This window comes from Elgaria multicarinata, chromosome 2, assembly GCF_023053635.1.
Source record: "Elgaria multicarinata webbii isolate HBS135686 ecotype San Diego chromosome 2, rElgMul1.1.pri, whole genome shotgun sequence".
Classification (NCBI taxonomy): domain Eukaryota; kingdom Metazoa; phylum Chordata; class Lepidosauria; order Squamata; family Anguidae; genus Elgaria; species Elgaria multicarinata.
Window position 1 is genome coordinate 26986183 of NC_086172.1, and position 144179 is coordinate 27130361.

Consider the following 144179-nt stretch of genomic DNA (forward strand, 5'->3'; position numbering starts at 1 on the left):
CAGTTGTCAGTGCACATCAATATCACTATAAACAGTAGTGTGGCTCCTGCCTTTTATATACTGCTTTCATACCACTTCCATAGTGGAATATCCTGCTTGGTGTAGATGAGGCCTAAGTTGATCTAAGCCAGTGCTACCTGCTTGGGCAGGCAGTAGCTCTCCAGGGCCTCCATCTTCCATGCCGATGTGAAGGTTGGTTGAAGGGGCTGCATGCATGATCCCTGCCCTCCTTCCATGCTTTCAGTGTACATATATGCGCTGGGGGGCAGCGGGAACGGGCTACGGGCAGGATTATGTTTAGAAATAAGGGTACATTGCTTCAAACATGAAGTAATAAAACTCAAGAGTGTTCTCAAGAGGTATGGTTTTAACGTGCCTTCCAACTAGGGTACCTTTTGAGCAGTTGTATTTTGGTTTGGCTTAGTTTATCTGTGAGGTTTACTTACACCTTTTAATGTTCTGTAAAGCAGAATCTTGCTTTTCAAATCTTTCTTCAAACATACCACACATGACAGGCGCCTCACAGCTGAATGATGCTTTCTACAGCAGAAAGAAATAATACTCACAGCTCTTCATTGAAGTAGGTCTCGATCTAAATGCTACAAACATTTGGTTGAATATGTGTGCCAAAATAAATTCTGCATTCCAGATTTGCCACATATTTATTTATTTATTTATTTATTTTATTTATTTATTTATTACATTTTTATACCGCCCAATAGCCGAAGCTCTCTGGGCGGTTCACAAAAATTAAAACCACAGTAAAACACCCAACAGTTTAAAACACAATTACGAAATACAGTATAAAAAGCGCAACCAGGATAAAACCACACAGCAAAGTTGATATAGGATTAAAATACAGAGTTAAAACAGTAAAATTTAAATTTAAGTTAAAATTAAGTGTTAAAATACTGAGTGAATAAAAAGGTCTTCAGCTGGCGACGAAAGCAGTATAGTGTAGGCGCCAAGCGGACCTCTCTGGGGAGCTCGTTCCACAACCGGGGTGCCACAGCGGAGAAAGCCCTCCTCCTAGTAGCCACCTGCCTCACTTCCTTTGGCAGGGGCTCACGGAGAAGGCCCCCTGTAGATGATCTTAAGGTCCGGGTAGGTACATATGGGAGGAGGCGTTCCTTCAAATAACCTGGCCCCAAACCGTTTAGGGCTTTAAATGTCAATACCAGCACTTTGAATTGGGCCCGGACCTGGACTGGCAGCCAATGAAGTTGTAAAAGGACTGGCGTAATGTGATCTCGCCGGCCAGTCCCTGTTAATAACCTTGCTGCCCTGTTTTGCACCAGTTGAAGTTTCCGGACCGTTTTCAAAGGCAGCCCCACGTATAACGCATTGCAGTAATCCAAACGAGAGGTTATCAGAGCATGGATAACTGTAGCTAAGCTATCTCTGTCCAGATAAGGGCGCAGCTGGTATATCAGCCTGAGCTGATAAAAGGTGCTCTTTGCCACTGAGTTCACCTGTGCCTCAAGTGACAGTTCTGGATCGAAGAGCACCCCCAAACTACGGACCCGATCCTTTAGGGGGAGTGCAACCCCGTCCAGGACAGGGCAAACATCACCTCGCCGGACAGAAGAACCACCCGCTAACAGTACCTCCGTCTTGTCTGGATTGAGTTTCAGTTTATTAGCCCTCATCCAGTCCATTACCGTGCCCAGGCACTGGTTCAGAACAGTCACTGCCTCACCTGGGTTTGATGAAAAGGAAAGGTAGAGCATATTTGTACTTCTTGGGCAAGATACTTGTTTTGAACCATCACAATTTGTGAAAGGGTCCACCCCCCATACACAGCGGGATTGTTACTGTCAATCGAAATCTCACCAGGAGGTTGTCTGACCATGACATTAACCCCACACACTTTGAAACCACCAGAGTCCTGATCAGTCGAAAATACTAGGTCTAAATTATACCCTATAGAATGTGTAGAGGAGGTGATGTGTTGAGACAGCCCCACGGTGAACCTTCGCATCTACAGATTAAAAAAAGAAAAACGGGGGAAAGGAATGCAGCAGCCGGAGGGGGAGGAAGAGAGGGACGTGTGGTGCCCAAACTGGCTCTCCTCCCTCTGGCCTCCCACTGGCTGCCCCATTCCTCCCCCCCACATTTTTAAAAAAATCTGTAGATGTGAAGGTTCGCATCTAAAGACTTTAAAAAATGGGGTGGGGGAGAGGAACGGGACAGCCAGAGGAAGGTCAGAGGGAGGAGAGCAAGCTGCCCATTCCTCTCCCCTTCCTGGTGCTCAGCCCGGCAGTGGCAGCAACTCCACATTGGCGCTCCTTCCCATGCAGCACCAATGCAGGAGCCTGACAGTGCCGACGCACTGATGTGAAGATGGGGGCTAGGTTTTCTGGGAAGGGAGATGGATTCTCTATAGATGGGAGCCACCACCATCACAACTCTCCACTTTATGTTGCTGCAGCACAGGGTTCCCTGGGGGACAACACTGAGAGAGATCAACTTCTCCCAGCTCATCTACCTGGACCTCAATAATATATTTCATTTCAGCCTCCACATTCCCTGCCAGGTTGTGGGTGATAGATGGTATTATACAGCAGCACCTCAAGACTCTAGGTAACAGGCAGGGCTGGCACTACCATTAGGCCAACTAGGCAGCCGCCTAGGGCGCAGGCCTCAGAGGGGCGCAGTACTGACCTTTAAGGGTCACAGTTTTATACAAATTAGCTGTTTTAAGAAAAAAACATAATAAAAGGAAAATATAATAGTTCAGAAACTCTTCTTGAACAGCTGAATCAAAGTTGGCAATTCTGGGATGTGTGTATGTGTGCAAGTAGCTTGCCTTGTTTAGGGCGCAAAATAGTCTGGCACCGGCCCTGGTAACAGGACAACCCCAAATTTGCTGGATAGGCAGAGGACTGGAAAAGGGGATACTTCTTAGACATTCCCTGCCCTCCTCCTCATCTAGCTCTTCTAGTTCCTTCTGGCCTTTAGTACTATCATGACATGGAGACTGTAAAAAGTGTAGGACAAATGAAGCGCTGCAGGTTCCGAAAATTATTTATATTTTGAACATGAGAAACAAGCAAAAGAAAAAGAGGTTAGTTGCAAATTTAACTCCAGAAAGCCATTATTTTAAAAATACAAGGGAAGTATCCTTACTGAATACTACTTAGTTCAACCAGTTTAGATCAGAAAATGGTTTTCTCCCTGAGTTTTGGGCCTCCCTCACTAGAAATATTAAACTCAACTATACAAATGACTATTCCAGAATACAGAACAGAAACTATTTTTGCATGTGTCAGAAAGATGGATTAAGTAATTTAATGGGTTCCCCCTGGTCCTTAATATCTACCGTATGATCCTGCAATCATATAAATGTTACAGGAAAAGATGCTGTACTGAATCACTGACTTTCTGTCTCTGTCTCTCTCTCTCTCTGAAAGGATTAACTCTATGCTGCCGGGTGGGGGTGTATTCAACAGTACAACACATCCAATTTTTAATACTGTTCTAGTTGCAACTAGGGCCTTAGCTAGACCTAAGGTTTATCCCGGGATCATCCCAGTGTCATCCCTGCCTGCTCCCAGGATCCCCTGTGTGCCATTTACATGAACAGGGATGACCCAGGGATGATCCCGGGATAAACCTTAGGTCTAGCTAAGGCCTAGGTTCCACATTGTTATTGTTTATATTGTGGAAAAGTGTTTCACAAATCCTTGATCTCTGCCTTTTCCAGTAGAGAATGGGCATCCATTTATTTGGGCCAAGGCTTCACACATTCTATCTAATGTAATCTTTTGCATATTGGGAGGGGATCCGCACGTCGCTCCCAGAGCGCTTCTATGCGACTCCAGTGCACCCCGAAAACGATAGTCTGACTTCCCTGTAAAAGAAACAACGAAGAGCCGTCCATGCCGCCGCCGCCGCCGCCACTGCCACCGACGATGAGAGCTCTCCGCAAAAGAAGGCGGGGTAGAGAGCTTCTTCCGCTCTTCACCCCGCCTTCTTTTGCCGAGCTCTCCTCGCCGGCGGAGAGCTCTCCTTGTCGTCGTCGTCGGCATGGACGGCTCTTCGTCGTTTCTTTTACAGGGAAGTCAGACTATTGTTTTCGGGGTGCACTGGAGTCGCATAGAAGCGCTCTGGGAGCGACGTGCGGATCCCCCCTAAGTTGCCCAAGGCACAATTTAGTACTTCCAGGGGCAAGCCCTGAAATAAGTGGAAATGCTTGTTTCTGGAAGGGGGCAGGTTGGCAGAGCTTCTTTATGCATGCTCTACTGACCTGCCCTTTTCCAAAAATGAGGGTTTCCACTGGAAGAACTAAATTGCCTTCTACAAGGAGTGGGAGCTGCTTGTGGAACAGAATTAGATGGACTGGACATGCATGCAAGGGTAGAGTTGAATTCGGCCCTATGTAACTAGCATGTGACTAGATGTGAAATTAAAAATATAGACTGTGGCATTCTACTGCCTGTAATTTTAGCAGCTATGAAGTCCACACGATGGATGCATTTTCTTTTTGGTTTTGTTAGAAATCAGCTTCTGCAAAAAGTGGAAAAACCTGGACAGTATCACTGATATTCTGGACAAAAGCTGCACAATGAGTCGTGGATATTAGAGAAAAATAGATTAATTTTCATCCCAGAAGTCTTTGCACTCTTGCTCGGTTGCCCATATTCTGCAGGGGATATTAACAGAAAAGGTGAAAATATTACTTTGTGAACTGCCCAGAGAGCTTCGGCTATTGGGCGGTATAAAAATGTAATAAATAAATAAATAAATAAATAAATAAATACTTTCACCCTCACTTTAGCTTAGTTCATTCTAGTCAACCTCTGTCTAGCTCCAACATCCACCAATTCTTCATTAGCTGTTTTTCTATCAACTTTGTATTTGCAAGCCAGGGACAAAGAAAATTAGACTTTGCTCACACTTGCATTTTAGCATTCCACTGTCTCACAGAAGAAATGAGGAGGGTTTTAGTAAGAATGAGTTCAATGGAAAAGCTAGTTAGTTTTGAAAGTCTTATTCTGGCTTATGATGCTGACATGAATGAAGATAAGGCGGAATATTTTGAGAAATAGAATTCTTTTTGTTTGTTCGTTCGTTTGTTTAAATGTTTTATTGTTTCAAAAACACAAACAAACAAACATGCCACCACCACCACAAAAACATACAAACTTAAAAAATGGGCTTCTGATTTTCTTCACAGCAAAGATGTAACAATATTGTATTGTACTGTACAATATTGTACTGTATAATATTGCCAGGATTCGACCATTTTTGTCTGTCTCTTCTACCAAGACTCTCGTTCACGCACTGGTTATCTCTCGGTTGGACTACTGCAACCTTCTTCTCTCTGGCCTTCCTTCGTCTCACATCAGTCCGCTGGTCTCTGTCCACCACTCTGCCGCTAACATCATCTTTTTGGCCCGCCGCTCTGACCATGTCACTCCACTTCTGAAATCTCTTCATTGGCTTCCAATTCACTCCAGAATCCAATATAAACTTCTCCTGTTGACCTTCAAAGCTTTTCACGGTCTAGCTCCTGCCTGTCTCTCCTCTCTCATCTCACACTATTGCCCCGCTCGTGCTCTCCGCTCCTCTGATGCCATGCTTCTCGCCTGCCCAAGGACCTCCACTTCCCTTACTCGGCTTCGTCCTTTTTCTTCTGCTGCCCCTTACGCCTGGAATGCTCTTCCAGAACACTTGAGAACTACCAACTCAATCACAGCTTTTAAAACTCAGCTAAAAACTTTTTTTTCCCCTATAGCTTTTAAATATTGAGTTTGTTCTGACTCTATACTGTTAGCTTCACCCTACCCGGTGCCTGTTTACCCTACCCTGTGCCTGTTTGCATTCTACTTCCCTCCTTATTGTTTACTACAACTTTATTAGATTGTAAGCCTATGCGGCAGGGTCTCGCTATTTACTGTGTAATCTGTACAGCACCATGTACATTGATGGTGCTATATAAATAAATAAATAAATAAATAAATAATAATAATAATAATAATAATTTTCTCTTACTCTGTAATGACAAAAAAACAAAAACAAAGTTCCCCTCTTTCTATTATCTTAAGGCTTTCTTGTTATTCATTGAATCCACAGATAAACAAATCATTTTTTGTAGTTCCCGCAAAAAGCCAATAAGAGGGTTCCATTCGATTATAAACCTAGATGTTGACTTTTCTCTAATTACTGACGTACGTTTTGCCATCTCCACCAACTCCAACATCTTCACCAGCCATTCATCCATTGTAGGTAATGTTGATCCTTTCCACTTTTGTGCATATAATAGTCTCGCTGCCGTTATCATATATAAGAATTAGGTTCCATAATTCCTTTCCACCTGATTGTCCATTAAACCCAGAAGGAAGTATTCTGGCTTCAATTGTATATTGATCCTTAATATCTTTTGGATTAGAGAATGAATCTGTATCCAAAAAAATTTAGTTAAAAAATTTGAGAACGAGAATTCTGGACAGTTTATAATAAAGCGAGAATATGAGTGAAGTTGAGCTTGACAAATTCACCTATCCCTCATTACCTGCACAGTCCCAGACTGTATATATAAATCTGTTGTTTGCTATTACACCGTTACATTGGATATTTTCTTTGCAAAGCAGAGAAGGTGCTAATTTTGTTCTTGATCAAACAAAGAAAGCAACAGGTGCCCAACTCCCACGTCCATTAAATGACTCTATTTTTCCACCAGCCAAGAGGAGAACAGAATTTACTGGATATGCAGCAATATGCAGGCCTCTTTAGCAGTGACATTTATTAATGAATATTTATCCCAGCCTTTCCTAGACTGAAAGATTATGTGTGCTGTGATCTGTTTTTACTGGACAAGTTTAAATCAAATATTGGATAGGTTTTTTTTTCTTTTTTAAAACATCTGGCAAAATCCAGGGTGCCTGTAAGTTACACATTCCTTCCTTAATTACATTCCAGTAAGGTTGTCTCATGAATTACATGTTTTGAGGGGAACCAAAACAGGTAGTGCTTTGATGAGGAGAAGGAATGGTGTTTGGGGTGGGGTGTGTGGGTGTGGGTGTGAGTGAAAGAGAGAGAGAGAGAGAGAGATGCATCAGAAGCTGTTCTTACATTTGTTGTGTTCTGGAGACTTTCACAAATATATAATGATCTGTGTTGTGTACCGAGATGCTATATTTTCCTTTTACCTAGCTGTGCTGCTACGTGGAAAGAAAATGGCAAAATACAGAGACGTTGTGCAATCCATCTGAATGTTTCTTGCTGTACTCTTTTAAGCTGGTGTTTCTATTTTTCACAGCTTGCAATTCAGACTCTAGGGATAGCAGTCTAGAGGGCATTGAAATGAAAGCACTTGGTTTTTCACGCATTTTATAGATTTCTTTTTTAAAAAAACCCTTTTTCCTTTGAATGAAAATCAAGGTGGCACATCCTAAAAGCACGATAAAAAGCATCAGCTGCTTAAAAGTTAGTGATTACAAAACTGGGGGGGCAGGAGAGCTACCTGGAAGACTTCTTTAAATAAAAACGTTCTAACTTTCTTCTGAAAGGCTGAGACACTGGAGACCTGTTTGTGCAGGGAGTTCTTGTTAGTATGAGGTCACTGTTAGCATGAGGTCCTGCTCCAACCCCGGACAGATGTTACTTATTGTTTAGTCCAGCTGCTGTCATTGGGAATAACTGGCTGAAATCCTCGTACTGCAATTTAACTAGGCAGTGGATCAGGCTCTTACTACCAGGTAACCTATTCCCCACCCTGTCCCTCCTACTGGCACCTTTGTCATTTGGAGTTGCAAGACTGGTAATCTGAGGAGGATCGAGTCACATGAAACTAGGAGGACAAGCTGAAAATGGAAAGCGAGGACCTAGTAATGAACCACATGACATATCGGCCATTTAATCTTGACCTAACAAGCTCACATTTGGAAGCATACTTCACCGTACTGCACATAACAGGATAGGAATCGCGCGGAGCCGGGTCAATCCACGGCAACCAGCCACATGTTCCACGGTCTTGGGCTCAGCCCAGGACCGCAGAAAAACCGAGGCCAAAGGAGAGTGCTCTATCCTGGGGCAAGGGAGGGATGATCCCTCCCTGATCCCGGTATCCCTTGTGCGTCATGTGGACGCACAGGGACAATCCTGGGGTTCGCCCCATGATAAAGCCCCGTCTAGCTATGGCATTGGTTTGTAAGGTAAAGGAAAAATACATATTACGTGGATTATTCTCTGTCAATAATTAGATTTAAATCCAATATGTATGGTTTTTAACAGCACTATTAGGCCTTGGAGCGTCTGATTGCCCAGAGAAGTCGGATGTACAGAACAATAGTTCCTACTACTGTATAAGGAACAATTTCAGATAAAACTCTCTCATGTGAGCTCTCTCTCATCAGAGAACATGGAGAAAAATGCTACTGAAACATGTTACTTCTTCTTAACACTCTAGCAGTAACATACAGAGCTTTGTTTTCTGTCTTGTCAGTTATCAAAATTATAGGAAAGGCAAATATACTAGATCCATTGCTAGTATATTTCCATGAAGGAAGTCTGGGGGAAGTTCTCATGAATAGCACTGTTGCATCTGCATGAAAAGTGGTTATTTTTACAACCTTTATAAATGCCAGCAAAGATGTGTGGAGCAGAATTCCAGAGAACCAATGAAGCAGATAATTCTTCCCGAGAGAAGGAAACACTTTGATTTCTATAGCTTTTGTACAAATACGCACACAAGCTTTTTGTGTACATTGAAGACCAACTTCCTCAACTGAATGAAAAATGGCTGTTTCTTTTTTGTTGTTCCTCTAGAAGAATCATCATGCCAAATAGAAGCAGGCTGTTTCCTTTACACTGACTTTTCACTTTCACAAGGGTGCTCCCATTTTCTTGTGGAATTTTGAGGGAGATAAAAGAAGTCTAGGAAATGGAAAAGAAAAGATTGGATGTCCGTCGAGAGATGTCATACAAAGACTCATTTCTTTATCATTAATTATCATAATTCAAATGTCATTTTGCAGTATTATCAAAAGTCCTGTGATTCATAGCCAAAATACACATATCAGAGAACAAACTATCATACCTCCAAATTCAAATTTCCACAATACTTACAACCAAAATGTAATAACCTGATCAGCTGGAAACACAGATTAATGAGAACGATTTACTGTTTCATGTGGGCGTTGTCCATCATTTAATCTTAAACTATTCAATGTTTTTTAAAATGTTTCTCGTATTTAATTGTCAGTTATACTTGTTTTACATGGTCAACTTTGAACCTTTTTGTTTCATTTTTAAGTCAATGTGCATCTAACTGGCAGTTTTACTCATTTCATATGTAGTTCCTGATGAAGGACACTTGTCCGAAATGCGTAGAGTGAGTACATTGAAGATTTGAAAACAAATTAAAAATTAAAAATAAAGATTCAAAGCACTAGAGCTAGCTGTCCATTTTTTCTCCGCCAGGATAATGCCAAGTAAATATATGCCACGCTAATACACATCTCCAGATAGCTAGCATGCCTAAACATTCTCTGTAACATCAATTAGAACCCTGGCAGTTTGGATGAATTGAAGCTACCTGACTGTTTTCAAAGGTACCCCTCACTTAGAGTGCATTATGGTAATCTATACTGGAGGAGAAGATGTCAAGACTGAGGCCACATCTGGTCATTCTGAGCTCATCTACACCAAGCAGGATATTCCACTATGAAAGTGGTATGAAAGTGGTACATAAAAGGCAGGAGCCACACTCCTGCTTTATAGCGGTATTGAAGTGCATTGTCAACTGTGGAGGCCCATTGACACATACCATAAACCCCTTTCATAACGCTTTCGTAGTGTTATATCCTGCTTGGTATAGATGTGTCATGGGCCCCAACACCTGTCAGTGCACTTCAGTATTTATTTATTTATTTATTTATTTATTACATTTTTATACCGCCCAATAGCCAAAGCTCCCTGGGTGGTTCACAAAAATTAAAATCATGAAGAGCATAAAAACAACCAACGATCTAAAAACACAAATACAAAATACAATATAAAAAGCACAACCAGGATAAAACCACACAGCAAAAATTGATATAGGTTAAAATAGGGAATTAAAACAGCAAAGTTTATAATTAAAGTTAATAGGTGTTAAAATACTGAGAAAATAAAAAGGTCTTCAGCTGGCGATGGAAGGAATACAGTGTAAGCGCCAGCCGAACCTCTCTGGGGAGCTCGTTCCACAGCTGGGGTGCCACAGTACCACGATAAAGAAGTACTGTAGATCCTGCAGTGCACTTCAATACCGCTATAAAGCAGTAGTGTGGCTCCTGCCTTTTATATACCGCTTTCACACCACTTTCATAGTGGAATATCCTGCATGGTGTAGATGAGCCCTCTGTTTCTGCTAGTTATGGGATGAACAAAGGACTATGCAGTTTATGTCCAACTTCTGTCATCTCCAGCTTCTGAATTCTCACCAAGCAATATGTTCACATCTTCAGTTCTGCTTATAAGTGAGCCGAGGGTAGGGAAGAGAAGGAGAAATGAAGGTTTTTTTTTCAGAATGCTGAATGTATGTCCAGTAGCACATTCCAGGCTTGTATCAATCAATTATGACATCCTGAAATAGGCACCGCTCTTTCTATTATAGCACCATGGGTATGTATGCCTTGTTCTTTAGAACAATTGGTACTGTGTGATATTTTATGGAAGGAGGATCTCGTTTTCAATAAATGTTGAAAATTATGTATTTATTTAAAAAGCCCCAGCAAGCATATTATGTTTAGTCAGTCATAGAGCCAACTCTGGTTCATCATGTGCATGCAAAAGATCCATGAAGGCATGGTTTTGATTGCAATGTGGTGAATGAGCATCTGGTAGTTGTTTACATTTATTTCAAATGCCATAGTGATAGATAAGAAGAGCAGCCTGGGGATTTTTTTTTAAAAAAAAGTATAACGCATGAGGAAAAAGAATAAAAAGTTTCCAACCCAATCTCTATTGCTTTGAGGGAGGGGGAAATATTACAAGAACTTTCCAACGTTTTAGCAGAGGGAATAAGATATAAATACCATGTGTGTTATATCTTAAAATGTCACATTTGAGTTTGCGTATAAAGATGTGCAGTGCTTCATTCCTAGAAATGAGAGGTTCTGGGGCTCATGTCTGCCAGAAAGCTCCACCATATGCCCCAGAGATGCTGCACTTTAATCTAAAAGTGGCTCTCCATTTGTAGCTTTCGCCGTAGAACCAGTTTTGCATGCTTTGGAACATGGAAAGTAATGAGAGAGCACCTCTGAGCACATGCTGGCTGAAAGTTCCTAACCACTGAGAGGCCACAGCCCATCTCGAGCCACTTCTAGGCAAGACACTGTGTGGCTTCTAGCACCCCATCATTAAAAAAAAGCCTCAAGTTCCACCTGAGTGAAAAACTATCCCAGGTGACCTGGATAATGTTTAAATCCCAACTTTGGGGAGCAGGGGTGGTGATAGTGGTGTGAACTTCCTGCTTTGATCCTAGGATAAATTGAAGATAAATAGGATAAATTGAGGGCAACCAGGATGATCAGGGGTCTGGAAACAAAGCCCTATGAAGAGAGATTGAAAGAACTGGGCATGTTTAGCCTGGAGAAGAGAAGATTGAGGGGAGACATGATAGCACTCTTCAAATACTTGAAAGGTTGTCACACAGAGGAGGGCCAGGATCTCTTCTCGATCCTCCCAGAGTGCAGGACACGGAATAACGGGCTCAAGTTAAAGGAAGCCAGATTCCAGCTGGACATCAGGAAAATCTTCCTGTTAGAGCAGTACGACAATGGAATCAGTTACCTAGGGAGGTCGTGGGCTCTCCCACACTAGAGGCCTTCAAGAGGCAGCTGGACAACCATCTATCAGGGATGCTTTAGGGTGGATTCCTGCATTGAGCAGGGGGTTGGACTTGATGGCCTTGTAGGTACCTTTGCTATTCTATGATTCTATGATTCAAAGGAGTGAATGGAAGGACAGTTTTACATCCTTTCCTCCCTTCTGCATTCACCTGCACCCCCAAAAGCCACTACAGAGCAAAGGTGTATCCTAGACAGGTGTCATGTCTAGCCGTGCTCCACCTGGTTTGGCAGAAAGTGTTTCATGTGATCAATCAGAATCAGACTCTGAAGTAGAGGAGTCGGCGCCAGACACAGGCCAGCCTGTACCAGTGGGGGAGACAGCTCTCACGCTTTCTCCTCCAGCTGATCATGATCTCTCTCCAGAGCTTATCTCATCAAGGGCAAATCATACAGAAGCAGTGGGAAGCCAACATTCTTCTGAAGGAGAGGCCACCAACAGGCTAACTGATCCTAGGGTGCGGCGCAAGCTAAAATGCGCAGAGAGGAAGGAAGGCGAAAGAAAGTCGGCCCGGCTCGCATCGCATCTGAAGACGCCTCAGAACTAGCCTCTCTGAAGTTAATGCGTTTTGGGAAAAGGCTTTCCATTCTCCTCGAAACGACAATTGTCTCGCTTAGTTTGCATAGTTTTGCCTAGGGAGAAGGTTCCAAGAGATTAGACCCTCTTCAGGTGGGAAGAGATGTTTATTGCTTGAATAAAGCTTTGTGGATTACTTAGCAGGCCTCGGTTTTTGTCTCCTAAGAAGGCAGGAGGTTTTTTAAGAAACATGACAGCAAGCCTCCTCCTCATATTGGACAATTCTCCCCTTCTTCTAGCATCCCCCTGTGCCACATCCCACAGTGTTCAGGAGGGGCTCTTGATCCTCTGGACATATCTTGGGGGAGGACAGATGGGAAAGGCATAATCCTATGCGTGTTCAGACAGGAAAATTCCTACAACTCCCAGCATTCCCCAGCCAGCATAGTTAACATAACTTACCTGTGTTTCTGTACAGGCCGCATTTAGCCACCATGTTTCCTGGCTTTTAAGATCAGGAACAAGCAATGAGCTTTAGTTCTCCCTCCTTCTTCTCTCTTCCCTTGTACCTTAACAGAAAACTAACAGAGGACATGCTCAGTTCCTCACACTACAGTTTCCCATGATATCCAAACTGGCAAACTGTTGTTTGTGTGTTCCCTCCAAACCAAGGTTGCAAACCAGCATCAAACTGTGGTTTGCCATTCTGGTCTGGAGTGACCACTTTGAATGGTTCAAACTTCATGGCAAACTCTGGTAGGAGGGAACCCAGAAGTATTTTTGTTAAGGTACAAGAGAAAGAGGGGACAGGTTTTATGGCCCTAGACTCACATCTTGCTGATGTGGATGATGTTGGAAGATTGGGTTCAGATGCTATGCCTAGAAAGAGTCTTAGAAATACCTGCCTTATTGGGCTCTCCTACGAGATCCCATTGCCAAAGACTACCAACATCTACATTGCCTGAGGAAGTAGCCCTTCTCTTCCTCCCCTTAGTCAGATTTCCCAGAATGCTCTGCACTTCAAGAGGGGCACCTTGCCCTACCACCCTGCAACAGGTGCAGCAGGCCCCCCTCACCCCCACTGGACAAAAAACCTGAGAGACCCTTCTCACTTGTCCACTTTTGAGGGCAGTTAAGTGGGCGAGTACCCAAGAGAGGGCCTTTTCCACAGTGGCTCCACACCTCTGGAATAGGATGATGATGATGATGATGATGATGATGATGATGATGATGATTCTTTTTATTGTGATTTTAACAAAACAAAATAAAGCAAATTGAGAAGAGGAAAGAAAAAAGGAGGAAAAAAGACCAGACATCGCATGCATAAAATAACAATATACCATTAAATACAACTTTCTAAAAAGAAAAAGACAAAAGCAAACAACAACAAAAAGCAGGAAATTATGCATAAGCTTCAAGAAAAGCAGACCAAGGCCTTAGCTAGACCTGAGGTTTATCTGGGGATCATCCCAGGGTCATCCCTGAGCATCTAAATGACACACAGGGGATCCCAGGAGCAGGCAGGGACAATCCCAGGATAAACCTTAGGTCTAGCTAAGGCCCAAATGTCCATATATTCATTTATTTGTGAGTAGCACCGATATATCACCCATTCAAATATAAATAGTGTTATTGAGTCCTCAATCGCTTGTATTATGGCAGGTGAGCATTTGTCCTTCCAATGTTGTAATATCAGTTTTTTGGCTGTCAAAAGGGCTTGGAAGATCCATTTGCACTGACCATAAATTAAGTTCCAAGAAACCAGTAAATAGTTTAAGAGGATATGTACATCATTCAATATTAAGGAGTGTTCCAGTACAAAGTTTATCCATATTATGACCCCTTCCCAAAAGAAGGTGACTATTTGGCATTGCCAAAACATATGGATAAAAGAAGTGTTAGGTAATTACATCTCCAACAATTATGCAAATTAGAGAAACTCTTGTTAAAAAGAGATTGTGGAGATTATTATTTTTTGCTGAATAAGGCATAGCCTAAGATCCATAGATACTTCAGGTACAGACACTAAAACAATGATCCATTGATTAGGCAAAATGGTGATATCCAATTTTCTATTCCATTCCTGTCTCAACCCCTGAGTGTCATTTTTATTTACTGATAACAAGTATTTTTATACATGTGTTGTAGGTTGCTATGACCTTTGGAATGGGTTGACATCTGGGTCCATCAAGCCTCATCATTGCAAGCTTTTAGGATGGCCTTGAAGACTTACCTGTTTCCTCTGGCCTTTTCCTGAGTATGTTTTTCATTGGACTGTTCCAGGTTTTGAGCTGCAATTGTGTTTGAGGTTTTACTACTCTCGGGGCCAGATGTATTATTGCTGGTGTTTGTTGATTTTACAATTTGTTTTGTTGTTTTATCATTGTGTGAGATTTTATTGGTAGAGGGGTTTTGCCCTTAAAGGCGGCCTAGAAATATTTGAAACAAACAAATAAATTGGGTATGGACAATTCTTCAGCAGCAGGACCATTAAAGGCCACACTTGACTCTGGAATGATTGTTTGAGCAGTCCTCTTATCAGGCGGTTTGAGTTGCCCTGTATCCAGCCTCTGATACTTGATCCACAAGGAGCTGACCGGGGTCCTGATCTCCTGCAACTGCCTAGATGTCTTCCCTCCTGTGAATTTTGTCAGCCAGAGGGAACTCCTGCAGGGTCCCAGCATGGAACAGGGGGAATGATCTGGAGAGGGGGCACACAAGCTCACTGCTCATTCCTGAGCCTGTGCAAACCATGGCTTGGAGAATAAGAAAGGGAATGCATGAGTGCAGACAGAGAACGCTGAAAATGTAACTGTAGTTAGGGGCTTAACTAGTATTTCCTGGCACAAAAGGCTGCTAAGGTTGTCGTGCGGGGAAAATAGCTGTTTGAAGTCACAGGAATAGTAGGCTCAGAGTAATCAGCTAAGAAAAATGAACCAGTTTAATGTGCTAGTTATGATTGCAAGCTGTGAGCCAGGATGTCCTTAGCTTAAATCTCATGACAGCACTGAATTCACTGGGGGCTGTTATTGCCTGAACCCTCCACTTGCAATGTGAGAAATCATAATCATCGCTGCCACCACCACCACCACCACAGGCATGCAGAACCTGTGGTCCTCCCAATGCTGTTCTAAATAATTGGGAGTCAGGAGCAGTTTCAAACTATTTATACATCACCAAAAACATATTGCAAATCACTCAAAGATCCACCAGTAGATCCTGAACTATCTTATGCTCACTTCAGATATAAATGGTCTTTCAGGGATTGCTTACAGCTTAGCGACTCCAAGAGGAAAAGATTCAGGATTAGTTGGAGGCCAAACTAGATGAAAACATTTATATTTGCATATCCCCATTGTCTGAAGGAATCCCCATTGTCTGGATTCCTGCAATGAGCAGGGGGTTGGACTCGATGGCCTTATAGGCCCCTTCCAACTCTAGTATTCTGTGATTCTATGATTCTGTGATTCTATGTCTCTTCTCCCCAGTCCCCTAAGGAATGTTGTAACTGAGCATCAACAAAAATGGGATCCACTTTTGGGGGAGAGAGCTTTGGACCATCTTTAGGAAGCAATTCCTCTCCCGAAACCTAATTGGGAGGTAGATTCTGTTGGACTGTTAAAATTGTGAGCTCAAGCTGTATAAGGCTCTCAACTAAAATGATCAAGAAGTTGGAGCAACCCCTGTATGAGGAAAGGTTACAACAGTTGGGACTGTTTAGCTTAGAAAAAAGGTGTGTAAGGGGGAGACATCATGCCTGGTGTGGCCAGGGAGATATTTTTCTCCCTCTTTCATAATACTACAACCTACGGTCATCTCATGAAGCTGATTGATGGGAGATTCAGGACAGATGAAAGGAAGTACTTTTCTACATATAGTTAAACTATGGAATTTGCTGCCACAAGGCATAGCGATGGCCACTAATTTGGATGGCTTTAAAAGGGGATAAGACAGAGTCATGGAGAATAAGGCTATTGATGGCTACTGGTCCTGATTGCTATATGTTACCTTCAATATCAGAGGCAGTATGCCTACATACCCCAGTTGCTGAGGGACATGGGTGGGAAGGTGCTGTTGCACTCATGTCTTGCTTGAGTGCTAGACTAGATGGACTCTTGGGATGAGCCAGCAGGGCTCTTCTTATGTTCTTATGTATACATATGTAAATAAACCATATATTACAAAAATGACATAAGGTTTCAGTTACATCATTGCAAAGAAACCAAACCCCAGGTAAAACACTTACACTGCTGGAGTTCTCACTGCTCGGGGTAAAAAGCCGTAACAGTATTATTATACATGGGATGGACATAAGGAGGTCATCGTTCAGAGCAATTATACATAAAGGTTAAAGTTGGTTGAAAACAGGAAGTAACATAGGTTGAAGGGAAGCTGAACCAGCAGATAGGCTCCACATCTTGTGTGCATAGATTTTGTGATGTGGCTTTAAGGTAGCTTGAAAGCCCAGAAGCAGCAAAGAACAACATAAGGATCTTCTGTGGTAACCGTGGCAACCTCAAATACTGAATGATGTGGAGCAACTGTTTAGCCTTCACTGAGGTTCTAGAATGGAGTGTCTAATGATTCAGATAAATTGGAACAAGTTCAGCAAAGGGCAACAAAGATTATCAGGGGACTAGAGTTGAAAGCCAACGAGGAAAGATCGAAGGAACTGACTATGTTTGGCTTTGAGAAGAGAAGACTGAGGCCTTAGCTAGACCTACCTGTTATCCTGTGATGGAGGAGGGAAAATCTCGCGTTGTGTTTAATTTGAGATCCCTCCTCTGTTTACATGTCACATGCGATGACCCCAGAAGGAGAGGTGTCATGCCCGCCATTTTTTTTAAAGGGGCAGCAGTGCATGAACGCTCGTGCGCAAAACGTAAGTGTTTTTTTAAATTTAAATTACTTTCCCCATTCCCCCCACCCTGCCCCCAATGGGCGCAGCACTCCTGAGGAGCGCTGTGCCCCATGCACGGCTCACGGCTCCTTGCGAGGAATCGTGCGGAGCTGGGTCAACCACACGTTCCGCGGTCTCGGGCTCAGCCCGCGATCGCAGCAAAAAACGGGGCCAAAGGCAATGACAAGATCCTGGGGCAAGGGAGGGATCATCCCTCCCTGATCCTGGGATCCCCTGTGCATCATGTGGATGTGCAGGGACAATCCCGGGGTTCGCCCTGGGATAAAGCCCCGTCTAGCTATGGCCTGAGTGGGATATGATAGTGCTTTTCAAGTACCTAAAGGAGAGAGCCACAACCTGTTATCTATCTTCCAAGACCGGCGGACACGATACATCGGGCTTAAGTTACAGGAAGGCAGATTTTGGTCGAACATCAGGAAAAATATCCTAACAGAGCAGTCAGACAACAGAACCACACTGCTTAGGGAAGTGGCAGGTCTCCATTGCTGGTGGTATTTAAGCAGAGACTAGGCTGCCATCTGTCAGGGATGCGTTAAACTGGATTCTTGCACTGAGCAGCGGGTTGGACTCCATCTAAATGGCCCTTTGCGACTCTACGACTTTATGATTCCATCTGTGCATGTGGGCTGATCCTCCTGCAGACATCCATGTCTGATCTATGGATACCATGTGAAGTCTTTTGCAGGAGCCCCCGGAGTGTTGATAAGATTCAGAATAGCGTAACCAGTTCCATGCATTGTTACGTTGCCCCCACATTGTGCCTCAAGATGAATTCAAAGAAAATGGGAGGGGGGTTCTTTCTGAGCTAAAAAGATCTGTGGGATTTCAAGGGAAATAAACAAAGGGTTTCAACAAGAGAAAGAACATTTCTGTATGTTTTGCACATCTAGAATTTGAAAGTATCTGGATCACTGTGGCATGAGCATATGTATATTTATATTCCAACCTGGCTGGGGGATGCTGGACCGTTTCTTCGTTGCTTGGAAGCTAATGAATTTTAGCCGGGGCATAAGAAAGAATTTCCCTATCTGTTAGCTGGAAGTTACTTAGGGAGTACTCTCTTCTGTCAACACCCCCACGGCTCTTGACGGCATGTGGCGACTTGGAAGAGTATACATCTGAGGAAGTCTGAAATGAAATGACAAAACAGGAAAAGATAACCGGAATTCTGTTATCATTAATAATACACAGTATATCAATAATAGTTAGTCTGTTGTTATATTTTATTGTCAAGGTATCATAAGAAGCAACTATTTGCCTTATGTTTGGTCATCTTTATAATTTTGTATGTTTGAAATGTTCTATTTGCTATAACTATATAAAATAGAAGTCATTATTTTGACTCTGTATACCAACACTGTCTGACTGTATTGTTAAAATCGTTACGCAGTTGTGTGCCTGTTGGCATTCCTGATATTTGATATGCTATCTTTAGGCAAGGCGGCAGGGAGGATTTGGAAACAAGGAAGGAGTTGTTTATCCGTTGTTGTTGTTATTGTGGCTATGGGTTATGTGTATTTTATGGAATCAAATAACCCCCAGTGGTTAAAGAGGATCCTTTTTATAAATGATGAAACAATAAGCTTGGAAAGAAATGTTAATAATTGCTTGCACATGTCACTATAGGAAAAATACTATTTCAGCACAGCTGTCCTTGGGGAAAAATGTTTCTTAAAAAGGACTGTGTGCTTGGAGTCATAACTTCAGACATTATTCCTCAGAGCTTGAAGTAAGGCCAGTATCTTATGAGCATGGGATGTTATTCTGAAGATGTATCTTCAACGAAAGTGAGAAGCTTCCGTCCATCTCCAACTGTATCAGAAGGAGCCTCCCATCCACCTGAACTGTGTCTCAGCCAAGGAGTTTTGCCATCTTCATTACATTGAGTTAGCTGAGTGTGTTGCGAGTTTGTGATGGATCAACTGGATACCAGGATCTCTGTGTCTGTCAGTGCGACGTTGCCCATAAAGGGTCTTATAACAACTTGCTTTGCTGTAAGTCTAATCACTAATCTAATAATCAGATTTACTTTGTATCCTTTGCTGACAGCGCCTTAATACCTTGCCTGAGAGCCTGAGGATGAGAGTGGAGTGGGTGGGGAATCTTTTTCGCACTGTGTTTCAGTTTTGCTCCCAAAGCTACTGGTAGATTGTATTTACATTCCTGGCCTTGTTATATATAAGCCCTGGGAACACAAGCAGGAGCCTCATTTTTAGCACACACGCGTTGACGGAGATTGGAGTCGCCGCTATCTGTACTTTTTGATCTTGCATCATACGTTGCGACTGGGTTCGGATGATGCAATAAGTCAACGGTTGATTAAATAGTCCACTGTTCACAATTGTGCCATCTGTAAGGGAAAAACCATGCCACGGTTGGTTATATCCCAGAAATAACCAATGCAAATAACCAATGCTGCATGTGTTCCCAGGGATGTGCTCATGCCTTTCCCCCTTCCCTGCCACAGAGGGAAAGTGGTGATGACCAGGGATAGGGTGGGGGGATGCTAGGAACTTCTGCTGCTGGTTGAGAGTGGCAGGAACTCCTAGTGTCCCCCATCACCAGCCACCACCACTTTGCTGCAAAGGCTATGCCGTGGGTGGGGGAGATGTCAGATGAGATCCTGCAGATCATATTGGAGGTATTTTCTAAGAAATTAAAAGATAGTCCTGATATAGGAAGGTCCCATGTTCAGATTACCTTATGAAGTGACATTAAGAAAATTTCCAGTAAATTTTACAGGAACATTTCCCTGGTTTCATTATTGTCACCTTTGTGCTTGTAGCTTACTTGCAACGTATAGTGAGAGTGACGAGCACCTCAGATACTGAAATTTCAAAGTGTCATCATGCAGAGTTGACTGATGAAGTATCGAAACAATTAATATAATTGTTTACAAGCTCCGGTGGCTCTTGGCATTTTGGGTGCTACCAGACAAGATAGAATTGGATTTTTGAAGAGATGTGCAAAAATTTCATGCCACTTGCACTAATGGCCATTAGTGCTAATTCATACATATGCTAATTCACGTGTTCTAATTCACACTTTTGATAATGGACATTAGTGCTATTTCACATTGACGCAAGTGCACATTAGCGCAAAAGCCCTCAAAGGTAAAGGTGGCTCTACAAAATTAAATTATATACAATTAAAACATATAAACAGAAATACACAAAAGTTTAAAATACAATTAAACCATCTATAGCATTAAAATGCTTAAAAGGTTAAAAAGCAAATGACAAATTAAAAAATCCAGTGTATTAACAAAGGTTCAGACTATTCCCAAAGGCCTGCCGGAACAAGAAAGTTTTGCCTGCCTCCGGAAGTATAGCAAGGAGGGAGCCAGTCTAACCTTCAGTCTAACCTCCAGAGCCTTGGAGCAGCCACCGAGAAGGTCCTCTTCTGCATTCCCACCAAGCATGCCTGTGATGGTGGTGGAACTGAGAGAAGGTCCTCCCCTGAAGATCTCAGGACACTGGTAGGCTCTTAAGGGAGGATACGGTCTTTTAGATAACCTGGACCCGAGTCATATAGAGCTTTAGAGGTCATAACCAGCACTTTGAATTGTGCCCAGAAACAGACCAGAAGACAGTGGAGCTGTTGCAACAGGGGAGTTGTATGCTCCCTGAAACCAGCCCCAATCAACAGTCAACAACAACAACAACAATAATAATATCAGTCCACAAGTCTGGAGAATCTGTACAACTTGGGAAAAGCCAGTCTGCTGTAGAATCATTGAATATAGTCTTTTGAATTCATTGAGGATTTCTCCAACAACCCTGGCAAACAAATATAGGGTCGGGTATAAAAGGAAATGCCTAAATATCCATTTGAATAACTTATGTTTCTGCAAAGTAGCTCATTTTAAAATGACAAAATTTGAATGATGCCTTGCTTTTTCGTTAGGCACACAAAGCAGGAAATGCCCCCAAGATCCTGATAGACATTTGGATGTACCAATCGTCAAAGCCCTAAAGCCCTGCAAATCCCATTGAACAGGTAGGGGCTTCTGCTGACTTAGCCAGCTGAAGATCAAAGATTTAATCAATGAGCACTTTTTTAGACTGGGTGTTAGCAAGCATTTGGGACCCTGCGTCTCTAATCTTAATCAGCAGTCAAGACAGCAAGGAAATGGTATAGGAACTGTGAATCGCCCAGAGAGCTCCGGCTATTGGGCGGTATAGAAATGTAATAAATAATAATAAAATAAATAAAAAATAGAAACAGCCAGCTTAATAAATCTCAAAATGATCCATTAGGGTTATGACACATTGCAAATTATGTTGGAATCAATCACAGCAAGTCATGCTAACAGCCTCAGACACTACTTGGAACGGATGCAATATCAATACAGATATAAACAATGGGGAATGCAAGAGTCCAGGTTTTTTTTTTTAGTCTGCAGTTTAAGACTGGATGTATATGCGTGTGCTTGAGAGGCTTTGCAAGTGTAGCATAGCCCTTTCACCTTGATGATAGCTTAAGCAAAGCATTCAAGGACAGAGAGACGATGGAAAAATGATTACAGTGGGTGTTGCATGCAAAGAAAACAGAAGCGAATTGCTGAAACAGATACACTTTTGTGAATGATGGCCCTTTCAAAAAAGGGACGATATTGGTATTTGATCTTAAATTCCTGCACAAATACTTTCACAAACCGCAAGAGAGCGAAGGAAAAAGCCGCAGTGCAACTACTGCAGATCCTATTCTGTGGTAGGAGTGAGTGGAGAATAGAAAGGCCACCTAGGCAGCAATCCTGCCTGGGAGTAAGGTCCATTGAACTCAGTGGGATTTAGTTCTGAGTAGACATGCATAGGGTTGTGTTGTTAAGCGTGTTGGAGCAGATCCCAGAGACCTGCAAGCAAAAATGATTGTTTTAGCAGTGAAGGAAGAGGCTGTAGGAGGAACACTACTCCTAAATTCTTTATCTAATGCAGTTACTATTAGAAGGATGGCTTATTTGGAAATCTAAGTTGGTGTGTGGTTAGATTGGAGGAAACAATGGAATCTGGTGTAATATATTTTGCAAATGTAAGATTATTAATTTCTGCTGCCTCTGGACACATCTACACATTTGTCTTTTTGATTTCTGGAAGCAGAACAGTTCTTTGATTAGAGCCCATGGACCCAATTCACATGTTATGGCAAATCATTAATTAAACCCATGATTCCTGGGTTAAACAACCCACAGTTAACCTATGATTAGTTCTGAGTTTAACTGTGGGTTGTTTAACCACAAATAAACCACAGTGTCTGGGTTTGCATGTCACAAAGCAACCTCTGAATGGGGTTGATTGTGCAAAGTGGCAGCAGCACACACCAGGCAGGTGACCTAGCAAATTGTGGGGTAATTAATCCAAGATTTAATTAACCATACGTACCTGCCTGGACCCTAAGATCACCCTCGGGGGTCCTTCTCTGTGAGCCCCTGACAAAGAAGTGAGGCAGGTGGCTACCTGGAGCAGGGCCTTTTCTCCTGTGGCACCCCCGCTGCAGAATGAGCTCTCTAGAGCTTCGCTTGGCACCTACATTGTACTCTTTCTGGCACCAGGTGAAGACCTTTATATTTTCCCAGTATTTTAGCAGTTTACTATCCTAGTCTTTTAACTCTGCTGTTTTAAATTTGCATTTTAAATTTGCATTTTAAATCTCTGCACTACTGCTTGGCTTTTTTTCTGGTTGTACTTTTTAACTGTGGTTTTAAGCTTTCATAGTACAATTTATGCTGTACTTATGGTTTTAATTTTTGTGAACCACCCAGGGAACTTCTGTTATTGAGCAATATAGAAACGACAGGGACATTTCTTCATTATTACTATTTCATTTATCTCCCTCCTTTTTTCCTCTTGCAAGGAACCCAAGGTGGCTTACACCCGCCTCCTCCTCTCCATTTTATCCTTGCAACAACTACCTTACAAGGTAGGTTCAGCTGAGAGTCAGTGACTGGCTAAAAATACCCAGTCAGCTTCATGGTCAAGTGGGGATTAGAATCTGGGCCTCCCGATTCCCAGTTCAACACTCTAACCACTACACCACAGTGGCTCTCAACACAGATGACACCCTGTAAATTAACAGCAATGACGTTAACAGCCACAATAAGAAGTGAGACCTGCAACAAAACGTTGGAGCATGGAGTGCGGCTGTTCAGGATTCCAGTCACTATGTTCATCTCCCCCCCCCCCCCCCCGGAGGGTGGGGTTCATTTTTTTACCTAGCACTCAGCCAACTATTCTGTGGCCATTGTGCATGCTCAGTCCTTATTGGGATGTTTTGGGGATTCCCTAGTTACATTCTTCTTTTAAAAAAACAACAGCAGGACTTCTACCAAGCTTGGGATTATCCCATCTTTCCTCTTGTTCTCAGCCTAGAAATTCTGCAATAGCATTCTCATTCTCTCTCTCTCTCTCTCTCTCTCTCTCTCAGCATGTCTAGACGGGACGATATCCCGGGGATCATCCCGGGATCTTCCCTGTGCATCCATATGACGCACAGGGGATCCCAGGAGCAGGTAGAGAAGTTCCTTGCATTTCCCTGGGATATGGCCCTACACTTTTGTTCCGTTTTTCCCAGCGGTCCTGGGATAATCGTGGGGAACCCGAGGAGTCTGGAACTGGGCATGGAGCTCCATGCCCATCAGAGGTGAGGTGGGGGGAGTGGGAGTTTTTGTTTTTTTTAAATCCCCTTTTCGCTGGAGTGCTCCTGCATTCATTTTCAATAAAAATAATGGCGGGTGCAACATCCTCTTCCTCCCGGGACGTTGCACGTCATGTGTAGACTGAGGGGGAGGATCTTGCGATCAGTATATTGCGAGACCCTCCCCCTCCACCCCCTAGTCTACACATGCCCCCCCTCTCTCGCACCCACACCCTGCCCATATCGCCTGGTGGACTGGAGGCTCCAGTCTGTTGATTATGTGGAATCCAAATCTGAAACCTTTTAGGTACATTGTTAAGTGTGCAGTCCTTTACTCATAGGGAAATATGGAGTGTAGATGGGGTTCAGGTTCAGCATCCTTGGATGGCTCCTTTAGAGTTCTGTCTGGTTCTGACCAAAACCCAGAATGGATTCACAGCCTCACCAAAATCGGAGCCACCAGCCTCCACTGACTGTGCCCTTTTAACCACTTGGCTACAGTGTATTTATTCCCCTTCTGCACGTTTGGCAATAGATAAAGTAGTCTAATGGGGAAAGAGTACAACAGGGATCCAATGGGTCATAAAATAAAATAAAAAAACCAAAAACCAAATCTGAACCTGCCTAATGGGAAAACGTCGCCTTTGCCCTTGGCATTTAGGCTCTGGGGCCTCTCTCCGATTTATCAGCCCAAACCTTGAAAGCGCCATTTGCTAGTGGAAAGGGTGTTTTGCAGAGCACAACGTAATGTGGCAGAAAAATCCCATTAAAAACCCGACACCTATTTTTCCCTGGCTGCTAGTTCTTGTCAGCTCCCTCCAGGCAAACGCTGTGCTGCAGTCGAAATGTCAGCTTATCTCAGCGCTGTGACCCCAGAGCTTGAGTGGCCGTAGGGCTCCTTCAGGGAGACAATTGCACGGATTCATCGGCCGGCACAACCTCGCCCTGACAGCAGCTTTAACACAAAACAGCCCCATCTGGGAAGTGTAAATACGGTTGCCAACTCCTGGCCCCAAACGGGCTCTGGTGCATCTTTGAGCTCCGGTGCTGGAGGGGATTGCATTAGGCGTCGTATCCCGCGTTAATAGGAGAAAGCCTCTCAGGTCCCAGTTTCATTCAGCCAACGGTGACGTTTATTATCGGAAGAAGGTCCTCTGTTCCAAGCCACATGCTAGAACCCTGACATGTTTCAAAGCTTCCCTACTGAGACCTATTTTGCCGTTGCCACTGCTGTGGCAGGGTGTTGAACCTCTTTCCGCATGGATTCCATTTTGGGGACCGCATTCCTGTGGTAGGCGTGGCCAAAGGCAAAAGGAGGTGGGGCTAGTAGCACCAGCATATTTTAGCTTAGAACTCTTAGTCTCAGTGATTTAGGAGAAAGAGTTCAACCTTTTAGGATGGGCCGAGGGGGAAAGGTAACAAAGGTGGAAAACCACCAACCAATTGGAAAGGCCCATGGCCCACTGGGGAACCCTGGAGGGTCTGATAGGGATCCCAAGAGGGCCAGATTAGGACCCCAGGAGGGCCGGTGCCAGGCTTTTTTGCGCACTAGGCAAGGTGAGCTGCTTTCACACACCCCACCTCACCGTACCCCCCACCACCCCAAGTAGGCGGAGACAGGTGGGGATGAGGCCACATTACCTATCCCTCGCCCAAAGTCCTCCTGGCTTGGTGGGACACTGTGAGAGAGCACCTAGCCGGGAAGCTGGGGGAGGGCGGTCAGACAGCTCCACGTTCTGACCTCCAGCACGCACCGGAAGTCAGAATGTGGAGCCGCCCGCCCGCCCCCGCCCCCGCTCCCCAGTGTCCCGGGTTGGCTTTGGCTTCTGGGTGGGCACCCGGCTGAAGCCAAGCCAGGGACGCTGGGGGAGGGGCAGAAGGCTTCGAAACGGCATGCCCGGAAGCTGCCCTCACTCGGCCAGAGCGGCTCTGGGAGTAGGAGGGCGACTTCTGGGCGCGCCGTTCGGCGCTCCCTTACCTTGGCGCTCTAGGCGGCCGCCTAACTGGCCTCTATGGCAGCGCAGGCCCTGGACCCCAGCCTGATATTCTGCACCCCTGTGCTTATGCCTACAAAGACCAGTGGCAGGATCCTGTTTTCCTCCACAATAGAGACTGATGATCAGGTATGGATGCTTCCCATGGTTCTGCTACTGCACCTGTGGCAAGCAGTGAATATGGAACTGGGCTGGTGCAGTGAATGATCTGGGGCACTTAAGGCAGTTTTATGGCTGAAGTTCGATGGCTATGGACCAAGCCTGTTCCTTGGATGGGAGACTAGAGGAAGCCCTGTGTATGAGTGAGCTATAGATAAAATGAATACATATTTTTAAAACGTACATTGGTACTAAACTCAGAATTCTGCACCAAAGATGCTCAGTTTGTGGGTTTTCTTTTAAAAAAAAGTTTCCACATTAAAATTAGAGAGATGACAAATTTTAACTTTGAAATGTACAAAATGTGGGTTACCACAGTATGCGTTCTTTTAAAAGCAGTTATTCAGAGTCATGTTTTAGTGATCCATTAAGTCAAAAAACCATCCTCTCCAGGTTGAAAGCACTATACTGGATTCATGGAGGGGAATATTCCCCCACAGGGAAAGAACCAACTGTTGGAATACTCATGCACTCATGTTTCAGGTTACAGGGATTAGAGAACCCTTCTCTGGGAGTAGCAAAATGTTCTAACTGTGGAAAAATACTCCCACCTAATGTTTAGAAAGGAGATGTGCAAAGAAGGAATAGAGAAGCCCTGTTAGATATAAGCTTTTATATGAGGACTATTTTTTCAGTCATATCTGGAAAAGGAACGATCAATCCTGGATCTTTTTGCCCTGTAGCAGAATATTTCTCGCCATAGAACAGGGATCATAACCAAAACTATTGTGAGGTTTTTAAAAGCGGTTGTACGTATGACATAGTACTTTGAGCACAATGGTGCTTTCTCTCAGCCTTGTGTTCATACCAGCTTTCCCCAACCCAATGCCCTTCAGATGTTTTGGACTACAAGTTCCATCACCCCAGCCATGAGGATAACAGGGTTGTAGTTCAATACATCAGGAGGGCACCATGTTGGGGAAAGCTGGTATATAGGATTGCAGCCCTAATGGAATTTGTTGTCTCAGTTGGCTACCATTGCTGGGGAGTTTCATGTTGTTGTTGTTGTTGTTGTTGTTGTTATATTCCGCCTTTTGTCTAATGCTCGGCCTCAAGGCAGCATTACAAAATTTGAAACATATACATTTAAAATCTATAAATAGAAATATACAAAGTTAAAAATATATTAAATATATTACAATGTTAAAACATTTAGAATGACAGTTTTAAAAGTCCTTGGCACAGACAGAGGTCCGAATTATTCTCCAAAGGCCTGCTGGAACAAAAAAGTCTTTGCCTGCCTCCTAAAGCACATCAGGGAGGGAGCCAGTCTAGCTTCCCTGGGAAGAGAGTTCCAGAGCGCTGGAGCAGCCACCGAGAAGGCCCTCTCCCGCGATCCCACCAGGCGTGCCTGTGATGGTGGTGGGACCGAGAGAAGGGCCTCCCCTGAAGTCCTCAGAGGATGGGCAGGCTCATAAGGGAGAATACAATCTTTCAGATAACCTGGACCTGAGCGGTACAGGGCTTTATAGGTCATAACCAGCACTTTAAATTGTGCCCGGAAACCGACCGGAAGCCAGTGGAGCTGTTTTAACAGGGGAGTTGTATGCTCCCTGTAACCAGCCCTGGTCAACAATCTGGCTGCAGCTCTTTGAACCAGCTGGAGTTTCTGAACACTTTTTAAAGGCAGCCCCACGTAGAGCGCGTTACGGTAATCCCATCAGGATGTAACTAAGGCATGTGTCACCGGTCGCTTCCTTTTTGATTTCCCACACTCCGCTGGCTGTTTGGTTAACCCTAGCAATGAATCTCCCCTTGACTTTTCCTCAACTGCCCCCACCATTTTAGGCACTGGCTCCCTTACGACACAGAATTACGTACAAAGTTTGAAAGGAGGACAAGCAGAGCCCCAGATTTTAGTTGTTCAGAGCACTATCCTGTGCCTGGTTAGATGTGAAAAAGTCCTACAACTGCCAGCATTCCCTAGCCAACTATAGTGGCTGGGGAATGATGAGAGTTGGTCTTCCCCCACCCACCCCACCCCTGTCTAAACATGCATTGGATTGTGCCCTTAATTTGCCTGTGACACTAGCTCAGATTTTACACTGATAATGAATTGATAGGAGCAAAGTTAATTGATCAAGAAAAACCAAAGAAAGGGCTGAGATTGAATGGCACACTTCTTTAGTTTTCCAAAGCCATTTCAGCCTCTATGTGTTACTCTGATGGAAAAACATTAAGGATAACCCCTTTTTTCTAGCAATTGTTTTTAAAATGGTAAACTCCCTTCATACTTCCCTTGCATCCTCAAAAAGCACCTCTAAAGGGGGAAAAATACTCGGAGGATGGCAACAAGGGAGAGGGCCTTCTCAGTGGTGGCCCCCCAATTATGGAATGATCTCCCCAATGAGGCTCGCCTAGCGCCAACATTGTTATCTTTTCGGCGCCAGGTCAAGACTTTTCTCTTCTCCCAGGCATTTAACAGCATTTAACAACATATGCTGAGTTTGTTTGTTTTTAATGGACCCCAGAACTGTTGCTGATTAAATGGATACTGTTGTTTTATATTGTTTTTATATTTGTGATGGTTTTAAATTTTGTATTCTTTTTAATGTTCACTGTTTTTAACTTTTGTAAACCGCCCAGAGAGCTTCGGCTATGGGGCGGTATATAAATTAAATAAATAAATAAATAAATGAAATTGACTGATTGGCTTCAAAGAGAAGTAATTGATGGGCAGTCTGAGTCATGAGAAAACATGATCTACTGTACCCCATGTTCTGCATGTACACATCACGTTGTACATAGATGCAACCTGGGTTATGCAATGTAAGAAGCTACCTTATCTCAGCTCAGACTATTTGTCCATCTAGCACAGAATTGTCTACAACATTGACTGGCAGGTGATCTCTAGGGGCAGGGGCAAAGAAATCTTTCCCAGCACCTGCTAGTTGATCATTTTAATGGATGATTCCAGGGACCTTCTGCAAGCAAACTAGGTGCTCTCCGTGTGAGCCACCCGTGTTTCTTTGATTCTAAGATGCCATCGATTGTAAGACGCACCCTAATTTCAGTACCACCAACAGAAAAAAAGCTTTGATTCTAAGAAATAATAAACGCACCCGTGATTCTAAGACGCACCCCATTTTTAGAGATGTTTATATGGGGGGGGGAAGTGTGTCTTAGAATCGAAGAAATACGGTAGTTCCTTTCCAGTGGATCCAGCACCTTTTAGATTAGTTGCTTCTACATGTCCAGTTTTCACATTTTCATGAACAGTGTTCCCCCCTCCCCAAACTGGTAGTTTTCTTATATTGTCATAATGGGAAATCATCTGTAGTCTTGCAGGACATTTGTTATAGCTCTCCCTCCTTCAATAACCTATTAGAATGCCTTCCTTATTAATGTCCCTGATGGAGGAGGAACTGCCTGGTGTGAGCAGAAAAGTCAATGGGTATTGGGGGCTCATGGAGAGAGGCTCAGGGTGCCCAGCGATCTTGGCTGGTGTTTATAGAACAGTGATCCCAACACAAGTACTAAAGTAAGAGGTCCAACAGTGGTCAATTCAGTTGCTCCTTGCACCAGTATTGGAAAATGGTTAGGCACTTGTTATTTTGTAAGGACAAATAAGTCTACACAAATAGCCACAGAACCTCTGGTTTTGCATCACTAACTCAAGCATTGCTAAATGTACCTTATTCAGTATCTTTTTTAAAAAAATAATCTACCCATCTGATAGCTCCAATTTTTCTCGGATAAATGTCCTGTAATTCTAGAAACAGGATTTAAATCATTTCATTGTTGTTCAGTAAGCCATTTCAATGTTCAATGGGGTAAAAGGAGCTGACCTTGCAAGCTTGATTCTCCTCTCCCTCCTGCATGGCATTTAGCCATTTGCTATTCTCAAAACAGGTATTACCCAGTCCTCACAACAGCCCTGTGAGGTGGGATAGTTTTATTTTCATTTACAAAAGCTAAGATGCTTTTGATGTGGGCGAACTCGGTTCCCAGTTACTAGACCAAGATTACTCAGCACAGCTTACTTTTGAGTTTCATGTCATGGTAGGACATTTGGATTGTATTATATAAATACTATTAATCCAAGAAGCCTTCCTTTCACATGTAAACTTGAATTAAGCTTCTGGAATGTGATAGAGATCTCCTTTTCATTAGTCCCTGGGTTCGCTCACTTCCTATTTTCCATTGCAGGAGCTTGGCCAGCTGTACCACAACTCTGCACATACAATTAACAGCGCAGTTGGATGTGGGGTGCCTAACTCTCAGTAGGATCAGCCAGTAAATACTTCCACATTCATAAAGGCAAATGCAAAAATGAAATGCTCTCTTGAGTACCTCTATAGATGTACTTCACTTCTGAGCTATTCACGAGTGCAGAAGCAGATGCCCTGGCATTACATAAAGAGCAACATAACCTCCGTGCAGAGCTCCCTGCTACAGCACATGCCAGGCGTGTATAAGAACCCAGTGGTAGCACAGCTAAAACAGACCTTACACAGAAACTCTACAGATCTCCTACATGAACCCACCCATCTGATTCAGTTTACATTGGCTCATTCTTATCAGATGCACGGAAAAAGTGGTAAAGAAGATCACTCATCACAATGTTTAACTCTTTGTTTGAACACAGCCTATTAAAAACAGTATATTATTTCTTAGGGGAATGGTGTGGGTGAGATATGAATCACGACGCAAACTGCACATTACGTAGTTCTAATGTTCCTGACCTTAAAAATCAAAACTTTTGACTAAATCCGTTATGTAACTTCACGTTTGGTGTCCCATATGGTATGAAGTTTGGAACAGTCACTTCTCTCCTTTTTCATATTGTTTTTTTCCAAAACCATCCATTTTACCTTTTGAACAGATCGTTGAGGGGGAAACATAATGTTCAGTTATGAACTGCTAGACAATGCATCACTTTCGTTCAATATTCTCTCATTATGTAAGAACCCAGTGGTAGCAAATGATGCCTTCAGTGCAGGTAAAGAACAAATCTGTAAGGTTTCCAAATCTGATGGGAAAGATTTTATTTTTATGCCTCTGAGAATGACTGTGTTTGGGTATTTAAGAAGTACAAAATTAGTCCACAATAGATTGTGGTTCATGAATCTTGAGATGTTCGTTGATGCAGCAGAATATTGATAATTGTCTATGAAAGTCTCTGTTCAGTCAGCTTATTCTAACAGCTTTGGATGTTCAATCCGTGTAATTGTCCAGTCTGGTTTCACACCTTGCGTAAATTCTCTTCGAAATCTTGGGGGAGAAAAAAACAAAGCAAAAAATGAAGATACAGTAACAGAAGCCAAGCAGTAAAAGTTCCCTAAATCCTTTATAAAATCGTTAGCACTATTGTAAATGCAATACTGAGCTGATTAATAAAGTGTGGTTTGGCCCTGAATATAGGTTCAGATACAGCTGCTTAGGTCCCCAAGGTAGGAATATACCATTTCTGATGTAAGCCAACAGCAAGAGAAATACCTCACAAGACTTCACAGAATGGCCTTAAATATGTAGCCAGTTTTATTTGAATACTTGTATGAATAGATAAGACTTGCTGGAATCCTGAAAAAATCTAGAACTTCATGCAAGTCAGTAACTATTGAAGAAAAGTCTCTGCCTAGTGTACCCCCAAGAAATTGCAGACCCCTCTGCTCACATAGTAAATTTATCAGTTTTCAATATGTTTGGAAGAGATGTGGGAAAAGGGACAGACGCAAGTGAACAGCACAGAACGGAGTCAGCCATTTTTTGGAAGGCAGAGTATTACCAGTTGATCTTACTTATCAGCAGCCCCAATTGTTGATTCCTCCCGCTACATACATTTAAATAAAAAAAAGGCAAGAGAAAACGTGGCAGGGAAGAAAAAATGAGAGGCAAACCTCAAACTGGTGTTGCCAAATGAGGAATTTATTCGAATGAATAAAAATGCTCAGAAGAAATGTTCATTTCTTCAGAGGCAGTAAGTTCTTATGTTCCCCTTCAAGAGTAATACTCTGCCAGAGTTCCTGTTAATCAGCATGATTAATTCTTTCCAGCTGGAAGTTCACATTGTTTAGCCTTCCTTGATTATTTTGCCAAACACGGTTCTCATATTTTTCTTCAAAATGCATTTTTTAAAAAACCTGCATGAAAGAGAAAGTCACAGCTGGAACTCTGTATGAATGTGCAAGAAAAATACACAATGCTGATTCTATCTAATATAGCGTCAGGAAAGAACAACAAAGTGAGAAAGAGAGGCCCACCAATTTTTATTTTTCTGTTCTTTGGATCTGGAACTTTGCACAGCACTCTTATATTTTGAGAGCCATTCTCTCTTAACTTCTGCTTCCCTTTTACAAGTCAAGAGAAAACTATTCTCAGTGGTCTTGCTGAGAAACCACCCTAATATTCGCACAGATATATAAAAAAGCCAGTTCCTGAGTTCTATCATAGAATCATAGAATAGCAGAGTTGGAAGGGGCCTACAAGGCCATTGAGTCCAACCCCCTGCTCAATGCAGGAATCCACCCTAAAGCATCCCTGACAGATGGCTGTCCAGCTGCCTCTTGAATGCCTTTAGTGTGGGAGAGCCCACAACCTCCCTAGGTAACTGGTTCCATTGTCGTACTGCTCTAACAGTCAGGAAGTTTTTCCTGATGTCCAGCTGGAATCTGGACCAGCTGGAATCTGGTCACACACTGTAGTGTGACCAAGAAACAGAACACAGGGAGAAGGAAAAGCCTGATCCCCCAAGTACAATGGTAACCAGGGTAGGCTTAGTACACCCCCCCCCCCCCCAATGCTGTCCCCAAGTATACACTTTCATTTTCTCTCAATGAAGCCAATGGAAGATCTATAGCGAGAAAGTAAGCTCTGCACTTGGGGACGCTGTATAGTGGGACCTGATACACATTGTCCTCCACCGACAGAGATCTCAAGGGTGCGCATGCATGCACACACACACACACCTGTGTGTAGAGCAAATAGAAACACTTTGCCCCATCAGGAATCCCTAAAAATCTGGGGCCTCCCTCCCCAATCCTTCTCAGTCATCATATGGAGAGACATATTAGATCACGCTCTGCTTCTGCAGGGAAAGCATTTGATCTTTTGTGCTCAGTGGGCTCCATCCATTGTCACATGAGTGGACTTCTGCTCATAGAACAGGATTACCCCTTCCTGTCCCCCCTCCCCACAGTCTTTCCTACGACTTCAGAGAGCCCTAGCCCTCCACAGCAGATTTGGGGGGCATTCTGCCAATCCTGTCCATTCTATTGGCAGACAGACTCCACTGGATACAATCTCATTTCGGCGCGAAGTTAAAACATGGCTTTTTATCAAAGCCTTTGAGGATAAATTTGCCTAAAAGCTGCACATATTATTGCTTTTAAATTTTCTTCTGGTTTTAGCTTAAGTTTCATACATTTTTAGCTGTGCACATTATTTATTGTTTTATACTGTTTGAATAAATTTTATCTGTACATCGCCCTGAGATCCCAATGATATAGGGACGGATATATATGTTTTAATAAACAAACAAACCCAGGGAACTCTGGCTCTGGTTCATGAAAGGCTAACTCATGCTTTTACAACAGAAGGGTGGGAAATAAATACTTTTATTAAAAACTAAACTACCTTATCATAGAATAAATCAGTTCACTCTTAATGTTTCCTTATGGTTATTTTAGCAAGCCACTTACAATGCGCTCTCTTTTAGAGGAACAGTTTAATACCCCTATTTATGGCCTCCCATATTTTTCGCCCTTGATTCACATTTTATGGCCTGTGCTGTTCCTAATAGGGCTCAGAGCAGGTGACAAAATTCACCTTCTTCTTCATCCTCATATCCACTTCACTATTACTCCCACTTTAGGAGAGAACACACTGAAATAAATTAATTCATTTAAAAAGTTATCTCTTGTCCAATGCTTACCCAAACAAGCTTTCTAAATAAGCAATTGTCTGGGAAGATAGTATATTTATCTCTTGTGAGCACAGAGAGGCAGTATTAGCTCCAATATCCTTGCCAGTTAGTTTATAGCTAGGATGTGTAACTTGTAGCATTCCAGCACAATCAATGGTGAATGATGTTGGAAGTTGTAGGCCAAAATATCAGGAGGGCCACTGCTTTATAGGGTGGAAGCAGCATTTCTCTCAAGGCACAGGATCACCTTCATGAAAGAGGACCATTAATTAAAATAAACTGATTTGATTGAAGGTTCTTTATACCCAGAATACAAAGCTATGGTCATGCAGAAAATCAGTGACAGGCTTACTCATAATTTGCCGTTAAGAGACGTTTTGTTTCCTTTGTTGTTGTGTCTCCAAACACAATTTGGAATACTTTGGTTCCATCTGGAGTTTCATCAGGGAGGTCAACGCTAGTCAGATACCAGAAACGCATCAGGATGCTAACAAACTTCCTTCCTGTTTGCAGGACAAGAGAGATATCAGAAACAGAAAATGTATTCTGTAACCTGAGATGTATGGATTGGAGCAAAAATAACTGAGCAGAAAGATGCCTCATTTAAATACATAATGCACTCTCCTAGTTGTAAGACAGTCACACACATACTCCTAATTGAACACCCCCCCCCCCGAGAAAGCCCAGTTCAGAGGAAGGTGTTGGGTGAGCCATCAGCCTATCTGAGAAGAATGTGACTTATTCCCACTCAGTTCTTCTGATTTCTGGTTGCCTCCCTGACATAGAGAGCAAGAGAGTTCCTTCCTCTGCCTTTCACAAGTGGTTCTTCAACCATGGCCCATGATGATTTCCAGTCTCTCTTGCCTTGCTCATGAGTAAGCTCTTACTCCAGAGTAGGCTACTGCTCATGAAGATGCCTCTCTTAGGCTCAAGGGAACCTGCTAACTGCCTGTCTCCATGAACATATAAGTCCAATTCTGGCCCACTTGCACGGGCTGCCTGTATGTTTTTGAGCTGAATTCAAGGTGCTGGTTTGACCTCTAAAGCCTTACATGGCTCATGACCACAATATTTACTGGGGCGCCTCTCCAGGCATGAACCAACTCATATACTATGCTCAGCATCTAAGGCCCTCCTCTGAGGGAAGCCCGGAGGGTGGAAACAAGACAGAGGGTCTTCTCAGTTGTGGCCCCTAGTTATGGAATGATCTCCCTCATGAGGCCCAACTGGCACCAACATTGCTATCCTCCTTCTCTCAGGCATTTGGCAGGATACAATGAGTTTAAATTAGGTCTTGGATCATCTTTGGCTGATGGATTAACTTTTTTTTTTAGATATAAGTTGTCTGAGTGTTATGTTTATATGGTTTTATATAAAGGCCTTTCTTTTTATACTTTTCTACAGTTTTAAATGTTTGTGAACCACCCAGAGAGCTTTGGTTATGGAGTGCTACAGAAGTGTAATAAATGAAATGAAATGGCTACTGGATCTCCTGGATCTTTCCTCTTGGCCCTCCTCCTCCTTCCCCTCCACAGCTTGAAGTCTCCACAGCAGTGGCTTTAAAGAGTTTTCACAGTAAGATCCCCACCATAGAATTGGATGCATATTTGGGGGTATTGAGTGGGGAAGGCCATGGCTCAGGTCAAGCAAACATTGACATTACTTTTTGCCAACTCAAGTTATCTTAAAAGCAATGTTAGAACAGCCAAGCCTACTTATGCTGGTGATCCTCCTTCAGGAGAGAAATAAGCTGTGTCAGGGGCTTCCTTATACTGAGTCAGACCATTTGTGCATCTAGTCCAGCACTGTCCTCTTTGAGAGCTGCTGCCAGTCAAAGGTCTCAGGCACCAGCATTTCCCAGTTCTGTTACCCAAGATCCATTTAACTGGAGATCCAGAGATGGAGTCTGGGGAGTCTCTATATGAAAAAGATATGTGCTCTGCCAATAAGCTGAATTAAAAGTCTTTCCTTGCCACTTTCCCTTTCTTGTTTGAGAAAAGACACTATAGCTAGACAGTATGGCAAGCATTTAAACAGTATTGCAAAGGTGTGAGTAGTCTGTTTCTGCAACAGCATGCAAAGGGTTCAAAGTAAAGCATTTCGACATGGACGCGTACCGCTGTCATCGTAGTAAATGCCAACATCTCCTGCTGTTGTGTACATTATTTCATCCATGTCAGCAGCTAGGGCACTTTTGTGGTTTTCAGACAGTGAAGAAAGCTTCTCCTTTAGCACCTGGACCATCTGATTTAAAAGCGGAATTGTTAACATTAGTCCTGTAATTTACCAAAGCCTTGAAATCAACTAACTCAGGCCACAGCTAGACCTAAGGTTTATCCTGGGATCATCCAGGGTTCGCCCCTGCCTGAGCACTGGATCCCCTGTGTGTCACTGAGATGAACAGGTTTGACCCCTGGACGATCCAGGGATAAACCTTAGGTCTAGCTATGGCCTTTGTTATCCAGCTGCTTAATGCTGATGTAAGACAGTTATGGAAATACTACCCCGCCTGCCAACACAAAATCCAAGCAAATCCAAAAATCCCAACCACATAGGCAATCCCAGTGATACCCCATTAGTTCTCTTGCTTCCTACATAATTCTAATTACCAATATCAAACAGGTATTGTGGCTACTTTGGACTGTGGTTGTCCCTGCCAAGCATACCAGAAGGGGGAGGGGGAGAGAGAGGGAGATGCTGAAGTATGTTATGCACAAGATGCACTCATTTTGAAAGAAACCTGAGGTTTTCTAGGGGTCAGACTGGAGGGATGGAGTCCTGAACACACCATTCAAAGGAGGGGCCTTGTTTTTGTCGGTGCATTCAGATTTGTTTCCCCTCTCCTCCTTTTCATATTGTGCTTAATTAAGAGGTTCCAGGGCTGACCCCTCCAAGGAAGTTATAGTCTCTGACTTGGGAGCCCTTCCTCCAACAAGTGGCCACTAGTAGGGATCGCTCACTGATGAGAAGAAAAAAACACTCTGCATGACACTCACAGGCACTCTTCATAGTACTACTATTACATGTCTTCTAGGAGTGTGTAGGCCCACTGAAAGACATCCTGGAACAGTGCCTTGAAAAGCTCTGACTCAAATTAAATCCTGCTCCTAGAGATGGTAGCAGAAGTGAGAGAGCAAAGTTGAAGGGGGGAAAAGTTAGAATGAAGGGAATAAGAGGTGATAGCAACTAGGTTACAAACAGCAGCACACATGGGAGGGAAGAGAGAACCTGTTCTTGCCCACTTCACATACTCAGGTGCCAGTCTGTTTTTAAGATCCCAGAGGCTAGTCCTATTTAAGCACTGACTGAGGATAAATATGACCCAAACAATATCTTCTAGCCTTAATTAGCCTATTTTGCCCTCTGTGGAGAATCATCAGATCCAGGAACAGTGGAAGGGATCTCATTTTCACCGTAACAATGGATGTTTTTTTTTTTTACCTCTTCTGACACAAGTTCCTCCAGTAGATCGTATTTACATTGAGAAATTAGTCCTGAAACAAGAGCAAAGGCCTAGAAAACAAGACAGATAAAAAAGATTGTTTACTTAGAAGTGCCTCTTGAATTCAGTGGTATTTACTCTGTTCATATGAGATTGCAGCCTAAGCCACAGTATTGTATTAACAATCAGCATGATTTTTTTGTCCCTCCTTTCTTTCAATGTGTGTTTACGTTGAAACAAGCTTCTCAGACAAAGCAATTGCAAATGCAGAACTAGGGAGAGATAGATGTTGCAGATTTAATAGTCTGGAATGCAATATGATGCCATCTTGTTTGTGCAGGCTGGAAAAGGAAGGTGGTGCACTCTCAGATGGTGCAAAGTGAAGGAGAAGAGGAAAGGGGGTTTGCATTTCCTACACAGCAACTGATGGTACAGTAGAAAAAGGACATGAGAAAAATTCCAGGCAACTGGGAAGAAGTCAGTTAGGGTTGCCACCTCTTTGTTTCCTTAGCTAGGTTCTTTAATTGCAACCTGAAAGTTAAAATGGAATAGATACAGCATCCTCATCAGTGATCACTATAACTCCAAGGATGGCAAAGAAGAGAAAAGAGCCAACTTCCTGCTGGAATAGATCAAGGATTCATCTTATCCAGTATCCTGTGTTTCCATAGCATACAGCCTACCATCATTTGCCCCTGGCAACTAGTATTCAGTTCAATTCTGGCAACTAGTACTGGCTCTGAACCTAGAGGTGCAGTTTATCATTTTGAAGCAGCCACTGACAGACTATTGATTTAGCCTTTGCTACAAACAGATGCCCTCCTGTCAGGATTGTGGTGAGAGGATTTATGAGCATGAATTAGGGTGGCTGCTTCTAAACTGGCAAAAAAAGGAGGAAAAACGTAATCCAAAAAGACGAGAAAAGAGGCCACCAATTTGCATATGCAAATGTATAGGTGTAGGTGCAAACTTAAAAACCACTATATTCTAAATAAAAATAAATAGGGAAGGCGATTGACTAGGTGACCTCTGGGCCTGGCTCAGTCTGTTGCCCAGGTACTAACTGCGGGTGGCCACTTTAAGGCTCCTGGTTGCCCTCCCTCTTTATGGCTCTTTGACCTACAAGGAGAGGCCCGTCCTCTGCCAGCTCCCCCAAATAAGAGGGCTTCCCTCTGTAAGGTGGGGCGCCTGGGCCCCCTTAGACTGGACCTACGGAAGCAAGTAAGCAAACGCCCCACCTGCTTGGCCCCCTCCGTGAAGTCGCGGATGCTGAACTCCTGGTCAAAGTAGGCGCGGATAAGGAAGAAGTAGAGGCGGGTGCGGAGCCACAGCAGAGGCTTGGGGACTTCCACGACCACCACGCTCGGCTTCCGCCGCCCGCCCCGCTCGGGCTCGCTGCTGTAGGGGCGCGCGGGGGGCAGCCACGGACAGGGCGGCGGCGGCAGCAAGGACGGGGCGGCTGTGCGGGGAGAGGCCGGCGCGGGGAGCCCGACCCAGCCGGGCTTGGCCTGCGGCGCGGTCGCCAGCAGCGAGGAAGAGCGCTGAGGGTGGGCGAGGGAGAGGCGCTGGTGGCGCCAGCGGCACCGGCTGCAACAGGCCCTCGCGGGCAGCGCCATTGGGCCCCGCCTCAGCCCCCCCGACATCCCAAGGCGGTCCGGCAGCCGAAGGAACCCGGGTGGAAACGGAGGGCGGTGCGGAGGGATCCGCGTCGCGAAGGGATGAGAGGGGCGGGCGGAGGTATGGCCACCTACGTTTTCTCCTCCTTCCTCGCTGCCTGAGGCGAGCGAGGAGGCGCCCTGAGGGCCCCGGTGCCGCCTCGCTGCACGTGCGAACTGTTGAAGTACTAGGGAAAGAGCAGGACCCCCAGGAGGAGGGAAACGGCCCCTATATATTATCTCACAGAGGAATCCGAGGTGAAGCCCCCTGGACCCCTTCCCGTGGTTTAATTCCGCTGCCCCACCGACGTGGGTGGGGCTACGACTCTCGTCATCTCACAGCCAGCAGAGTGATGCCCTTCTGGAGAGGGGCAGCTGGAGTGGTTCGTCTAGGGTGACCATATGGAAAGCAGGACAGGGCTCCTGTATCTTTAACAGTTGCATAGAAAAGGGAATTTCAGCAGGTGTCATTTGTATGCATGTCGCGCCTGGTGAAATTCCCTCTTCATCACAACAGTTAAAGCTGCAGGAGCTGTACTAGAGTGACCAGATTTAAAAGAGGGCAGGGCTCCTGCAGCTTTAACTGTGATGAAGAGGGAATGTCACCATGTTCTCCATATATACAAATGACACTTGCTGAAATTCCCTTTTCTATGCAACTGTTACAGATACAGGAGCCCTGTCCTCCTTTCCATATGGTCACCATAGGTCACGGGTGGGGCTTGGTGGGCGTTGCGGGTGGCCTGGGCTCTGCGGCCCACGGAGTGCCTCTCTATCTCCGCCAGCGACGGGGGGAAAGTCAGCAGGCGGGCCACTTCTTTGCCAGTCCTGTTTGCCGGGAGGAGGAAGTGAGAGCAGCACACATGGGAGGAAATGGGAGGGAGGGAGGCTGAGCTGCAGAGGGAGGCTATGGAGGGGCAGCCGGTCACCCTCCTGGCTCAGCACACTGGAGTCACCCGAGAGCGCTTCTTGCAGGACATCTACCCTCTGGTAAGTAACGCCTGGATAATCACAGAGGATATCAGTTCCGTCTTAATTGCCCAGGGTCACATGTAAAGAAATGGCCGCTTGCAGGACACGGAAAATCCCTTCCCCAACCTCCAGATGTTTTGGGGTTTAGTTCCCATCACTCCCAGTAGCATGGCCAACGGGAAGGCATGCTGGGAGTTGTAGTGCAAAACATTTGCTTTTAAAGCTGACTGACAGTGCAATCATATGCATGTCTACTCAGAAGTAAATCCCACTGAGTTCAGTGTGACTTGCTCCCAAGTTGTTATTATTATTAATAATACTTATTTATATAGCGCCAACAATGTACTTGGTGCTGTACAGTATGTATAGGTATAGGATTGTAACCTTTGGCTTCTGCCTTTCAGCAGCTTAAGTTCTGCAATAGAAAAACGTAGTGCTAAACTCTAGTTTGTTTGCTTTCTATAATGTTTCATAGAGCTGGTTCACATGAATGCCACAGCCCACCATAGCTTATTTAAGCCACGGTGGGTTGCAGCGCCTGTAGGCATCAATTTGCCAATTCATGCCCGCTGCCACAGCTTTTAGTGTCATCTGAACTTCACGAAGGTGGCTTGTTGAGGTGGTTAAAAAACTACTCTCTACCCCCACCATAGGCCATGGCTTCTGGATGGTTTGTTGACCACCTCAACAAGCCACCTTCGTTGGGTTTGGACACAAGAAGCCATGCCCAGCAAGGGTAATTAGGGAAATGAGCTGGCATGGGCAGGAGTGGTTAACAAGACATCATGGCTTATTAACCACCCTTGTGTCATGCAATCCAGGCCACAAAGACATATCGTAAAAGTACATCCATGATAACTGTAAAAATCAGTGAAATAATTCCCCATTTTCTAATAGCCTAGTGTAATTAACCTCAATACGTATAACTCACCCTTCCTCAAACTGGTCCCCTCCAGATGTTTTGGACTACAACTCACATCAGCCCCAGCCAACATGGAAATCATGGATGATGGCAACTGTCATCCAAAATATTTGAAGAGCATTAATTGAGGAAGGCTGCTATAGCTGAAATAAATAAATGCACAATCCTGTTCACTCATGCCTTCCCTTCCTTTCCCTTCCTTTGATTCCCACAGTAAATAATGGATTGTAAGCCCCTAGGGGTAGTGATCTCTGTTTTTATATTTCATAAAGCATTGTGCACATTGATGGTGATATATAAATAGATAGAAGTGCATAAAACTGAGCTGAGAGATTTTTTTTTTTAAAAAAAAACAGTTATGGTGGGGTGTTTTTTTTATCCAAATGCTCCTCATTAGCATAGCCTCTAGATTCAACAAACAACATATATTAACCAAGCATTCGTATAGCTTTTCTGAGAGAGGAAGTGCCTTCAGGAGATGGAAAAATGCCCCTCCTGGGGCACAGAAAGGTCTAACTGGGGCACCAATACTGGGAAGACTTGAGGTCATATAGCCACTCACATCAGATGGCAAGAGCACCTGTAAAAGGTTATCCTCAGAAAACCACAATACCCGGGAAGGGACATACAGGAGTTTATACTTATTTCCTCAGAAAAACAAAAACAAAAAACAAGACCCAGACCACATAAGTATTTAAAAGTCTCAAAGCCAGGTGGAATAGTGCTCAGAGCCCTGCTGCTAATCAATTGAACTCTTTAAGGATCAGTGTTATGTGGTTCCTTCAGCCAAATCTACTCAGGGTTTTCATAAACCCTGTCTCTGAATGTACCAGTTTAGCAGCAGACACTTCAATTGAGCCTCCCTAATACTTGGATTTCCTGCTCGCTTCTTCCCACACTATCGAGGGCAGACTTACAAGACCCAGGCCTCAGCTAGAGCTAAGGTTTATCCCGGGATGATCCCTGTTCATGTAAATGACACACAGGGAGCAGGCAGGGACGACCCCGGGATGATCCTGGGATAAACCTTAGGTCTAGCTAAGGCCCCTGTCTAAGGCTGCTGTCCTATATGCACTTACCTGGGAATAAGTTCTGTTGAAGATAGTGGGACTTGCTTTGAAGCAGACATGCTATGAATGAAGCAGACATGCTACGAACTTGGTCACAAACTCACGAGATGTTGTAGCCTAGTCATGATTGCTCTGTCTCAATGTCTTGTTGCCGGGATAGGGATAATAATGACGTCTGTCATAGGGCTGCTGTGGCAGGTAAACCCCTAAAATTACAATATAAATGATGCTGTTATTGACAGTAATACAGTATGTTTAAGTGGAAGCTCCATTTAATGAGGATGTACACTTTCCTCTTGATAAGTAGAGTTACATCAATTTGTACTTCGGCTTGTAATAGCTTGGTACTTTGTGTATGGCAGATGGTAGGAGAAGGTAGTAAAATGTCAATATGTTGTGCAATAATTAAGATTTTTCTTAAATTCTCAGAGAAAGCCAGCAGTGTTGAAAGGAATGGATTTAGGCCCTTGCGTGACCAAATGGACAGTGGATTACCTCTGTCAAGCATCAGGAAAAAAAGAAGTAAAGATTCATGTTTCCACTGTGCCACAGATGGACTTCCTTAGCAAGAACTTTGTGTATAGGTATCCCATTCTTAGCCTTACTCTTCTTTAGGGAAATGCTGCTAACTTTTAGAGACTTTTATACTTCTGCATGAAGCTTTAGATTAAAATTAATGTGTTCACTTCGGAAATAGTGCTCATATTTCCAGTTGCTATCTTGCCCTGATTTGGGGTTTTATGTTTTCTTCCTTCCAGGAACAGCTGACATAGCCTTTTTCACCCTGCAAGCACTGTTCTGTGAACTCTGCAGACTTTCTGTAACCCACCAGAAAGCAGTCCAATGGCTATGTATGGCAGCCCACAGAAGGCTTCATAAATGTCCTGCTTTTATTGTCCGCCTAGGACTATAGAACAGGGGGAGGGGCCGTTAAGCACCTGACATGTCTGATAGGCTGTGTATAGTTAGATGTGTCACAAGATGCATGGACTGGTCTTAGCATAATATAGTGCAGGGATGGGCAATTTGTGATTTTCCAGATGTTGGACTGCAATTCCTATCATTCCTTGCCATTGGCTCTACTGGCCAAAAACAACTGGACAGCCACAAATTGCCCATTCCTGACATAGTATCAACTCTTCAACACTTCTTTGCAGATCTGTCAGTATCTGCAATGCATGCATTCAGCATTCAGTATTTGATCACAGTATTATTTATTTATTCAGAAAATTTCTGATTTCATGGCAATAACAATGGAATAACATTATTATTGTAAGAGTATGTGGGCTGTTAACTTTTCATCAGGCAAAACTGAAAGTTATATCTTATTCTTAGAAACGTACTTCCTGAAACAGATATTTAAGCCAATTCATCAAAATATTAAGCATTTGAAATGCTGATCAACAGAGACTTGTAGGTTGTTGTGAATACCCACAAAGCCAAATCTTTCTTCAGTCCTGGCCCTTTGATGCTAATTCCTAGAAAAGCACAATTTCTTATGGTGTCCCATTTCTCCACTCTGTGTGTGTGTTCATACTTTTGAGCAGCCTTTCCCAGCCTGGTGCTCTCCAGATTTTTGGAGTTCCACTCTCATCACCCCAACCAGCATACCCAATGGTCAGGAATCCTGAGAGTTGTAGTCCAAAACATGAAATGCAGGCTGTGCATCTTGTCCTCTCCCCATACAAATCCAGCCATACAGTCCTTAAATTAGGAATACAAACAAGACTAGCATGCTCTTCTCTGTAGTAGGGAGACTAGTCAATTTGTCTGCACTACAGCCTTCAGTTTCACTTCTTTAGCCTTTGAGAAGCCTTCCACCCCACAAAGCCAATGGCAAACACCCCTACAGGACAGTTACACCCCTACAGACACCCCTCTCTATTTTCAGATTCTTTCCCTCATATATAGGCTATACTAATTCTTGCAAGCGCTGGCCAGCTTTATTTTATTAAAGAGGGGGTGAACTGTAATACGATGATTCTTCCCCTTCAGCAAGGCTATGCCTTGTGATACTGTTTAAGGCTACTTAAACAGAATATTGCACTAGGGTTAAAATGTGAATGGACTGATTTTCTTTAACTATGCGGAAAATCGCTGAGAAATCATCCTTCTCTAAATTCTGGAAGTGATCAGTATGGGAAACAACTATGGGAAAACAGATTGAATGCTGTAATTCTCTCTCTCTCTCTCTCTCTCACACACACACACACACACACACTGCTTAGTTCTTGTTTGAATTTTGATCTAGGGCACAATCTTGTTCTTGTTCTTTGCGATGACTTTTGAGCAGAGAAACCGGAGTTTCAGAAGCCATCTGAAGCCATGCAAGTCAGCTTTTTATTTGATGCTCTTGAATTTGGGCTATTTGCGAAATTCTAAATTTGTACAGATTTCTGTATTGTTCTTTCTGTATTGTCAACCCCCTTGCAGATGGTTATGCTTTGCAGATCCCAACCCCCTGAGTTGTTGGAACTGTTTTCCAAGAGCTAATTGTCATATTTTACCTCCTTTTGCTATGGCTATAAATAATTGTGCCAACAGGACGTCATCACCAAAATTCAGCTCCTTCAATTGTCCATTATCATGTCTCTGTGAAATTTCTAAGCTGTCTTCTACAGTTCCTTTCCTCATGACCCACTCAATGACCCATTCAAATATCAGTGGGGACATTATGTACCCTTGCTTACATTCCAGACTCATCTACGTAAAAGAACATGAAAGCGTTGGTTTTTGCATAACACTTCAAGCATGAATGAAAACCTCATTCTTGGATGCTTGTAATTAGTTCCATTGAAATCAGTGGGACTTGCTGCCAGGTCGTAAGCGAATGTACTTGGAAGTAAACCCAAGGGGTTCAATGTGACATACTTTGTCTCCAATATTAACATAGCACAATTACTATCCTAAAAGAAGCATAGAAACACTGGGTTGGGTCCAGGTTTCTCCCCTGGTAGCAGGAGCACTACCTGAGCTGAGTTCTGCTCAGGATGCTCTGGCTGGTAGGAAGGGGGGAGGGGAGAGGAAAAAGAGGGGATCTTCACTGACTACTTCCATTTCTCTCTTCCCCCCCCCCCCACACACACCGTGACTTCTCATGCTGTTCTTGTGAGTCCTCCAGCCCTTTGGAGCAGTTTGGGGAGGGACCACAATTGAAAATCTCCTCCATTCTGCCAGTTGAGATGCTCCACTTGATGAGAAGCCTTCTGCGGACAGAAGGAATCCTTATGTTTATGGGAGGCTAATGCAGGATCCAACCCAATGATGTTACAAAAAGCTTAAAATATAAATTGACAACCGATATAATTTAAGCCAGTTACCCAATCTGCAGTCTGATCCTAAGCATATTAAAGCTCTTCACGGTCTAGCTCCTGCCTATCTCTCCTCTCTCATCTCACACTATTGCCCTGCTCGTGCTCTCCGCTCCTCTGATGCCATGCTTCTCGCCTGCCCAAGGACCTCCACTTCCCTTACTCGGCTCCGTCCTTTTTCTTCTGCTGCCCCTTACGCCTGGAACGCTCTTCCAGATCACTTGAGAACTACAAACTCAATCACTGCTTTTAAAACTCAGCTAAAAACTTTTCTTTTCCCTATAGCCTTCAAATATTGAGTTTGTTCTGACTCTATACTGTTAGCTTCACCCTACCCGGTGCCTGTTTACACTTCCCTGTGCCTGTTTGCATTCTCCTTCTCTCTTTATTGTTTACTACAACTTATTAGATTGTAAGCCTATGCGGCAGGGTCTTGCTATTTACTGTGTTATCTGTACAGCACCATGTACATTGATGGTGCTATATAAATAATAATAATAATAATAATAATAATAGCAAGCATTTTTAGAACATCATCCAAAGATGATGGCATAACTTCTTAAAATCATATTATTTAATTTTGTGTATTTCATTTGTTTTAATTGAAACAAATAGTCTGGAATCATTATTGGTGTGGTATCTCTTATGTGCTAGAAGTTCTCTTCCATGTAAAATATCTTGACAGTTTTTTTTAAATTTTATGTCTTTTTTTAAAAAAAATTCAGAACGTTGCCTTTTGATGTATTTATAAGGAGAGCGGCTGAAGCCAAACATACAGAATACTTTATTTCAGAGGTAATTGCTTGTTTCAGGGAGAGGGAGGAAACTGTCTTTATGTTGAAATCATGGTGTCTGCATGATCAGACATCAGAAAGAATGGGAGTTGAAGACTTTTAAACAAGGCTCTTGCAAGTGATGTGATGGTTTCAAGTTTCACCTGAAAGCTTAAAGTTGACTTCTTCAGAGGGAAAAACATAGGTTGAAATTCAGAAGGTTAATCCTGGGCATGTTCACTTTGACCTAAAACCCAATGAGTCCGGTGGAGCTTTCTTTCAGGAAATGTGTGAAGTCTAGCAGCCTAATAGTACAAAGGGACGTACTGCCATTATGCTGAATTTTCCCCATCATTTAATGGCTTAATAGCTGGAATCCAACTCTAAGAGCAGCAATCATAACTTTGGAAACATATTAAAAACCCAAGAGGAGCCCTGCTGGTCAGATCAAAGGCCCATGTAGTCCAATATCCTCTTTTCCACAGTGGGTGGTTACTACATGTAAACTAGGTCTGTCTGGGTTTTTTTAAAAAAATGTCTGATGAACTTTCCAGTTAAAAAGATCAGAGAAAGACTTCTGTGCCAGAGACCCCAGTTATCCAGGGCTGTGGAGTCGGAGTCGGAAGCAATTCTTGGGTTACTGGAGTCGGAGTTGGTAAAAATGTACCAACTCTGACTCCTAATAAATTTAAATTGTATATAGAGTTGTGATATGTCCCTGAAAACCTGACTATAGTTTATCCAGCGGTTATTAGTGATGCAGCTAGAACTGTAACAGCAATGCCACCCTTACAAGTCAGTGTTGAAAGACTATTTTCAGCACTGAAAATAGTCAAATCAGATTTAAGGGCTTCTATGAGGGAGGATTTGGCAGAAGCAATTCTGTTTCTAAGAGCAATATGTTAGTCTTCAGTCTTCTACAATATAATATTTATTTCATTAAATGTATATTCACTTGAATTTTATATTCAAACGATACTTTAATCTCAAAAAAGCTTTATGTTACTTATGTACCTAACTGAGTTCATTTCTTTTAAAATGGTCATTTGTTAAGTTGTTTTAGGTGTTCAATTGTTGTTTTTTACTTTTTTGTAGTTTTGACTTTGATATCAAAGTATATACTTTAGATTTTTGAACTAGTAGAGAAAGTTGTTCCTGATTTTCTTTTATAGTTTCTTTCTTTTATATCCTATTACTTTATACTCTATAGTCTTTTGATAAACCACCCAGAGAACTTCGGCTATGGGGCGATATAAATGCAGTTAAATAAATAAATAAAAATATAACCTCATTGTTTTCATTTTTGGGCTTCTTTAATAATTAAAAAAAAAAAACAGAATGACTTAGCTATAGCCTTTAGACACAGGCTTTAACAGGTTAGGGTTCTAAAAAGTTGTGTGCTTGTAGTCGATGTAGGAAATTTATTTTCTATATTGATATATAATTAAAGGAGTTGGAGGTGCCATGAATAAAGGAGTCGGAGGTTTTATGTGCTGACTCCACAGCCCTGATATCCACTGTCAGTCGCCATAGACAATTCCAGGCTGGATGGACTGATGTGGTATAAGGCAGCTTCCTGTGTTCCTTGCTTTGGGCTGGTCTTAGGGGCTCATTGTTTAGTCAAGAAAGAATGTCAGTGAACTTGATTAGATTTTATTTTATTCTGCTGTGTTGTTGTTTGCTTCCCTTATCTGTCCCCAGACTTCAGGATTGGGTAGGCTTTAAATCTAAATGAATGAATAATCATCCAGTACTTAAGTTGAGAGTTTCCTTACGTTGACTCAGGTTACTTTTTTAAATGTTCAGTTTCTTCAGTGAACAACAGAAGCCAAACTTGCTAGCAAATTAGATGGAATTTGACAATCTGTTTAGTTTTATTAAAATGCTATAGCTTTATTAGATTAGCAAGACATTTGCGTGCTTGTTCGTTGCAATGACTTTTTTTGCGGATTTGTGTTTTTAAGGATGAAAAGTATTATTTGCGTTCCCTGGGAGAAGACCCACGAAAGGTGAGTAGTGGTGTAATGGCATAGCTCATCTTAAAGAGTGTCAGTCTGTTACTTTACTATCTTATATTCACCTCTTATATCACCTCGTCTTGAGTCCAAATAGTTTTGCAATTTATAAGGGACGGAAAATACCTTCTCCTTTATGATTCTAATCTGCTATGGAAGAATGAAGTCCTGCCTGGGTGTAGAGTAATGACTCCCTTCTTCTTCCAAAGGATTGGACACTATGTTGACAATCTAAACCTGGTCTTTTTTCCATTTTTTGTTTCAGGATATTGCAGATCTCCAAAAACAGTTTCCTCTGCTGGCAGATGATATTCAGATCCCAGAATACTTTCCAAAGGAGCAGTTCTTTTCCACAGTCTTCCGCATAAGCTCAGCAGGACTACAGCTTTGGACACATTATGATGTACATAATATGCTTCTAAACATTGGTTAACAAAGGGTGATGCCAAGTTCACCTTGCCCTTTATGAGCAGACAGGATGAGGGTGTTTTAGAGGGCAGGTCTAGTTGGGTTGGGCACATAGGAATAAAGGTTTGATGGTAGAGGTTGTGAGCGTGTGTGTGTTCAAGCCCGAGTGAGCACTGCAGAGTTATGGTGCCAGGGAAGGGCTCTTGATATACATGAGAGTTATGGCAAGCAAGCAGTGGTCCATAGCAGGGGGATTAAATGGTAAGATTGTTAGAGGCAGTTAAGTTGATGAGTAATGAGATCTTGACCTGGTTCGCACGTCATGACAACCCAGACTACAGGTTGAAGCATGGGTTGTTATTGAATCATGGGTTGTTGTTGAAGCATGGGTTGTTGTTATGTGCGAACCCTGCACTATACTTTGGGTTGTCATTATGTGTAAATCATTCTATGCTGCCTGCCGCTCATCTGTGTATGAAGTCAAAGCTGTGCTCCTTCTCTCTGGCTTAATGAACCCCTGCTGCTTCAGAGTAATTGCAAAAGGCGATGGTTATTACCTTTACATAGCTTGCTTAGTACAGCTGCAGTGATTCTGAAATACTTCTCTGGCCACATGCCAAATAATGCTTGTCTTCATATTTGCAGGTAATGGATAACTTCTTAATTCAGGTGACGGGAAAGAAACAAGTTGTTCTCTACAGTCCCCGCGATGCACCATATTTGTATTTATCAGGTAGGGATGGGCCATTTTGTTTAGGGGTGGGGTGGGGTGGGGGGGACAGCTGGCTATTTGGGGCACAATTCTATAGGTTGCACTCCCGGTAGACAGAGGGCTCAAAGTTCGGAGCTGTCTGCCAATCCTGTGCCCTGCCTGCAAGAACCAGGCAGAGTAAGAGAAAGTTGGAGGCGATTCCGCTTCTGTTCCTCTGCTTAAAATGCAGAAAGCAGCTAGACAGGCCTCTGGGCCCATCTAACTCACTTACCTTTAGGTGGATGAAGGTGAGACTGGAGGAAGCCATAGGATATTGCCTGTCACACCCTTCCCTCTCCGCCCACCAGCACACACCCTTTTCGACTTCTCTTACAAGGTCGCGGAAGCTTTCCACAGCGGCTGGGAGCGGGTGGGGCAAGGAAGATCCATAATCAGATTCCCCTCCTCCGTGCCCGTAGCTTGCTGTCTGGGTGCCATAAATTGCTTACTTCCAAATATAAGAAGAGCCATGCTGGATTAGATCAAATGTCTACCTAAGATAGGAGGCCATTTATTTATTTGTTTATTTATTGCAGTTTTATACTGCCTTTCTGAAACCAAGCAAGGCGGTTTACAATTTTTTTTACAACCAATCATGATAAACGAATGCAAACAGAGTAAAATGTTAAAAACACGCCTTTATCGGGGAGTGTAGCACTCTTCTTGATTATACTTCCACACCTTGTGGGTATTGCCTCCATGCTTTTTTATTTAAAATAATAGAAAACATAGCAAAGGCAACCAAACCTGCCCTTTCCCCCACTGAGATCGCTAGCCAGAGTAAACAACCTGCTAGTGAGGTGAAAATTGCTAGAGATCAGCCAACGGTTTACTCTAAATGGCATCCTTTGCTTTCTTGATGAGACTAAATAGCAGACTTACTGTTCAGAAATAAAGCTGCAGCTACAACCAAACTTAATGGAAAGCTTGGTTGTACGGAGTGTCTCCATTATTCTAGTAAGAAAACCAGATCTGCTTTAATGTCTAGGATCAATGAAACAGTGTTTCTAGTATTTCTGGGACCGCAGGACAGAACCCTTTGCTCATTCTGATGGACCTCTCCACTTTAAGCACACCACGGTTGAATGCGATTCAGTAATATCTGATAGTTGCAAATATTAATGTGGTCCATAGGTAGACTTGTTGGGAGCCTACAGTTCAGAGGTGCAGTGACACAGGAAGGGGTTGTGTGCTCTCCCTCTGCTTTCCCCTCAACGGGAGGCCTGACTAGCATGTTGGCAGCTTTGATGCTAATACTACTTAACAGAAGCAACAATGTCCATCCTTCACTGAAATCTTCATTAGGTACAAAGTCAGAGGTGCTAGATGTGGACAAACCAGACTTGAAGAAATATCCTCTCTTTGTGAAGGCCAGACGTTATGAATGCCAACTGGTGGCAGGAGATGTCTTGTTCATTCCAGGTAAGAGGATGCACAAACACTTACACTTTTTTCTTTCCTTCTTACTGTTTAGGGGCTATATGTGTATAAATGAAATGTGTGTACCCTTTGTCCTGATTCAATTCAGAGCCGCTGATAGAATCCATTCTTCTTTCACAACTACAACCTTCTATTCATGGGGCAAGTTGCTTTGAAAGCATGGGAAAAACCACACCTTAGAGGTGCAGAAACTCAGGGCTTGGTGCTAGATCCAGCCCTCTAGGGATCCCAATCTAGCCTCCTTGGGTTCTGCAGATGGCCCTGCCCCCTTTTCCCCAATCACTGATGGTTGGGTGGTTTCTGGGCTTTTGTGCAGTTTTTTCCCCAATGGGAGAAGAGGTAAGTATGCAAAGGAATAATTTCAAAAAGGCTTTAAGTTTTATTTTAGTTTTGAGAAGACTTTCTTTCTTTCTTTGTAATATGACCAAACAGCCTTGCATATGCACCAATGTACACCTCCTCGAGCCATCTTAAGCTTCTCCACTCTTTGATCAAGGAAGACCTGACACAGGCCAGATCTACACCAAACAGGATATAGCACTATGAAAGCGGTATGAAAGTAGTAGATATTTTTTATTTATTTTTTTATTTAAGGATTTTTATGCCGCCATTCAGCCAAAAAAGGCTCTCACGGCAGCTTACAAAAGTATTTCTTGACAGTCCCTGCCCACAAGCTTACAATCTAAAAGACATGACACAAAAGGAAAGGGGATTGGGAGGGAGGAGGAGGAGGAGGGGGAAAAGGAAAGCAAATTCAGGCACTACAATCTTAGTTGCAAAGTTCAGCAGTTACAGTTGACAGCAGGAGGGAGGGGGCTCTCAGCTGGAGCTGGACCCAGGCACGGTGGAGAGGTGCCTGGCTGCTGCTTCCTCCCTCACTGGTGGCCTCTGCAGATTTAACAGGCTGTTGAATGTCTGCCTTATGCCACCACTGTATATATATATAAGAATATATATATATATATATATATATATATATATATATATGTATGTATGTATGTATGTATGTATGTATGTATATAAGAGGCAGGAGCCACACTACTGTTTAATAATGGTATTGAAGTGTACTGACAACTGTTGGGGTCCACTGACACATACCATATACCACTTTTATTACGCTATATCCTGCTTGGTGTGGCTCCTTCCTCTTATATACTGCTTTCATACTCCTTTCATAGTGCTATATCCTGCTTGGTGTAGATCTGGCCACAGTGTGCAAGGGCTGCGGTGTGGGGGCTCCTTGATACATACTCCACAAGTTGGCTTCATGCCTGGGTACCAAGGTTCTGATCAGTTGAGATTGGTGGTATGTGTCCTTGGTGGGGTCGAGTAAATGACTTTCCCCCACACCTATTATCGTTGGATAAAAAGGAGGCATCCGTTAGGATCCAGTGTAGTTTCTTTAATGGCTACAATCTGGAGGATGGGTTTCCCAGAGGAATGTATGGCTTGGATTGTAGCCTTTATAAATCCTGCTAACACCAGAGAGGTACCAAAAGTAGCCAATAAAGAAACAAAAAACAGCAAAAACACAAGTGATACAGGATCACACAGGTGCTAGTTTATTTTGTGCTACTTACCCAACGTTTTAGATAATACATCCTTCCTCAGGGGCTTTAAAAAAAAGTAACATATTACAGTTTTGTACACAATATATATATATAAAAGCTTACGCTGTGGGGGAGCCCATAACATGGCTGGATGAAGCCCAAATGGGAATATTCCAACTTAATCAGCATATCACATCACATCTTCATTTGAAAACTTTCCAGATGCTTCAAGAAGAATTTGGGCATCTACCTGCAGCTGCACAGAAGTATTTGCAGCTGGAGCATTGTTTTGCAACTTGGTTAGGTTGCAGATGTAGTGAGAGCATCTGAAATCCCGGGTGTATTGACTGAGCTGGAATCCTTCGGGCCTGGTCTAAGCTTCATCTTCTGAAAACTGCCACTCCGAAAGATGCCACGCTTCCAAATTTAAACTTAACCAGATTAAAGTGGGACTTGGAGTGAAAAGTGCATATAGTAGCTGGTCAGTGGAACAAAATTATGCGTAGTGTGGAGAATGTGGATAGGGAGACATTTTTCTCCCTTTCCCATAATATTAGAACTCGGGGTCATCCCATGAAGCTGATTGGTGGGAGATTCAGGACAAATAACTGTGGAATTCGCTACCACAAGATATAGTGATGACCACTATGGCGTTACCCACATTTCTATTCCCTTAAGTATGTCTAGAGAGTGTGGAATGTTGGTCTGAGTGGGTGTGGCTGGTGATGCTGTGGAAAGTGGGGAGGAGTCTATATATGGGGGAGCTGAGTGGTCTGGGGTGTTCGGTTGGTGATTGGGTTTGGAGGGCAGATGTGTTTAGCTGTGTGGTTTCTTGTCAGGAGTTGTGTGAGGAGTGAGTGAAAATAAGATCATAATGACTAAGGATTGCTGTTATTAGATTGGTTACTACCAGTATTATTAAGAATAGGCAGGAATGGAATAGAATTCAAAGGAACCAAGTCAACAATAAACATTTTCTTTATTTTGCTACCATAAAACCATGTGTCAGTTTGGCTGTGTGTCCTGCTCTATTAGTTCATAAATAAACACATTACATTAAACCTTCAGCCTGCTATATTCACAGAAAAGCCTTTTCCAAAACTCCTTACCTTTTCCCTCTGCTATAAGGGAAAGGTTACATTTTTCTTTTTACCCTTCCTCAGAGATTTAAGTGGTGGTGCTTAGCCTGAGAGAGGTGTGCACGTCAAAGCCTTCTGTGTGAGGTGGTGGCGTTGCAACCACCAATTTGGATGGCTTTAAAAGGGAATTAGAACATTTCATGGAGGAGAAGGTTATCAATGGCTACTGGTCAGCTGGATTCAGCCCAAAAGGGCCTTAGGTCTGGTTGAGTTAGAATGTGGTCTCAGTTGTAGAAATTCTTAAGCTATACAGAATTTACAGAAACTTACTGTGCTTACAATTAACATCTATACAAAATATTGAAGGCATTTATATAGGAGTCTCTGCCAAGCTGAAATGTTCTTACAAAACAATTAACTGTTTGCTAGCCATAAAAAAGAAAGTAGTATTTTTAAAAAGAAATAGAAGAGAGTTTTTGCCTTAGCAGAATACAGCAATCTCTTACAGTGATTTAGTATTTGTAAAACGTTTTCCAAGGCTTTCCCCTCTTTCTTACAGCTTTGTGGTTCCATAATGTGACTTCTGAAGAATTTGGAGTTGGAGTCAATGTTTTCTGGAAACACCTTCCTTCTGACTGCTATGATAAAACAGACACCTATGGAAACAAAGATCTTGCTGCAGCTTCAAGAGCAGTGCAGATTTTGGATAGGGCACTGAAAACTCTGGAAGATCTACCCGAGGAATACAGAGATTTCTATGGCAGAAGAATGGTTTTACGCATCCAAGAAAAAACATATAGCGCTAACTATGAATAAAGAGCATTTGCAATCTTAACAGACTTCTTGCAACTCAAGTTCAAAAATTTGCTCATTGATGCTTTTTACAGCAAATGTAGGAAAACGTTTATAGTTGACCAGTTCACTTTTCATGTGTGTTCTGCTGGGACTTTGTTCTAAATTCATACAGCTAATTAAGCTGGAGTACATGGATCAGTGTTGAATGCACGCAGACCACTTAAGTAGCAATACAGTTCCTCAAGGAAAAATGTGAGGATTGAAGGAAGAAGTATGCTAATGAGGGAAACAATTAATTTGTTAAAGCCTAAGGAGGTTATCAAGCTTGCAGATAATAGGTGCTCTATATTGAGTTTAGCCTTTCTCCCTCTCCTCCCCAGGGGTAAAAAAAAACAAGCATGGATTTTTGTGTGTTGTAAAAGGTTAAAAGGTTGTCACACCTTTTACAAAATACTTAAAAGGTTGTCACACAGAGGAGGGACAGGATTTCTTCTTGATCAACCCAGAGTGCAGGACACGGAATAATGGGATCAAATTACAGGAAGTCAGATTCCGGCTGGCCATCAGGAAAAACTTCCTGTTAGAGCAGTACGACAATGAAACCACTTACCTAGGGAGGTTGTGGGCTCTCTCACACTAGAGGCCTTCAAGAAGCAGCTGGACAACCATCTGTAGGGTGGATTCCTGCATTGAGCGGGGGGATTGGACTTGATGGCCTTATAGGCCCCTTCCAACTCTACTATTCTATGATTATATGAGCAGCTGTGGGTTCAGTCCAGGTACAGAGCATATGCACCTCTGCCTACCATAAACAAACCTGGTATTGGAGGAGAGTGCTGGAAAAAATGTTCTACAATTCAAGAAAGGTAGCAATGCCAGCAGCTAGTTTCTAAAGCTAGAAGCACTCTTTGTGGTGGGCATATGCAACCACCACGTGGCCGCTGTTCCTCATTATTAGGTGTGAAGGAGAGGGTACATGCTACAGTTGCTCATTAGTATTTGGAGGGAAAGGAACTTTGCACGCAGACGCTACTCAACTTTAAGAGTGAAGCAGCAGGTTCTAATTCTGTAGCTGAAGATACTCTGCTGAAGTGCTCAGCTTTCCTCCCTGATCTGTCCACCTTCTTCAGATGGTGCTCCATACGAAGCCTCATGCTCAGGTTCTCCTCTGTGAAATGTCAGGGGTCTGCAGATGTTTCTGCTGCTAGTGTTCAATAGGGGTGTGGGTAGTCCTTACTTCCTTAACATCACATCCCTCTTAAAAAGCTGCTCCAGAAGTCATAGAAATCTCTCAAATGGCTGCACACAAGGCTCTCTGGATAAATATATACATTTATTTAAACTGGACTTTAAAAATAATGAGCTAGTGTTTTATTTTTTAATAAAATAGCCTAGCAATTAAAACACATCATTTAATATTAGTTACTTGCCCCTGGATTCTTTTATTTAAAATAGTGGGTTAAAGAGTTTTTGTGTGTGTGTGTGTAAAGGAGGAACAATGGGATCAAGTATATAAGTATTGCATAATAGTGCATTTATTCTGGACTGGAATCTGGGGGGGGGGCAGAGTTTAGCAGGTCATTCTGATCCAGCATGGCTTTTCTTAAGATGTTCTTAAGCTATCCTTATAATCCATTAAGCCCATGTCAGTGACCATGTAGTCATGTTTTACTGTTTGAACAAATTATGAATACTTAAGACTACCCAAACATAGTCATTATCCCCTTGGGAATATTAACCCCTCAAAACATAACACAGTTCTGCTCGTTTCACATTCAGTCATGCTTACTGAATCATTTTGGTTACACAGGCTGTATGTCTTGTTCAGTGCCTTTACAAGCACACAGTGATAGGGTTCAATCCAGCAAAATGTGCAAAGATGAAAAAACAATTGCTAGCAATGTTCTAGAAATGCTCCTGCAAGAATTCAGCAAGAGCAATGCTAAACAGCACACAACTGCACGATACCTGATTGACAGTCAAGACGGGTAAAAGGACTAATATAAAAATTATAACAAGATTGAACTATGCAACAAGCTATATAACATTTACATCAGTATACATATACACATATCAGAGTAATAGTTACAGAAACAGCTTCATGAATTGGCAATAAATTACTGAGTGAGAGAAAACTTTACAGGACTCCAGATTTTACACCGGTTTTGCTGCAGCTTCTTCAGAAACCTCGCTATAGTTACTGCAAAACATAACATGATACAAATGGAAATGAATTCCCAAACAGGTTACACATACATAATTTGAAAGATAAGAGGTAATTTAAAGTCCAGCTAAACGACTGAAACTCACCACCACTAAGCTTGTGCCATGGGAGAAAGGTGAGGCAATTCTTAAATTGTTCCTCTGTCCAAAAACATCTTTAAATGTCCTCCAAGCTGGATTGACTGAAGAAAAGTACAAGAAAAGTACAAACATTCAATCTATGCACATTTTGCTGGATTGAACCTTATCACTGTATGCTTGTAAAGGCACCGAACAAGACATACAGCCTGTGTGCCCAAAATGTTGTTTGTTGCATAGTTCAATCTTGTTATAATTTCTTTTATATTAGATTAGTCCTTTTAACCCGACTGTCTTGACTGTCAATCAGATATTGTGCAGTTGTGTGCTGTTCAACATTACTCTTGCTGCATTCTTGCAACTGCGGCCTGTTTTGTGTTTCCATGCAAGAATTCATACATTCCTATTAGAAGTTTCTGCAGCAGTGCTCATGCTTCCATTAAGAAATGGCTATTTGTGGATTTAGTTCCACCTTTCCAATGCAACACACCTCCCAGAAGGCAGAGAATAGTCCAATAGCTTACGACTTTTAATAAAGCCAAGAAAAGCTATCTGGCACAGCCAGATGGGAGCATATTACCTCAATTTGTAAGAGTAACATTGGCTGTGTATTCGCTTCCAAGTGCAATTCAAAGTGCAGGTCCTTTAAAGCTCTAAATTAGTTATGACCCAAATACCTGAAGGAAGACCTCTATACCAACTTCCCTGTGTTACAAGATCCCAGGTCCCTTTACCAAAGGAAGCTTGTTATGTGTGAAGGGAGAGGGTCTTCTGCGTATTGGCACCTCATCATTTGAATTCCTTCTCTATCAAAAAACCTTGCCCAACCTGGCACCCTCTCAATGTTTGGATTTCAACTCCCATTAATTTGAGACATGGCCAGTGGCCACAAATGCTGCCCACATCTGGACAGCACCTGGTTCAGAAAGACTCATTATTCCAGCACCAGGTTAAACAATCGCCCAACTATATATATTTAAAAACAACAACCTTAAGCCTGGCTTATGTGTAGTCTGCTCTATTTTTATGGCTATGGTTTGTTTTTATTTTGTCACATTTGTGGCATGTTTCATTCTCTCAATGTCTCTTGTACGCCATGCTGGTATCCATTAGGGTGAAGAACAGTTAAAAAAAATCTCATTCAAAAACGTGTAATGTCTTTTATTAGTTTTAAGATTACCTGTAAAAAGCAGCCAAATATTATTACCCCAATTCTTTTTGTGACAGTCAACAGACTTATCTAAACTCTTATCTAAACAAGGTGGACTAATTTAACAGTCCCTTGAACAGACCTCAATGTGAGAGAAATAACATACATTTCTGTAGCAAAACTGGTACAGTATTTCCAGGGAACTGATCAGTCCAGGATAAATAGGTTGCATTTTAAAACATTTTCAAGGCAAAGGAGTTTTCCACTGCCACTTTGTTCAACCTATTGCTTTCCAGTGGAGTACTTAAGAGTGCAACTTGTCAAGAGCTGTGGATTTATCTGATGTGGCACACAGTACTAATGAAGGCGCTACTGTCAGAGTAAGAGAAGTTTGTGAGGGAAAAACTGGGCCTTGCAACACTGAAGAGATTATTCAGCGAGTCTCTTTTGTTAACAGCACTAATTTAGAGAAAATAGCATCCTATCACATGAATGGGTAACAACACTGTTCTAATAAACAGAAAACAGGCAGTCTTTATATACATTTGTATTTTGCCCAAGAGGAAAATATCTTAAGGTCAGAACACACTTTGGTATATTTTCTCTTAAACAATGTAGCGATCTTTAATTTTGCATTCGGGAAGCCAGAAGGTAAACTTATTAGAATTACACATACACACACACAACCCACCCGTCTAGGGATGGGGGAGAAATCTATTTGCATTTTAATGCAAACCAAGGTAATTCACATTTCCTAAACTAATACAGAAAGCAATTATCCTTGGTTTCCACAGTTCGCTGACCAAAAATTGCACACATTGGGGGAAATTGTGCACAAAACACATACATATGGGGACATTCGCACAAAAATGCACAAGAATTTTCATGCAGATATTTTACCAAATATTTGCTAACAGATTTAGAAACATGACAGAATGATTTTTTTGCTTCAGAAAAATGCAAACATTGTAGAAAGACAGATTTGTCCATCTGACAAGGCAGCACTTTCTTAAATGCTGCACCAAAAACATACCTATCAATCAGAACAGCTAAAGAACTGGCTGGAACAACTGGTAACCTTATTGCTTTACAATATTTTTTTCAGATTCAGAACATTTAGAGATTACAAAGAGATGCTAATGTTAAACATTTCTGAAACCTGAAATATTAATGGGAATTGTACAACATAATGTTATCAATTTGACAAATATCAAAACAGTTTATTGTGGAACTATATTTTATCTACAGTTATAGCTTTTTCCATCTTACAGTCTGCATGTTTCACATATATAATGAAAAGAGGTATAATCCAGGAGTCCTCCATTTACCTGAAGAAACCTAACAGTAGCTAGTTTACCTCTACTCTGGAGGGAAAAAGTAATCTTAGAAGAACCATTTTGTAACACATCAACACCTATGGCAGGAAAAAAACCAAAGTGCTTATTCATAAAGCAGCTTTCAATGGCCAGTAGCAGTTTCTGTCTGCCACATTGAAAAAAGAATTATTGGTACAGAAAACCAACACATTTATATTCTGATAAAAATGTTGGGCTTCATCCAATGTTGCACAATTGAACTTTCCCATCCTCTCTTCCTCCTTCATACCTGCAAAATCTGCTCTGGAGGATCCCCCAACCCCCCAAAGCAGATTTGGGTGGACAGGGAGCTGCAGGGAATCTGCTCCACTGGCAGATGCTATTCCATCACTGGATGGACACAACTGGATTTCACCCATTCTTAGGAACTTAAAAGGTACTTTCCCACACAATAAAACTGACCTAGGCCATAGCTAGACCTAAGGTTTATCCCTGGATTGTCCAGGGGTCAAACCTGTTCATCTAGGTGATACACAGGGGATCCAGTGCTTAGGCAGGGGCAAACCCTGGATGATCCCAGGATAAACCTTAGGTCTAGCTGTGGCCCTATTGTTCTTACTAACTTTCAACTTCTGTTTTCAGATCAAAAGTGGAAATGACTGCTAAATGCTGGATATTTTGGTCTCAAGACTGATTTTTAAGCCACCCCAAATAAAAGGGATGCTTTCAATTATTTTGTAAAGTGAGTTCCAAAACCTGAGGTGCAAAAACCTTGCTTACCTCTTACATGTAATTCAAAATGCTACAGAAATATCTGACTGGAATGTGTGAACTTCAAGAACACTGCTAACATTCAACTAATGCACACTGGTATTCTGGCTATACACACACACACACAACCCCCAAACAGTTTGTGCACTTGGTCAGCATACTCAAGAGTGCCCACACAAGCTGACCTCCCCATTTATTTTCATGTGTACGTTCCTTCGCATGTACCCCTGAACAGAAATGAATAGGCAAAAGGGGTCAGTGTGCAAACTCTCAAGTGCCAACAAGGAACCACTGGATCACCACAGATGTCTATCATGGATGGGCAGAACTTATTTCATGTCTGATACTTTTCTAGGAAAGTATGAGAATCACTCTCCCCACCTCCCTCTGAAACACTGCATTTGAATACTGCATTTATATAGTTTACTCATACTCCAAAGTAGAATAGTCTACAGATGGGATAATAAGCAGTAAGTGATTCTCTTCTTCCATGTCGGGGCACCCAATTTTCACTGATTCCCCTTAGTCACTTGATTCCCTATCCCCTCTGAACAGGAATCAGGGGAAGCCTCCTGACAACTCCCCTACCAAGAGTTGGGGAAACCTCCAGAATATAATGGAATGTGGTGCAGAAAGGTGCAATAGGAAGAATAAGTTTGTGAAAATTGGGTTATACAAGCAGAAGCACTTCCTACTTAAGGCAAAGTTATCACTGGATACAACCCATAATACTGAAACTTCTGTTCTTGATAATAGCTCCAGTTTGATTACTATCACTCTACCTCTTACCAATATTTTTCATATAGATATTCTGAGGACAGAAAGATTCCTGAACATGTTACTCTTAGAGATTTAAACCATATTTTGATCATTCCATTTTCATACAATGTACTGTTTTGCAAATGCTGAGTTCCAAACAATTTATAAAGGTACTCTACAACATTACTCGAAAGTGCTATAGTAGTTTTAGTGATAGTTCTAAATCATTTCTTAACTACATAGATATCAAGGTGCTTTACACTGTTGTAGACTTGCAGTCTCGGAGGTTGCAGAGTCTACCGCTTCATGTTCCTGTTATCAAATCATAGCCACTGTGTTATGAACTTTTCAAATACTTATGTTACTAACATAATTCTGAAACTTAACATAACCTAAAATATTAGCATTGTAGTTACCTGTAGCTTAACTTTTAGCAAAAGCTATTTGTCACAAAGGGTCTAACAGTCTCAAGTTATAAAAGTTCAAAAATGTATTAAGAGATAGTCAAGTATCAGTATTTATAGGGAATGTTGAACAAGGAGTATACATTCTTGGTCACATAAAAAAAGATAGATATTTAATACTCTTAAGTCTCCAAAAACCTATTCACTAATAGATGTTCAGCAATGGTTAGAAACTGTAGAGCACCCTTGATACAACAGCATGGTAGTTAATAAACCTTATTTCTGTAGGAAAATGTAATTTATACTTAGTCCCACTGAAGTCTTAGAATGTATCAAAATAACCAACTTACTGTATTGTTTGTGCTATACCAAAGTGCTAAGAAACTATGTTATCAATGCAACCTATGACTGTTGAGTTAACACTTCTAAATAAAAGGATGAATCATTTGAAATGCTTGAAAACAAAAATTTCCTAAGTCACCAGAAACATTTTAGAACGCTATTTCTGAAGCCTGGATGTGAAAGTTTTGGCCACAAAAAAACATACAGGCAAAGCAAACGTTAAGCAAACTTTCAATCTCGCTTAAAGAGGTTTCAGATGAATTGGTATTGCTTTTGTTCAGGAATCTTAGTCTCTATCAGAGCAAAAGGATTTACCTTTAAAGCCATATATTTCTTGTGGCTCTTCAGTTGTAAAAGCAGTTAAAGTCTGGATACTAATCAAGGTTTGTCTTAAAAAGCAAACACTAACACAGGCCATAGTATTTCCCCTTCCAGGACATAGGAAAACGCACATTCTCAAACAGTTAAGTCAAGGTTTAAGATGTATTTTTGCAATTAATACAGTATTGTTATATTAACAATGTCAGAATACTTCATGTACTCTGAAGTGGTTGTCTAAAGAAGATACTTCATCGGCAAAATGAAGCTGGCTATTTACATTCACGCCAAGCTCTTCAAGAATTTGTACAAATCTCTTGTGCTCTTTTCCAATCCATGCCCTCATTGTATCAAATACCTGGTATGGTGTGACGTGAGCATTAACTGAAATCCCAGTCTGTGAAAAGTCTAGAAGCACATCAGGGTAGGTCACCCAAGTATTGCTTCCTCCAGAATGACCACCATCCAGCCAGTAAATTGCTTTTATGTTTTTTATGAAGGCATTTATGTCCTTGTCCCTTTTTGCTTCCTTCAGTTCATGAAGTAACTGATTTAAGACAACACAACCTTTACTGAACCCTATCAAAGTGAATGACACTCCACCAATAACAGAAGGCTCAATAAAGCTCATTGTAGAATGATTGAAGCGTTCACAATCTCTCTCCCTTTCTGCTGCTGGACATCCATTAGTAGTAGCAACCGTAGGTAAATCAGAAGTAATTGCCTTTGCATCTGTGCTGAAATCATACATGGCCTTCTGAGACAGCAAAACATTTTGAGCAAGCTTAAATGCATTAACTAGTAATGCATGAAGGTGTTTGAAGGCTCCAAAGTCAATGCTGTGTTCAGGTGCTCCAAACATATTGCTTGCCACAAAATTATCATAGCAGCTGAATTTGTGCAAATGCATACGGGAACTTTTTATAACCCAAATGTAACTGCCTGGGAAACGACGCCCAAGAATAGCAGCAACATTTTCTAAGCACCATCGTTCCCACTGGAAATTTTCTGGATGGCAAACCATAATTTCATGATAGTTCTGAAATAAGACAAGAGACAAAGAATGTCATTATTTTATAGCAAACTGCTAGAAAAAATACAAGTCATATGCACTTCTAAAATAAATGGTTCTTGCTCAAGTAAGTGAGAAAGGTTAGTAAGTGCTGTTAACAAAAAAATAATAAGGTATGCACTTGAAATGAAATTGGAGAATGAGACTGAACAGCATAAAGTGGAAGATGTGCATTTTATCTGAAAGAAAATGTCAATGTTTGTAATTATGATCCTTGCTTTTCAGTATTTGGTTTTCAGTCTCTTTCTTAATAAATTAAAATATCTGGATCCCCCTTGCCCAGATAATGACATTTCCAACTGAAATATGAGGTTGGAGAATTATAATTTAGAAAAAGAGAAAGGCCTAACTTGTCAAGACGATGGAATTCCACAACTGGATTTCCCATCTCTTTAAATTTTAGTAAATAGTACACATTTCAGATTAGGGCTCAAGTGTGGTATGTGTGGGTGGTGGTATGTGTGGAGCAGCCTTTCCCACAGTACTATTTTTCTGATGATAATCATCTTCCCCCAAAGCTGCTATTCATATTTAAGGAGAACATATCTAATGATGGATCACCATTATCTCATTGGCAGCAATCATGCACAGTCGGGAGAACTTCACTGGACTTACTTCCAAGAAAACATGCACAAGGGACAAGACAGAAATTACAAACAGCATAAAGTTTTAAAATAAAACTTTTTAAAATCATTAGACAAACTACTGTAGGTATAACAGCAGACATAATAGCTAAATGGAACTAAACAGGAATTGGTCATCATCATTATGCCCTATTGGTGAGCATCCCAGGGGCATTTAGATGGTCACTGTTATAAACAAATCACTGGACAAGATAAACCTTGGTTGGATCCAGCAAGTGACATCACTGAACACACTATTTATCTCTTTGCAGCTCAGATGAATCAGCATACAGTCCGCAAAGGCCCTTAATACAATATATTCAACCTTTTATTTTTATAACTACCCTGGAGTTTTTCTTTGAGGTTAGTGAGATTTATTTAGCAGTTTGAAGTTTGCACTTTTTCTGCTTTTGGGACTCCAGTAACACCTCCTTTTCCCCATGCATGCATTCTAATTAAGCCAGACTTCTGCTGAGCACAACTGGGCTAGAACAAAATACAGGACATATTTAGTTCCTCAGGTAACCATTTTTTAAAAAAAGGGGGGAGAACAATTACCACTTTCACTCCAAGTTTCATTAATTGAAGGTAAACCCTCACTAATCTCTCCACAATTATGGGTACAAAGCACCTTAGAATTCTGATCTCATCTGCCCTCATAGTTTAACTTTGAAATCAACAGCACTTGAGTTCTAGCTTACAATTGGTTTAAGCAGGTTTAACTGTGTTGGACTGTAACTATAGTATCTGTAAAGTCTCCCCCTACCCTTTGTCCCCAAAAACTTATGCTGAGAGAAACCTACTCAGAGTGGCAATTCTACCTTCCCACCAAGGAGAAATAAAGGGCTCTGAGAGTAGGAAATATTCCCAAGCACCAGTTTTGCTCCATAATTGACACCAGCAACATAAGAATACAGACCATCAGCCACAACCCTGGACTGCATTTCTATTAATATTCTGCACATGATAACTTACACAAAATGGCAAACAGGGCTATGTTTGAGGAGAAAATTGCAGATTCTTAATTTTGTGAACCGTCCAGAGAGCTTCGGCTATTGGGTGGTATAGAAATGCAATAAATAAATAAATACATCCAATATACCCCCCCCCAAAGTCTTTTGACTGAAATATTTAAACCTCAACTTTTACTTTATCAGAAGTTGAGCCTATAGAGCAATGAGGTGGCAGAATAGGAATTTATTGAAAAATACTATGTCAGTCAAGGCCTAAATGGAGACTACAGTTCCTTCCAGTGAAACACTTCTGATTCTGCATCTAGCATTTTTCAACAGGAAATTATCCCTTCAAAGTCTGAGGAAGACTGAGCAAATAAATAAATAAATAATAAACAAAACCCAGAAGATTTGCAGCCCCGAAATTTCATTCCCTTTCTGCCTGCTAAAGAAAGCTCATGCTCGTTAGAGTAAATAAATAAACCCAAGTGCCTCACAGGACAGTCCTAGGCAGGCCTACTCAGAAGTAACTCCCAGAGGTCAATGGGCTTACTCCCAGGTAAGTGCGCACAGGAAAAGATGCCACCGGTCTCTTCTGCAAGCCAGTGTGCACCAGTTGCTGGGGAACATGGGTGGGAGGGTGCTGTTGCACCATGTCCTGCTTGTTCATCCCTGGCCGGTGGCTGGTTGGCCGCTGTGTGAACAGAGCGCTGGACTAGATGGACTCTTGGTCTGATCCAGCATCAGGGCTCTTTTTACGTCATGATCCTTTCGCACGTTTCCTCGGAAGTAAGACAGCCCCGAGGCCTTTACAAGCCATTCCCCCACCTCCGAAAGGAAGCCTCGTCCTCTCTGACAGGAGACTGGGGTGGCTCGTTCGCCTACCTGCACGTCCCCGGGGAAATAGATGACATGATGCTGAGGCGGCTCCAGCAAGGCAGCAGACGAGGGTGGCAGCAGCAGTACGTCGTTGGCTTTGAAGGGCTCGGCGCCCGGCACCTCAGACAGCCGCAGCAGGCTCAGCCCGGGCGAAGACGATGACGACGGGGAGGCGCCGCCGCCGCTACCACCACCGGCGGCGCCGCCTCCCCCTTCGCTAGAGCTCCTGCTGCCGCCGCCGCCGCCCGAGGGCCCCGACAAGCAGGTAGCCGGAGCTCCACGCAGGCTCATAGTCCGCCCCAGGCAGAGCAAAGCGGGGGCGACGAGTCCCCTCAAAACCGAGGCGACAGGTGAGCACTGCCTGCTCATGGAGGCTCCTCTGCGCTCGCCCAGAGCTCCGCCTCCCTCGCGCGCTCTGCCAGGCCTCCCGACGGCTCCCGCAGCCCAAACAAACAAACCAGCCAACCAACCAACGGGCCTGGCCCGCACACACCTCCGAAGCGGCGCACTGCTGACTGCGCATGCGCCTGGTGAGTGGGCGGACCTTTCTTAGTAGGGGTACGGCGAAGACGAAGGGGAGGGTTGAGAGAGAGAGAGAGACTCGCTTTTTCTATGATTGGCAGTTCGGGTTTCTTCCCAACGGTTGGATGTGAGGCGGAACGCGGGAAAATCAACGAGGAAAACCAGCGGGGGAGGGGGCAGGCGAAGCGGGAGCAGACGGGTGAACGCATGCGCGCTGCTCAATTCTAGGACGTTTCATTCCATCTATATAAATAAAAATGTAAATGTTCGTTCGAAACAGACGTTATATCTCCGAAAGTTCTTCACCGATTGCTTTGAAATTTTGACACAACATTGCATTCGAATACGCGAGCGTTGTTATGTAACTATGTTCTATATGGGGACAAAAGTTTGTCTTAAAATCGAAGAAATAGGCCTCCTCAAAACCAGTCCTGCTGATCATTGTGACATCGCCAACCAGTAGGCCAATCCTCTGCCTCCTCTCCTATTTGCATGTTCTCTTCTATTTGCTCTTATAGGTCATTGTGACATTGCCAACTAGTAGGCCAATCCACTGCCTCTGCCTTCTCTCCTATTTGCATGTTCTCTCCTATTTGCTCTTATAGGTCATTGTGACATCGCCAACCAGTAGGCCAATCCACTGCCTCTGCCTCCTCTCCTATTTGCATGTTCTCTCATAATTGGCTGAGTGAATATAGATGTCACACCTGTGACAGTTACACGTTCTGAAGAAAGGTAACTGCCAGGAGTTTCCACTAACCTCCTCACCATAAAAACATCCTTTTACAATTCATTGAAACTCCCACGTGCAACATTTCCAAAGCATCCGGCATGGGAAAAATAATATTACAAAAATGCAAACTTATTGTTTGGGATGAATGCACACAAAAAATCACTCGAGGCTCTTGATCGATCATTGCAAGATTTGCGTGGAAACAACAGACCATTTGGGAACGCATTAATATTGCTTGCAGGAAATTTCAGGCAAACATTACCTGTAATTCCTCGATCGACACCAGCGGATGAAATAAATGCTTGCCTGAAATACTCTACTTTGTGGCGACACGTAAAGACGTTAAAATTAACTACAAATATGCATGTCCAGCTGAGATATTCTCACGTCAATTGCTGGAAATTGGGAACGGAAAGGTGCCGGTTGATCTGACCTCAGGACGAATTTTATTACCTCATAACTTCTGTAATTTAGTGACGTCAAAAGAAGAATTGGTTGAAAAAGTATTTCCAAATATTCAAACCAATTATAAGAATCACGATTGGCTGAGTGAATGAGCTATTCTTGCGGCCAAGAACAAAAACGTCTACGAACTTAGCAATATTATTCAATCTAACATTCAAAGCGAGGCAGTCACATACAAGTCCATCGACACTGTTGTGGAAGCAGATGAAGCAGTTAATTATCCAACAGAATTTTTGAATTCACTCGATCTGACAGGGATGCCACCGCACGTACTGCAATTGAAAATCAGCCTGCCAATTATCATGTTGCAAAATATCAACCAGCCAAAACTTTGCAACGGCACGCGGCTTGCAGTAAAAAAATTACTGAGCAACGTCATAGAAGGAACAATCTTGACAGGACCTTTCAAAGGTGAAGATGTCCTCATTCCTCGCATTCCTATGATTCCAACAGATATGCCATTTCAATTTAAGAGATTGCAATTCCCAATTCGATTGGCATTTGCAATCACCATCAACAAAGCTCAGGGCCAATCTTTAGAATTGTGCGGTTTAGATCTAGACACAGATTGCTTCTCACATGGACAATTATATGTTGCGTGTTCTAGAGTTGGCAAACCAGACAATCTCTATATCTACACAGACAATGGAACAACTAAAAATATTGTATACCCACAAGCATTGTGAAATTAAACATATTAGAAACATCTGCTTTGTCTTTTTTTTTCTTTTCAATTTAACCAGACTGAGCCACAGCAACGTGTGGCAGGGTACAGCCAGTAAGCAAATAAGAATCTTCTATTTTTCTAAAAACATTTTAGATGTTTCTAAAAACATCTTCTAGGTGTTTTTTAAAAAAGGTGTTTAAAATTAATTCAGTTTATTTTTAAGTTGGAATGCACAATGGGAACAGGAGTTGGGGATTTGTGTGCAACCACTGGGAAGTGTAAATTTGTGCTGGAAAATTGAGAGGCAGGCAATGGGCCTGGAATCCAGGCATCTCCCTCTAGCACACACTGGAATTATGTTGGGAGACTCTGCCCAGAAGCTACCAATTATGGGATTTCTCCACAGGGTTTCTTGTTGCAATGGTCGCTGCCATTTTGAATATTCAGGGTGCGCTGAGAGTCCACTGTAACTTCCCGTGAACCCAATGAGGGTGGGTTGTTGGAGTGGTTAACAAGCTACCCACAACCCTAAAACAACCCAGCCTTCCCAGGTTTGCAAAGAATGAAGCTGTGGTGGTGGCTTGGATTGGCAATCTGGCATCGATGGATTCCCATAACCCACTTTACCTAATAAGCCATGGTAGACTGCAGTGATTGTGATGGCCCCAGGGAGAGGTTTCATCTCTCTAATGAATGTCATGTGCCAAGGGTTAAAGATGGCTTCTCTGCCAAAGGGTGGCTACATGTGGCTATATGACAGATTTGCATTCCTTAATGGTGGACATCAGACAAAGGGAAAAACTTTCAACCAATGGAGCATCGAATGTAACCTATGACTCATTGAGATTGTGCACCTTAATTTGAAAATTGAATGTAACTTAACTTGCTAATCCAGAACTGACCAATAGAAGGGTTAGAAAGAGACGAACACCCTCTTGTAGTCAGGGCCTATATATACTGTGAGATTCCTTTGTTCTGGGTGCCTCCATCTTGTGGAACGGGAGAGTGCCCCCATACTGCAGTATCGGAAGTAAATGCATTAAGTGTATTCTCCAGCCTCGTGTGTTTGATTGGCTATTAACGCGCCAGGGAAGCGGGCCTTTAAATCCCTTGTTAAGGGACAACACTTGTGCGAACCAGGTCTCTCAGTGCTGTCTCCAGATTTCTGAGGGCCCTTGGGCAAGACGCCCTCAATGGGCTCCCTCCTTCAATGAGTCTGCTTGTCGTTGCCATTGCTGCCAGTTGCTATTCCTCTTCCTTTTTCTAATCATTGACAGGCAGAGAACCAGTGAGTAAGCAGAACCAGTGAGTAAGTAGTAACTATTTTTCCTCCTCACCACCACCGTCTGGGCCAAAGCAACAGGCAGGTGAACAAGCAGGTTGCAATGTTGAAGACAAGGGGCAACCCCAGGGGTCTAATTCCCAATGGGGCCCTCGGCAGGCTCCAACTATTTATTTATTTTAATACATTTTTATACTGCTCAATAGCTAAGACCCTGAGTGGTTCACAATTAAAACTATGTCTATCCTTGGCCCTGGCGACTGTAGACATGGCAGCAATCCCACAAGTCAACCCTTTCCCTCCCCACTCATGCATTGAACTCAGTAGCAGACCAATAAGAAGTGAGTTAATATGGAGCTATAGCCCAGTGAAATAGCAGAGGCATGCCATATAAGAAGTTGTGGGTTTGATCCCTATGAACCAGGGCTGAGAAGAGCCAAATATACACATCTGAGACAGTAATTGGTGAATAAACCAAGAGCTTTCTTTAGGTAATGATTGACTCATTGATGACCCAGCCTCCTTTCACTGGGTTGTATCCAATTTTAAGCCACATTCTTTTCAATGGGTTTACTCTAAATCGACTAATATTGGATATAACCCATTTTGTCTATCACTTCTTTCAGCTACAGCTCCTTCATATTCATTTGGTTGATTGTTTCTGTCTGAAGTGTATTTCCTCAGCAGACGTTGTTATCGATCTCTCCCTATCCCACGGGTGGTTTATTGTATCATTATAATAGCATGGTAGATTATGCCAACAATAGCAGGGGAAGGGTGAGTATTGGGCAAAAGGTGGGATACAAATAATAATAACCTTAGGGATTATTTGTGCTATTGGAGTCTGCCCCATCATCTTTGATGGTACCCCATTAGCAAAGCTATGAGCAAAATGCAGCCCATCTGCTCTAATGGAGTATTGTGTTGGAGAACCTATTGCTACTTTCACATTGTGTGCCATCTATCAAGAAGAGAAGTGAGGTGAGTAACAAGGGGGCGGGGTCCTTATGGACTAACTTTGAAAAGGACTGAGAAGTGGCTAAAAGTCATGGCTTCTCTTGACAGGATCAGTGGCAGAGTGGGTTCTGAGAGCAGTACAGAGAAATGCTGGTTGCTACCTTGCAGAGCCCAGTCACTTTGAAAAGATGGCTAACTTTTTGGACTTGCAAGGCCCAGTGCCTTTGAAAGCTGCATGTCAAACAGAGGGGCAAAGCAATAGGTGCAGTTTCCTTCATCACTGCAACTGCATGCTGCGCATGGCATCAAAAGATGCAGGAACTGTTAAAGAAAAACTGGGGGAAACCCCACATACAAAGAGTTGATCCCCCACAGGTTGCTGCTGCTGTAGTCTGTGTAGCCATTTTTGCTTCTGTGCAGGTTAAATGTCTCTTCAAGGGCAATCAGGTGGTCAAAGGCATGACAGAATGAGCTGAAGAAATTACTTGTGAATTATTGAGAAGGATGCCTTCAGCTAGTTGCTTTTCTTGGTGCCCCAGCCAGGGTACTCATTTTTGAATTGGGTGTGCAGTAGTAGTCCCCTTGGTGGTAATATTCAAGGATTCACCTTTTGGGGTAAGATGGTACCGACTTTAAGATATTCACCCATTCAGTGAAGGGAATTGCTTTGGAATTGCTTGCTCTCCCATCCATGTGCCCTGGTTCTGATCTTGCAAGGAAAAATGGATCCTGAGTGTTTGGCCAATACGAGTAATGAGTAATATGCATGGTGATCACCAACGAAAGTGTCTGTGCTTCCCATTGCATTTTCCAGTACATGGTGGGAGTACATTTGTATGTAGAGATTTATGGCTAACAGAGCCTTCCTTCATGCAATCACCGTAAACTATCCCACAGGAGATATTGTTTCAGCTTGTTGAAAGGTTAAGTCAGTACGGTGATTCTCCATATTGCGGGGGGGGGGGGGAGGAGACGACACTCTGACTAGGAGTGTTGGAGTGCTCTGCACACTTTAAGATGCTGGCAGAAGCCAGATGAGGAAGATGAGAGCCCATGGTTTAAGGTGAGTCTTTTCTGGTGAGTCCTTTCCTTGCTTCCCTGTCTGGGGATTGCCAACAACTTTAACGGGAATGTTTTATGTTGCCTCTTTTACACAGGCATAATATTACATTGCCCTTATGGGGAGGTATCGACCTCTAAGCAAGTATAGCATCATTCTCTCTAATAGTGAACTCAAGTGGGTGGTTGCTGAGCTATGTAGCCAAAATGGGCTTTCTGAAAAATAAGGGTAGTATCAGTATGTCTGAGAAAATCTAAAAGTTAGCAGAAGTACTAAGTGGGCGTATACCCTACCCCCAGAACAGCCCAATGATTACACCTGCCCAGTAACCACAAAGCACATTGTCCATTGGTAAAGAAAACTGGGTGGTGGTCGTGAAATGGAATGGAGTATATTGAAAGGGCATGGCTGGCTGGAATGCTGAATATCAGCACTCCTGTTGTTGCAAGTCCCTGTTGTTTCTCTTAAGTTTCACTCCTCTTCTGGTCCCCTTCAACTCCACTCATTTTTGCCTCTCATGATGGTTGTGTTCTATCAACATCAGTGCAACGTTTTGGTTTGCTTGTGCAAGACAACTTAGTGATCATGACTTTGTCTAACTGGTGCAAGCTGGAATTTCGCTGTTCGTTTTTAATATGAAAAAATATATATTTGTAGCGAGTATTTTAGTGGAATCTCTAAATATAAAATGAACTCTGATCACCACAAGATGGTGCTGTGCATTCTAGCTTGGATCATAAATTCACCACACCATGTATTTTACCATCTGGTTATTACAAGTTCAACCATTAGGATTTCAGTGATAGTATAAGCCAGCAAGTTCTTTCATTTGACATTTATTATGAGACTGATTTAGGTAGCACAACTGGAAAACTTTTTTTATAAAAATGGCAGTTTTGTTGGTGAACACCAAGCATATTACTCATTACTAGTATTGGCCAAACACTCAGCAAAACATAGTTACGAAACATGCAGATAGTTTTTCTTTTGGGGAAATGTGTTGCTCTTAGGAGTTAATTTTAGGAAGAAAAGGGCTAGGATACATTGTGATGTATTTATTCTTCCTTCATATAGATTTATAGGTACATTCTTTCACATGGGTTTTCAAAAAGTTCAAAAGGATACTTTTAAATGTGATATATGTTATGACGGTCCTGTCAATCTGTCTTTATCAATGGAAGTGCGATGTGAAGCTGAAATTAGAAGTTTTTGAAATACAGGATATTCTTCTGGTGAGGTAGTAGCGATTAGCAACCCTCCATTGCTTTGCTGGTGCTAGCCAACAGAAAATGAAAATCACAGGAGTGCAGGCAAAACGATCTTTCCTCTGCAGAGGAGGAGGGGCAGAACAAGCAACCATCTCTTGAATTGTTTCTCTAATCATCAGCAGGCTTTCCCCAGGAGGAAAAATCTAAAGAGCTGCTCAAATCGCAGCGCGAAATAAATCCCCGCGCCGGTGAAATAATGTACCCCAGGGAAGTACGCGCGACAAATTTCGCCCTCCTTCCCCACCACCAGCAGCGTAAAAATGGTCACACGTTAATTTCCGGAAGAGGTATCGAGTAAAAGACAAGCAGAAGCATGGGGGCGGGGGCATACAATTGCCTGCTTCAGAACAAAAATCCACTTGCTTTTTGCATACCTAGTCTGGGAGGGACCGGCGCAGGAAGAAGGACGTTTCTGTCGCTGAAAGTTTGTCCGGCGTCTGTGTTTTGCAGATTTGGTGTCACTCCTGTCTGATCTGATCTGGATCAAAGATAGGGAGACGCCGCTGCGTGCTGGTAACTAAATGCGAAACCCTTCAACCCGCTGAGTATTAACTTACATGATACGCAGGCTTCCAGTAAGGGTTCTGGATTTAAGGACGCAATCGCTCCTTCTAGAATGCTTTTAGTTTGGGGATTCTACATAAGATTGCCCAATCAAATCTGCAACAACCAAATGCACGCTTTAAAAATCTATTTGTTTTCTTTCCTATTCTGAACTCAATGCAGATTAAGGCAAGCATATGTTGCAAAACGGGAAAGTATTAGCAGTAGAATCTTAGGTTTGCTTGCTTGGAAGTAGGATCCAACGGGATTTTCTCTCTAGTAATTTTCCAAGATGGCAGCCTAAATATCACATGCGACTTTTAACACTGGAAGAAAGTGTAACCTGTAGCAATAAAAGAAAACTCGCAATTTGCTTAATACTGGCTGGATCTAGCTGCTACAGGCTTGCTATGCAAAAATTCATTGTGTGGGTCCTAAAGTGTGATATGAGTAAATTGCAGTGGGTACGCTCTAAAACAGGGGTGTTGAACCTCTTCTGGTGAAGCTCTTGGGAGGCTGCCTGCCAGTGGCGGGTAAGGGTGGGGCCAAAACTGCCAGCATATTTTAGCGTAAAGCTCTCGCTACCAGTAAAAAGCCTTAGGAGAGGCATTTCGGCTTTTTAGGATGGGGAAAATCTTATACAAAAGCCAAGAAATTACCAAATATTTGTTGGTTGGGTAAAAGGGGTGGGACCAAAGGAAGTGGTGGGGCCATTGGGAAATCCTGGAGGGCTAGATTGGGACCCCTATTGGGCATACAACTTTGAGGTAATCCTGCTCTACAAAGTGGTTCTAATCCAGGCTTTCCAAAGAACACTGATGCAGGTATTTACATCCACATTGGATTGTCATATATTATGATTTGCATACTCTAGTGCCAAATACAAAAGAGGGCAGGGCTCCTGCAGCTTTAACTGTGGTGATGAAGAGGGAATTTCACCAGGTGCTGCATGCTGACCCTTTTCTATACAACTGTTAAAGATACAAGAGCTCTGTCCTCCTTTCCATATGGTCACCCTAGCTAAGGAATCCCGTGAAGTGACTGAAAGCAGCCACCTTGTATACTGTTTGACTCCAGTCTTGAAGCGTGTTACCAGGGGCCGGTGTCTGTTCTGCGGATTTAAGAACGATCCCTTATGTCAGGAATGGGGAATGTGAGGCCCTCCAGAAGTTGTTGGAGTGCAATTCCGATCAGTCCTAGCTGGCATAGCCAATGGTGGAGGATGATGGGAGTTGCAGCCCAACAACATCAGGAAAGCTACACATTCCCCATCCTTACCTTATGTTTTCTTTTGTTGCAGGAATGAAAATGGCTTCTGGCAGAACAGGAATCCGTTTGGCTGCTTGTTTGCTAAATATTTCGGAAGGAAGGAGAAGGAATGTTGTTGAGAAAATAGCAAAAGCTGCTGTTTGTGATGATAATGGTAATGACAGAATAGAAATTATTGGAATACAAACTGTCCATACAAACTGAAGCTATCTGCAGCCCAGTTCTGTTCCTGTTTACTTGGAAGTAAAACCTATTGAATCCCTGCTGGGACTTAATTTCCAAATAAGTGGGAAATAGACTGTTGTAGCACCCAAGTTGTGGACTTGCCTCCCCTGGGGCATATGTGAGATCAGTATTTAGACTGGCTGTTAAGATGTTTTGGTTTTGTATGAAGTTTCATTCTTGTTCTAATTTATATTATTATTGCTTGTATATTGTAGGTTGTTCTAAGTTACATTGTAAGCTGCTTTGTGGTCTTTGGAGTGAAAGACAGGATAAAAATTCTTTAAATAAATAATAGAATTGGAGTCTTAATTAAGTGTTGCCTATGGAAATATGTTAGTTAGATCATGTCCATGGATGGCATTATGTAAGTATCTGGGACCCCCCAAACTGTGAGCTCTGCTGAACTGCCTTCTTTTAGAAATGAGCATTCCTACCCTGTTTGAGTTGCCTTGGAAGTACTAAATTGCTGTTGCAGAAGCAGTGGAGCCTTAGGGTCCCCCCCTCCATCTAAACGTGTTTTTGTATTTCTGCTAACCTTGAGGTTCCCTCAGGCCTGTTGATACCTCCTTCTTTTGTCTGTATGTGTGTTGGGGGATCGGGGAGCTATTTTGGCTGCATAACCAATGGGACTCGCACCGAATCACTGGAAACATGGAATCATAGGCCTCAAAGCAAGTTGCATGTTATCTTCCAGTGAACGGTTGTTTAACTGGGAAAGTCTTAAGTATAATAGGAAGGTGCCTTTTAAAAAGAGAGGAGCCAGGGTTCCAACAGGCCCAGAAGTCCTGTTTTTAAAAATTAATTGTTGTGGGGACATGCCATGGTTAATGTGGTGAGGGAATTTCAGTCTGTGCATTCTTAAGAGGAACTTTATATATTCCAGTACTCAGCCCTGGTACTGGAGTCAGATTCTAGGTGCTTTTCTACATGAGGCTGTTAATCAACAGTATCTACCTTCAGTTTTGTTGCAGAATTGAGATTTGAGCACTGTATGAGGAGTGTTTCCTTCCCTTCTTTTCTGCTACATAACCTCTAGGTGGCACTGTGGGGTAGCAGAATAGTTCAAATGCACAAGGAAAAAAGCATTTCCTTTCACTTTTACAATTAAATGCCAAAAAACCTGGGGACAGTGCTGATTAGACGCCGAAGCGAAATGGGACGGTCACAAGGTTGTCTAAAGAACCCAAATGACAAGTGGGCAATAAGTGCCTTGTGTAAAAAAGAAAAAAAGAAAAGGAGGGGTGGGTGGGAAAGCTCTAGGTCTGAGACCTGACACAAATGAAGTTCTGTTTAGGAAAAATCATTCAGATCTGAATGATGTGAGCTTTCCATTCACATCCAGCAAAACACTGAAACAGAAGATCATGACAATCTTCAGGCATCTGTTAAGGATGAAGTAGATCAACTTTCCCACAACCTGGTGCCCTCCACATGTGCTGGACTAACCTCCATTGTCCGCAGCTGGGGATGATGGGAGTTGGTCCAACACATCTGGAAGGCACCAGGTTGGGGGTGGGGAAGGCTGTCTTAGGTATAGTGTGAGTAGGAGATTAAATAATACATTGAGTCCCTTCTAGCCCTCTGATTTTATGATAGGCTATATTTTGGTCAGCAGTTTTATGCCATATGTTTCTAGAGTCATACAAAATTGTAGCCTTTCAGTTTAGGGGAAGAGTTTTTGAGTGTGGTTTGCATGATCCATTACTCAAGAGAAGGCCATTAATCTGCCATTCGCTAACTAGCAAGTTCTGATACTTCAGAGCAGTAGTGGTGTTCACAGAGCGGTAGGGTTTCCCCCCCTATTATTTCTCTTTGGTTGATTTCTGAAGTACACTCTGTGAGTAAACTGTATGTTGCAGTGAATCCCTGAGGCCTTGGAGTGCCATGAGTTTCCTTCCCCTCCTTGCTTATATCAGTAAGAAGATGTGTGAGAGAATGCCTGCCTGTATATCAATTTCCTAGGGCACTTGAATCATAGAATCATAGAGTTGGAAGGGGCATACAAGGCCATCGAGTCCAACCCCCTGCTCAATGCAGGAATCAATGTACATGGGGTTCCCTGGTAGTCGCCCTTCCAGAAACTGACCAGGCCTAGACCTGCTTAGCTTCATCAAGGTTGCAGCATCCTATGCCATCACACCAGATAAGCTGAAGTGTAGATATGTTCTAAGAGTTTCACCTGTGGGTTGGATTTGGCAAAAAGGTTCAGTATTTTCCTAATATATACATAGGGCCTTTACTGCTAAAGATTGAAATTTTAATCATGCTTATTTATTTATTTGAAATGTTTTTAGGCTGCTTTTGAGGGTAAAACCCCTCCCCACATGGCTTATATTGAAGTAAGTTCCATTGAGTTCAATAAAACTTGCTTACAAGTGAATAATTAGGATCAGGGTGTAATTCTTTAAAATGTAGCATGAGTTTAATTGAATTGCAGGATCTTTCAATGAAAGATTTATATCACAGTTGTGACTGTCCACTCTCGGAAGTTTGCGGGTCAGTTTCATGACGTCATAAATAAATAATCCTGTAATCTTGGATGAGTTTCAGTTGGTACAGCTCGAGGATGTGGACAGGGTGCTTGGACAGGTCCACGCAACCACTTCTGCTCTGGATCCTTGCCCCTCTTGGCTAATAAAAGCTAGCAGGGATGGAACAGCCAGCTGGGCCAAGGAGGTGATTAATGCCTCTCTATGAGAGGGAGTGGTCCCAGACCCTCTGAAAGAGGCGGTAGTGAGACCACTCCTGAAGAAATCTTCCTTGGACCCGGAAAATCTTAGTAACTACAGGCCGGTAGCAAATATTCCATTCCTGGGCAAGGTCCTTGAGCGGGTAGTTGCGGGCCAGCTCCAGACACTCTTGGATGAGACTGATTAGCTGGATCCATTTCAGTCGGGCTTCAGGCCTGGTTTTGGCACGGAAACAGCCTTGGTCGCCCTGTATGATGACCTATGTCGGGAGAAAGACAGGAGAGGGAGTGTGACTCTGTTGATTCTCCTCGACCTCTCAGCGGCTTTCGATACCATTGACCATGGTATTCTTCTGGGACGACTTGCTGAGCTGGGAGTGGGAGGTATTGCTCTGGAGTGGTTCCACTCTTACTTGGCGGGTCAGTTACAGAAGGTGGTGCTTGGGGAACATTACTCGGCCCCGTGGACTCTCAAGTATGGGGTCCCGCAGGGGTCGGTTTTGTCCCCCATGTTGTTTAACATTTACATGAAGCCGCTGGGGGCGGTCATCTGGAGCTTTGGAGTGCGCTGTCATCAGTAAGCTGATGACATGCAGCTCTATTTCTCCTTTTCATCTTCAGCAGGAGAGGCTGTGGATGTGTTGAACTGGTGCCTGGCTGCGACAATGGACTGGATGAGGGCTAATAAACTGAGACTCAATCCAGACAAGACTGAGATGCTGTTAGTAGGTGATTCCGCTGACAGGATAGGGGGTGTTCTACCGGTTCTGGATGGGATTGCACTCACCCTGAAGGAGCAGGTTTGTAGCTTGGGGGTTCTTTTAGACCCATCATTGTCACTTGAGGCTCAGGAGACCTCAGTGGCACGGAGGAGTGCCTTCTACAAACTCCGGTTGGTAGCCCAGCTACGCCCCTATCTAGACAGGGATAACCTGGCTTCAGTTGTCCATGCTCTGGTAACCTCCAAGTTAGATTACTGCAATGCGCTCTACATAGGGCTGCCTTTGAAGATGGTTCGGAAGCTGCAGCTCATGCAAAATGCAGCGGCCAGATTGATTTCGGGAACCAGAAGGTTTGACCATATAACACCTGCTCTGGTCTGCTTGCACTGGCTGCCTGTATGTTTCCAAGCCCAATTCAAGGTGCTGGTTTTGACCTATAAAGCCTTACACGGCTTGGGACCACAGTACCTGACGGAACGCCTCTCCCGACGTGAATATACCCGGTCACTACGTTCAACATCTAAGGTTTTCCTCCGGGTGCCTACTCCGAGAGAGGCTCGGAGTGTGGCAACAAGGGATAAGGCCTTTTCGGTGGTGGCCCCCAGACTGTGGAATGATCTCCATGATGAGGCTCGCCTGGCGCCAACGCTGCTATCCTTTTGGCGCCAGGTTAAGACTTTCCTCTTTGCCCAGGCATATGGCGGCACATCCTAATTACCCACATGTTTAGTTTTTAATCGGTTTTTAATGCTTTATGTATGTATGTTCTGTGTTTTAGAGTTTTAAATTTTGTATACTTGTTTTTACCTCAATTTTAGAATTTCTGTAAACCGCCCAGAGAGCCCTGGCTATGGGAGCGGTATATAAGTTTAATAAATAAATAAATAAATAAATAAACAGGACGTCTCCCATCCTTTTATTTTAACTCAGAGATAAACCAGTATCTACAATGGCTTTTTATTCTGCCACTAGATGGTGCAGTTTCATTTCTATGTATTCTTTTCCTTGACATTCCTTTTTCAATTAAAAATCACGTGGTGGCTGTTTGGCACTGTTTGAAGGAGCCCATTTTGAACACGAAAAGATCCGAGACAGGGGGCTTGTGATAAGACAGCGTGTGGGGGGAGGTTTCTAATGTAGAGAACCTCAAAGAATCTTCCATTTCTTTTTTCTTGCCGTAGGTCGAAAGCGTCCCCAAGCAACAGTCCTTAACATATTTTCTGACTATGACTATAACAGGTCCGTCATAACAATAGCAGCTCCGGTTGACAGGCTTGGTAAGTTTTTTTTTTTAAAAAAAAGATATTAAATGTTCTGATATACACATTACATTTTTCCTTACTTCGAAAATGGTGTTTTGAGACATGAGGATTGCAATCCTATACGCGCTTATCTGATAGTAAGTTCCATTGGGCTCAAGAGCACATGCATCTGAAGAGACATGCTTAGGATTGTGTTATAGCTCAAAAACTTTTCTCATTTCTAGTAAATGAGGATTTTGAAAAATAAACCTTAGTTGAAAGGTTACATAAATAACAAGCGCCCACACATATTTCAAAACTCAAGAGAGTGAGGGTTTTAAACTAGAAATGAAGTCAAGTTTATTGCAGATGACACCATGTCTGGGGTGAAAGGCAATTACAAGTACAAGCCTCGCTCTCACTATGCCATTTGGCTTTTCTACCCTGGTTAGAACCTAAACTATTTTTGTTGTGCCTCATTAGTTTGCCCTAATTAATATAAATTAATTAGTCATTCAATTTATATTAGGGGTGGGGAACTTGTGGCCCTCCAGATGTTGTTGTACTCAAATTCCCACCATCCCCAGCCAGTCTGGCCAGTGGTCAGATAATGGTACCTATAGTCTAGCAACATCTGGAGGGCCACAGATTCCCATCCCTGATTTATATCTTGCCTTTCTGCCATGTAGGTACATGGCAGACACAACATGGCTTGGAAAAATAGAACACATCACCGCAATAAAACTGTTAACAGGTTAAACGCTGAAACATCCTTAAAATCAACAACATTAAATCAGATGTGCAAAGAGCAGGAAGTAAGTACGGGAAGTGACCTCACCCTGAAGGCAGAAACAAGAAGACCTTGGTTTGCTTCCTGGACATCATGAGGGACCTGGCTCCACTGACTTCCTGGGGAAGAAGGCTCCCAATCTACCTTCTGCTTGCCTTAACAGTTGAACGAGGAGGAAGCTAAATATATGGAGGAGGTCTCCTCAGGGCTTTTAGATCCTGGCCTGGTTCATTCAGGATTCCTCCCGCTCCTGATACATGTATTTTATTTTATTTAAATATTGATCTCCTCGTTCCATGCTTGAGGTGGTTAAGTACTTCCACACAAATGCATGGTTTTTGAGATCTTCCTCAGAAGCTCTTCTTCCAAGTTCCCTCACCTTCAGAGGTCATCCTTTTCAGTTGCTCCTCAACTCTGGAATGCTCTCCTTAGATCAGGGGTGGTGAACTTGTGTGGATCTCCAATCTTTTGGGCTTCAACTCTCATCAGCCCTAGCCAACATAACCCATGTTGAGGGCTGATGGGAATTATAAGCCAAAACATCTGAGGGGCCACATGTCACCCACCGATGCCCTGTAGAGACTTCCTTGGCCCCAGTGTCTTTTCAGCACCAAGCAAAGGCCTTTTATTTGCCCAGGGCTAATAAAATGTTGGGGATTTTTTTTTCTTTTTAAAACGGTTTTATCTGGCTCTTTCCCCCCCAGTCTCTTTTATTGTTTGTAGGCAGTTATCACTGACATGTTTTTTAATCTTGTTAGCCACCCTGAGAGGCGTTTCTTTGAGGAGCGGCATAGAGGTTCATGCAATCGATAAGGGAGCAATTGTGACGTAGCACTCTGATCCATTCGTTCCTTTGTCCTGCAGGCAAGAGCCAGGCAGGGTTGGAGCAGGTCACGGGATTTCACCTCCCGTTCCTTCTCCTGTTAAAAAGAAAACAACAACAACAGCTAGAAGGGCCTCCTAGCCCAACTAACCCACTTATTGGCAGTGGGTGGGGACGCGCACCAGAGACGCCATAGGATCCTGCAGTTCTTCTCTTCCTCCCTCGCTTCTCTATCCCTCTGGACGCCCACCTGCCTTTTTATCTTTATGAGGTTGAGCAACCTGTGTATTTCTTGGCACTCTGCAGGGCCAGATTTCCCCTTCCCCGAGGGCATAGGAGTGTGTATGGTTTCCAGAGGGGGAATCCAAAACAGCCTACGGTCCCTGGGATGTGCTTCCAGAGATCATAGCATTGTTCTGAAAATTACTATAAAACCATACCAATTTAAAGTAACTCATTAAAATCATGCATGGAGTCTAGAACCAGAACAAAACAGCTCATTCTCAAGAATTGTGCTCCCAAGCCTAGCAGTGGGATAGATTGTGCCCATAATTACGTACGCGGGGGAGGGAGGGGCTCTTGCAAACTTGCACTGATTTTTTCCAAGGAGGTGTTGTTTCTCTTTAGAGGGATTTTTTTTTTAAGAGGCAGCATTAAAATTATAGATGCATTCACAACTGTGGGGCGGCATTACGGTTGATGAAAATGTTTGCATTCGACTTGACTTAAGAGGGCTGTATTATTTAGATTCCTTGTCTTTAAACAAGAGGTTACTTGTCAAGAGCTTGCTTTGGTTTCCCGAGTAATTTGTTAAGTGCTGTTAGCACAATGGGCGAGTATGTTGGTGGAACAGAACAGAAGATTCACTTTTTGTCTTTTATCGTAGGAACATTCTGTGTATGGTGTGACTCAAAAGCAGATTTGCCAGACAAAGTTAGCAGGAGGATGTCAAGTGGCCGTAAATATTAACATGGTAGTGTTTACTACTTCAATAAAAATTAAACCTTTGTAGAGGTGATTCAATAGCAGAACTGGCAGGATAACAAGCGTCTTGTTACACCATTTTTTAAAGTATGTTTTTAGCACACAGCAGCCCTTCTTCAAGGTGAGTAGGCTCGTAAGAGCTACAAGGCCTTGAAATGTCTTCCAAAATTAATGCTTAGTGTAAATATGGAAGAGGGTCTACATTATTACTGTAGAGAGGCTGAAAAAATGTTATTCTCTGTCCTTTCTTTGTGTGCGTTTTTAACAAAATGTCCCTTTTGATGAATGCATTGTGGACAAGGGTGACTAAACTCTAGTTTTCCTTTTCAGATTTGGTTAGCCGTGCTTATCAGGACTTTTCCCCCTTGTTCTTTTGTCTATTAGGCAGCTGTGTCGTTGCTGCCTGCTTGGAAGCTTTTGCGTTAATAGATCTGGTGACCCATGTTGGAATCCATCCATGCCTGGGTGCAGTAGACTTGGTGCCCATTTACCCGCTCTCTGGTGTCGATGTGGAAGAGTGTGGAACTGTGGCTCGAAGTAAGCCGGAGGGGGTGCGGGCATCGTGGTTTTCACCTCGCGCAAAGGGCCTTGACGTGGTCGCTAGCGAAAGGCCTGCCTTTGCGATGGTGGGAAAGAAGATTTATTTATTTACAATATTTATATATCGTTCCGCATTGAAAATTTCGGGGCAGTGTACAAGATAAAATGAAATAAAAACAGCATAAAACACTTTAAAATAGCGAAGTGTATTCACCAGAGAGCTTCAACTATGGGGCAGTCTATAAATGTAATAAATAAATAAATAAATAAATACAGTGAACCGTGGCTGGTCATTAAGGAAAGCCTTCCTGGAATAATGACGTTTTCAGGAGGCGCCTAAAGGAGTACAATGTTGGTGCCTGCCTGACCTCCAGAGGCAGGGAGTTCCACAGAAGGGGGGCCACCACGCTGAAGGCTCTTCCCCTGGTGGACTCCAATCGGAGGATGGGTCTATGTGGAAGCACCAGCAGCATGCCCTCGGATGACCTCAGTGACTGGGCAGGTTGGTAGGGGAGACGGTGCTCTCTCAGGTATTGTGACTGCTCTGGGAAGGGTGGGCTTTTGGGCTCTGCAGGGAGGGGCACAAAACAACAACCTGGAGTAAGGGAAGGAAGAGCCTCTGCCTCACACCTAATCAATGTTGCAGTGGAGCCAGTGCTTGCAAAGATGCCATGCCAGCACTTTCTCATTAGCAGGGGCACCGATGGCATATGTTGCCCCCACCCCCCTGGCTTCTTTGTCTCCTCTGAGCTTAACTCCTGTCCTCAAAGTAACTGTGGGGGTTGGGATAAATTTTCCCAGCAACAATATATTGCTCCTTGCTATAATGCAAAGCATCATGGGGTGACTTGGTCTTGAATGGGCCATGAAGAACCATTCGTTTTACAAAATACCTAGATGAAGAACTACTAGAACGGTTTTGCTGATGTGGATCAATACCATTGCCTGCATTTGTGACCTCTCCTTGGGGGCGTGGTTGTGGGGACTGTCATGATTGTATTTTATATTATGGTTTTATACTGTTGTTTTATACTTTGAATGGTTTTAATTTTTGTGAACCGCCCAGAGAGCTCCGGCTATTGGGCGGTATAGAAATGTAATACATAAATAAATAAATAAATAAATAAATGATGAGTGCCTGGACTTCACAATTTACCACTAAACCACAGCACCTATCAACTTCCTAAACCAGGCCTTCCATTGTGCTTTGATAAGAATGGCTCTAGAGAGGAAGGTGTGACACGTGGCCTCCTGTTTCTCAAGAGGTTTCCTCTCCCCAGCATCCTGCATCACATGTTCAGGACTAAAATGATCAAGGGGCTGGAGCTTCTTCCCTGTGAGAGAAGGTTACAACAGCTGGGGCTGTTTAGCTTGGAGAAAAGGAGGCTAAGGGGAGACATGATAGAAGTGTTCAAAACTATGCCTGTTGTGGAGAATGTGGATAGGGAGACATTTTTCTCCCTCTCGCAAAATACTAGAATCCAGGATCATCTCATGAAGCAAATTGGTGGGAGATTCAGGACAGATTAAAGGAAGTACTTCTTCACACAGTGTGTAGTTAAACTATGGAATTCCCTGCCACAAGATGTAGTGATGGCAACCAGTTTGAATGCCTTTAAAAGGGAATTTGACAAGTTCATGGAGGAGAAGGCTAACAATGGCCACTAGTCCTGATGGCTATATGCCACCGCTAGTATTAGAGGCAGGAAGCCTATATGTGCTACCTTTGGTATCAGAAGCAGGAAGCATGTTTACACCAATTGCTGGGGAATGTGGGTGGGAGGGTGCTGTTGCACTATGTCCTACTTTGTTGGTCCGTGGTTGACAGCTGGTTGGCCACTGTGTGAACAGAGTGCTGGACTAGATCGATCCTTGCTCTGATCCAAAATGGCTCTTCTTATGTTTTTATGAGTTTTATGCTGCAGTCTTATACACGTAGACTTGGGAGTCTTATTTAGGTTTGTTTATTTGTATCTAGTCATCAGACCATCACAAAGCAAGACTTTAACAAAGAGAACCACATATCCGTATAACAATAACAGAGGTTAGCATAAATAAAATTGACACATACCCGAATTATTTGAAAAACAAACTTAAAATGCTTAATCTCCCTGGCAAAACAGAGCATTCCCCCTTTGAAAATTTACTTGAGAGTAGATCCTCTTGAGTGCGATGGCACTTGCTTCCGAGTAGAAATTGCACCGTCGATCACCTAAGCGGACATGCCAATTTTTGCACTGTCGGTCTGAATCATTATTGCACACCACACGCATGATGGCATTTCCAACAAGCTTAATTGTTTATCTTGTTCTCCCTTCAATTTTTTAAAAAAATTATAATATTTTTATGCCAGTCAACCGTCAGCCAAAAAGGCTCCCTGAGTGGCTCTATATATATATATATATATATTTCAATTAAACAAGACAGTCCCTGCCTGTAGGCTTGCAGTCTAAAAAGACACAATACAAGGGAAAAGGAGGGGGAAGAGGGATACACAGATATCTCTCTGAGTGATATAATGTAGATTTGAATCATTATCGCTCAACTACAGTTGGCGGAATTGCACATCTTGCGCAATCCGTTGCCCCTTCTCCCCCGCCCTTTCCTTTCTTATTTTGTATATTCAAATGGATTGGTAGGACAAATAAAAGGAAGGACTTCTTCACACAGCGCATAGTTAAATTATGGAACTCACTACCCCAAGGTGTGGTGAAGGCCACCAATCTGGATGGCTCCAAAAGGGGGTTGGATAAATTCCTGGAGGCGAAGGCTATCAATGGCTACCGGCCCCGATGGTTGTGTGCTATATCTCCAGTATTCGAGGCAGTAAGCCTGTGTGCACCAGTTTCTGGGGAACATGGGTGGGAGGGTGCTGTTGCACCATGTCCTGCTTGTTCATCCCTGGCCAATGGCTGGTTGGCCACTGTGTGAATAGAGTGCTGGACTAGATGGACCCTTGGTCTGATCCAGCAGGGCTCTGCTTAGGTTCTTACGTTTCTCAAACCAGCTGCCCTTTCAGGGTGCTTATTCACAACAACAAACCCGTGGTTTCTGCATCAGGAAGCAGAAAATTGGATATTCCCAGCATGCGATTGAAATGAAGGGCTTCCCCCCCATTTTCCATGCTTAAGCCAGGATACTTTTTGGGGAGCGTAGGACCAAAAAGAAGTCTGTTCTGCAAGGCCAGGGACTTTCCTGATCAACCAGGATATGCTTCTCAAAATGTGTGGTTTAAAATTTAATTGCACGAATGTTTGCAGCGCTGTCGGAAATTACAGTACATTCTTAGACTGAGATGTTAAACTTGTGGTATTAAAAAGATTGGTGCAATGTTGAATTGTTAATGGTGGTTTGGTTTCTATTTTAGATGGGAAAGCGCTTTGGAAAGCATTCAGCCAATAGCATTAATCTGTCATGTTGAATTTCTTCTGTTATTTATTTAAAAGTGTGTAAGCCACCTTTTAGGATAAACATTGCCAAGGTGATATACAACAAAACTTTAAATCACAAAACATAAGTTAAACAAAAAGAATAAAAACCATGATAAACTCAGAATTAACAAAAACAGACAGTACCATTTAAGTAACAGTTCTGGCAAAATCCTAACTCAGTTATTGGCAAACGTAAATAGGTGAACCTTTAAGGCCTGTTTGGAGGCCTGTAATTATGGGGCCATTACGAAGAAGGCCCTATCTCTTGTTCCTCCTGCTTTAATTGTTCTTACAGGCAGGTTTACAAGTCAGGGCCTCCAATGCTTATCTATGAGTTTGCATGGGTGAAAGTGGTTCAAAACCCAAACTGTTTAGGGCAGGGGGTAGGCAACCTGGTGCCCTCCAGATGTTTTGGACTATAACTCCCATCAGCTTCAGCCAGCATTGCCTATGGGAGTTGTAGTGCAAGCTTCTAGAGGGCACAGAGTTGCATAGCACCCTGGTTCAGGGCTTTAGAAACTAATGCTAGCACTTCTTGTTATACTTCTATTTTTTTTTTCAGATGTCGCAGAGACACTGGCTGTTCATGCCCCTGGATGCAGCATATTTCTTTTTGGGCACGCTGACCTCCCATGGAAGCAAAGTCTTGTTCAAAGAAGAAAACAGATGGGATGGTTTGACCGTAAAGCTTTCAAAGCAGCCAGCATTGTCCCTGATATAGGATCAGCACCGACCTTAAGATATGGCTTAACAGGTAAAATGCAGTCACTGATGGTCTTTCTTTCTTTCTTTCTTTCTTTCTTTCTTTCTTTCTTTCTTTCTTAATCATTTACCCAGGGCTATCAATGAACCTAATGTGTCACGCAGAAAAGGTGCAATCCTATGCATGTTTAGACTGATGGAATGATGAAACTTGTAAGACTTTTCCCCGTCTCATCATGTATAAGATTGTGTCCTAAGTAAGTTAGCAAAAAAGTATAATCCGTGCCCCAAGGACCTGGCATCTAAATATTGACAATGGGAGGACCTACAAGACTTAAGCAGAGCCATGCTGGATGAGACCAAGGGTCCATCTAGTCCACCATTCTGTTCCCACAGTGTCCAACCAGCTGCCCACAGGAAACCCACAAGCAGGACACAGGAGCAGCAGCACCCTCCCACCCATGTTCCCCAGTAACTGGTGTACATAGGCTTACTGCCTCTGATACTGAAGGTAGCACATAGCCATCAGGACTATTAGCCATGGATAGCCTTCTCCAGGAATTCGTCCAATCCTCTTTTAAAGGCATACAAATTGGTGGCCATCATTACATCTTGTGGAAGTGGATTCCATAATTTAACTATGCTCTTTGTGAAGAGGAAGGGGAGGAAAGTGGCAGGCATTTCTGGGAAGAAACAAGAGCATAAGCCATACAAGGAACCCCATGGCTGCCCCAGCCTCCTTCCCTCTCTTTCCCCGAAGCCTCTGCTAGATGGGTGAAGTTGCCCATCTAGCTAAAATGCAGAGCAGCAGGCATAAGATGAGTTCGGAGGCTTCCGAGTACCAGGGTGGATTATAAAGGATTGCGCCCTTAATGAATTACCCCAGGGTAAGCAGCCTTGGTGCTGTACCCCTTGAGGTAAATCTAGGACATTTTGGAATTTGCTGGAAGTGTTGGCCTTTTTTAAAAAATAAACAAATTATTGTCTCTCGTAAGTTTTATGTGTCTTAAATCCCTGTGCAAAGATGCTCTTCCAGGCACAGTGTTACTAAGTGGAGGCAGCAACAAAAAACACTCCAACAGTTCTTATGGATAGTTGTAGCTCTCCACATGTGTGTGTTATGTGTCCTGGGGGCTGCCTAAATGCTTTGAAAGCCTTGCGGTGGGTGCGCAGTAGCGCTGCGTCAGTCATACGATGCAGCCGCCGCCTCACAGCCATTGTGGGGCTTTTCTGTGAAGCTGTGAGTTAAAAAGAAATCAGGAACTTAACCTGACTTTTTTGCTGGAATGAGGCAAACACGCCTATCCTTGCTCTGCCGTCATGGCGGAGGTGTTCCTGAGTGGATGGCAACCCACTTGGTTGCCATCCACCTGCGCAAAGGGCAGGGAGCAGGCTTAGAGGGCCGAATGGCCACCGGAAACCTGCACTTTCTCTGCGTCGGGATTAGCCACTGCCATCCCGCAGCCGAGAAAGCACAGGGTTTCTTTAAACATGGCCGCCGGCACCGTCTGGGCAGCCACCTCGTGTTATATTTTGCATTGTTTGTATTATATTCCCCCTGCCCCCGTGCCTGTTTTTTGTTTCACTTAATTTATATATTGCCTGGAGGACTGGGTTGATAGGTGAATAGTAAATAAGTGACTAGAGAAGTATCTTTTGGGTTTCACTCCTTTGCCCATGGGAAAATTGCCCATATTGTGAACTTGTGGACGGCAGCCTGACCCTGGTACAGCCTTCTAACTACAATCCTATCCATGCTAAACCTGGCCCTCATCTATACGACAGTGGGATTGCTCCTCATGAAATATAAACCCGATTTTTTCATTGATTTGAATGTAGGCAAAGACCGTCACACTGCAGCAGCAACAGCGATTTACCTCCTTTATCTTTTTTTTGTAGTGCAGTTATAAATGCGCACGTGTGCATTGTCGCATTATGGGATATATGATGCTATGGAGACGAGTGAAATGATATAGTTTATATACATTGCTCCGTAGATTGATATAACAGCAAAACCAGTGTGTGGGGGGGGGGCGGGGGCGGAAGGAACAAGGCTGCAGAGGAGGATGGCAGCGTGTTTCTGCCTCTTTGTTTATGCGGAGCTCCGTAGGATGAGATCGTTCAATCTAAAAACGGCACCAAAAAACGAGCCAGCCGATAGGTGGGAAAGGGAGAAACCGGCCAATTGCGTTCTCCTACCCTCAGAGTTCCACCCACCTGTCAAAATGCAGTTTAACTTCCCCAATGACACATAACTATAATGCGAAGCAAACTCAGACATGATTGAAAAATCGCGGTAAATCGCTGATGCGAATATGCACATTATTGTGGTTAAAACGCAATGTTACTGTGAACGGTCCTAAAATGAGAATATGCGCAGCTACGTCAAGATAAACAAGCCGTTTAGACAAGCCCCTGGGAGTAATTCTCATTGAATTCAACAGGGCTTACTTCTGAGCAGATGTGGAAAGGATTGAGCCGCAAATGAGAATAATGATGGTGGCCAGATCACCTGGCTCCCTAGGGAGTTACGGTTCCCATGTAGTGAGTTTAGAGATGGCCTCTTGTGCATAATAGTCCACTTCCTCCATTAAGTGCCATTAATTCCACACATACAGCCCAAAATCCTGCTGAAGTCGGTAGGGCTTAGGTGGACATGTCTTGCCCTGAATTGTGCCCCACTAAATTCTATCTAGCGTTTTCATCTGAGGATTGTCACGACATCAGTGTAGTCTATTGAATGAGACTGGTTAGATATTCAATCTAGGGAAAGAAATATCAAGAGAATAGGAGCAAAAGTGCTGATGGATTAATTTACTTGGGCTGTAATCCTGTACACACTTAGCTGGGAGGAAGCCCCATTGAACTGAATGGGATTTGCTTCTGAGTAGTCATGCATAGGATCGCACTCTTAGAAATGTTCTGAATAAAACAAAGTGGCTTGTATTCTTCTGTTTAATAATAATAAAAAAGCTTGTCTGAATCATTTTTAAAACATCTCTTTTGCTTTAGACGTCATCCTGCCACAATAATCCTTAAACCAGACCTTAATAGTGTAGTTCGCAGTCATTATTCCCAGTGCTTTCATACACGCATACTGCATTTGCATTTGCAAAAGAAGAGTGAACAGACACCAGATGTTAATTAGTGCATTTGTTTTTATTTTTCCTCTTCCTCAACAATCTGGCCTCAAGAGCTTGCATTATTTTCTGTTCACTGTAAAGGTCTTTCTTTCTATCCATGATCTGGATCATAAACTATAAAAGCAATGAGTCAGAATTTCAAGGGGAAGGGAGTGGGGGGGGGGGGAAGAAACCGCAGAGAAATATTACACTTTCACACTCTTCCATGCTATATAATAAGTAGAGCAATTTGCAATGATTATTTTTGTTAAGTGGTTCTCTCTCCCCCACCCCCACCACCCCAATCCCCTTCTCTCACCTTGCTTATCAACAGGAAGATATATGAATGCTGTTCCAGGGAAGCCCTGAGTAAATGGGCCCCATGCAGTACCTCTTTGGTTGTTGATAGACTTACCACTTTGTTAGGGTAAAAAAAACCAACCAGACAAGTCCAGATTCAGTGACCATTCTTTATTGAACTACATGTGTAAGAGGAAGAGCTTCTCTACCCATCATCCACAACCAACATCTTTTACAACATTCCATGCCCCTCCTGATGAGCTCATGGCCCATCCCTCCTCCCATCCCTTATTGATTGCAGAGTTATACATTTTCCATAAATGAAACTATTTCTAACAGCTAACAACACATAATATTGTGACAACTATGCCCTGTTTATGTAACTTACTGTACCAGATAAGCCCCCCATGCAAGGGTGGGCGAAGCTAACTTTGCTGACCATTGGGGTGGTTTTCATGATAACAAGTGGATTTAGGGTGGATGCTTTAGGGTGGATTCCTGCACTGAGCAGGGGATTGGACTCAATGGCCTTGTAGGCCCCTTCCAGCTCTGCTATTCTGTGATTCTATGAAGTGGTGCGCCGAAATGTCTAGGATAATGGCAACTTGGATCTGGGATCCAAGCCTTAGAAGCTGTGTATTTGGAAACTGCTACATTTGGTGAGCAGACCAAACCCTGCTCTGGGGTTTGTGAGTGCAGGGCAACCTTGAGCAACCGGCCAACTGCATTCTGATGACTCTTTATTAATGAACAGAGGGAAAGGAGGAGGAATCTGGTGGCAGAGCCTTGAGTGCTTGGTGTACACTTCCCCCCAGAAAGGGGGTCTTCTAATGGGGGTCTTTTGACCACCTTAACAACTTCTCCAACTTTGCTTGTCCTTATGCCTAGGATGCCCTTCTGGAACACTTACATAGGAGTGGGCCGATTTCAGCTTGGGTTTATTTTGACTAGAAGCCCTGCCCTCTACCAAAAGCAGGCAGGGGCAAAATACTGGCTTAAGCAGGCAGAAATATGCTAAAAATAAAGGAACAGGGTGCCTCAGGGCATATGCTCAGCCCAGGGAAGTCTCTTTCTCACTGGTTTCAGGGGCTTTCAGTGTACTTACTATGGAGAAAGGTCTGAGAAATCGGTCTCTTTAAAAAAAAAACACCTTGGCACAGTGGCGTAGAGGCCTCATATCATAGCAACTTTCCTGTCATTGTTCATGAATGCAGGCTGGGATTTCTCCCTGATAGTCTGTCTACCTGGAGCGGATTGGAAATCTCTCCCAGTTCTCACCTCCTACTTCCACCTTCCTGGGTTGTTGATTTTTAAATTATTATTGTTATTGTTACATTTATATCCGCACTTTTTCCTGCTTGCAAGGAACCCAGAACACCTCACAAAGTCCTCCTCTTCATATTATCCTCACAACGACCCTGTGAGGTAGGTTAGACTGGCCCAAAGCCACCCAGTGAGCTTCACGGCCGAGTGGGGGCTTGAACCTGGATCTCCCGAATCTCAGTCCTACATTCTAACCGCTAGACCACACTGGCTCTAATACTTTCTTATCAAGAATACTATCCAGGTTCTCATTTCACTGACAGACTGGTTCATCTTGTCTGGTGTCTAACTAGAGAGCCGGTGAACATAGTTTCAATCTGCTCTTGAAAAGGAGATGCAAAAGCATGTTAGCTTAATATAATTAATCTCTGCTCACCCTGATGATTCGCTTCTTGATCACTGCAGGTGTTGGTGCCAGCCCATATGTGATGAATTGCAATGTGACTGTAGACACTCAAGACTTGGCTACAGCAAAGGACATAGCAGGTTCTGTCCGAGGAAGCGCTGCAGGCGGCTTGAAGGGTCTACAAGCAATGGCTTTCCCGCACAAAGGGCAAATCGAAATTGCATGTAATGTGGAAAGCTTTGACCATTGCGACGACCCGCTGGCTACTTGTGACGAGATGGGCTACGTTTCGTACAGGGTTCTTGGGAAAACGTACTCTTACGTATCACCTCAATTGATAGAGACTTCCATTAAGAAGTTGGCCAGAGCCCGTGGAATAAAGACCGTTGGGACTGCGCTGGTTGGGTTTACGCCAGAGGAATGCATGCACTGCGCCACCTATGCATTAACCCATGGTGTTGGCGAATTCTGGAGGATGAGGGGTGGGGTGTTCATGTGACAGCCCCCTTTTTTTGTTTGTTTTTAAGTTCCTCTCCTTGCTCATTCAGAGGCAAGGTTGGGCCATTTCTGGGTGAAGTATGCTGGCAAATATACACTGGCAAAACTAGAAGATCATTATGTCACCAAATATGAATGTGTATTGTCGATAAGAAGTCATTGTATTTCATAGGAGTGCCATTCTTAATAACCAGAGTGCGAACTGTAAATATAGAGTGAGTATGCTATAAGCTAGCTTGAAGTCCAAAAAGTCGTGCCGCACAGATGTATGTTTAAGATCAAAGAACTAGAGCTATTGTTAGGGTTGGATGGTAAAACTAGGAGCAGTGGTATGACCGGGTCCGAAACTTCGGATGAGGTCATCACCATAGGGGTTATAAAAGGCAAGGGTTTGATCTGATTGCCCAGAGAGATCCTGGGAGAGCAAGAAGCCCACCAGACTCATGATTCCCTGAGCCATGCTTGCCAGATAGGTGACTATGCTAGCCCCTATTTCTTTTAAGCTTTTAACCCTAATTGCATTACATAGTGTAATGTGTTCTTCTTATTTTAGCATTGCAAAGATTCGTCATTCGCGAATACGGTTTGAGCAATGTGGTAGCCAAATAACTCAAGCCCCAGCTCACTTTGTGTTATTTGGCTTGAGAGGGGTTTCAGGAACCACAACCCATATAAATTACTTCTTCAAGTCCAGATCACTCAGCGGTGATCTACCCCTCTGTTGCTGGGAGGGGGTCTGTCCAAACAGACGCCAATCTGGCCTTCCTGGGTTCCCCAGATAGCTGTGCTGCCTTCTCCTGGCTCCACCCCCTTTCTCCCAACCACCAATCGCTTGGTGGTTTCCCAAGTTTTGCAGGGCTCCCTCCTGCCCGTTCTAAAAGGTGGAAATCCCTCTCCAAAGGCTTGCTTATTGGCAGTAAGGGCGTTAAGATGAAATGGGTTGGACTTTTGGGGGGTTCGCCCCTTTGGCTTTGTTCCCTTTGCCTTTGGCCCCAGCAACCACTGGGATGTGGCTCCTAAAAGCTTCCATGCAATGGACTTTGGTTCTCAGATTGAAAGAGGTTCTGCACCCCTCTGGTAGATTCTGTCTGGCCTGTAGGACAAAAAACCTCACAATAGCAGTGTACACCCAGTGCTGCACGGAAGCACATTTTCGGATGCTATTTCCCCTGGATCCTTTCCAGGGCCTGTAGCGATGGCAGCAGGAAAACCAAGGAGCCAGGGAGCGGCTTCAGCACCATAGTGCCTTGGCATCCCTCTTGGCTTCCTCACCATTGAGACACACTGATGACTCTGTATGGCACTATTACAGTCTGTTTCAAGCTGACTTGGGAATCGCTTCAATCAAAGGGCAGGCTATATACATAGCTGGTGCTGCATTCTGCCCCAGGCTTCCAAGGTGGCTCCATCCAATCAGATATTGGTAGTCTGCCACTTTATAAGTTGCCCCTCTTCTGAAATTCTGAAGCATGCAAATGGCTAACTGATGTTTTGGCTAGTAATTGCTTGACAGCACAATCCTATGCGTGTTTACACAGAGATAAGTACTGTTGTGTTCAACAGGGTATATTGCCTATAAGTGTGTTTTGGATTGCAGCACAAGAGGGCCAATTTGTCAGCCAGCAAATCCGCTACATAAATACAGATATTTTAGAGTGAAGAGATCAAGTTCTCTCAGGAGTGCCCCCACCCCCCGCACAAATATACGGGAAGACGGCATTTGGAGATGGGGGGAAGTGTTTGCTTCCTATCCAACATCGTACAAGCTCATAGTCTCAGGAGATCACTGGCTGTTGGGGCTATCCAGAGTACTTGCTGAAGTTCTGCCTCGCTGGAGCCGCGGAGGGTGCTCCTGGCGGGTTGTGGGAAGCATGCAATTCATCTGGCTCATGAGAGCGATGGCACTGTTCCAGACAGAAGGCTTCTTGTGGGTGAAGATTGTAATTTTCAGGTTTTTTTTAAAATATTGACTTATAATGGCCCCTCCAGTAGGCATTGTGGGGGTTTGGTGGATTATTATTATTTTTTGTGGCCTATCCTGTAATCTCCCATCCATTCCACATGGGGTGAGCAAGGTGAGATGCAGCAAGAGCCATCTGTTTCGTCCCTCTTCTTAACCGCACCTTCTCTCTCACCACCAATGTCCTATTAAAAACCAAAAGTCCAGCTTTAAAGGCAATCATAAAGGTAATGTGCTATCTACATGGTGGCATTTTGGGCTTCATGGAATAGTTGACTACAGTCAAATAATAACCATTAGGAAAAAGTAGGCACCTGCCTAGCATAGGATTTATAAAGGGGCCACATGTTTCTCTTGTTTCTTGTTAGCCCTTCTGCTCCTGCCATCAAAATAACAACAAAAACAACATATTATGACTGTTAAGGACTGGGGAGGGTGAATAACTTTTCCTATTGGCCTGAAAGAGAGCTTCTTGCCCTCCGATTAAGATGGTATATGGACAGCTCTAGAAGGAATGGCTGAATTCTGATTTTTATGGGAATCTGAGTGCAGTAAAAGCTGGCCCCTTAGGGGAGGCTGATTTTTGTTTCGACCAATCATCAGTAGCTTACATTTCTGATGTCAGTGGTCTAGCTAGCAAATCAGAAAATTACTCAGTGGCTTGACCCAGTTTCCTAATGGCTGGACCCACTTTCATAACGATGCTAACTTGCATGTCAAAACACCTGACCAGTTGGGACTAGTTAGCTCACTTAAAAAAAAAGAAAAAGGAAAGCTAAAGTTTTTGGACACATATCGGACAAGAAAGATGAGATAAGCCTGTTCAGGTGTTCTACAGTTGGATAGGGCAAATGGATGAGGAGAATCTAGCCCTGCCTCCTCCTCGTGTGTTTCCATCACTGAATAGTTGTGGAGGACCTCGATCTGAACAGGAGAGTCTCCTGTAACCACGGAGGATGTCCACACGCTTAAGAACCCTGGAAAATCAGCATTCGGGATTTCATGGAGTAAGCCCATTGAAATCAATGTGTCCGGTGCTCATTTACTTGGAAGTAAGCCCATTGAAATCAATGGTACTGCCAAGGAAATGTGCATAGGATGGTCCTGCTAGAGCTGTGAACCAGGAAGTCCTCAGTTTGAATCTCACGTCTTTCATGGACTCAGGATGTGGCTTTAAGCAGGCAAAGATCTCTCCGCCTCAGTCCCCTCATCGACAGTATGAAGATAATAATGGTGACTTACCTTACAAGCAACTTGTAAAGGATTACAGAGGTAACATATGTGAAATGCTTTGAACCATCTAAAATGCTATAGAGCTTGTGGTCCGGTTCAGACATCACAACAATCTGGAGTTTGAAAGGGTGAGGTTTCTTGCTTTAAATTCTCGTACTGTGAGGCTGGTGTTATGTAAATTAGCAAATTTGTTTGTGCTAGATTATTTCTTTGGTTGGAGGGGGCCAAACAACCAATGAATGGAGTATTCTGGGTTATGGATGTCTTCTGATGAGTTTATGCAACATGGGAGTAGTGAGCCAAATTGTGCTTTGCTGCATAATATGCTGTGCAGTAAGCGATTGTTGAAGAGGGGCCAGAACCCTCTTAAATCTCAGCCCTGATTTGTCCAAAAGTTCTCTTTTGTCCAGTTGCCCTGTGGATATATTGTCTAGGCTTAAATTGCTCTTGACAGCAGTAGAAATTCAATTATGTGCAATCCAAAACTTTCCAGATCATGTTGGAGGAACCACTGTACGACGATAAGAAACCATCTTTATCTGTTCTGCCTTCCACATGCCTTAGGATCATTATTGCAGTAACACCCAGGTCCGTCTCGCGTGGGCACGTGTTCATCTCCCGACTCTCGTCAGCATAAGATTTTTGTGCCTTAAAGACTTGAATGGAATGCCTTAGCTCAGAACCCCGTTGTCTTAGTGTGCCGCACTGCCCATTAAAGCAGGATGAAGAAAAGGGCTAATTGAAAAACTTGGGGCCCAGCCCTTTTCCCACGGAAGCAGTGGAATATTTGGCATTGACAAGGGACAGGAGGAAAGCAGAGCCAGGTTGTGAGACGTGTTACTGAGTTACTGGCCCAAATGAAACAAATGCTCTGTTTTGTTTCTTGTTACATTGATTTTTTTTAATATACTGCCACTTTGCAACAAAAGGAATGGGGATTTTCTTCAGATGCTGCTATGCTTCTTTAATCTCCAGCCTGAGACAGTGTGGTGTAGTGGTTAGAGTGTTAGATTGGGAGTCGGGAGATCTGGGTTCTAGTCCCCATTCGGCCATAGAAACCCTCTGAGTGACTTTGGGCCGGTCACAGACTCTCAGCCCAGCCTACCTCACAGGGTTGCTGTTTTGAGGCTAAAATGGAGAGGAGGAGGAGGATTATGTATGCCACCTTGGGTTCCTTGGAGGAAAAAAAGGTGGGATAATAAATGCAATAATAAAATAAATTTCAAAATGTGGCTTTAAAAAATGTATTGTAAACAGCCTTGGAAGAATTTGTACCCTGAAGGGCAGGATATAAAAAGCTGCAATTAATAAATAAAAATGCCATGGCTTTGAGAAGAGGTGGTGTAGACCTGGCATACTGTAGTAGCTAAGAGTTCTTCTGGCTTCAAATCTCAACTCGTGGGGGTGTTAGGTAAATCCACTCACCACTAATTTTCAATGTTGGGATAACAGTATTGAACTACCTCACAAAGTTTGGTTGGGATGACTGAAAAAATGTGAGTGAAATGCTCGTGGAGAGATGGCAGAATATCTCAGGTAATGGTAGAAGGGCAAGATGTAGTGAAGAAAGTTTATGTTACCTTCAGTATCCTTCTCCAACTTGATGCCCTCGAGATGTGCTGGACTACATCAATGCCATTGGTCCCACACACCAGGAGGACGCTAGGTTGGGGAAGGTTGCCCTCAGTCGCAAGCCACAGCTCGACACCTGGTGAGGTAAAAGTGCTACATCAGTGGTCACCTCCAATGATAGTTCTACAGTTGCAACAGAAGCTCCCAAAAATGCAGCAAAGGAACAATTTTTAAAAATCTGGTATGATGCCTGAAAAAGGAACATGGCAGACAGGGTACATGGGATGGAGAAAAGCCCTGTGTGGATAACGTCATCAAATCTAGAGGAAAAAACTCCTAGGGAAGTAATTGGCTGTTCTCAGAACTTGCATTTTTGGATCATGTCCACCAGAGGGCAGCAATGATGTTTCTGCCATGCAAATCCGCCCATAAAATGATGGCTTCTTTAGCTTTTGCTTTACCGTTGTTTTGCCACCCTGTGGCTAACCGGTGGGGAGGGGGAGACTGCACAACCAGGAACATTTTCGAACTTCTGTGATAAAATGTTATTATTGATTTACTACTATTCCTTAGCTTTCCATTAGGGCTGTGCTCTGCTTCGGTTCTTAGAACCGATAGCGAAGCGGCCTGATTCGCCTCCGACAAAGGCGGAGACGGAGCGAGACGAAGCAGATCGAGACAAAGTGGATCCTTCACCTCGATCCGGAGCTCCGAAAAAAAGTTAAGTGTGGCGGGAGGGGGGCTTATCTGGCGGCGCCGCAATCCATGCGGCGATGGCGGCAGAGCCAGGTAAGGGCAGGGGGGAGGGGGGCTTACTTGCCTCCATTGCGGTCCGGTGGTGGCTTCAACTGGGGCCTCGGCCTCAAACAGGAAGACTTTGGCTGTGGCCTGGTCTTTCTGTTTGAGGCTGAGGCCTCAGTTGTAGCTGCCGCCGGACCGCGACGGAGGCAGGTAAGTGGTGAAGGCGGAAGAGGGCCTTACCTGGTGCCGCCACCACAGTCTGTGCGGCGACGGCGGCGGAGCCAGGTAAGGGGGGAGGGGGGCTTACCTGCCTTCATTGCGGTCCAGCGGCGGCTTCAACTGAGGCCGAGGCCTCAGTTGAAGCTACCGCCTGACCGCGATGGAGGCAGGTAAGTGGTGAGGGGGGGCCTTACCTGGCGCCACTGCCGCAGAGCTCCGATTCAGATCCGGTGCCCCGCAGCGGAGCATAGGCAGATTGGGGCGGATCAGGGGGGTGGTCCATGCACAGCCCTACTTTCCATCTTTGTGTAATGTGATGGCCTCCATTTATTAAAGCGGAAGAAGTGTGCCTAGGTATGCGTGTCTGCAATCGGTCATTAGTACCAGTTTGTTTTTATTCCAAAGAGCCAAGTTTGGCCTGCTAGGATGTTGCACCTGAGATTGCTAGGTGCACAGTGGCTTAGAGTGTGAATCAGGGCCAGGGAATTCTGGTTCAAATCTCACCTCTGCCCATGGAACTCATTAACTGGCATTAACAAAAGCCAAACCTCACCTGGCTACCTCATTCTAAAATGTTTCGTTCCCATCGTTTTATGTTATTTTCATTGAGTGCTGTGTAGGCATTCTGAACAATTGTAAATGGAGAGTGTATCATATAAATGTATTAATATAAAGAATATAAATGTATGAATATAAAGAAAGGAACTTGCCTCTGCCCTATTTCCCCCCTGATTCTCCCCTTCTAGTGCAGTCCTCTGACCCTCAAGGCAGGCTTGGCGGGGTGAGCCAAGAGGGCTGCAACGGGGAGCAGGTGTTAGAAAATCCCCCACTTGTGTGAGCATCCTTGTCCTTGCGCTGTAGTGAATACATCCTGCTGTTTTTCATAGTGGCAAACCTATGTTCTCACACCAGCTGGTGGATTGGACCACTACAAAAATTGCTTTGGTAATAACCGCTATGGTACAAGCAGACGCCCACTTGTGCAAGGGGACGTCCTTTTCTTCTCTTCCCCTGTGGACTACTCTGAGCCCCCCCCATCTGCTTCAGAGGGTACCCCAATCCTCCAGAACAGATTTGAGAGATGCAGAGGGCCACAGGAGGCAAAGGAACCCATTCCAACAGCAGTGACTGTGCTCCTGGTGGACGGGCACAATTGGATATACAACCTTTCAATTCCAAATGGTCAATGGTTGATTTGCCCAAAAGCTAAAACTGGAGACTGTATATGAGAGTTTTTTTAACCTTGATTTGCATTTTCATTTGAAGACGTTCTACATTGTTATGTTCTGTCATATTGATGCTAGCTTAATTGCAGAGTTGAGTGGTGTTTTTTTAAAAAAACACATACAAACTCCACCATCACACAAAATAGGAATTTCAGATAAAGTTTAAAAAGCATGTTTATGAATATTAGTATTGCGTCCTTCTCTAGAGATTACTGTTTTGCCTCACAGTCTAGTCTCTTTCTTCTAGTTAATGCTCTTTTGTTGTTGCTGCAGTTGTGATGGTTAATTTTTAATTTAGTCTAACTGTAGCTTCTTTGATTTTTGCAGTCTGGATCTCCGAAATGGTTCTGGGGCGACAGAAGTCTTGCCCCTGGTCATGCCACTGTTAAGACATGTGCTTTTGTAACAGGGTTGGGATGATCCTTTTTGAAATGATAACACACGGAATGCTCAAAGGTGCTGTTACCTTTTAGATCAGTCATTCTGACGGAAAGGTGAGAAGGTTGGTATAAACCAAATAGAGGAAGATTGCACATGAATAGGAAACACAAATATGGTGAGACTCTTGTAGGTCACGGAATCCACCATTGATCTCATCTTGGCACTGGGTCATGTAGGACATGTGCCAATTAATTAGGCTAAGAGTGTGACTGAAAATTGTCAATTGAGCATTACGGCTGGGTCATTGGCACGAGACGACGTGTGTGTCAGTACAGGGTTCAAAGCCAGAATCGGAGGTCATTCTTTGTCAAAGATGCGTGCTGTAAATCATCAAAGGTAGATGGTAAAAAAAACACCCAACAATTCAAGAACCAAGAGCTTGCTGAAATGAAACAGTTTTCAGTTAACCACTTAGAGCGTAGTCTTATGCATGTCTACGCAGCACCATGTACATTGATGGTGCTATATAAATAAATAAATAATAATAATAATAAGTAAGCCTCATTGTTTCCAATGGAGAACATCAGAAGTGCCATGCTGGATCAGACCGAGGGTCCATCTAGTCACTCTGTTCACACAGTGGCCATCCAGCTGTCGACCTTACTCTCATGTAAGTGTCTCTCTCCGTGTGTATAATGGTAACCTAAATATAAAAAAGATCAGGGAACTGCCACAATTTATATGTGTGTATATATGTGTGCGTGTATTTGGTATCTTGCCTTTCGACCAAAAACTTGCGCTCAAGGAAGCTCACAATAAAATAAAGATTAAAAACAAAATCTTACGTTAAAACATAACATAAAACCAAATACATTAAAGACACAGCTACAAACACAACAATACAAATGGAATAAAAAGCACCCGATTAAAAACCCCTCCTGCAACAGACCAGTTTATATGCCAAAGGCCTGCCTGAATAAACATTTCTTTGCCTAACCGTGGGAGGACAACAGAGAGCGAGGCCACTTAGCCTCCCTTGGCAAGGAGTTTCAGAGCCTTGGAGTGGCAGACGTGAGAACAAGGCAGAGAAGACAATCTGAAGAACTCCTCTGCTACAGAGCAACCGAATCCACCATCATCACCCCTGATCGGACATATACGTCCAGTTCAACTTGATGTTGAAGAATCAATCTCCCTGTCTTTCAATTGAACTACAAATCCTTCTTCTTAAAACAGGCCTTATGTTGTGTTTGGGTGATAAATAAATAAAAAATAATCCCAGTTCCTGATGACATGTGTGTATGAAATACGATCTGAAAAAAACAATTAGCAATACCACAGTGATGGCTTTGCAAAAGAACTTTAAAATAGCATTTTAAGCCATTTCAAGGGCTTACGTTATGAACATACTTATCTCTAACATGTGTATTTGTATGGCCATCCTGTTTTCCCAGGCTTTTTCTGGGAGGGGGTCAGCAAATAGTGGGGCTCTGAAGCTGATAGCATGGAAGAATCCTTTCCTGGAACAGAATCAGTTGTAAGTGTTTCCGTTTGATCATTTTGTCAAAATGTGAAACATGTGCAAAGAGATTAGTGATTAATGCTGCTTAAAATATATTTAATTGTACATACCGATCTAGAAATCTGGCACCAATTATCTGACTAATGAGAAAGCAACACAACTCTAACTAATTGGCCAGTGTCTTTGGTGAAAAACAATGCGGTATAAATTGTACAGCTTGGGGTTTGAAATCATGATTGTGAGATGTTTGTGCCAAACATGTCTAATGCTTAGAGCTGTGATCTTTTTCCAATAGCCAAAGGTTCGGGTGCCTTCCCAAATCATCTTGAAGGGGTATTCAAATGAGCACCTTAGACATTCGGGAGGAAAGAATTAGGGGAGGGGCGATCAGGACAGTGCCCTCTGGCCATGGTCCCTGGCAACCACATGATTGTGGTGAGTGAGTGTGGAGGGCCCTGATGCACATAGGACAAGGAGTGGGCAACATGTCCTCCAGATTCTTTTGGCCTACAACTCCTATCCTTCCTCACCATTGGCTATGCTGACTAGGGCTTAAGGGAGTTGGAGGCCAAAACATCCGGAGGGCCGTAAATTACAGCTATAATCGTTTTCTCGTGTAAGACAATATCAGAAGAACCTAAGAAGATTTGACCAAAGGCCTTGCTAGTCCAGCATTCTGTTACCACAGTAGCCAACCAGATGCCCTAGTGAGAAGCCCACAAGCACAACATGAGTGCAGCAGCACCTTCCTGGTCATGATCCCCCAGCAACTGTGATCCAGAAGGATACTGCCTCAGAAAAAAATAAGTGTGGTGGCCAGAACTGTACATTGTAGTCCGAGTGTGTTCACATCATATATTTATATAAGCGTGCTATGGACTACTAGTTTTGATCCTCAACATGGAATTTGCTGTGGGTCAACATTTTCATCAAACTGTCCACCAGAACCCCCAAAACCCTTTACCATCTAATCACTGCTAGCTCAGACCTCATCAGCGTATATGTGACATTAGGACTTTTTGTCCCCAATGTGATTCACTGTACAGTTGCTTACATTGAACCGCACTTGCCCTTTTAATGCCCATTCCATATTTTGGAGAGATCCTTTGGGGACTCTTCACTTCCCCTTTTTGTTAGAACCATCCTAGACCATTTGATGTCACCCACAAACTTGGCCACCTAATGCTTGCCCCCAAACGGGATCATTTATGAATATGTTCAAAAGCACTGGTTCTTAATACAGAGGGGCCCGCTCTTGACATCCCAACATTGTGCGAACTGTTCATTTATTCCTATTCTTTGCTTTCTGTTTTTTAACCAGTTATCAATCCATAAGAGGTCCTTCTATCCCATGACTGTTAAGTTTGCTCAAGAACCTTTGGTGAGAGACTTTGTCAAAAGCCTTTTGGAAGACCAAGGGGTTCCCTTCATGGCACCACTTTGGAAAAAACCCCACGGTTTCTCTGCTGTGGAGAGTGGGCCGGAAATCCCCACGGCAGAGGTGAGCATGGGTTTTCCAGGCAGTGTTGGCGGCCACCGAACTCTTTGAACCCATCTGCCTAGCCCTCCTGTGCATCCCCTCAATCTACTGTGAGGCTTGATCCACCCCTGGAATGCCCCCAGCTTCGAAGTGTAGTGAGGACGCCACCAACAGATGGTGTGAAGAAGGTGGTGACCTCACATTGAATGTAAAAGTTGTGGTAATCCAGGAGGGGGGTTTCCCCACAGTTTTGCCGGGAAACCCCGTGGTGGGTGTGAGTTAGCAGTTGCATTGTATAAAGGACGCAGCACCACCCTGCTGTCACCATGGAGTATATGGGGCGTATAGACAGCTCCCAAGTAAACAACGTCTACCCTATCTACCCTATCCACATATTTATTTCACATTCTCAAGAACTCTAAAATGTAACAAACTAAAATGTTAGCGAGGGCGCTTCCAATAGGAAAGGTCCAAGTGCCAGCAGTCCGAAGACATTGTGCAGCTATTCCATCTTAACACAGTTTCAACAATAAGAAAATAATGAAAGAAATGGTGGGAAAACATGGGAAAGTTAGGAATGGAACACAACGCTATCTTGACCTTTACAATTCCATGAACGGCAGGACAATGACATGATAACATCCTCATCTAGTAGCACTCTGAGAGAGGACTTACCTTTGCAAAAGCCATGATGATTCTCCTTCAGAAGACTTGTCCTTCTATATGCTTGATAATTTTAATTTTGATCAGTGCTTTCCACCAATCTATCTACAACAGATGTTAAGCTAACCAGCCTGTCATTTCCTGGGTTCCCTCTGGACCCCTTTTTAAAAATTGGCATCACTTTGGCCATTCTCCAGTGCTCTGGCATAGAGGCTGATCTTAGGGACGCGTCACATATTTTTCTTAGAAGATCAGCACTTTATGAACTCTTGGATGGTTACCATCTGGACCCAGTGATTAGTTTGTTTTCAATTTGTCCATGAGGCCTAGAGCTTCATCTCTCGTCACCAACTATTTGCCTCAGTTCCTCAGACGCCCTTCCTGGAAAAAGGAAAAAAAAAGTTCAGCTTCCCTGCAATTTCCTTATCCGTCTTTAGTACTCCCTTGTCACCCAGTGGTCCAATCACCTCCCTAGTTAGTTTCTAGCTTCTGATTAATTTAATTTATTATCATTATCGCTGGACTTATTATTATTAGCCGTATGCACCTCAAAACCCTTAGCTGTTTAGGTCGCCCTATAATTGAGTTAGGATTCTACTGGGGCTGTTGTGTAATGCTGTCTGTTGTTATTGTATTTCTATACTGCCCGTTAGACAAAGCTCTATGTAACATTCATAAAAATTGCAAAACATAATATAAAAACTTTAACCTAACAAAATTCTAAAACAATTGTTTTAATTGTTCATTTCTTGTTAGTGTTTAGTATCATTGTTGTTTTTTAGTGGTAGTATTCTATTATGTTTTGTGGTTTTAAGTTTTGTTGTACACTGCCTTAGGAGGGCTTTATCTTAAAAGGTAGCTTAGAAATCTTTTAAATAAATCAGTATCTTTCTCTTGCTCCCACCTTTCTTTTAATCCCTTGTTGTCTGCTTGAAATTCTTTTGTGTGAGTTTGGGTTGCTTTTTGTTGTTCTTGTTTGGGCATGCCTTCCATTTTGGGAAGGAAGTCTTTTTCTGTTTCTTTTCTTTCTCTGATAGCTTGTTAACGATGCTTGTGACTGTGATGGAACCGCCCGGCTTGACTCAGCAATTCCCCGGCCAGAGAAGGGTGTGTGTGTCTGACTTGGCCAGCCCAGACACACACCCCTTCGCTGCCGCTTTTAACCCTTTGGGAGTCTAGGTTCTCAAAGAACGACACCAAACAGGAGATAGGGACCAAACACTTTTATTCTTTACACAAACACACTTCCTTAAGGGTCCACACATTAAGGTAAACACGTAAGAGGTTTGGGGGGAAAACACGGACAAAGGAATGACACACTCTGGACAGCAGGGACTAATACCTCCCCCTCCCCCTTTGCACACTCAAACCAATTGGATTTGCACTCACTCCCCACTAACAACTCTAGCAAGGTCCCTTGCCCACCTGTACTCAAACCTATTCTAAACAAAACAAACACTTAACACCACGACTTAACCTCTGTTGCTCACTTCTACTCTGCTTCACATCACTCAAACTGACTCTTTCCCTCAGCGGCCACGTGGGGCTTCTGCCATCCAGCCAGTCCTGCCTGGATGCTCCTACTCACCACGCACTCACTGGACTCCTTACACCATAGGAAAGAGACCAGACCCTTGGGTGCCCAAGCTTTTATCTCTTTCTGGGACCGCCTTGTCACCAGACCCACCCTGACCAATTGAAACCCCTTAGCAACCCACACCTCACCCAAAGGGAGGGGGAATGTTCCCAGACATTGCACAGCTGCAACTTGTTACTCTCCCCCCCGGTACCAGCCCTGGGAGGCGTTATCAGATGCCAGGCACTTCTCGCCCAGCGCAGCCTTGGCATTTCACTTGCTACTCCCTTTTCGGACACAAAGAAACCCCTCTCCCTGGGACGAAGCAAAGATGTTCTCTTAAAGGGACCATGGGCCCAGCCCATGACAGTGATGCCTTGGAGTTAGTGCTCCCCCCACCCATATACATTCTAAATCAGAGCTTATATTATCGTGATTTTCAGTAACCCCAAGTATTCTGTAGAGAGTTGACCTTCTTGATTTTCCTTTTACGAGTGTGAAAAGAAGGAAAACCCCAAAGGGGAGTAAAAAATAAGCCAAAGGCAAGGGCGGAACCAAGGAATTTTCTACAATAATATTATTAGTAAAAGGTTTATTAAAGTGCCAGGTGCCTACGCGTTTCGAACGCAGTTGCATTCTTCCTCAGGGCTTTATAACATTAGTGTAGTTGCACTAATGTTATAAAGCCCCGAGGAAGACCGCAACTGTGTTCAAAACGCGTAGGCACCTAGCACTTTCCTTTTATGAGTCCATTCATTTTTTTGAATATTGCAGTGTTGTATTTACTTAACAATTACATCATGTGCATTGACTTTCCCCAACTTGGTGCCCTCCAGATGTTTTGAGTTTCATTTCCTATCAGTGTCAGCCGGCATGGCTAATGGTCAGGAATGCTGAAGTCCAAACATCTGGAGGGCTTTGGGGAAGGCTCATGGACATTAATGTAATCAGATACTCCTGCACGGTGCATGTAATCATGTACACTGAATGTATAATCCAAAAATAGTTGCATGGTGGCATGGGACTTAGTAACAAGCAAATAATAACACTGAGCCTGTACAGATAATTGTCATTGTAAGGTGAATACCTGGGAAGGCGCATCCTCAATATCTGAATTGTGTGGTTGCAGCAAGGATTACATTGGCTGAGTTGCGCGCACACTGAAATGCATATGTGCATCTGATCCTTGCCAATCTGTATCTCTTACTGCACATAGTTGGCTTACCCATGCATCTGTTCAGACTTTGTTCAGAGGAGGGCAACCAGGATGATCAGGGGTCTGGAAACAAAGCCCTATGAAGAGAGATTGAAACAACTGGGCATGTTTAGCCTGGAGAAGAGAAGATTGAGGGGAGACATGATAGCACTCTTTAAATACTTGTAAGGTTGGTACACAGAGGAGGGCCAGGATCTCTCCTTGATCATCCCAGAGTGCAGGACATGGAATAACGGGCTCAAGTTACAGGAAGCCAGATTCCGGCTGGACATCAGCAAAAATTTCCTCACTGTTAAAGCAGTACAACAATGGAACCAGTTACCTAGGGAGGTTGTGGGCTCTCCCACACTAGAGGCCTTCAAGAGGCAGCTGGACAACCATCTGTCAGGTATGCTTTAAGGTAGATTCCTGCACTGAATGGGGGGTTGGACTCAATGGCCTTATAGGCCCCTTCCAATGCTACTATTCTATGATTCTATGATCTGTTGCAATCAGTATTCACTGAAGGAAGATAACTGGGTTATCTACACATGCACATGGACACACAGGATAATGTGCAGATTTGTGCATGCAGAACAGCCGAACTATGCAAGCAAGACTTCTACTGTGTGCTCAAAAGGTCCTACTTAAACAGGTCAATTAAGGTCAATAACTGCCCCCCCTCCAAGTGCCGCCTCTGAGGGAAGTTCAGAGGATGGCGACGAGTAAGAGGGCCTTTTCAGTGGTGGCCCCCCAATTATGGAATGAGCTCCCCACTCAGGCCCACCTGCCGCCAACACAATCATCTTTTCAGTGCCAGGTGAAGACTATCCTCTACTTTCAGACATTTAATTAGGGATGTGCTCCGCTTCTAATCGGACCGGCAAATTAGAAGCGGAGCGGGGGGCTTTGCCTGCCCTTAAGGCGGAGGCGAAGAGGATTGGGAGGCCGGCGGAGCGTGGCGAAGAGGATCGAGGTGAAGGCGGATCCTTCGCCTCGATCCGGAGCTCCGCCGGAAAGGTAAGTGGGGTTTACCGGGCCCTGCCACTGTCACCCATGCAGTGACGGCGGCAGGGCCCGGTAACCCCCCCCCGCCCTCCTCTCCCTTACCTGCCTCCGTCCGCGGTCCGTCGGCGTCTTCAATTGAGCCCGCGGTTCAACCAGGAAGTCTGGGCCCCCTCCCCCTTGGTCCCTTACCGGGCTCTGCCGCCGTTGCCGCACGGGCGGCAATGGCGGCAGGACCTGGTAAACCTCCTGCCCTCCTCTCCCGGCCTTACCTGCCGCCACTCCCCTCCACTGCGGAGCTCCCATTCGGAGCCGGAGCTCCGCAGCGAAGAAGAGCGGAGTATGGGCGGAGCGGAGCGGGCCGGCCCGAAATTTTCGGATCGGCCCGCGGGGCAGAGCGGGGGTGTCCGTGCACACCCTTACATTTAATGGCACATGTAATCATTTATGCCAGGCATCTAAACAGGACTAGTATTTTATTGAAACTGTTTTTAGCTGTCTGAATTGTTTTAAATTTTGTAGATTTATATTTTTATGCTGTATTTTATTAGCTTATGAATTGATGTAAACCGCCCAGAGAGCTTTGGCTAGAAATGAAAATAATAATGGTGGTGGTGGTGGAATTAGCACCGGGTTCTTCAGTAGGGCCTGTTGAGTTGCATACAAAACGATACAGGTTTGAGGGCTGGAATTCCTTCAATCTGTCTTGCATGTAACGGACCAGCACATGAAGCTCTTAAAAGTCCCCCTCGATTTGCCATATCTGAGGCTGAGCTTTTTGATATTCATCTCCTATTTATAGCCTCATCCTTCCATCTGGAAAGAGCGCCAGCCCACAATATTGCTTTCTTCTTCCTCCACACACAATAACCACAGATATTAAATACTTAATGCTTCCTCGTATGTTGCTCACCACACATTTCAGTAAATCGTTGTCAGCCCTGGCCTCCAAAGGAAAGACAGGAATTCTTGCTGGAAGCGGAGCTCCTTCGGGGATTTTGGGTTTAATATCGGAGCAATTAAAAGGAATGTGTTATTGAGCAGCGGGGAGTACGTTTTGTGCAAGTGATACAAGTACAGCATTGTTGCGATACAAACGTAAATCAAAATAAATATTGAGCTTCTTTTGATGAACGTTCAGGATTATTCCAATTTGCGGGGGGGGGGGAGCATGTTGGAGGAGGAGGCGTACCCTGCCAGCAACAGGGTTTGGTTGGGCAAGACACCCTCAGTGGTCTCCCCTCACTCAACCAGCTTACTCCTTCACTGCCACCATCACCAGCGGCTGCTTCCTCTTCCTGGTCATTTCCGTCAGCTTGCCAAGCAGAGAGCCCATGAGCAAGCAGGCAGTGGCCACCACTCCTTCTTGCCACTGCTGTTTCATTGCCTGTCTGGCTGCTTTTTTCCTCACCCGCTTTGGACCAGTGCAAGAGGTGGGCGAACGAGCTGGTTACAATCCTGAAGAGGAAGAGCAGGTTTGAGTGGGCTTTTGTCAATGGGCCCCTTGATGAGGTGTGGGCTCTTAGCAGGGGCCCGATGAGGTTGACCCTTGACGCTGGCCCTGGATGTGTGTAACTTTAATCCTATCAATATTCAGAGTGTTACAGCAAGTCCCTCAAGGCAATGGCGGCCTGTTTCCACAAGTCTTTCGCGGAGTTCAGTCACCTTTTCTTTGTAATGTGGGCTAAAGATCCCGAATGTATTTTAAAATAGTAATGAATTACGGACGAATGCTAGGTGGAAGGGCATCAATAAAGGTGTTACATTCCAAAATGAAAATAATTGCATGGAGGCTGGGGAAAAAGTTATAGATTTACATTATTATTATTATTATTATTGCTGATTTCATTTCTACACCACCCCATAGATTAAGCTCTCAGGGCGATTTACAATTCATAAAAATGCAAGATTAATCCTCAGGAGTGCAACACAGAGATACAGTTTATTATGTACTTCTGTTTCGGGCATTTGGGAGTAATGTTAGTCCTATTTAGAGTAGACCCATTGAAATGAATTAGTTTACCATAGGATACAACCCATAGGAAGCTGCCTAATTCCGGGTCAGATCATTGGTCCAACTAGCTCAGTATTGGTTGCATGCTCTGCTAAATGGTATGTAAAAGATCATATAATAAAAACTAGTAACACTACCTAAAGTAGCATTCTAAACATTGATAGACATGTTACCAACTAAATGTTACTGCAAATTGTCCTTCTGTGTACTAGCGCCCATCTCTCTCCTGGGTGGAGTGGAAAACATCTCCCTTTCTTCTGCCAACACCTACCATTTCCCTGTACTGGAGAATACTTAAAAGTAAGGAAATGTATCTATAGGACAGAGAAGCCACAGAAAAATTGGCTTATACGTGTGTACTGCTACCCGTACCGATACATGCAGCAAAACATGTGCATGCACGTGTGTGCGCATGTGCAACCTAACACATGTGGTGTTCAGTAATTCCTACATAGATGTGTTTACTATTTTGGAATTCCATCAGCGCCATTAGTCCACCAAGTACGCCGTAACTCAAAGCTGAACTCTGAGACAGTGCCAGTCCAATGCACACGGCAGTATGTACTCAGCTCCCTGTGGTGTGGCTTTACTTCTAATGGCCCGAGCCAGGGAGCAGCCAGGCAGCACATTTTGCTGGTGGAGAGGCACGCAGAGGTATTGGCCTGGCTCTGTGCCATGAGTCCTTCTTCCGACCAGCCATGTCACGCAAATTTCTACTCCTGGTGTCACAGGTTGGCCATCCCGGCCTTAGAGCAAGGTTGGGGGAAATGTGGTCCTCCTGGTGTTGCTGGACTGGAGCTCCCATCCTCCTTCACCATTAGCTATGCTGATTAGGGCCAACGGGAGTTGCGGTCCAACAATTCTGCCTTAGGGGTTGCTTCATACCTTATGGGGTAGCAACTGCAAGGCAATATGCTGACTTTTAGCATATGTAACTGTCTAGCCTCCTATATTCCTTCCTACTCATGGCTGTTAGATGCCACCATCCACATCAAGAGTGTAGGCTGGTTGGAGCCATCACCGCTGCTTCTGGCAATGGGGACACAGCAGTAACCTAAGCTTACAGCTCAGTGCAGGCAGTATTTTACTCTTGAGCCTGCTGGCCAGATCAGTGAAATGGCAGGCTTCCGTGTTCTCCCATGGCTATTAAAACCCCTGAATGTCATTACATGTGGTGTGCCCAGATGCTCAATGGGCGTGGGCAGATGTTGCTTCGTTCAGCCAGTTCCACAGCAGCTCTGCAAATTAACACCAGCAACCCCATGTCATGCAGTGTGAAGGTGACGGATGGTACAATTTAACTGACAGCACTCATGTATGTTTATGGCTGGAGGGTTCCAAGATGGCTGTCCACAACCAAAGCAGATGTACAGTTGGGCCTTCCTTGCATTCAGGCTACGTTTTGTTTTAATTTGTTGTTTTTCAAAACAGGGAGCGTCATCACACAGGGCAAAATCGTGTTTCCTTACTGTTGCTTCTCTGCCCACACGTTTGTCTTTCATTACTTCCTCTTTGGAAAGAGGAAGTAAACAACCTGCACGTGGCCCATTCAGTGGGCCGTTTTGATCCCGCTGCTTCTTCTGCACACAGCAGGAGATTGCGGCAAGTCCTGTCTTTAATTTAAAAATAAGTCAGACGTACTGGGTGTTTTTTTGTCACGTGAAGAAGGCTAGATGGGTCAGGAGGCGCTTGGGAGGCAGACGACATGAGTGCCCAGTAATGAGCATGCAATAAAATGCTCATCTGGATGGAGCTCAGGATTTCTTTTTCACGGACAATACAGTAACAAGTTAGGGGTAGGTTAGGATATAGGACTTAGCACTCTACGTGGGGCTGTCTTTAAACAGCTTTCGGAAACTTCAGCTGGTTCAAAGAGCTGCAGCCAGAGTGTTGGCTGGGGCTAGTTACAGGAAGCATACAACTCCCCTGTTAAAACAGCTCCACTGGCTCGCAGTCTGTTTCCTATGACCTATAAGGCCTTATATAGCTCGGGTCCAGGTTATCCGAAAGACCGTGTTCTCCCTTATGAGACTGCCCGTCCTTTGAGATCTTCAGGGGAGGCCCTTCTCTCTGCCCCACCACCATCACACCTGGTGGGAACGTGGGAGAGGGCCTTCTCGGTGGCTGCCCCGGGGCTCTGGAACTCCCTTCCCAGGGAAGCTAGACTGCCGCCCTCCTTGACCCCATTGCTATATCATTGGACTTACGACCAACTTTCCCCATCATTCTATGAATAAACAGCTTATCATTGTCAATATACATGGGTATGGATACGGCCATTTGGTCAGGCTTCACAGATACATATGCTCAGTAGTGCCATCAAGGCAGGATTCTGGGGGCAGATGTCAAGGCCTTCAATTCACCTGGATGAGCAGGAGGGCCCCCAAACACAGAAGGGCTGGCTCACCACATTTTGAAGTAAGTGAAGTCATGTACATAACCTCTAAAATGGAGGGACACGAAGACCAAAATTCTAAAATTATGTAATGGCACCATTGCTTACGCCCACTGAGAAATGAATAATCTACTAAAATTGATTATGGCCGACTTATTGTATTTAAAAATAAGTGGAGTACTAACATTACCATCTAAAAAGGACTGCCCTCCATAAGACCAATAAGTGAAGAATTTGAAATTAGCTAACACTCCATAGTGCCCAATATAGATAACAAATAAGATAAAATACAACATAAAGCAAACAGTCCTACAAAATATCAACAGTGTATAAAAATAAGCAGGTTTTAAAAGATCAGTAAAACAGCTAATTAAAAAAATGACAGCAGCAGATAAAACAGATCAGCCGGAAAGGCCAAAAGCCTGACAATTATCAAAAAAAACCCCAAAAAACTTTTACATGTTAGGGTGGCTACTTACATAGCATCAAAAAAGAGGACAAATGAGGGAAAGGGTTTGCGTAAAATGTGTATATGCTAATGTATATAGAATGAGGCAAATTTAGAATATTTTCTATAACCGAAATTGAAATATGATACATCTCACCACAGTGAGCAGATGACTTAAGTGCCTGTTCAGTTCTGCAGTCCGGGTGACAGCTGTTGATGGGCAACATCACAGCAGGACAGCGATTTATGAAGAGCCAGTGTGGTGTAGTCGCTAGAGCGTTGGACTGGGAGTCAGGAGATCCGGGTTCTAGTCCCCACTCAGTCATGGAAACCCACTGGGTGACTTTGGGCCAGTCACAGACTCTCATCCCAAACTACCTCACAGGGTTGTTGTTGTAAGGATGAAATGGAGAGGAGGAGGATTATGTATGCCGCTGCCTTGGGCTCCTTAGAGGAAGAATGGCGGGATATAAATGCAATAATAAATAAAATAAATAAAATAAATTCCCAAAGAAGAGGAAATACCTTATCAAAAATAGAGGACAAAAGGGGATGGTGATTTGCATTAAATCTGTTCAAACAAAAGAAGGCAGTAGTGTGAATGATCTAATGTATATAGAGTGCTCAAAGCACACAACTACACAACATACATGCAGTGATAGACAGTAATAATCAACCCCATTTATTTATAAATATATATAAAAAACTGATACATAACACCTGCATGGTCATCAATGGCAAACTGATTGCCTAACAAAACGGTGCGTGAAAAGTACTCCTTATACAATAATTCTTTTTCAATAATAATTTCCAATGTATATTATACATAAACCACAATCACAGTTTTGGGACACAACAGTGCTGGTCATGGCATCAGTATGGTACCTTTTTAGACATATATTTATAATAGGAAGTTATATTTATTATTTTCTAGTTCTTATCATATTTATTATTTTCCAGTTCTTTTTTAGTTCTAGTTTAATTTTTTAAAATTTGCTACAATTATATATTATTTTCCTCCTTAAAGAATTCAAGACGGCGTATGTAATCCTCCACAACAACAACAACAACCCTGTGAGATAGGTTGGGCTGAGAGTCTGTGGCTGGCCCAAAGTCACCCAGTGGCCCTCCAAGGCTGAATGAGGTCTAGAACCTGGATCTCCCAACTCCCAGTCCAACCCTCTAGCCATTACACCACACAGAAAATACAGAACATCTCACCATAGTGTGGCAAACTGTGACCTCAGTGCTGGCCTGTTCAGTCTACTGTTCAGGTGGTCACTGTGGATGGGCAACAGCTCTTTATTTTTAAACCCACCTTAGAGAGGACAACCCTTCAGACAGAGGATGTCTTCATATAGAGCACTGGTCTTCAACTGGTGGGTCAAGACTCAAACGTGGGTTGCAAGATCAGTCCAGACGGGTCATGGCAAAGCTGTTGCCCCACGCTGGGCAAATGCGAAATTATGAAAGTGGGTCCCATGTTGCAGGTTGGGAGTCCGAGGTGGGCCTTTGGTCTGGACCAGTTGAAGACCACTGATATTTATTTATTTATTTATTATTACATTTATATCCCGCCTTTTTTCTTCCAAGGAACCCAAGGCGGCGTACATAATCCTCCTCCTCTCCATTTTATCCTCACAACAACACCCCTGTGAGGTAGGTTGGGCTGAGAGTCTGTGACTGGCCCAAAGTCACCCAGTGTGTTTCCATGGCTGAGTGGGGACTGGAACCCAGATCTCCCGACTCCCAGTCCAACACTTTAGCCACTACACCACACTGGCTCTCACTGCCCACGGATAAAGAGGACTGTTTTCTCACAACTCTTCAAATAGAGGACTTTCCTCTGTAAAGGACAGTGTGTGGGACCACTTGACCCCTTATACTCCTGCCTGCTTGCCACGGTCATTTACAGAAGCCCTTTTGGTAGTACCACATGCTCCTGAGGTTTGCCTTGCCACTACTTGGAGCAGGGCTTTTAGTGCAATAGAACCAGCGCAATGGAAGCTGTTGTTGGAAGACCGTGAGGGGGCTAAATCAAGACCTTTCTAGGAAGGGAGTTTAAGAGTATGGGTGCAGCCACCAAAAAGGCCCTCCCTTGTGTTCCCACCAAACATATGTCAGATGCTGGCAGGTCAGAGAGAAAGACCTTCCACAAAGGAGATACCCCACAAAGCACAGGGCAACGCTCCATGTTTCTCCTAGGCTGAAGTGTTTTTATTAGGACAGACCAGGAAAAACTGGAGGGGAAAGAAGTCACTATAGATTTGCATCTATACGTACACCCGTTAGCACATGCACATTTTATGCAAATCTGTGCTCTCTTTTTTGTTTGTTTTTTGTTTTGATGATGCCTTTCCTGGTTTTTTGTGATGTGACAGTGGCAACTCTTCCTGTGAGGCTTCCACCCTGCTCATCCACCAGTCGTCTCATTCACTCTCCTCCTCCATGTAGGCAAAACTGGAGTTCTACTAGCTAAAGAGGGAGCTCAGAGAACCAGTGGAGGGATGGGACCGCAGGTACTACAGTAACAGTGATGCTCGTTGCCTTGAAATGTTCTGACAGTGAGCTCATTCTCTGAATGTGGGGCCTTATGTAGCTGAAATGGTCACATCCATGAGCAAGGGGGTGGGGTGGGGTGGGGTGGGGTGGGGGTATCTTCAAGCTCAGGGAAACCGGAAAGTTGCAGAAGACAAAAAACAATCTTTAGGGGAGAAAAACAAAGCAAACTGAAAGCAACCCAATCAGGACTGAGCTGACTCAGTAGGCATGGAATACTGGCTGGCTGTTGGAGGGGAGAAAACAGAAAAATAATAATGGAAAGCAGTATACTAATAAAGGACATCACTGGATGGAACCCTGAACAAGAACTCTCCACATTGGAATGGAGTATCCTAGTAAAGTACATGGCTGGCTGGAACCCTAATAAGGACACTCCACATTGGAATGGAGTATTCTAGTAAAGTACATGGCTGGCTGGAACCCTGAACAAGAACTCTCCGCATTGGAATGGAGTATCCTAGTAAAGTACATGGCTGGCTGGAACCCTGAATAACACTCCACATTGGAATGGAGTATTCTAGTAAAGTACATGGCTGGCTGGAGCCCTAATAAGAACACCCCACATTGGAATGGAGCATCTTAGTAAAGGGCATGGCTGGTTAGAATCCTGAATGGGAACACTCCACATTGCAACGTTTTGTTGCAGGTCCCACTTATTTAATATCTACCCACTGTGTAAGCACTGCCTCTAGGTGAAGACCTAGCACTGGCAATATTAATTGAGTGGCTGCTTACCACACCACTGCAGAGCACTGTGTGTCCTGAGGCATGGGGAAATGGCTCAGCAGCCAGAATTCAGACCAGGCTTGGGTATTGATTCAAATGGCGTTTCTGGCTGCTTCCGAACTGTCAAAAACAAGTATCTGTAAACAGATAGATAAATGTGCTCCTAAGCCATTTTGACATAGGATTATTCACTTTTGACATGTTATGAACATTAAAGAAAATTTAGTGTCCATCTGGACAGTCGGCTTTTGCCAAATGCCACAACGACCAGCTGCAAAATATACAAGCTAGAAGCCCTCCAGCTGCCACACGCGCCGCCTGTGCCAAGGAGCAATCTGCTAGCTCTCTCCCGGTTAGCATGCAGTCAGCATTAGGAGAGCTGTTGTGTGAAAGAAATTGGCAAGAGTTTGGATTCTCGAAGGGTGTTCATCGTAGTGCCTCCCCCTATGTTCTGATCCCTTTCAGTAAGGGGGAAAACTGGCAGGTAAGGAAGGAAGGAAGTTGTGTTAATAAGGTGGCACGGCGTGGTGACTTGCAGAGAAGCAAATGGGAAACTCGGGATGGGGGCAGCAGGTGAGAAGGGCGCGCCTTGAAATGGCTGTTACTGAGAAGCCCAGCCATGATGGCCTTCGCACAAGTATCTCTTTTCTACATGAGACATTTACCATGCACTCGTCATTCCCTATTCAGTGACGTTTACAGGTTCTTTAGATGACATTGTGACTGTCCAGTTTCGCTTCTGTTTCTAACAGCACTTTTCATGAGTTTTTTTAGAGCAAGAAAAATACAGCATTTAATTGTGAAAGCGAAAGAACGTGGGACTTCCTCTTGTGTATTTGTGCTATTCCGCTCTACCACACTGCCACCTAGAGTTTATGTAGCAGAAAAGCAGGAAAGGAAATGCTCTTCATATAGTGCTTGAATGTAAATTCTGTGATGAAACCGAAAGTAGATACAGCAGATTAACAGCCTCGTGTAGAAAACCTTTGAGACGGACATGATAGTACTCTTCAAATTCCTAAGGGGCTGTTACACAGAAGAGGTCAAAGACTTGGGGTTGGATCCAGATTTAAGCTGGATGAACTGCACTGAGTGAAGTGGACTTTCCCACCCCCTCCTTCTCACAGCAGTCCCCTGAAAATGCGACAGAGTCAGGAGACCCTGCTGAATGGGGTGTGGTGTGGTGTGGTGTGGGGAATCCCACCCAAAATAATCTGGTGGAGGGGCCTTCTGCAAGCAGATCCCTTTCTCTTGAGGAAGGCAGGTCCTGGATCCATCCTTTGCTGCCCCAGAAGGCAGGATTAGATCTAACAGGCTTAAGTTACAAGAGGGTAGATTTTGGTTTGACATTAGGAAAAAAAACTACTTCTTCATAAGAGCTGTTTAAATATGGAATCATCCCTGACAATTGACTCTGCTGGCTGGGGGTGATGGGAGTTGCAGTCCAACGACATCTGGGGGGGGCACAGGTTTCCGCCCCCACCGAATGGAATGCGTTGGATACCTGAGGAACAATGGCCACCTCAGTCACTGTAAACTGTTGTATTCTAACAGTGTCATGGCTATAACCCTAACCTCTCATCTCTGCTGCCATGGAATACCTACTGACAGCATTTCCCCCAATAATCCCTGCCATGGGGAGAATTGCATCTCTCTCTGATGCATACACGAACATTATTGTGACACCCTTCCCTATGGATGGAAGGCTCACACAAATGTATGTATGTATTATTGCATTTATATCCCACCGTTTTTCCTTCAAGGAACCCAAGGCGACGTACATAATCCTCCTCCTCCTCTCCATTTGTATCCTCACAACAACAACCCTGTGAGGTAGGTTGGACTGAGAGTCTGTGACTGGCCCAAAGTCACCCAGTGAGCTTCCATGGCTGAGTGGGGATTAGAACCCGGATCTCCCAACTCCAGTCCAACACTTTAGCCACTACACCACACTGGCTCCCACAAATGTCTGCAATTAGAAGTTCCGAAATCACCAAAGTGTCCTCCGGGGTAATCAACCCGCCGGGGAGAAAATTAGTCCTGATCCCAGCTGTTTGCTCTACTCTGTGGTAAGAGTGGGTCAAAATATTTCCACTGAGGTCACTTACATTTCACACAATTCTTTTTACCTTCCATGTAACGAAGGAGCTCTTGTGCCTCACAGCCATTGGGGGGGGGCACTCCTCCTCCGAAACATTTCAAAGCATGACTACAAGTGTGGTTCCAAAACTCCCAGATGCCCCACACTTATAGTAATGGTGTACAACAGCTTTCTATACGCCCAGCCTGGCTTCAAATAACACAGAGCATGGGTGGGCAATTTGAACATAGGAAGGCCGTGGGTGGGCTGAAACCTTTTCCTCCCAGGAAAAATTCTTCTCTGGATCCTGACCTGGCTCTGTCCACACTTCTACTTAGACCAGCCTTCCTCAACCTGGGGCGCTCCAGATGTGTTGGACTACAACTCCCAGAATGCCCCAGCCAGCTGGCGGGGGCATTCTGGGAGATGCAGTCCAACACATCTGGAGCGCCCGAGGTTGAGGAAGGCTGGCTTAGACTGTCACTGACCCTGTGATGAAACGCAGGGCGATTTGAGCGTTTTGTTCTCTCGAGTGAGGCAGCTGTCAGGTGGTGAAATGCTGGAGGACAGGACTGGGTGTTCCTATGGGCCTAGCTGGTTGCCCTCAGGTGCAGTGGACCATGCTGTCCCATCGCTAGTATTGGACGGGGTTTCGACTGCCAGTTTGGTCCGCTTCTGTGAGCCTTTCTACACACGGCTTTTATTGTGCACTTGTGATTGCTCACTCATGGTAGTTTGCAGTTGCTTTACATGACGTCGTCATCCTCCAGGGCCTCCCCCAAGCGTTGCGAGCATTATTACGTTTTTTCCTGATGAGGGAAGTGCGGTGGTTTCCCCCCCTGTATGGCCTCTATAACACCATAGAAATTGCGTGTAATTGCATGATTCTGCTATACCAAAGCGCCACCTAGCGGTTGTATAATGGTACATATAGAAAGGCAGAGGAAGAAAAACCTCGGAAGAAAAACATGTATAAAGGCGCCGATATTAGTCCTGCAAAGAATCTGGAAGTAAAAGCCTCAGTAAAGGTGCGGGTTAAAAGCTTCATGTAGAAAATGGGTTGGGCTTGCCATCTTAACCATCTCAAGCTGCAAAATGTCTTGGGCTGGTCCTGCTGCCTGCCTTTTTAACCTGCTGGGGGATGCTGGGACTTGTAGTCTAACACATCTGGATGTCACCAGGTTGGACTAGAAGTTCTTGGCACTTCTATTTGGCAAAGGAAGTTCTTCTTTGGATCCTGTCCATGCGTCTGCTCACACTGTGACTGACCCTGCGATGAAACAAAGGGTGATTTCAGCATCTCGTTCTCCAGAGTCTCCTTACGCTGCTTGCAATATGCTTCAGCCTCTGAAATCGATTAAACTGTGGTTTTATTGCTTTGCGTGTCTCACTTCCCCAAGTGGTAGGATGTTCCAGGCAGCTTTACAAGGTCAGTTTCCTTGTGGGAAGAAATTATGGGAGATTTGTGGTATTCTGGTAATATCTTTTTACTTAAAATATACAGGTTGAGCACAAGGAAAGCCAGTAGGGCTGGGTCTGCTAAGCCCCCAAGCAGCATCATTCCTCACGTGGCTGCAGCAGCACCCTTGCAGATCACCCCCCGCTGCAATTACTGGTTGCCATCCAAATCCAAAAGCTCAACAGGGTTACTCCCCCTCCCCTTTCTAACTATTTTTTTTTGTTTTGTTTTTTTGGAACTGCTTCTTTCAGCTCCTGCCCCGCAGGTCAGTGTGATTTTAGGGATCTCCCACAATGGATGTTTGTATGAATACAAACTTGGCTACTAGGAGGAGGAGGGCCTTCTCTGCTGTGGCACCCCGGCTGTGGAATGAGCGCCCCGGAGAGGTTCGCCTGGCGCCTGCACTGTATTCCTTCCGTTGCAGACCTTTTTATTTTCTCAGTATTTTAACACCTAATTTAACTTACATTTAAACTTTGCTGTTTGAATTCCGTATTTTAATCAATATCAATTTCTGCTGTGTGGTTTTATCCCGGTTGTGCTTTTTATATTGTATTTTGTGTTTGTGTTTTTAGACTGTTGGTTGTGTTATTATGCTTTCCATGGTTTTAATTTTTGTAAACCGCCCAGAGAGCTTTGGCTATTGGGCGGTATAAAAACGTAATAAATAAATAAATAAATAAATAAATGAATGATGCCATTAGTGGCCATTAAGAAAGTACCCATTGCTCACCATCAGCTAGCAAGCTACAAAACAACCTAGAAAGAGACAGTGGTGTAGTGGTAAATGTTGAAGTGTGGCCACGCCCCCAAGGAGAGCCCAAAAATGCAGGCAGCTGTGTTGATCAATATCTATGAGCTCTTCTACATGAAAAATTGACTGTTAATCCGTTGTGTCTGCTTTCGGTTTCATCGCAGAATTGAGATCTGAGCATTGTACAAGGAGCGTTTCCTTTCCTGCTTTTCAGCTGCATCACCTCTAGGTGGCATTGTGGGATAGTGGAAAATAGTGCAAATAAGAGGAAATGTCACTTTCGTGTTCACAATTAAATGCTGCATTTCCCCCCGGCTCTAAAAAAGCTCGCCAAAAGTGCTGGTTAGACACAGAAGCAAAAGTGAAGGGTCACGACTTCGTTTAAAGAACCCATAAGTAACTGTGAATAGGGAATGGCAAGGTGAGAAAATGCATTTCCTCCCAGGTTCTATGTGACTGCAGCTAAACTCAGAGGAAACCGGAAAGTCTGAGCTTGGTGGTAGATTATACTTGCCCTGCTAATCAAAAGATCCTGGCACTTCAAGCCTGTGAGCCTTGGCTCTACTACACTTCTGGACAGAGCAGGCTAGCTTCTCACATGTCCAAAAGAATAGCATGGTCCCTAACCAAACATGAATATAAGCCCCCTTTCGTCAGAGCATTAGTCCTTTCTGTATACTAATGAGGTAAGACAGCTGGCTTTGTGACAGGTATACAGACCACATAGTGATGCACCTGCCTGGTGTGAAGTTTGTGGATGTCATTTATCATCTAGATTGGAGTGGGCAGAATTCCGGTTTGCAGGATCTGCTTAATTTTTTACTAGAACGCTGAGATCCATCAACTGAAGCCTGGCGCAAAAAAACATACGCACGGAATGAAAACAATTCTGAGCCCAGGAATTTGCTTTGGGTGCCGAAACTGTACAGATCCTACAGTCCACACAAAAGCTGACACCTAGATTTTACTCCAAGTCCCCCCCCACTATATTTTAAAGTAGTGGTGGGTAATTTTGTTGTTGCTATTGTTAAACAATTGGGAGTCCAAAATCCTTGCCAATCTACTAGAAAAAGCCCATAGATCCAGATCTACCTTCTGCCCACCTGTGTCCTAAATAACCTGGAAGACAGTGTTGGTGTGGAATCAGCAGTTGTAGTGCATGTCGGCAACACAGGCATGAGGAAATGTAGTTGCGTGGTCCTGGGAAGTAAATTTAGGTTGCTAGATAGGAGGTTGAAAGCCAAGACTTCCAAGATAGTTTTCTCTGAAATGCTACCTGTTCCACTCAAAGAGCCAGCTATCCAGGTAAAGCTGAGAGGTCTCTAGGCATGGATGAGTCAGCCATGCAGGAAGGAGAAGCTTGTGGGCTTCTCACTGGGTTGGTCACTGCAGGAACAGACAGGACGGCCTTCTCCAACCCAAAGCCCTGTGGATGCATTGGATTAAAGTTCCCATTATTTATTTATTTATTTATTATTGCATTTATATCCCGTCTTTTTTCCTCCAAGGAACTTTTTTCCTCCGAGGCAGCATGCATAATCCTCTCCCTCCTCTCCATTTTATCCTCACAACAACAACCCTGTGAGGTAGGTTGGGCTGAGAGTCTGTGACTGGCCCAAAGTCACCTAGTGGGTTTCCACGGGTGAGTGGGGATTAGAACTCGGATCTCCCAACTCCCCGTCCAATACTTTAGCCATTACACCACACTGGCTCTTAATTAATGGGGGATAATGGGAGTTGTAGTCCAACCAGGTTGTAGTCGAGGAACCAGGCTGCAGAAGGGTACAGTTAGGCCAACAGTGTGTTCTAGCAGGGCTCTTCTTATGTTCTTGAGAGCTGACCCTGTTGATATTTTATTACAATGTTTTATAACTAACTGGAAGATGACCATTGCTAGAAATAACCTTAAAAGAGGAAAGGGCAGACATGAATCCAGAAAGGGCATGATGTTGTTCCGACTCTTTACATTTTTCCATGGATCTGATTGTTGATTAATGTGTTTGGCTTTTTCTTGAACAGATATCTAAGGTCTGACTTTTCACATGGTCAAAGCGATGCATCAGAACTGGCGAAACAGGACCGGAATGGTGTTAGCTAGATTAGTCGCAGCCGCAAAGATATCAAAAGTGATCGGTGGTTTGTGGGGTTCGACGCGAGGATCCGGCAGCCAGCGCAGCAAACGAAAACACATCTGCTGTGTCACACGCAGAAGCTGCTCCCAGAGGACTTTTGTCGTGGGAATTAAATCTCTTATGTACATTTGTTTGATTTCGAGGGCTTTTCATCTTTAAAACGTAGAACTACGCAGGCCACAGAGGCTATGAATTGCTAGCTGAAAACCCCCGATGCCATTGGGATGGAAGACAAGAGGCTCTTTGCCTGTGGACTCTGTTGGGACGGTTGCCAAGAGAGTCCAGCCTGTGTCTAAGGCCTGGATTAGCCCCTTTTCAGCAGTGGCTTCCTATGCTCTGCAGTGGACCACTTGGAAGAAGGGTATGTTCCAGTTACTGCTTTGCCTCCATTAAACTCTAGACCAGCCTTCCTCAACCTGGGGCGCTCCAGATGTGTTGGACTACAACTCCCAAAATGCCCCAGCCAGCTCTGGCTGGGGCATTCTGGGAGATGCAGTCCAACACATCTGAAGCGCCCCAGGTTGAGGAAGGCTGCTCTAGACCAAGAATCCTGGAGACTGTATCATGTGCACTGAAATGAATCCTGTGCCTGCGACACTTCGAAGGGAGAGGCCGTAGCTCAGAGACAGAGCGCCTGCTTTGCAGGCAGAAGGTCCCAGGTATCGCCAGGTAGGACAAGGCAAGATTCCTGCCTGAAACCCAAGAGAGCCATTTCTGCCAGCCAGTGTTGACAGTACTAGGCTAAATGGAGACATGGTCTGACTCAGTCCAAGGCAGCTTCCTCTGCTCCTAAGGGAGGGACATTGCCAAAGACGAGAACAGATTTGCATTAAATTTGCATATGATTAATTATATGTATAGATGCGAACTTAGACAGCATTGCTACATTTTTAAAAAGAAATACGACACATTTACCACAGTGTGGAAGGCTGTGACTTTTTCTGTTCAGTCTGCTCTTGAGGTATTAACTGCTGGTGGCCAAGAGTTCTTATGGTTTTCTTTCTTTAAACGAGTTGGACAGATAAAGGATGCCTTCAAACAGAGGACAGTCCTTTGTAAAAGAGGACACAAGGGGCACTTGATTTGTATGCAGGAGTCCCAAGGATCCATAATAATTGGCATATCTTTAGGGTGACCAACTGTCAGGATTTCCCCGGATTTGTCCTGGTTTTTGTTCTTTCCATGGTGTCAGGGGGGATTTTCTATAATTTTCAGTAATGTCCAGGAATGACACACCTTCCTCTTTAAAGCTGCCATTAGCATGGCAGGAGGGAGTGACATGCTTTCTTGAGGCACATCATTCTCCCACCCCGAGCTCCAATTGAGGTCTTAAAGGGGAAAGTGGGTCATTCGTGGACATTATAGAAAAGGCCCCAATTGGAGTGGATGGTGGTGGTGCAGAACGAAATCCTTTCCCCTCCTCCACTCCAATCGGGTTCTTTAAGGTGGCGGGGGAATAACGTACTTTCTGCAGGACTCAGAAAGCTGCTTCCCCCACACACACTAGGTGTCCTCTTTTTTGGTTTCCCAAATATGGTCACCCTACATATCTTGTTAAAAGCGATTTGTAGGGCTGGGAGACAGGGCTGGCTTAAGACATTTTGCTGCCTGAGGTGAAGAACAAGATGGCGCCCCCTCCCATTCCATGTACAAAAGTCAAATGGAATGGCAGTTGAATCTTTCTTTCAGGGGACAGCATCCTCCACCACAGCTGAAGGCAGCAGGCTAGCTTATGGGACATAGGGTGGGCCTCTTCACACACAGAGCTCTAATCTGACACCTTGCTGCCACTTCCCTGCATGTGCCACCTGAGGCGACCGCCTCACTCCGCCTAAGCCTGGGAGAGAAACTCTGCCTAAGACCCTTGCAGGTTTCGGCCTGTCACGGGACACAATACGGGGCTAGGTTAGGGATGTTGTGAGGAATCGAAAAGGGGCACTCGCAAAAGCGAACACCGCTGTTCAATTTCTTGCAAGTAGGTTGGGCTGAACAAGGCCCTGCTGGAAGCCTAACACATTTCAATCAGGGCCCAACCCTTAAGCACCTACTGCAGTTACTGTCAGGAGAGAACAAGGTTTACCAGAAAATTGGCACTGGGCCCCAATCTGGAACAGGAAAATGTTTTGGACTGGGGCCCCATGACTGCCTTTTCTTCAAAATAAAACCTGCCAGGCTAAGCATACTTTTTTTAAAAAAACTTGTGGCTAATGCTGCAGGTTTAATTTGGGCCTTCAGGCACCAATTGTGGCCTTTTTCAACCCCCCACTCATTGTGTCACTGAAGCACACTGTTTCACCCCACTGCATGGCAGGGCTGACCCTGGTTGGGGGGGGGGAAAGTGCAGTCTGGATATCTGTATATAGCCTAGTTCACAGTATCGTTTGTCTAGGTAATTGTGACTGCTTGTGTGTAGGGGAAACTGACTTTAGAAACCTCTAGGTTGCTTCCTTTGTGCCCTTTAAGCCCGGTGCCAGGGCCAGCCCTTTCATGCAGCAGGGTGAAGGGACCTGTTTCAGGTGGCACCATGACTCATAGGAAGAATAGGCAGGAATTGGTGTTCACATGGCACAAGATTTTCTATAGTGTTGGCCTTAGCATAAGGGCAGGGCACCATTTGGGCTCTGCTTCAGGCAGCAAAATGTCTTGGCCAGCACTTGCTGATTCACAAATGCAAATAGCCACATGGTGGAAATTGATGTTGGGCTAAGGGGCTGCTGAGTTGTGTGTGTACTTAAAGGAAGGGAGGCCCACCTGTCCAGATCAAATGATACTAGTGAAATGATGTAATTTAGTGCTTAGATTTTCTTTCTGTCCTCTTCCCACCCTGCCTATTCCTTTTGTATCATATCTATTCGATTGTGAGACTGTGGGCAAAGACTGTGTTATCTTTTAATCTCTATATGGCACTTAGAAAATTGTAGGCAGTTTGCGAAGAAGAGGAAGAGGAGGAGGAGGAGGAAGGGGAAATAGTGTTAGTAGAAGGTGCCTGGCGCGGACGGACTGACCTTGATTTTTACTAGTCAGTTGTCCACACATTCAGAGTTCATAAGGCACAATAGATGTGCAATGCCACCTACTATTACCCCATGTGTAGTAAATTCCTGAACTCCTTTATTGGCTGCTTTGCTTCAAGGTCAGGATTAACCAGCTTTAGTGCTGGCGCTCCTATTTTCTCTAAAAGAGAAAGAGACCTTCAAACCAAATCCCGCTGCCACGAAAGAGCCAAAAACTTAATATAGCCATTGCCCTGATCTTACGGAATCTCTGCCTTGCTGAGCAGCCTTAATACGTTAATAACAGGGGTTCAAATATTGAGTGGCTTTTATTATATCTCCTTGTGTGGTCCCGCACATTGAGCCGAGCAAATTTATGTCAGCAGCAAAACCACCCTTGCCCTTAACGGAGCTCTAATAACTAGACAACCAGGCAAGTTTCTTATCTTTCAAATGCCAATTCCATTTTCTTTGGTAAGCGACTCCCTTCCATAAGGTTTCAACAAGTCGTATCTGAGCCAGCATTTCAGGACTTAAATGTTAACCGAGCAGTCCCCATCAAAGAGTTATTCCCTTTTCTCTCTCTCCCTCTCCCCGCCACCAGTGTATATTTACCACTAGCAGCATAACCTCTTGTGAGTGACTAGGCACTCTGTGATTAAGCGGCCATTAGCATCACGGTGGGCTTCCAGGATTGCATCAATTAGAATTATAGACACCATGATTCATTTACATCCTGGAGGAAGCAGATAATGCCTCATGTTAAAGTGACTTTTAATTAGGGAAACATAAATAACAGAAGGAAGAGGGACGGCTGATTTTGAGAATATTAAGCGGTAACTCTGCTGGCTCTTCTCTCTTAGAAGCCAGGGAGAAACTTCGACGTATTACAAACAAGCAGAGGGCAGATGAATTTGACCCCGGGGAGGAACTGAGGGTTCCAGCGGCCCTGAGAATCCGTAGAGATGAAATCAATCTTAATTCACTAGGAATGGGCAATGGGTTCAGAAGCCCAGACGCAAGATCGCACTTCTGTGGGTTGGTTATGTTTCCATCAATGTTTCCATTTCATTATGTTATCGTGGCCATCTTCTCTTTTAAGATGTTATGAGGATTAACCATGAATGGAGGCCAATAAATCAATGAGAATGCGGGAAAGGGTTGATTCCCCCCCTCCTTTCAATCAGCATGATTTATCTGCACCTGGTATAAACCTGTAACTTAGACCTTCTCTCTCTCCTGCTCCATCCACCATCAGCCCACTGAAAAAGGTGTGTTTCTTACGTCCCTTTCTTTAAACTCTGTCCCTTCCTAACTGTTGGCCACTCCGTCGTCCATGCATTCCTTGAACCTCCTCATGCCCTTCCCAACAGCAATAATAATAATAATAGTAATAATAACAACAAATTTATTTCTTACCCGCCTCTCCCTCTGGATCGAGGCAAGGAACAACATTAAACACAGTATTTAAGTACCCGTTAGCCATATCCCCTGGTTGCCTGCACATTCACTGCTGGTGAGAAAGATGCCCAGGATGTGTGCGGCCGTGTGCACGGTCCCCTCCATACTTTGGGGGAATCTGGATCGGGTTCAGCAAATCTCATGAGACATTGCAAGATCTGATACAGAGATACACAGGTAAATCCTGAAGTGTGCAAGAGCTCACTTGACGGCCCCCAAAGCGCCCCCCCTCCCCAGACAACCAAAAGTCGGGTTTCTATAGGAGAAAACACGCTGGTCAAAAATTCCATCATAAAAACATAGACATTTCTCAAACAAACAAACCCCCAATAAAACTCCATAGTTAGTTTATGGGGACATGACTACAATCCTATGCATAGTTCCCTGGGAGTAAGTCTCATTGACCTCAGTGGTGCTTACTTCTGACAGCACAAAACAGATTGAACTTTAATGAAGAATCTTCAGCCAACTGAGCTGCAAGCTTTTCATTAGAAATGCAAATAATCCTGCAAAGAAGTGTTACATTTTAAAGTAATAACCCCATCAAAGAAAAGGAAAGAAGTATCCAGCCCTTGTTTTCTGCCTTCCTCTATGTTCATCTGTTACAAACAATAGTAAAACTATACAGAGCCAATATGGTGTAGTGTTGGACTGGGACCCAGGTTCTAGTCCCCACTTGTCCATGAAGCTTACTGGGTGAGTTTGAGGCAACCACTGAGGGCTTTGCTAGACCTACCTTAAAATCCAGTGGTGAGGAGGGGCCAGCCCGTGCAAGAAGTAGCGCAGGCTGTCACTCCTTTCCACATGTCAGACGCCACGGGGTAAAGGAAAGCCCTGTCACATCCTCCATTTTGTTCGAGCCTTAAAGGGCCGGGTGTGCAGGAGCGCACCAGCGGCAAAGGTAGGTTTTTTAAAATTAAAAACAGGGTTCCCTGCCCCCCCTGCCCCCAATTTCCCCACCCTGGCTGCGATTCCCCCCGCGATCTCCGATTCCCCCCCCCCGCGATCTCCTGTTTCCCCCCTATGGCTCCGATTCCCCCCCAATCTCCCCCCCCCACTGCCCTGATGGCCGCAGCGCTCCTGTGGAGCACTGCATGCCGTCCACCACTTTTCTCAGCTACTTGTGAGTAATTGCGGTAGCCGGGAAAAGCAGCGGACTGGTCTACACGCCTGCGGTCTCGGGCTCATCCTGAGACCATGGGAAATACCAGGCCACAAGCGGTGCCGGTTACCCCGGGGCCAGGGAGGTTTGACCCCTGCCTGAGCCCGGGATCCCCTGTGCGTCATCTGGATGCACAGGGACAAGCCCTGGCCTTGCACTGGGCTAACCCCTCGTCTAGCAAAGGCCTGATTCTTGGAACTTTTCTAGATGAGGTTTTTTAACCCATTTGCATCTGCTTCTGGATTCTTTACAGGATTAAGGTCAGATCTTTACACAAAGTCCCCCCACCCCCTTTTCCTGACTTTTTCTACTTTCTGCTACACAACCTCTAGGTAGCGCTGTGGTATAGTGGAACAAAGCAGAATAATGCAAGTAAACTGTTGGAGAATTATGCTTCTTGTGGTGATTTTTTTTTTTAAAAAAATACTGCTTCTTCTCCACCCCTGCCTGCCCCCAAACCCTCTGACAGTTGTTGGAAAACATAGGATGAAAGCTGGAGGATGACAATGTCATCTAAATATCTGTAAACAACCATGAGTGAGGAATGGCAAGTGCACAAACGTCGTAAACTGAAATGTAGAAACTTATCTGCCACTATAATTATTGGGCAGTAGAGGAGAGCCACAGCCCAAGAAACAGGTGTCCTGATGTCAACACTCTGCAAAATCCATTAGTCCATCCTTCCTATAGTACATTTTTATCCTGTCCCTCTCACCCAGAAGCTCAGGATGGCATTCCAGATCTCCACCCCCATTTCTTAACCACAGCCCTGCGAGATAGATGAGACCGAGAAAGAGAGAGAGAGAGAGAGAGAGAGAGAGAGAGAGAGTGGGGCTGCCTTCAAGGGGTTTTCCTGCAGCTTGTCTGCTTTGTGAGGTCCTTTGCAGCACGTGACATTGTGGCCAGTGCGCTCCCAACCAGCTGCTTCTGCCTGGAAAAGCTCAATATCGAAAAGTCCTTTTACTCCATTCTTTTTAGTTAAAGCACATCTGTAATGTGCCCCCATGCCTCCGCATTAAATCCTGGATGTGCCTCTGAGCTGGTTGTGACACAGGTTGTCCCTTCCCTCGTTCACTGCTTTTCGGGAGACATCTATACATTTCCAACATTAATTAACCCCAGAACTTTGTCAATTCACTTCTCTGATGGGTTCTTAGCTCCAGAGCTGTGCAGCTCCAGAGTTGCAAACGACTGTGTTAATTCGCTCCTGCGATGTGGTGTTAGCTGCGGAGCTGTGCAACTTCACGATTGGAAGCTGCATTAGTTGAGTTCTCTGATGTAGTGTTAGGGCTGGTGTGGTACTTTTTGGAGTGGGGCTTATTTCTGCCGGAGGGGTGCTCTCCTGGGGAGCCAGTATTGTGGGTGGATAATGTTGGTTCTACTCCACCTGCCCACCCCCCCGGACACATGTCTTTTCCGGCTCTGAAAAGCCAGGATTTAGGGACGGTTGGCCACGCCGGGTAAGCGTGATGGAGCGGAGCGAATGTCAGCATACTGCAGAGAATAACAACAACGCATGCTCCTCCTGTGCTCATGAAGATGAGGCCAGTGACTTGACCTCTGGGCACCACTATCCAATGTAAGTGCTGAAACTGGCAGCAGCAAGCAACAACAGCATCTCCACCTTGGTCTTGTCTGTACCCAGTTTAGAGGGCTCAGCTCTTGCTAAGCCTCCATTTACCTGTTGATGAGTTGATGGACAAACCTTGATATTAGTTCCTTTAGAGTCCTCCTCGAATTTTTAAACTTGAAATTTTTTTGCAGTCTTCTTCTTTGCAGCTCTTTTGCGTGATGCATCTGAAACATCTGGAAAAGGACTGCGATGCCCATTATTTTCAGAAGAGGGCAGCATTCAACTTCAAATTACACGCAAATATCTCTCTACATTGGGCTGGCAAATGTAGAAAGGAAAAGCTTCAATCCAGGCGGGAAAGACTCCAAAAAGCTTTGCTAAATAACATTTCCTGAACACAAATCCTACGGTTTGGTTTGTTAAAACCAGAATCTATCCTCAATTCTGACAGAGTAAATCCGTAATCTGGAATTACAGACGTTTTTCATGGTGTCATGAAATATTATCCTCATGTAGCGAAGTCGAACTGATTAGTCCAGGAATCAGGTATGCTACGGTGGTAGAAGGACTTCGGTAACATATACATTCATGGGTTTGGTTTAGAGACAGGGCCTTGTTTAAAGTGCAAATGAAAATCAGATTGAAAGAAAGCTGGTCAAAATTAATTTGGTCCAAATCCGACTTTTCTTAGCCAACATTCCGATTTCCTTCTCTAAAGACCTGATGGAGTGGCGGCCGTCGGAGGAAATCTTTGTTACCAGTCAGCCACAATACAAGCCTAGTCACTAACAGTTTATGGCAAAGGATCAGGATCGGCGGAACGCTTCCATTAACCCTGGCAGGGCTTCACTTGGGCCATGTGCACCTTAATATGGTGCTCTCTGGGCCAGTTATTTGCAAGGCCTGAAATGAGTGGCTTGTTGATAAGAGCAGGAGAATGGTCTGATTAGGTGTAGGCCCCTGCTCCGATTGTTTTCTTGGGTTCTGTGGCCACCCACACTCGACTGAAGTTTGCCAGTGCTTGGTGTTTATCAAGGTCCTTCACATATCACAGAATTGGCCCAGACATGGCTCATATTGGTCTGATTAGTAAACCCAGGCTGAGCCAAAAGGCAGGGTTTATTCAAAAGGCTGTGTAACGTTCTCTTTCTCTCTCCTCTTTCTGCTCTGGAACGCTCGGGGTGGATGGCTTCTATTCAGTTCTATCAGAACTAAACTCCCCTATCCCAGGATTTGGCACGCTGGGCAGAATTGTGCATCCTGATCATTTTAAAAAGACAGTTTTCTAGTCCTTATGATTAGAGAGCTTAAGATGAGCCAGGATGCAGTGTTTAGGGGGAAATCTCAGCTTTATCGGGTTGAATACTGAGGACAAGTAAGGTAGGCCTCCCCTGGGTGAGGGTACTGCTAGACCACCACTTCTGGTTAACTATTTTTCTGGATGGGCCTCATGATCAGAAATGTTGTCACCTCTGAGTTTGCCATTTAAAATGACAGGGAGTAAATTTACCCCCAAAGTACATCTTATTTAGCAGTCACCAGGGTGGATAAAAATGATTTTTAAAAACAAAAACACCCGGATTTTTTAAATTTAAATTGGATTTTTTTTTTAAAAAAAAATCCTTTTTGAGGAAAAATCTATCTAAAGATAGTTTTCTATTTAAGATACATTATAGTCCAAAGGTTATTCATCGTGAAATAAGGATTAGTTTTTAATTATGTAGCATGAGGCTGTATATTCATGCAATGTTTAATTTTTTTTGGTAAATGAATTCCATTAAACCATCCACAATGTCATGCTCTTCCAGAGGTTTCTGAAAGATTACTGGGCAATTTTTCTATCTTGAAGATATTATCACAGATGCTTGGTTTTACAGTTCTCAAAACTGTGAATTTGTGTCTGCAGACATCACAATCCCATTGTTCCTTTGCAAATCTATGTACACAGAATCAACCCCTTACCTCTTAAGTGGTAAGTTTCAAAAAATTCAATGAATAGAGTGCACTTTTTTTGGGGGGGGAAGTCACATGATTAAATCGAGTCTTTCTGAGTAGTGATTTAAATCATGATTTAAATCAAATTGTTTTAAATCAAATCCACCCTGGCAGTCACCCTCATCCCCCAATATCCCCTGGTGCATTTTCCCCTCATTATTTCTCTGTTGCAGGATGGTCAGATGTTTCTCCCAGGGACTCCCTCAGAGGCCACCCTGCTAGTGGAGAAACTCTTCTGCATCATCCTTCAGCTTATTGGACTAAGTTCTTTAAAATTCCTTCCTGTAGGAGTGCACAACCTCCACCACCACAACAAACACAGAAGAAAATTCCTTTAAAGCATTTACTTCAGCAGATTTTACATATTTAGAAAATTAAACATTTTTTTTAAAAAAATCTGTACTGCTCATTGGAGTATACCAACTGTCTTATAAAACTTCTCCTCAAATACCCACTTTGGGGGAAATAATAATAATTGTATGTTATTTTAATTTAATGTTATTTTCCTTTTCTGCAAAAGTGCACACAATAAAAATAACAACAAAAAGACCCTCCCCAAATACCAAGTTTGGAAAATATTTTGTTAAACATTTTAAAAATCTCTAGTCTCAATTTATTTTTTTCTTCTTACAGAAGCTTCTCTGCACTCCCGTGCAATATACAATCATGAACATCAACAACGCCAACAACAACTCAGCAAAGCCCATTTGTGCTGAATTTTTAAAACACTCATTATATCGAAGTTGGGAATAAGTTGGTCATCCCTTTTTGCCTGCCTGCCTGTTGACTGATTCTCATGAAATACACTTCACTGAAAAGCTCTTGACATGCACATTCCATGAATAACAATGGTTTTCACTATAATTTGAAGTCAGGAGTTTATTTATGTTCATAAAGCTTTTTTAAAAAAGAATTATGCTATCTTCTAGAACTATGTACTATAAAGTTTTATTTTTAATATAAAAATGTCAAGTCTAATTCAACAAACATAGTTGCAAATTGGAGCAAAATGAAATATGAACACAAAAAAAGTCTCTGTATACCTTTATAAACACAGGTGCAGGCCAAAGTACAATGATATGTTAGTAACATACAGCATGTAAACAAATCATGAAGGGATTAAAAGACACCTACAGTTAAAAGTAACCCAGTCAAAGTTTAGTTAAACCTTTTGTTTCGGGGGGGGGGGGGCGAGAAGAACCATTCTAACTGTTGCAGTTTTCATTAAAAGAAAATATCTTAAAGTTAGCTGAATGCTGGTTCCTTGGAGGAGGTTGGAAAACACCCCTCTATTTTCGGTGCCAGGTTAAGACTCTCCTCTACTCCCAGGCATTTCTTGGCGTGTGATGGGGGCATTTATGCCAGGTGTTGGAACAGGTCTAGCATTTTATTGAAATTGTATTTAGCTGATTGAATTGTTTTTAAATGTATATTTCAATGTTTATGCTGTATTTTATCTTGTGAATTGTTGTGAACCACTCAGAGAGCTTTGGCTATTGGGCAGCATAGAAATGAAATGAAATAAATATTGTCCGACAGGATCAGGATCCTTCCCCAGCAACTGCCTGATCAACCTGCGGTTTATTCATTAGGGGGTTTCACTCCCTTTTCTGCTTCTTTTCGATAGTTCTGCTGTCAGTCCTTTCAGGACCCAAAATCCTGTCAGGATTTGATCAGCAAGGAGGAGAAACTGAACATATGAAGAGTGCTTCTGCCCTGCCGTCATGTGTATTTTGAGCAAAAGAAGTGGAGAAAGAAATGAACATATGTTCCTACCTACCCAAGTTACAATTGCTTAATTGCTTGAGTTGTTACTGTGCAGAAACTCAGGCTCAAGATCCCAATCCCCAGATGGTCCCGCCCCTTTTCCATGGCCCCGCCCCTTCCCCTCAACCACCTGCTATTTGGTGATTTCCTGGCTTTTTGTGCAGCTTCCCCATCCCACCCCATTGCCACCTCGTTCTAACAGGTTGAAATGCCTCCTAAGGCTTTGCTGCTGGCAGTAAGACCTTTACACCTAAATATGCTTGTATTGGGGATATTATTATTATATTGGCATTTTGGCCACACCCCGTTCTGCATTTGGCCCCACCCATCGCTGGAACACCTCCCCTCTCCACCCGCCACAAAGCTTGTGTATAGATAATCATGGCCAGGCTACTGCTCTCTAGGGAGAGGGTAACAGGTAATGCAGCAGCCATGAGCAGATGGAAAGCACTGCTTGCTCACTAAGCCACTTGGGCATCTAAAGGAACTCACTACCACAAGATGTAGTGATGGCCACCAATTTGGATGGCTTTAAAAGGGGGTTGGATAAATCCCTGGAGGCAATAGCTATCAATGGCTACTAGCCCTGATGGTTGTGTGCTATCTCCAGTATTCGAGGCAGTAAGCCTGTGTGCACCAGTTGCTGGGGAACATGGGTGGGAGGGTGCTGTTGCACCATGTCCTGCTTGTTCATCCCTGGCTGATGGCTGGTTGGCCACTGTGGGAACAGAGTGCTGGACTAGATGAAGCCTTGGTCTGATTCAGCATGGCACTTGTTATGTTCTTAATGTAAGGACCAGATCTGGCAGGACTTCCAAATGGTGGACCTAATCCTTAAGGAGGAGTGCAACCTCAGTTCAGAAGACGTTGAACGCCACCTCTCAGGTCAGACGGAGCTCCTCCATCTTCTCTAGATTGAGCTTTAGCTTATTGGCTCTTATTCAGTTGATTGGCAACTGGATAAGGAGTCAATCCAGCATTTCCAATGCTTCTCTTGACTCTGATAAAAAAAAGCAGAAATTGGGTTTGGTGTCATCAGCAAACTGATGACTTGCTACAAATATCCAGGTGACCTCCCGCCTCCAACATCTTAATGTGTGTGTGTTGAAAATCACAGGGGGTGAAGTAGAGTTCTGCAGGACCTCATTGCATAAATGCCATGCCACAAAGCAGTGGAACACCTTCTAAAATCAATCTGCAAGGTAGGAACAGAACAAGTACAGCGTGGCGCCACCAGTTTCCAATTTCTATCTAGACAGTCCAGAAGGATACCATGGCCGATAATGTCGAAAGCCACTGAGAGAGCCGGAAGAATCAGCAAGAAGAACCAACGGCCACCCAATCCTTCTTATGGCGCATGTTGCCCATCAGAGTGACCAAAGTGATCACAGTTTCAAATCTAGACCTGAAGCTGGATTTAAATAGATCAGGGGCTGTTTATATATCTTTTAAGCCCCGCAGGGGCAGTACAGTTGCACTGGGTCAGTTTATACAATGCAGCTGCTGACTCACAGCCACCACAGGGCTTTTTGTCGAAGCTGCGCGGTTAAAAAGTCAGGAACTTAACCTGACTTTTTTCTTCAAAGCGAGGTCACCACGGCCCTTCCGCCATGTGACCTTGCTCCAGGACCAAGCCAGGGGGTGTATAGTGCCCCCTGATTGGTTGCAGGAAGCCGGGCAGAGGGCAGGGTTGTGTTAATTAACTCCTTTGATGCTGCGTTAATTCACCCCAATTTATATCTGAAACTGTGCATTTGTGGAGGGAGCTTTTAGCCTTTACTTTGCTGATGCACAGCAAATATTTATTTATTTATTTATTACATTTATATACCGCCCCACAGCTGAAGCTCTCTGGACAGTTCACAAAAGTTAAAACAGTAAACATTAAAAGGAGAATTTTTTAAAAAACCATCAGAAACATAAAAACAACAGTATTAAAACAACAGTATCCATTTAAAAACAACAGTTCTGGGGGCTGTTAGAAAACAAACTTAGCATTGTTAAATGCTGTTAAAATGCCTGGGAGAAGAGAAAAGTCTTGACCTGGCGCCTGAAAGATAACAGTGTTGGTGCCTGGTGAGCCTCATCAGGGAGATCATTCCACAGTCGGGGGGCCACCACCGAAAAGGCCCTCTCCCTTATTGCCACCCTCCAAGCTTCCCTCGGAGCAGGCACTAGGAGGAGGACCTTAGATGTTGAGCTCAGTGTTGTTGTGATGTTGGTTTGTTTGTGTTTTTGAAACAATAAAAATCATTTTATGAAAAGAAAGAAAGAAAGAAAAGAAAGGGTTATTTTAGGAGCAGCCAGGCTGAACTTACACTAAATTGTTCAGCAAGTACAGTCGTATCAGGAATTAGAGTGCTGTTTAAGCACATTTAAGTCCCACTGATTTCAATATGAGAACATTACACATATGGTTAGCTTCTATTGAAATACTTACCTTTGTCTATATAGCCACCCTAGTTTGCATTAATTTGTATCGGCAATTGCTTTTAAAATTTTCAAAACATGTAGTGAATTTGTCTATCCCCAGCCCAAAACTATATGTGGTGAAAAGATACCACATTTTAAAACTGACTTGTTTTTTTTAGAGTCAAAGGAACTGGAGCATTAAGCTGTTTTGATTTTGTAGATCTCAAGGTGGATAATTTAACCTTGAATTATGTATCAAAATCCCCTGTTTCAGCATAAAGGCTGCCTATGTGCACATTTAATGAATAAGACCCTTATGGCTACAGAGAGAAGCTAGATTTATACATTCCATTAAACATGATCTTCACAGGCTAATTAGCCAGTAATTTCACCCTTGCTTGTAATATACACCAGTTTATGGTCAATAATAGTAAAATGTATGTAAACCATGCTGTTTATTAATAAACATTATGTGCTTCTGCCTTTCCAATAAAGTAATGGATGACTCTTCTCCCGCTCAAGGCCTCTGTGCTGTAAAAACTCAAAAAAATAGAAATATCAGTGGGCTGTTATGATGTAAAAATGGGAACAACATGTAAAATTTGCAGATTCCATTGAACTTCTTTGAATGTTTCCTGCTACTTTCATATTTCACATTGCCATTGCATTTGAAGAAAGCAGGTAGGCTTTTCTGCGGTTATATCGCTCTGGCTAACAGCTTTCAAGGGCTTAGCCTCTTGTCTGCATCCATTTACCTGTTTGGTCATACCAGGAAGGAAGTTTTGTAGTTGCCACACAGAGCTTTTCTATATGGGGCAGTTAAGGCATGGTATCTATTTCCAGTTTCTTTGCAGAATTTATATCCGAGCTCTACAGAAAAAGCGTTTTTTTCCCCTGCTTTCCCGCTAACTTCTAGGCGGGGCTGCGCTATAGTGGAATGATGGAATTGCACAAGTAGGAAAAGACCTTTTCTTTCACTTTCAGAAATAATACTTCATTTCCCCTGCTCTAAAAAAAAAAAAAACCTCTGGAAAAAACAGAAGCTAAACTAGAGGGTCAAATCCTCATCTAAAGAACCCATAAACAACCATGAGTAAGGAATAGCAAGTGCACAATAAATGCCTCATGCAGGAAAGCACACAATGGAGAGAAAAATGGCAATATCACGTTTTCCCAGCAAAAACATGTGGCAATTTGAGTTCTCACCTAATGAGTTACTCACATCTCTAGCCATGAAAGTGTTACCTTCAGACAAGGAGCTCCATCACACCAGCATTTTATCACACTTTCATCCTGCCTTGTTTACCGTTTTGCCCCACAACCCTCACACGACATTGTCCCTGTCCTACAGTCATCTCGCCTCTTCCCCTTCATTTTCCGTGTTTTTCTGGGGTGGCGAAAGTGCAGTATTTTTTTCCCCGCATGGGATAAAACCGCCCTTCTGTCCCCACATATTGCTGTCCTCACGCTATGTTGCAGAACGTCCCTTCTTGGGGGCACATGCATTGAAGGGCAGTCTTACTGATGAAAGAAGAGGGCGGGGGCGGTTCTCCTCCAGTGTGCCAAGCTGGTCGAATGGACTTTCGCTGCTCCAACCCCACTCCCATTGCTCTATCATCCACCTGTTTCAACTTTCCTCCTTTTTTTGCCCACTGTACGAGGCACACAGCCAATGAAAAGCTAAATTGCTAAAATTTAGACAACAAAACCAGCGCGGGGTGGGTGGGGAGGCACCCACATCTATCAGAATGTCCATCAACCACAAGAACCAATGAACTCAGAGGGAAAGAGAAGGGGTGGGGCAGCAGGAAGCACAAGGTGAAAAGGTAAACAAGGTTAAATAGCGCAAGAACACACACACATGAAAGTGACCAGCGCTTGACGCAGTAATGAAACAGAGGTGGAAATCACGAGTGCGTACCAGGAAAAAAAAAGTAGATGTGATGGAGCTCAAGATTTCTAGATCACCTACGTTAGGGGTGTTGGACCTCTGGGAGGTGGTGCCAGTTGGGCCCATAGGGTAAGGGAACCAAATGGACAGAGGCAACTTTGGCAAGGAGGAAGAATTGGGTCCACTGAGTACATCGTGCCCTAGAAGCTCCCCCACTCCAAAAGCCTGGAACTGGCACTGCTGTATGTAGTAGCAACGTTGTAAGCGCATATGCTTCAGTATCAGTTATGAATTTGCTACACCCCAGAAGTTGGTCACATAATAAAACCACAATAGGTACAGTTGGCGAGTATGAGACTACTTGTGGAACTTAGTGCTAGAAATCGATGGAGCAAGACATATCGCACCCGAGCAGATAGCAAGCTCTTTTTTGTTTTGTTTTATTTATAGATTGGAACTGCGCCATTAGTTACTGGCATAGAACCAAATTATCCTGTAGTAGCATCCATTCTAAAGTAATATGGCTTCTCCTAAAGATGAATTTGGACATTTTGCTTTCCAACTAGATGTAGTATCCAGATAAAAAGTAAGCATCTTCTTAAACCAGATAAGAAAGGCCTGAATATAACTATTGTCTTTGTTATCAAGGCTGTCAATGGCTATTAGTATCTATTTATTTATTGCATTTTTACCCCTGCTCCTCAGCCAAAAATGGCTCCCAGAGTGGCTGACAATCAGCAAAAAAGACGGCCCCTCAGGCTTACAGTCTAAAAAAGATGAGACTCAGAAGGAAAAGGTGAAGGGGAGGGGGGAATGATGGCTGTATGGTACCTCCAGTATCACAAGCAGTATGCCTCTGTATACCAGTTGCTAGGGTACATGTCCAGGAAGATGCTGTTGCACTCAGGTCCTACTTGTGGGCTTCCCACAGGCAACTGGTTGACCACTGTGTGAAAAGAACACTTGGTTAGATAGACCTTTGATCTGATCCAGCACGGCTCTTACATTATGCTGGTGCTCATGGGAGCCAAAGCGTGCTCCCCCTCAGGTGATGAGGGACGTTTCCTCATAGACTGGCTGCCATTTTGTTTACAAGGAAACACCACCATTAGTATGCATACGGGCATGCTCTGATTTCTTTCGTTTCCTAGCAAACATGACCCAAAGAAAGGAATTAAATTATCTATCAGGTTGAAAGCAAGCAATCTCTTTTACCACAGTTGTATAACTAACTTATGTCTAATTGTTTGAGTCTTCAGACGGGTTGGATACTTTTATTGTCTTCCCCGCCGCACAATAGGCCAGGCGAGTTAAAGAGCTCTAAGTTTTCAAAGGCGAGAGTTTTTGAGCGTCTGCCAGCGCAGATCTGTTTTAACAAACAAGCTGCAGGGTACTTATTAGTTGGCTGTGGTTTGCAAGCCATGAAGCCCCTGGAGTCAGATCTGTTGATCAAATAGTGAATTTCTGTATATCACTGAGGCCATTAGATGAAAAGTGAAGCACAACTGCATATAAATATGGGTTTCGGTTACGCTGCTGTAAACGACTTTCGGCTTGGAACGCCAGCAAATGAAATATTAAACATTAGTAAAACCAACCCTTCCTTCAGATTGCTTTCTTTAGGGTTTCCTGATGGGATATCAAGTGCTGTAAGACTTTGTGATCAAGTGCAAAATTGCTTTAATTGTTATCTGTTGCAATGCCACAGAACAAAAACTTGTCTGAAATTTTTAGTTCTTTTTTTTTTAAAAAAAGGGGTTATTATGAAGTCAATCCTGACTTCTGCTACTAGCAGATGAGGGTGCAAATTGGTTGTGAATGGATACCTCTGTCTTTTTAATTCTCATAAGCAAGTTTAGGCCTGGCTGATCACGAGCCCTTCCTTTCTTTACATTGGGGGTGGACAATAGGTGGCCCATGCAGCCTCCACGGCCCCTCAGTGCAGCCATCTGCCAAAATTCAGGGGGACCCCCCAAAAAAACATAAAGCATTCCCCCAAAAAACAAAATGGCATCCGGAGCTGCTATGGAGCACCAAAAGGGTCAAAAATAGTTTGCTAACAAGCAGTTCTGGATGCCATTACATGTTTCAAATTATTTTTTAATTTCCCCTCCTGGTTTTGGCACCTGCAGGTAGACCAGCCCGTTGTCCTTGACCTTCCCAAAGTTGCCCACCCCTGCTTTAGGTCCACAGATGAGCTAGGAATGGACATAGGTCTGGACACATTTTTCTTCCTTAGTACAGAAGACTTCCCATGCCTCTGTTAGGCTTTGCCAGCTGACCGAAGCTGAATTACGAGGATGACGATCAATCTCTTGCAGATAAACTGGGCAATAAACCCATCAAGGCCAGGGAAGGAGGGAGGGCCAGGCCAGGCCATCTGCAGGGCTTGAGAGTTTACCGGTTCCCCGAAGTAAAGTCACTGAGGCAGAGACGAGTCCTTTCCTAGTCCAGGGTCACAAAAGCCAAGGAAGCCAAGGTGTGCAAGGCTCAGGGTTTAGGATCAGGCTGAGGAGATCTGGCATATAGATACGACGTTGTGTCTTCAGCACAGGGCCTGTTGGATTCCAGCTGCTTTTAACTTCAGGGTCCTGGAGCAGCTGCTGGTAATTAATCCCCCATTTTATGGAAGGGCTTTTTGTCTTAAAGGGATCAACACTCGCCTCCATTGCCCTTTCACATGAAGCCTTCTTTGCACTGCAAGGGTCAGCGGAACTTGGTCCTCTAAATCCAACAGAGGGGCTGCGGCACGGCATTGATCATTATCCGGCAGTGAGGGCTCTGGTGCTGTTTCTGTGTCAGACCCCTCACCTGGATCTGCAACCTGCCATTCCTCTTCATCTGAGGAAGGCATGACAGCCTCTTACACATTTCCCCTGAATTACAGATAGGAGAGGAAGAATCCCATCCATATATCCCTGTGGTGTGTGAGGCCAAGGCTGTGTTAGAAAACAGAGGTCTCCCAGCACTTGAGCTATGGGCCGGAGGAGGGCCAGCCCTATCATTAAGCAGAGTGAAGCAGCTGCCTCAAGCACAGATGCTGGTTGACGGGAATTGCACCAAGCTGCTAGAGGACAGGGTTTTGTGTGCCACATGGCCCCTTAAGCTAGCCTGCTGCCTTCCGTTGTGCTGGAGGATGCTGTCCCAGTATTTTTATTAATATTTTAGTTATTATTGCATTTCTATCCCACCTTTTTTCGTCCAAGGAACCCAAGGCGGCGTACATAGTCCTCCTCCTCTCCATTTTATCCTCACCACAACAACCCTGTGAGGTAGGTTGGGCTGATTGTCTGTGACTGGCCCAAAGCCACCCAGTGGGTTTCCATGGCCGAGCGGGGACTATAACCCGGATCTCCCGACTCCCAGTCCAACACTTTAGCCACTACACTACACTGGCTCTCAGTATAGAAGTAAGACTCAACAGCCACCTATATATGAAATGGAGGTGGAGGACATCTTGTCCTTTGCCTCAGGCAGCAAACTATCTTGGACCAGCCCTGAGTCCCAGGATGTCAGACAGTATGGTGACGGCTCCAGCTTTTTGAGGCCCTTGGGGATTCTACCTGAGTGAGCCGGCCGTCTCACTGCCATTGTCACCCACGGCTATTGCTCTTCCTCCTCTTTCTCAGCATCGTTACCACCTGGTTGCAGGACAGGCAGAGGGCCTTTGAGCAAGGAGGCAGCGGCATCTGCTGCTGCTCCTTCTCGTCACCATCCTTGTCGGGACAAGAGGCAGGCAGGCGAACAAGCAGCTGGAATTGCTGAAGAGGAGGAGCAGCTCCAGGGGGCTCTGGTCAATGGGCCCCTGCTAGGACGTGAGCCCTTGGCTGGTGCCCAAACATGCCTACCCTTGATGCTGGCCTTGTTACCGCACATCATAAAGCGACCGTGCTGAAACTAAGCCGGCCTGGGGCTGGTCACTGCCTGGACGGGAGACTGCCCTGCGATCCTGAGAATGCTGCCTTCTGTTTTGTGATAAGTCAGTGGGATATAAATGTAATCATTAAGTTCCTTTGCCTTCCTCACTCATTGATGAAGATTGCCAGCTGGTCGCAAGGCTAATGACTGGATCTTGTCCCTCTATCCCCCCCACCCCATTTTTAGCCTTCTCTTTTCCTGCTACCCATATAGTTACCACCTAAACTTGCACAGGAGCGAGGCATCTAGGAGCAAACATCCATCATGGCCATTCCTTAAAAGGTAGAGCAAAGAGCCTGTGTAACTCCAGCAGCCCAGGTCTTTGCATAGAGGATGGCTACATCCCGTGCATCAGGTTGCTTAATTCAATTAAACAACCTGGTTTTGCAGCTTAGCTCTCTCCTTACAGGCATGGAAGATGTGGGCAGTCAACACATTGGTCTGTGGGAGAGAGACAGCTTCCACCCCCAATCACTGTGCATTGCTTGGCCATCAGAATAGAGCTTATGCACTTAACAGGTTCAGACGCGTGGGAACCTCCCCCTGTAACCGAGAGCCAAAGGCACCGTCTCTCTTCTGCCATTCAGAAATAAAGGTCGTATGTTGAGGGATGGAGCCCTACTGCCACAACGGCACTCCAGCCCCCTATGTACAACATCTACGTGGTGTTGTACATATCTTGAATGGGTTAGATCCAGATATGCCGGTCCATCGGGGGAAGGATACCACTTGCAGGACGGGGCCTCCGCACCCTCTTCTCCTCCTCCCTCCTGCAGCTCTCTGTGCATGCTCCAAATCTGCTCCAGAGGGTTAGGGGGTGGGTTAGGAGGAAGGAGAGGACATGGAAGTCTGAAGAATCTACTTCAGTCTGCCAAAATCAGGCTGACAAGTATTACCCAGCGGACCTTCTCTTCTGCTGCTCCCAGACTGTGGAATGGCCTGCCGGAGGAGACTCATCAGCTTGACAGTCTATCAGCATTTAAGAAAGCTATTAAAATTGATCTCTTTTGGCAGGCCTATCCAGTGGAATTTTAGGATGTTTTTAGAATGTTTTAACAATGTATATTATGTTTTAATTCAGTTTTATGTATGTTATACTTTTTGTTGTTCCTTGCCTTGATCAAAAATGGAGAGGCGGGTAAGAAGAAATAATAATAATAATAATAATAATAATAATAATAATAATAATAATATAATAATTCTATGAGCAGTATCCTTCTGATGGTAGAACAACAGGTCTGGATCCAATCCAGTGTCTCTAAAGGCCTATCCAAAGGAATTTTAGGAAGTTTTTAGAATGTTTTAACGATGTATATTATGTTTTAATTCAGTTTTATGTATTTTATACTTATTGTTGTTCCTTGCCTTGATCAAAAATGGAGAGGCGGGTAAGAAGAAATAATAATAATAATAATAATAATAATAATAATAATAATAATAATAATAATAATAATAATAATTCTATGAGCAGTATCCTTCTGATGGTAGAACAACAGGTCTGGATCCAATCCAGTGTCTCTAAAGGACTCGGCAAATGTCGCACTTACCTAAGGATGTGCACAAAAGATTCTGTACAGCATTCTCCCAAATCAGTTTGATCTGCCCATGAAAGCACTTAATTCAATACATTTTTAGCTGACTTCTCTTCATGGCTTATCCATCCCTATGCAGACATCAGTTGTTACTAATTAGTCAATGACTCAAAAATCCTTTGACAAAATGTTTATAGGACTGAATTTCATGCTGTGCGAGTTGCTCACGAATAACTCCCTGTGACTACTGCGACAAGTGTTTGTTATTTGTGGCGAGCGGCTGTTCTCGAAAAGAAAAGAAAAGAAAAAAGAAGTCATACGGCTTTCTTGCCAACCATGGACTCAATGTCCATCAAATGACAGAACTTTGGAGATGGCTGAATGAATAGTCAGCACATACGCCCATTTCCCCCCTCCAAAGCTTTTGTGAATACAATTTCCCTCACAACGTCCTCTTTGCAGGAAGGACATAAAAAGGTTTGAAAAACTCCATAGTCAATGTACAGATTGCTTAGTGCAAATACTGGTAACTATAGTACGTGTGGCCAACTCTATTTCAGCTTTCTATTACAAAAGGCCTTACAGTATCATGTAAAAGTCATTCTTGAGGCACATGTTTTACCAGCCTTTCCCCATCTGGTGCCCTCCAGATGTTTTGGACTTCAACTCTCATCAACCCCAGCCAGCATGGCCAATGGTCAGGGATTCTGGGAGCTGTAATGCAAAACATCTGCAAAGCACCAGGTTGGGGAAGGGTGATTTAGATTCAGTAAAATGGAAAAGAAATTAAGGTTTACGTTTCCTTAAAAATCTGAAATAGCTTCTTAGTCTAAATTCTTCTGTGTTGTGGTATTAATATATATTTCTCATGTTACACCAATTATTTGTACTCATTTGGAACTTCAGCATTTTCAAGCAAAATCCCATTAAGAATTATGAAAGCCGCTCCACTCCCACCCCTTCTATGGAACGAAAGTGAATGTAAGGCATTTAACCTGCACATTTAAGAAAGAGGTCTTAAATGGAAGTAATTCCACCTTAAAACATCCAGTCATGTGGACAGAAATCCTGTGTACAACATGAATTTGCATTACAGTGTAATATAACCAGAGTCAATCCTGGAATGTGAAGTTCATTCCAGGCCAGTACCAGCACTTGAGGCAACCTACAGAGCTTCTAAGTTTTCCAGAGCTAGCTAGGGATACAGGAAACTGCTGGACCACTGGCCCATTTGGGTCTACTCTGTCTCGCAATGACACTTCAAATTCTCAAGCTGGGACCTGAACCAACTCCTACTACAAGAAATCCTTCAACTCAGGGGTGGACAACTTGTGGTCCTCCAGATGTTTTGGCCTACCATTCCCATCATCCCAATTCCCATCATCCATGCTGGCTATGGATGATGGCTGTTGTAGGCCAAAAGAACTCTGGAGAGTCCCCCCCCCCGGTTTTAAATGGAGATGTTAGGAACTCAAGGGCCAGGTTAAGCACGACGCTTTCCCCACAATTAACCATTGTGTGGGTAGTTTTTTTTAAAGTGCAAATAGCAGAGGAGGAGCAGCAGAATTCGGATCGGAACCATGAGGGAGCAGGTTTAACCCTTTTGCCAGATCAGAGGGTCTACATCTAATTTTGCAATTGAACAAAGACAACAAAACAAAACACCATTCATGCCAATGAAAGCTGCCCTATAGCATCCCTATGCCTTCATTGTTTATTCTTGAAAAAATGTCTGTACAATTGCTAATTGCATGCCTAGCATCACAATTAGTTTGTCCCTAATGGGACTTCTCCATGGACAGGAGAAGGCTCCAATGAGCCTTCCCTAGGTTCAAGAGAGGCTCTGACATTGCCTCAAATATGGGATTGCTGCAAGCACTTCTCTGCCTATACGTTGTCCTGACCTAATAAATAAATAAATAAATAAATAAATCAAAGAAATCACCTTGTCGTTCGCACCTACCTAGACAATGAAGCAGCTTCAAGAAAGCTGGTCAGCTATGGTGGAAAAGAAAGCTTAGACATTTTCCTGAGAAAATGACAAGCTACAACTCTCCATTTGGCAGTTGAATTATTCAACTGCTATTATGAAAGCAAAGTTCACATTGAGCCAGGTTCAGATTCTGAGGAGACATCGTAAGGGCATAATTAACCGCGTGACATTGGTATAGCAGAGCTGAACTGAGTTTTAAAAGGAGATGGACCTTTGGTGAATTGCTGTAGGGTCCTTTTGACCCATAAGTATAGTAATAAAAGAGGTAGCATTAAAACAGTTTCATCCCAACCTCTCAATGTCAGTTATGCTTTTATAATCCAGAGAGACTGTTATAGTAGTGGAGAGTTGAAATTGCTTAATGTAGGGTATTTTTTTTCAGACCTGTAAAGAATTTTGCAAGTCCCACTGGTATCAGCTGGAATCCTGGGAGTGGAAAATCTAGAATATAAAACTGTAGGAGGGAAATGTGGATTTATGACAGGATGAAATGGCACTGGGCTAGCTCCAAGTTTGAGGAGGCTTTTGGAAAAATACCCTCTGTGGGCCTACTGCTACATCAGTGGGTCCCTTCTGGCTGTGGCCAGGCTTACTTAGTAACAGCGGCAAGCAGCTATGAGCCACTATTTTAAATCTCCCACAAT

General features: G+C 43.8%; 4 protein-coding genes across 5 annotated transcripts; 2 read left to right on the forward strand and 2 right to left on the reverse strand.

Moving 5' to 3' along the window:
* Positions 1–31029: 31029 nt before the first annotated feature.
* On the reverse strand, positions 31030–39016 carry MAIP1 (matrix AAA peptidase interacting protein 1). Its single transcript, XM_063116207.1, has 5 exons — positions 38603–39016; positions 37364–37435; positions 36040–36166; positions 34275–34425; positions 31030–31272 (listed from the first exon to the last, which is right to left on the reverse strand). The coding sequence occupies exons 1-5, from the start codon at positions 39005–39007 to the stop codon at positions 31194–31196; spliced, it is 834 nt and encodes a 277-aa protein (XP_062972277.1). The 5' UTR covers positions 39008–39016; the 3' UTR covers positions 31030–31193.
* Positions 39017–39900: 884 nt separating this feature from the next.
* TYW5 (tRNA-yW synthesizing protein 5) lies at positions 39901–54147 on the forward strand. Its single transcript, XM_063118572.1, has 8 exons — positions 39901–40009; positions 42413–42567; positions 46020–46089; positions 48032–48076; positions 48348–48485; positions 49136–49223; positions 50547–50663; positions 53870–54147. Exons 1-8 carry the CDS (start codon positions 39929–39931, stop codon positions 54124–54126), a joined length of 951 nt encoding a protein of 316 aa, XP_062974642.1. The 5' UTR covers positions 39901–39928; the 3' UTR covers positions 54127–54147.
* A 3472-nt stretch (positions 54148–57619) lies between these two features.
* Positions 57620–65403, reverse strand: C2H2orf69 (chromosome 2 C2orf69 homolog). The gene is made up of 2 exons (XM_063116202.1): positions 65000–65403; positions 57620–62505 (listed from the first exon to the last, which is right to left on the reverse strand). Exons 1-2 carry the CDS (start codon positions 65360–65362, stop codon positions 61672–61674), a joined length of 1197 nt encoding a protein of 398 aa, XP_062972272.1. The 5' UTR covers positions 65363–65403; the 3' UTR covers positions 57620–61671.
* A 6883-nt stretch (positions 65404–72286) lies between these two features.
* FTCDNL1 (formiminotransferase cyclodeaminase N-terminal like) lies at positions 72287–91510 on the forward strand. 2 transcript variants are annotated; one of them, XM_063118570.1, is made up of 6 exons: positions 72287–72460; positions 73791–73913; positions 78577–78672; positions 81618–81770; positions 85767–85958; positions 91057–91510. In XM_063118570.1, the coding sequence occupies exons 2-6, from the start codon at positions 73793–73795 to the stop codon at positions 91494–91496; spliced, it is 1002 nt and encodes a 333-aa protein (XP_062974640.1). In that variant the 5' UTR covers positions 72287–72460; positions 73791–73792; the 3' UTR covers positions 91497–91510. The 2 variants fall into 2 exon arrangements, with proteins under 2 accessions (XP_062974640.1, XP_062974641.1); XM_063118571.1 differs by lacking the exon at positions 81618–81770.
* The last annotated feature ends 52669 nt before the right edge of the window (positions 91511–144179 follow it).

Excerpts from the sequence above, each read along its gene's own strand:
- FTCDNL1 (XM_063118570.1), top strand. The coding sequence starts at position 73,793 with ATGAAAATGGCTTCTGGCAGAACAGGAATCCGTTTGGCTGCTTGTTTG. Across the intron at positions 73,914-78,576 it reads TGCTGTTTGTGATGATAATG|GTCGAAAGCGTCCCCAAGCA; the intron begins GTAATGACAGAA and ends TTCTTGCCGTAG. Across the intron at positions 78,673-81,617 it reads AGCTCCGGTTGACAGGCTTG|GCAGCTGTGTCGTTGCTGCC; the intron begins GTAAGTTTTTTT and ends TTTGTCTATTAG.
- C2H2orf69 (XM_063116202.1), bottom strand. The coding sequence starts at position 65,362 with ATGAGCAGGCAGTGCTCACCTGTCGCCTCGGTTTTGAGGGGACTCGTC. Across the intron at positions 62,506-64,999 it reads ATTTCCCCGGGGACGTGCAG|AACTATCATGAAATTATGGT; the intron begins GTAGGCGAACGA and ends GTCTTATTTCAG.
- MAIP1 (XM_063116207.1), bottom strand. The coding sequence starts at position 39,007 with ATGTCGGGGGGGCTGAGGCGGGGCCCAATGGCGCTGCCCGCGAGGGCC. Across the intron at positions 34,426-36,039 it reads CATTTACTACGATGACAGCG|GAAGGAAGTTTGTTAGCATC; the intron begins GTACGCGTCCAT and ends TCCTGCAAACAG. Across the intron at positions 31,273-34,274 it reads CTCTTAACGGCAAATTATGA|ATTTCGAAGAGAATTTACGC; the intron begins GTAAGCCTGTCA and ends TTCTCCCCCAAG.
- TYW5 (XM_063118572.1), top strand. The coding sequence starts at position 39,929 with ATGGAGGGGCAGCCGGTCACCCTCCTGGCTCAGCACACTGGAGTCACC. Across the intron at positions 40,010-42,412 it reads TGCAGGACATCTACCCTCTG|AGAAAGCCAGCAGTGTTGAA; the intron begins GTAAGTAACGCC and ends TTAAATTCTCAG. Across the intron at positions 49,224-50,546 it reads ACCATATTTGTATTTATCAG|GTACAAAGTCAGAGGTGCTA; the intron begins GTAGGGATGGGC and ends AATCTTCATTAG.